At 44.5% G+C, this 143,522-nt stretch overlaps 3 protein-coding genes, 1 long non-coding RNA gene and 2 pseudogenes across 7 annotated transcripts; 3 read left to right on the top strand and 3 right to left on the bottom strand.

The window, feature by feature from the left end:
- Positions 1-1,031: 1,031 nt before the first annotated feature.
- On the bottom strand, positions 1,032-2,948 carry LOC115831572 (annotated as a pseudogene). Its single transcript, XR_004027098.1, has 2 exons — positions 2,876-2,948; positions 1,032-2,684 (listed from the first exon to the last, which is right to left on the bottom strand). The product of XR_004027098.1 is annotated as a protein DBF4 homolog B-like (transcript).
- On the bottom strand, positions 2,730-43,202 carry DBF4B (DBF4 zinc finger B). 3 transcript variants are annotated; one of them, XM_030800663.1, is made up of 13 exons: positions 42,985-43,202; positions 28,551-28,705; positions 22,828-23,019; positions 21,914-21,964; positions 20,435-20,522; positions 18,545-18,618; positions 15,843-15,879; positions 14,253-14,298; positions 11,530-11,646; positions 6,088-6,196; positions 5,763-5,887; positions 4,813-4,937; positions 2,730-3,010 (listed from the first exon to the last, which is right to left on the bottom strand). In XM_030800663.1, the coding sequence occupies exons 1-13, from the start codon at positions 43,175-43,177 to the stop codon at positions 2,949-2,951; spliced, it is 1,374 nt and encodes a 457-aa protein (XP_030656523.1). In that variant the 5' UTR covers positions 43,178-43,202; the 3' UTR covers positions 2,730-2,948. The 3 variants fall into 3 exon arrangements, with proteins under 3 accessions (XP_030656523.1, XP_030656521.1, XP_030656522.1); XM_030800661.1 differs by having other exon boundaries at positions 2,730-4,937; XM_030800662.1 differs by lacking the exon at positions 11,530-11,646 and having other exon boundaries at positions 2,730-4,937.
- Positions 30,777-32,070, top strand: LOC115831571 (annotated as a pseudogene).
- A 24,441-nt stretch (positions 43,203-67,643) lies between the features above and the next one.
- On the top strand, positions 67,644-80,660 carry CCDC43 (coiled-coil domain containing 43). The gene is made up of 5 exons (XM_003270739.4): positions 67,644-68,556; positions 74,171-74,258; positions 75,693-75,828; positions 77,439-77,497; positions 79,049-80,660. Exons 1-5 carry the CDS (start codon positions 68,275-68,277, stop codon positions 79,234-79,236), a joined length of 753 nt encoding a protein of 250 aa, XP_003270787.2. The 5' UTR covers positions 67,644-68,274; the 3' UTR covers positions 79,237-80,660.
- Positions 80,661-82,598: 1,938 nt separating this feature from the next.
- On the bottom strand, positions 82,599-101,973 carry MEIOC (meiosis specific with coiled-coil domain). The gene is made up of 8 exons (XM_030800107.1): positions 101,764-101,973; positions 101,104-101,238; positions 95,924-96,078; positions 92,915-93,019; positions 90,165-92,031; positions 88,875-89,009; positions 84,847-85,027; positions 82,599-84,419 (listed from the first exon to the last, which is right to left on the bottom strand). The coding sequence occupies exons 1-8, from the start codon at positions 101,830-101,832 to the stop codon at positions 84,199-84,201; spliced, it is 2,868 nt and encodes a 955-aa protein (XP_030655967.1). The 5' UTR covers positions 101,833-101,973; the 3' UTR covers positions 82,599-84,198.
- Positions 101,974-108,275: 6,302 nt separating this feature from the next.
- LOC105737914 lies at positions 108,276-112,235 on the top strand. Its single transcript, XR_001113606.2, has 3 exons — positions 108,276-109,849; positions 111,231-111,332; positions 111,904-112,235. It is a non-coding gene; the product is annotated as an uncharacterized LOC105737914 (long non-coding RNA).
- Positions 112,236-143,522: the final 31,287 nt, after the last annotated feature.

Below are 143,522 nucleotides of genomic sequence, written 5' to 3' on the forward strand. Positions count from 1 at the left end.
TCCTGCTTCCTCTTAGATGCCAGCCCAGGGTCCGAGGACCGTTCTTCTCATCTGCATAGCTCTCCCGGGAAACCTCATGCTCCTCCTTCTCAGGTGTCCAAGTGGCCCCTCTTTTAATCTCTGAAGCTCTCAGGCTTCACCAAGGGAGGAGTTGGGGGCACCTGGGGCACCAGGATCCCAGGCACACTCATCCTTTGGGAGGCTTGCGGGGCACAAATACAGTCACACCCATAAGGGCCCAAGTGCCACTTCTCCTCCACAAAAGGGATCCTCCTGGAGCTCGGGAGGGGGCCTGGGACAGGGGGTCTCACAGTGCCCCTCAGCAGCTTCATCCACAAATGCACACCCGAGATGAGGACACCAGTTACCAAGGGACACTGCCAGGTGGGAATTAGTGAGAATAAGCTTTATGTAAGTTTAGGAGGGAGGCCTCACAGGCATGTGTGCCTGTGGGTAATATGTTATTTGTTGAGACAATGTGCCAAGCTCTGTGCCACATACCTCACAAACACATCTGACTTCATTCTTAGGACTTCCTAGCGAGGTAGCAACTATGATTACCTCCATTTCTTGTATTTATTTGTTTATTTATTTTTGAGACAGAGTCTCGCCCTGTTGCCCAGGCTGGAGTGCAGTGGCGCAATCTCGGCTCACTGCAACCTCTTCCTCCTGGGTTCAAGTGATTCCCCTGCCTCAGCCTCCCGAGTAGCTGGGATTATAGGTGCGACACCATGCCCGGCTAACTTTTGTATTTTTAGTAGAGATGGGGCTTCACTATGTTGGCCAGGCTGGTCTCGAACTCCTGACCTCAAATGATCCGCCCGCCTCGGCCTCCCAAAGTGCAGGGATTACAGGCGTGAGCCACCGTGCCCAGCCTAGATTACCTCCATTTTTTAGATCAAGAAAACAGTTTGAGCTGGGTACAGCTGAAACTCCCCTGGGAAGGGGAGCCAAGGTCCAGAATGAGGAGTGCTCGGGTATACAGCACTCCTGCTGGTGGCAGGATAGGGAAGGACATAAAAGATTTGCTTGCTGTCACAGTATTTTATTATAGGAAAGCGTCCCGAAATCATCTCATCCAAGCCCCTTACTTAAAGATGAGGAAACTGAGGCCCGAGTAATAAAGGCATTTTTCTGAGGTCACAGTGAGTTGGAGGCAGCTAGCTCCTGCATTCCACCCAGCAGAAGGGAGTTGGGGTGGAGCTACCAATCAGTCACATCTGCCGAGAAGTGAAAGGCTCAGCGAGAAGAGGCAAGAACAAAGGGCTGGGGACCTAGTCTGAGGAAAGCAGTTAGGGCTGGAGGGCTCTTCAGGTGTCTCGGAGCTGACTCAGGGAAGACGGCAAGGCCTGTGCTGAATGAATGAACGAGGGAATGGGCAATGGTGAGGAAGGGCAGGGGGACAGGAGAACCAGGCCACTGAGGGACTGCTGGGACTAAGGGAGCCAGGCTTCAAGGAGGAAAGAAAGGAGAAAAGGAACCAACTTTGGTCACCAGTAGCCTGTCCATGACCTTGGAATAGATGATCTTAGTGGAATGCTTCAGGCAGAGCTACCCAGGAAGGAAGTGTGGAAGGGAAGGAGGTGAAGAGGAGGCGGTAGGTATAGACCGCAGGAAGGAGCCAGAGAACAGAAGGTGGGAGCCTTCAAGTATTTGAAGTTGATTTACTGAATCAACTCAAGTGTCTTCCAGGAGAGGAGCATGGCATTTTGGGGCAGAGGGGAGAGGTGGCAAGTCTGAGAAGGAAACCAACAAGGGTGGTTGGCTAGGTGGGCTGGAGGGCCAGGGACAGACAGCGTGACTTGTGGAGGGAGGACACCTCTTCAGAAAGAAATGGCAACATGTTGAAAAGGGACTGACTACAAGATGAGGCAGTGCCCACTGGGTCTGGGTCAAAGTCATCTGGTGTGGGACGGAGATGTGGAAAGGGGGCTGGAGTGGAAAGGAGTCTGAGCAGTGCTCATGCCAAGGAGCCACTGCGAGACCTCATTCACATCAAGCAGCACCCATCCATCCTGGGTCAAGTCTCAGGTGTTCTGGGTTCACCTCTAACCTGAGTCTACAGCCAGGAAGCCGCAATGGAGAAATGGCTGAGGAGTGTTCCAGCCTTGAGGTTTGGCCTGGCAGAGATGTCCAAGGTCATGATCATTGAGATAGGAGGGGAAGGCAAGGGTACACGGATGTGAGGTTTGGGGGATGGGTCCTGGGCAGCTGACAATGAGGGCACCCAAACCCGGCACCACGGGCTTTGTGTGAGCAGCAGGTAAAGGTATCAAAGTCTGAGACAGGGGCGAGGGGAAACTTCCCCATGCAGAGGGGTGGTGTCATGGGGAATGAGGCAACCCCATGTCACAAAAGGAAAGGGACGAACCCAGCAGCGCCCAGACATAAGCCGCAGTCTGGCTTCAGGGAAGAGGAGTGGGCCCTTAACAGGAATGTCTTGGGAGGGAGAGGGGCATGTCCTCTGCAGGCGATCACTCCCCAGGCAGCAGAGCCAAGTAAGTGACCAGATGAGACCGGGTAAAGGAGGCTGGGCAGGGATAGAGGCAGCCCTGCTCCCTGGAGCCGTTGGGCAAGGCCAGCAGGAGGGTTGTGGCACTCACACGTGGGACTTGCAGGAGGTCCCATCCCACCATCTAGTGATTCTGTCCATTGCTGCTGGCCCACAGCCCTGCCTTGGGTCACTGGAGGGCAGATCAAGGACCGACATATGGCATTCCAGCCCAATCTCTTTGCTATTTGTTATTAACAAATTTATTTACATTTCCTGAACCAAAATTAATTGTAAAATTTAACAGGAAGGGGGTAACATGACCTCTAAGGTGGGCTGTACACATAGTTGCTCTATTTCCAAACTAATAACTTGAGTCCTCACCCATAGCTGGGCCCCCCCTTCTTCCTTTGAAAGGAGACACAGAATAGCACCAGGCTTCCAGGAGCTTCAACATTTAAAGAGACAACTCTTTAAATGCACGGACGCAGAGAAGGGTGAGAAGAACCACGGTACAAACTGTAATGAAAGAAAAAGTGGCCAGAGAATCGATAGCAAACCCATTTCTGTCTCCAGATTAATGACTTGGCTGCCAGAAATGGGGGGAGGTCCTTGGGGAAGGAGAGGAGGGAGCGAGGGAGGAGGGTGATGTGGAAGTTGGCAAGTGACACACTGGCCCCGGAACAGCTGAACTTCGGGCAGGCAGCTCAAGCTGAGGAGGCAGAGAAGGGCCGAGAGGGGTCCCAGAGGGGGCTCTGGCCACATCCTGGGCTCAGGGGAAAGGTCAGTGCTGGGCCCAAACTAAGTGCCTGGGGGAGGGAACTCTGTGAGTGGTGCAGCCCAAGCCCCTCCTCTGCTTCATATGTTCCTGAGGATCTGTGTGCGGGAGCGTGGGGGGCTGGGGGAGGGGACCAACACAGGCATTTCGGAAAGCAGGAGCAGCCACATGCTGGTGGGAAAGGAGGCCGGGGTTGGGGGTGGAGCACACCAACAGCTAACCCGCAGCTCTGCAGAGAGGCAAGGGCCTGCGGAGGGCCAGGAAGCTGGGCCAGGGCTCCTGCTGCCCCAGCTCCTTTGTGGTCCCTCCCCATGCCAACTTCGCCTCTGCCTCCTAGCGTGGGCGGCCAGCCTCAGCTGGGCAAGCCCACTGTAGACTCTGCCTGGTCAGGAACATGGCAGGAGGTGGGGGTAGGAGAGGGCAGCCCCCAGCCCAGATTCTCTCCCAAAGACCTGGCCAGTGGGAGGGCTGGCTCTGTCGGCTCCATGGAGCTGAGCGTGACAGCTGCTTGCTAGACTTCAAAGGCCAGGCCCGGGCCTCCTTCTGGCTCTTTTGGGGAAGTCCTGGGGTTCTGCCCCTCCTGCGTCCTGGTCAGCCCTGGCCGGGTGTGCAGCACCCAGCAGAGGAATAAGTTGTATCTGTGGCCCTTCAATCTGGAGCTGCCTGGCCCTGTGAAGAGCCAAGCACCTTGGGGACTCATAGGAGCAGCTCTCTGCCAGCATGGGGCTGGGGCTGGGGCTGGGCTTGGGACCAGGGCTGGGAGACAGGGAGACAGGGCACCTGGAGAGGCTGGGGGACCCAGAGGCATCAGGAACAGCTGGCTCCTGCACTGGCTGGCAGGGGCTGCAGGAGGGAGGTAGACCTGCTCTCTACAGGTGCTCCTGAGGGCTGCACACTGGTAGCTGAGTACAGGGGAGCTGATGGCCGGCCTGGAGCTGTGGGGCAGCTGGGGAGCTGGCCAGCCTCCTGGGATACAGGGCCAGTGGCTGTACACTCAGAATCCTCAGGCCCTGGGGGCCACCCTTCCCCCAGCCAGGGGGGCTGTGTGGCCCAGAACTCTGCTGGTCTGTCTGTGGGCTGCCAGGGAAGGGGTCTGGGAGAGAGAGGCAGGTCTGTGAGTGGCACAAGGGCTGGAGGGAGGCAAGGAGCCTGGATTCATGGCCTGGAAGGGGAAGAGAGGGAAGGCGCTTGCCACTAGTTGTCCTGGTGCCGCAGGGGTTGGGGGCTATTGGGACAAAAAATGAAGCCTGTGGCCAGGAGGCCCCCACTCTCTTCTCAGCACTGCCACTGGGGAACTGAACCTTCCGCTTGTGGCCAACAAGTGCCAGATCTGGGCCAGAGGAAAGTTCCATAAAACCAGAGCTAGGCAGGAGGCATTGGCAAGCAGGGCTCCTGGACACTGGTGTCCCTGGGGGGTCCACAAACACATCAACTGACCCCCCCAGGTCCTGGCAGCTTGCTATAGGTCCAGGTACCTCACCAGTCCCTGCACATTCAGCTGGTGCCTGCGTGCTGTCCACTGTCCCATCCTGCTCTGGGATACCTGATGCCTGGCAGCTGTCTTCTTTCCTCATCCTGGGAGATGCTGCCCTGGGATGGGAGGGCTGATGGGGGTGCAGAGTCTCAGGACAGAGAGGGTCACAGTCAGAAGCTGGGGAACCTGACCACCTGTTGGGACAGAAACACCCAGTGAGCTGCAGGTTTCAACTTCACAGCAGGCCTGGGCCAGGGCTGAGGGCACAGGGAGAGCTGCCACAGCTGGTGGTTCATGTGCCGAGAGAGCTGCCTTCTCTGAGGCCCTGTGTCAAAGTCCTCCTGTTTGGGTCTGAACATGGGGCAGCAGCCAGCACTGTGTGCACTTCTCTTGGCTCTGCGGCCTGTGGTTGGGGCCGGCCAGAGGAATAGGTTAGAGGCTATTCCATTTCATGACTTCACAGAAGAGGCTGTGCCCTTTGGCAGCTGAAGAAAGCAGCGCAGTGCCTGGCTGTGCAAGTTGAGCTTGAGGTGGAGATTTGGGGTGAGGTGAAGCCACAGCCCAGGTGGGAGAGGGTCTGCCTTGCTGGCAGCAAGGGGAAGCGGGGCTCAGAGGGCCCTGGAATTCCCATCAAACCCCATGCAGTTCTTCTTTCTGGGGGTGACTTCTACAGAGGGAGAAAGACTTTGCTTTTCACCTATCTAGGAGAGGCCCAAGCACTACCCTCCGCTCCCTGGCCAGAACTGCTTATCGTCCACGTCAAAGCCCGTGGGGTAGGAAGGGAGCCACAGTCTGGTCTGGGTCTAGTCTTCATCAACTGAAGTCACAGATGGAGGTCTTTTTATTTTTTTTGGCCACCCCCAAAACAAACAGGACTGAGGATGAGGGGAAAGGAAGGTGAGAAAAGAGGAAAACATCACAGTCTGGTCCCAGCAGCCACCAACCTGAGGGTCTCTTTCCACCCAGAGGGCAACAGAGGAGAGTGCGGATGCAGTTGTGCCTGCCAGCGTGGCACTCACCCGGGGAGGCCAGCCTGGAAAGGGATGTCTGGAAAGCTGTGGCTGAGCTGGGCAATGATCCTGTCCACTTCTGCATATAGATGGGCTTCTAGGGCAAAGCTCTGGTGCTGGGCACTCTGAAGATGCTGCCGGAGCGGGGAGAGGAGCACAGGGCATTAGATGAGGCCTGGGGGGAGGGGGACACGGAAGCTGACCTCCCAGCCCATGCTCTGGCCCTGGAGGACAGCCATAGCAGCGTCGAAATTGCATAGGAAGGACTCATCCCCAGTGAGCAGGCTCCCTCAGGGTACTCTGGGAGCAGCTGCTTAGTGGGGAAGGGGCTCACCACATGGAGCTCCTCGAAGGCCTCTTGACAGCACTCGCAGTAGCCTTTCTTCCTCCTGGGCATGGTGCGGGCAGCTGATTGAGGGTTTGGCTCTCCATCCTTGGATTCTCTGCGGAGGGTACATAGTGTGGCAAAGTGGTTACTGCTGGGGCCCTTGGGGGAGGAGCCACTACTTAGGGCCTGGGGCCTAGGTCAGGGAGGGGAAGGACCAAGATGGCCAAGGGGCTGGGCAGGCACCGGCAGGCAGGCCTTCCCTGAGCTTGGTACCAATCATCTAAGAATGGCAAGAGGGGAACAAGGAAGAAGACGTCTGGAGACCTCCCTGTGGGCAGCCTGTCTTACCTCTGTCCTTCTCTCTTTTTTTTTTTTTTTTTTAAGACAGAGTCTAGCTTAGTCACCCAGGCTGGAGTGCAGTGGTGCGATCTTGGCTCACTGCAACCTTCACCTCCTGGGCTCAAGCCATTCTCCTGCCTCAGCCTCCCAAGTAGCTGGGATTACAGGCGCCCGCCACCATGCTCAGCTAATTTTTGCATTTTCAGTAGGGATGAGGTTTCACCATGTTGGCCAGGCTGGTCTCAAACTCCTGACCTCAGGTGATCCACCCACCTCAGCTTCCCAAAATGCTGGGATTACAGGACTGAGTCACCACATCCGGCCAAGCCTGACTTCTTATCTGAATATCAGCCCCATATTTCTTACAACCAAAGGGCATTTCTATCTGGCCATCCAGTAAACTCGACAAGTCCAAAACACTCCTTTTAAAGACTTCCTAAGTATGACACAAAACCCAGAAGATATACAGAAAAACTCATAAATTCAACTATATACAACTTTAAAATATGTATGCATGGCAAAGAATCATTAGCAAATGATATGGTTAGGCTTTGTGTCCCCACCCAAATCTCATATTGAATTGTAATCCCTATAATCCCCAAGTGTCAATGGAGAGACCAGGTGGAGGTAACTGAATCACGGGGGTGGTTTCCCCCGTGCTGTTCTCGTGACAGTTCTCATGAGATGTGATGGTTTTGTAAGGGGCTCTTCCCCCTTCACTCAGCACTTCTCCTTCTGCCACCTTGTGCAGAAGGTGCCTTGCTTCCCCTTTGCCTTCCACTGTGATTGTAAGTTTCCTGAGGCCTCCCCAGCCATGCTGAACTGTGAGTCTATGAAACCTCTTTCCTTTATAAATTACCCAGTCTCAGACAGGTCTGTATAGCAGTATGAAAATGGACTAATACAGCAAAGTTAAACGCCACAAACTTGGGGTTTTGTTGTCTTTTAAAAGTATTTACAACTTCTCTGCTCAGGGAGGCTTAGGAAAAAAATATATATATTGATTTATTTACAACTGCCAGGTACGGTGGCTCACACTTATAATCCCTGCACTTTGGGAGGTCAAGATGGGAGGATCACTTGGGCTCAGGAGTTCGAGACCAGCCTGGGCAACATGGTGAAACCCCACCTCTACAAAAAACATAAAAATTAGCCAGGTGTGGTGGTACGCACCTGTACTCCCAGTTACTTGGGAGGCTGAGATGGGAGGATTGCCTGAGCCTGGGAGGTGGAGGTTGCAGTGAGCAGAGAAAACAAAATATTTACAACTAATAACAAAGAGCTCATTTTTCTAATATGAGAAGGGCTCCTTACAAATTATTAAAGTGATCAATAACCCAAATAAAAAATGGGCAAAGTATATAAAGAAGGTTCACATAAAAAGAGATTCAAACAACCAAACATATGCAAACATACTTCGCCTCATTCATAGTAAGAAAAAACAAAAATTGGCCGGGCGCGGTGGCTCACGCTTGTAATCCCAGCACTTTGGGAGGCCGAGGCGGGCGGATCACGAGGTCAGGAGATCGAGACCACGGTGAAACCCTGTCTCTACTAAAAACACAAAAAAATTGGTCGGGCGTGGTGGTGGGCGCCTGTAGTCCCAGCTACTCGGAGAGGCTGAGGCAGGAGAATGGCGTGAACCCAGGAGGCGGAGCTTGCAGTGAGCCGAGATTGTGCCACTGTACTCCAGCCTGGGCGACAGAGTGAGACTCCGTCTCAAAAAAAAAAAAAAAAAAAAAAGAAAAAACAAAAATTATAATTATACTGAGATACGGTTTTTAATCTGTTGTACTGGAGGTCAACATATCTGCCAGTCACAGCATGAGGCAAGGGGATGGGAAACAGCCTCTCTCATGCAGTGCAGGTAAACATATAAGTTGGTATCCCTTCCATGAAAAGCCATTTGGCTGAATTTATCAAAATTATAAATGCATATATATTTTGATCCAATATTTCTATCTTTAGGAATTTATTCCACAAACACACTTGAACAATTGCAAATTTACTCTGAGCATGATTTTCATTGGAGCTAATTTAAGCAACCATGAATAACAGACTGGTTAAATAAAATACAGTAAATACATTCCATACAATGGCATAATGGATACCCTGCAGCCATAAAAGGGAATGCAATTTTTTTTTTTTTTTTTGAGACAGGGTCTACTCTGTCACCCAAGCTGTTGTGCAGATTCACCACCTTGGCTCACTGCAACCTCCGCTTCCCATGCTTAAGCAATTCCCCAGCTTCAGTCTCCCGAGTAGCTGAGACTACACGCTTGCACCACCATGCCTGGCTAATTTTTGTATTTTTAATAGAGGTGGGGTTTCGCCATGTTGCTCAGGCTGGTCTCAAACTCGTGAGCTCAAGTGATCCACCTGCCTCAGCCTCCCAAAGTGCTGGGATTACAAGTGTAAGCCACTGTGTCTGGCCAGATTTTTTAAAAATATAAAAATAGAGATGGGAGTCTCATTATGTTGCCCAGGCTGGTCTCGAACTCCTGGGCTCAAAGTGATCCTTCCCCCTTGGCCTCCCAAAGTGCTGGGATTATAGGCGTGGTCTATCTCCAGAGATAGTTCATGGATATACAAGTATATGTGTATCTTTCGTTCCCTCTTCTTACATAAAGAATCATATAGGCTCGGCATGGTGGCTCACGCCTGTAATCCCAGCACTTTGGGAGGCTGAGGTGGGTGGATCACGAGGTCAGGAGTTCGGGACCAGTTGGCCAACATAGTGAAACCCCATCTCTACTAAAAACACAAAAAATTAGCCGGGCGAGGTGGTGTGCGCTGTAATCCCAACCACTCGGGAAGCTGAGGGAGGAGAATCGGGTGAACCTGGGAGGCGGAGGTTGCAGTGAGCAGAGATCACGCCACTGCACTCCTGCCTAGGCAACAGTGCAAGACTCATTCTCAAAAAAAAAAAAAAAAGAATCATATAGTATTGACTATGCTGGATGTTACTTGCTTTTTCTTTTCATGCCACCCCAGGCTGCGCTCTCCATTTGGCAGGGGTGAGGCACCACTCAGATCTCCTCCAGCCTCTACCCCTGGGAGGAAGGTTGCACCAGTGAGGAGACAGAACTGGAGGCTGGGTGTGGAATATAGACTTTTCACATTAAACCATTTGTAACACAAATTTTAAACTTTTTAAATTTAAAAATTTTTAAACTTTAAAATATAATAATGACTTCAAAAATGTAAAAATTTAAACACTTCTTCCTACACATATTTTCCACATACACACACACACACACACACACACACACACAGACACACGCCTGGAACTTTGATGTCCCACCAGGGCCAACCCCCTGCCTAGGCTCCTCACATGCAGATACCAAAGCTTCATTGCTTCATCTTCCCTTTACAGCCTCTTAGCTCCTCTGTGATCCCAAGGCCATCCCAGGCCTAGCATCACTGCCAGCGCCAAGCCTGGGCCACCTTCTGACTGGCTCTCCCTGGTATCCCTTGTATTGGGACTTAACCTCACCTCTTTCTCTCCTTGCTCCCACTTCATCTACTGCCACATTACCTTAATTTTTTCCCTCCTATTTGTACTATTTTCTGACCCACAGCCTTTGTCAGCTGATGGAAACCACAGACCCTCCTTGGCCCCAGGAACTCCAGGGCTGAGAGTCTGCTCTGTTCTCTCCTGGTCTATAACCCCATAGCCCAGAGGTTAGAAAGGGTCTGAGAAGGCATCTCACCCATCACCTGAGCTGAATTCCTTCTCTACTTTGGTTAATGAGGGTTCAAATTCTCAAACATCTGCAGAGTAGAAACATTAACAAGCCCACAAGCCATGAGCCATGTAATGCAGTGATCTTCTCCCCCACCCCACCCCTTAGTTATTCCTGATGTTTGGCCCAACCAGTTTAAACTTTGATATTCACTAAAATCACCTGACAGCTTGTAAAATGCAGCTTTTGGGGCTCCATCATCAGAGATTTTGATTCTATAGATATGGGGTGGAGTTCAGGAACCTGCATCAGGGTTTCACTCTGTCACCCAGGCTGGAGTGCAGTGGCACAATCATAGCTTACTGCAACCTTGAACTCCTGGGCTCAAATGATCATCCTGCCTTAGCCATCTGAGTAAGTGGGACTATAGGCACTTGTCATCACGCTTGACTAATTTTTTTTTTTTTTTTTGAGAAGGAGTCTCGCTCCATTGCCCAGGCTGGAGTGCAGTGGCGCAATCTCAGCTCACTACAACCTCTGCCTGCCGGTTTCAAGTGATTCTCCTACCTCAGCCTCCCAAGTAGCTGGGATTACAGGTGTGCGCCACCATGCCCGGCTAATTTTTTTTTTGCATTTTTAGTAGAGACGGAGTTTCACCGTATTGGTCAGGCTTGTCTTAAACTCCTGATCTGAAGTGATCTGCCCACCTTAGCCTCCCAAAGTGCTGGAATTACGGGCATGAGCCACTCTGCCTGACTCATAATTTTTTACATTTTTATTTTTATTTTTTTGTAGAGGTAGGGTCTTGCTATGTTTGTGTGCCCAAGTTGGTCTCAAACTCCTGGCCTCACGTGATCCTCCCACTTTGGCATCTCAAAGTGCTGAGATTACAGGCATCAGCCACTGTGCCCAGCTAGAACTTCTATTTTTAATGAGACCACAGGGGACTCTGATGATGGTGGTCTATAGATATGAGTTTGAGAAAGCGGTCTATTGTCCTCTGTGTATACTCGGTAAACCCTGCCGAGTGAGGTAACTGCCGGGTGCACCATGTCTGGTTGCAATGGTCCATGATCTGGGGGAAACAGTGCAGGCCAGGGGTTCTGGGCGGACAGGGTAAGAGTGCTGTGTCTCAGCAGTGAATTAACAAATAAGTCTTCTTTGACCCTTAAGGAGAAGGGGGTGCCCTTCACAACCCTGGCACCTCCCTTTCTTCTTCAAGTTAAATTCTTCAGTACGGATGAAGAACACAAAATAAAATGGATGAACGCTCCTAGTCTCTCTTCTCTGGGCTACGTTCCCAGAATAGACTTTGCCTAAGGAGCAAACACATGGCCATTCCCAAATCTGACCAGCAGGCCCCCGATGGGGAGGATTTTGGCCTGTAACCAGCCCTCGGTACTCAGGAACCAGAAAGACCCACCTGGTATGGTGCATGCTGCCCAGGGTCGTCGGGGCCTCAAAGGGACTTGCATCTTTGGGTCCAAGAAAAGAAATTTCAGGAAAGGATTTAAATTGATGATGGAAAGGACGAAACTTCCTGCAACAGAGAAAACTTCCACTTTGACTACAATGGGGAAGGTAAAGGCTGAGGAGGGGGCCTCGCCCAACGCCCTAGAATTCCAGCCCTGATAAAGTGGACTTTCACCTCCACATCTTTTAAATTCTTTAATAAAACTCATCAGCCTTTCTAGGTTAAATTAATACATATGTTCTCTCTGTCCACTTTTCAAACTCATACCACTGCCTTCCTGGTATCCTGTAAGCACCCTCTGGGCTTATCCTATTTTATATCTAAGGAAATGAAGCCCAAGAGTTCTGTGACTTGCTCAAGGGCTCACAAATAGTTAAGCGGCCAAGGTCAGATCAGAAGCCACATCTCCAGACTCCTGATCTACTTTTCCTCACCTTCCCGTTTTGTTTCTTGACCCTATGACAATCTTTGAGGACTCTAGCCTGGCAGATTCTAAATGGAAGAATGTTTAAACCAGTACAGTTATTTCCCTGTTCTGTGAAGTGTTCTTGCTGGTCCTTAGAACTATCTGAGGGCTGGTGTTCTGAAAGGAGAAGACAGGCACAGTGAAGGTTCTGGATAGTCAGACCTGGACTGAGTGGTTCTGGCAGTGTGCCTCAAATTGCAAACATTCAAGAGACTTGCAGAGACAGAAGTGATCTGTGTATACTTCGCAAACCCTGCCGAGTGAGGTAACTGCTGGGTGCACCATGTTTGGTTGCAATGGTCCATGTTCTGGGGGAAACAGTGCAGGCCAGGGGTTCTCAGGGAGCAGGGTAAGAGTGCTGTAGCTCAGCAGTGAATTAACAAATAAGTCTTCTTGGACCCTTAAGGAGAAGGGGGTACCCCTCACAACCCTGGCATGTTTCTTTCTTCTTCAATGACATTTTGTTTCTGCTTAGGGGGCTTGAAACTTGAGGATGGGCAGGCTAATAGGCCTAATAGGCTTTGAACGCACCTGCTTGAAAACAGCACATAAAAAAAATCACAAGTGGCTGGGCACTGCGGCTCCCACCTGTAATTCTAGCACTTTGGGAGGCCGAGGCAGGTGGATCACCTGAGGCCAGTTCGTGACCAGCCTGGCCAACATGGCCAAACCCCGTCTCTACAAAAAATACAAAAATTAGCTGGGCGTGGTGGTGAACACCTTTAGTCCCAGCTACTCGGGAGGCAGAAGAATCGCTTGAATCTGGGAGGCAGGGGTTGCAGTGAGCTGAGATTGTGCCACCGCACTCCAGCCTAGGCGACGGAGTGAGACTCCATCTCAAAAAAAAAAATTCACAAGAAATCTCAGCTCTAGTTGGATCTCCTCTCTGGCCTATAACGCCAGGAACACACACATTATGTACCCCACTCTGGTGACAGTGATATACCTGTGCCTGCCATGTGCAGTGCAGATACTGAGGCTGTAACAGTGCCTTTCAGGCATTGCATATGTGTCATGATTACCTACATTTAAATAGGTATGAAGGGACTGGGGATGAACACCCACTCTGTCCCACTGGAACTGGAAGACAGCACCTCTGTACCATCCTGTTGTTCTCTCCACTTGCCTTTGGGCCACCAAAGCCAGCGCAGCACTGTCTGCAGGTGCTGAGAAGTGACCCTGGGCTTGTCTGGAAGATGGGCAGGCATGCCAGGCTCCTAAGGCTGGTCTCAGCTGCCCTGCCCTTCCCTGCCTGAGGCACACAGACAATTCTGTCCTCAGTAGTCTCTGCTGGATATACATGGACTTATTTCCTTTAAAAAATTTATTTAGTCTGAAAATGCCTTTTTGGAAAAAAAATTAAAAACAAAAATTTAAATTTTGAGATAATTATAGATCCACATAGACTTTTGATCTTGTACTTACTGAAGATTCAGTGATAACCAACATGGCTGCTAATAGCTCATCAGGTTAACATTGTCAATGGGACCCTCCTGCCCCAGGGAAGAAGAGGCCATAATGGTGGACAGACAAGACACAAGACAGGGCAGGCAGGAAACCTGGATTCTAGCCTTGGGCTGCAATTTATTAGCAAGGTGGCTGTACACAAGTCCCTTCCTTTCTGACCTCAGTTTTCCCCATTAGGAAGAGATGGGCTCCCCTCATCTTTTTCACCCAGGGCTGTCAGGAGGTAACATGAGCCAGAAAAGGATTTTTCAAAGTGAAACAGAAAGGCTTTATCAAGTACAGGGTGGCCTGACAAGGGAATCCCCAATACCACCCCTAGCACCCTCATTTCAGCCAAGATGATGTCTTGGACTATATTAGCACTGTGACTGGGTAATGAATTGACACGAAATGTCAGCATACACCCAAGGGGAAAGGAGCTGCAATAACGAGCCTGCATGGGACACCATGAGCTCACAGAGCAGAGTATTAAATAGAGGTAATTCACACACAGGATCATTAATCTCTGACTCATCTCCAAGAGGACTATTCACTGTATAATGCCACTCTTAGAGGCTCCTCCTGGTTTGCGTGAGACTTCTCCATGACAGTGGGAGAAAGTGGCTTTTCAGGAAGATGAAGGTGCAGGGTTAAGGGGCTCCATGTCTTCACATTAGCTTGAGGCCCCTGAGCACCCCTCCCTCCTCCCTCCTCTGTGCAGGCCTAGCTGGGGCAAGCAGAGAGAGGAGGTCCCACTCACCTGCTTTCATCTTCAATTTTGAGGAACGGTGCCTTCAGTCTGGCCACTGAAAGGGGAAGAATGCACACATTAGCTATCTGTCTGCCCCTGTGCAGGGCCTGCACCACACATGCAGGAAATACTGAGAGGGGAGGCTCTGCCAAAGCCTAAGAGCCTTGCAAGAGCTGGAAATCATGCCACCCCAGGCTGTGCTCTCCATTCACTCAGATCTCCAGCCTCTACCCATGGGAGAAAGGTTGCACCAGTGGGGGGATAGGCTGCAGTGTAACTGCAGCCCTAGATGGGCTCTCCCTCAGCAGGACCCAGGAGCTCCTGTGTGTGGATTCTGGAGGCTATCGATCAACCAAAGATGCCACCACTATCAGACATCTGGCTGGTTTGGTGGGAGAAACCCAGCCCCTGATGGTTTCTGCTAAAAGCAGGGTGGGGGTGGTCGTTCCCACAAAGTCCCAGGTCCTTCCTAGACCTCTGCTTCTGGAGCCTCAGGATACTGAGCGGCCTAAGAACACCCAGGCAGAATGTTCCAGGAGGACCCTGGGTTTTTTGGAGGGGAAGCAGAGAGTAAGAGGGATAGTGTTTAGTGGTCTTATTACCAGGATGGTAGAAAAATATCACAGGTGAAATCTGGTTCCTGAAAAAATAGGGCAAAGGAGTACTGAGAAGATGAATTTGGAGTCAATTAAGAGACTCACCCCTATTAGATAGTTATTTGCATAGCTTACAAAATCTCTTAGGCATCAGGACCCACAGTGACCAGGAGTCCTGTGGAAGGGGCAGCCAAGGCAGCTGAAATCCTGGGCCCATCTGACAGCCACAAATTCCCCAAAGACGCTGGCACCTTACAGCTCCCAACTGTACTTGAGGCCACCTCAAGCAAAAAGCACCTCAAGCACTCAAGCAAAAAGCACCTCAAGCACCCAAGCAAAAAGCAGCCTTTTCTCCTTTAGCAGCAGCTCTCATTAATTACATTTTGGGGACAATTTCTTCTCTTTCTAATTAACTGAGACAGCTATTAAAATCAATTCCCCTACAGACTTCCTTGAATTTTGAGCATGAGAGAGGTGCCAAGTGACTTTTCTTAGCTCCTCCTTGTGCATGAATAAATGCCACTGAAAGAGCATCTTTGGGAGAAACATCCAGTGGGAGCAACTCTCCTGCTGTCCAAGAGGAACCAGGAGATGGAGTCCATCAGTCTGCCAGTTTGTCAGTTTCGCGGAGTTTGGCAGTTCTGAAAACGGTAGGCAGCTGTCAAACTGCCCACCCCCAAACTGCTACTGAATCAGAAGGAAAAGGATGCTGAACCTCAATCGATGCCCAGGAACAGCCAGAGGACACAGGAGCCAAAGTGTCTGCATGGGGTCTTGGCTCTAAAGGAGAAGCCCCGGCCCAGCAGCTCTGGACTTGTTCTTGGACATGCCTCTCTCGCTCCAGAAACCTGAGGACCAGGCCCTGGAAACACAAACGGGCAAGATAACCTGGACTCGCTTGCTGCCACAGAAAAGTGAGCAGATGCTGCCACAGAGGGAGTCATGGGAAAGTGTTTAGGGAGGGACGGATTGCAATTAGATGAGGAAAAGCTACCACACTGACCTTTCCGTGTTCTTGACTCTGCTGCTGGACATGTTCCCTAAATGGAAAGGAAAAATAGGCTAAGGATGTGAGGAAGCCACGGGGGTCAAGGAACTGGGCCTGATAAGCCAAGTGGCTGCCAGTCTGTCCCACTTTGCTTCCTGCTATTGAGAGGCCTGCAGAACCAGACTCTCGGGCCCTGAGCTGGAGCAGACCTGGGAAAACAACGGCTCCCTCCTTGGCAACACCATGAATAAGGGGGGCACTCGGTGTGTGAATCTTAATGGCAGCTGACTGTGCAGGGAGTGCAGGACAGTACAGAGAGCAAGAACTCTGGAGTCCCAGAGGCCTGGTGGGAACTTCAGCTCTGCCACCTGCAACGTGAAGAGTACCCACCAACCTCATCGCATGTTGGCACAGAATAGATACTCACTAAATGGCAGCTTTATTTTCTAGGTACTGATGCTGTTCCAGGTACCCTATAGGACTAGGATAAAGACGACGACCATTTGCTTTCCTATGTCCTATCTTGTGTACTCTGATTCTGTGGGTCAAAATCAATGTCTAAGCCAAGGTCAAACAAAGCTGATATTAAAAAGTAAATGGAGGCCAGGTGTGGTGGCTCACGCCTGTAATTTCAACATTTTGGTAGGCCAAGGCAGGTGGATTGTTTGAGCTCACAAGTTTGAGACCAGCCTGGGCAGCATAGTAAGACCCTATCTCTAAAAAAAAAAAAAATTAGCCAGGCATGGTGGCACATGCCCGTAGTCCTAGCTACTTGGGAGGCTGAGGTGGGAGGATGGTTTGAGCCCAGGAGGTGGAGTTTGCAGTGAACAGAGATGGTGCCACTGCACTCCAGCCTGGGCGACAGAGCCAGACCTTGTCTCACAAAAAAAGTGAAGTAAAATAAATAAATAAAAGAAAAAAGAGTAAATGGATCTTCTGGTGTATACCTGAAAAATAAGTAAATAAATATAAGATAAATGGAATAAAATTAAAAAATCAGCTTTAGCTGGAGGGCCAGGATGATGGTGGATCCATGACCACCTGTGCCTCTGGGCCCTAAGAAGTTCCAGATTCTCCTCTAGGCCACACCTTGAGGGCAAACACAATCCAAAGAAGCCTCTCACATTCCCTTGCGTATCAGCACATTACACCCAAAACTCACTTCACAGCTAGATATCTACAAAACTAATTTTTTTTTCTTTTTTTTGAGACAGAGTCTCACTCTGTCGCCCAGGCTGGAGTGCAGTGCTGCGATCTCAGCTCACTGCAACTTCTGTCTCCCGGGTTCAAGCGATTCTCCTGCCTCACCCTCCCAAGTAGCTGGGATTACAGGCATGCGCCACCACACATGGCTAATTTTGTATTTTAGTAGAGACAGGGTTTCACCATGTTGGCCTGACTGGTCTCAAACTCCTGACCTCAAGCGATTCACCTGCCTCGGTCTCCCAAAGTACTGGGATTACAGGCATAAGCCACTGTGCCCGGCCTACAAAACTGATTATTAAGTTAAAGTAAAAATGCTGTGCATCTGCATAGAAGGGGGGAGTTTTTGACATATTTGCTTCTATGTGCATAGAGTCCTAGAAACTGTTCACACTGTCAGGAAGGGAGGTCAGTGGTTGAGGAGAAGCTGGAGCAGGGAGAGAATTTTTGTTGTATACCCTTTTGAATTTTGAACAACACAAATTTAACAGCAGCAATGACCCCAACACTCCTAGAGGAGAGGGTGTGGAGAGGGTGTCAGTGTCTGAGTGCTCCATCCACTATTTTTTTAAGTTTTTTTTGAGACAGAATTTCGCTCTGTCGCCTAGGCTGGAGTGCAGTGGTGCGATCATGACTCATGGCAACATGTCTCCCGGGTTCAAGATTCTCCTGCCTCAGCCTCCTGAGTAGCTGGGATTACAGGCATGTGCCACCACGCCCAGCTAATTTTTGTATTTTTAGGAGAGTTGGGGTTTCACCACGTTGGCCAGGCTGGTCTTGAACTCCTGACCTCAAGTGATCTGCCGGCCTCGGCCTCCCAAAGTGCTGGGATTACAGGCGTGAGCCACCATGCCCAGCCGCTCCATCCACTTTGGATATGGCTTGCTAGTTCTGTTAGCTAATTAGCACTGTTAACTAATAGCTATTACTGTTCGTCCTGTGTCTGGATGCCAGGCTGTGGGTAGATCTGTAGATTTAATCCTTCCTCAGATTGAGGCTTGGGTGAAGATACTGTGGCTTTAAACTAGGTTGTGCTCTCCTGATGTGGTACACACAGTTCTAACACCAGCAAAGAATGGAAAACAAACAAGGATTTAGAAGATGGCACCTATTTCAATCACTCCTTCTCACCCCTGCAGTATGCAGACTCATTCCCAGTCTAGAGGCTGTACAGGGGAAGTTCCAGAATAGCAGCCTGGTCAATGCCATGGGCATTTATGAACTTTATCTGGTCCAGAACTACTGTAGGCAGCCCATGGCCCAGGCGGTCCAGGCCACAGGGATGTCTCAGCAGGGTGTGTGCCATGGGACTGCAAGTGCCACAGAGAAGAGAGAAGAAAGGGTGTTGTAAAGCTATGGGCGCTAGGACTGAGGTAAGTAAGAGGCTGCATTCCTCTTCCATCTTTCAGAATGGCCAGGAAGAGATGGTTTGGGCGGGCCATGGATTTACCTAAGTTGTCACTGATTTCACTGAAAACCATCCATTTGTCTTTCAGTTCAGCAGGATGACCTACCTCTGGCTTCTTCGGCTCTTGTTTTTTCACACATAAAGAGGCAAGAGACAGCTGTTGCACGTGCATCATCATTTCTGTGGAGAAGACAGAGGGTTTGTGCCAAAGGCTTCCAGTCTTCACTTACCTAGCACAGCCCCTTCCTAGACTGCAGGACTAAACTCGCTCGGCCAACCCACTGAATCACTCTAGCCTTGCCTGCCACCTTCTGGCTACACATCCCCTCTGCATCTCCTGACAGCGGAGGTTAAGGACTGGGTCCTCTATCCCTGGAACAGCACCTGAGCGGGTGTCATGCTCTTTTGCAGCATTGAATACAACTCATCTTTGAACAGAAGGTGCCTCATGGCTTGCTAAGGACTTTAAGGCACCACTGAAGAGCTGCGGCTGTGAGGGAGGACATGCTGTGTGAACTACTCAGCTGTACCCTCAGGTGAAAGACCAGCAAGGGCTAAACATGCTAGCACTTCTCTAACAGAGAAAGGCAGGGAAGGAGATCAAGTCAGAAGTGGCTGATTTTTCAGTGAGATGAAGCCCTCCACATCCCAGACCAGGAACTTCCCCTGTACAGCCTCTAGACTCCCCTGGAAGATCTTGGTACCAAGGGGTGGGGCAGCACCCCAGTCAGTACCTATGGGCTGTCCCATCTGGACCAATCCCCTAAAAATGGAACAGAGAAAACTCCAGACTCAAGAATGGAGCTGGGTATGAGACCACTCACTGCCAGCTGGTTCAAGACAACTATTCTAGTGTAAACAGGCTGCAAACAGGTTGTTTACGGTGTGAGAAAAGAAGGAGCACAAAATTTACAGCTGAGTAAAACTGAGAGTGGTGGGCCACACTACACACTCTGGTGAGACCATGGACAATTTGCCTAATCCCTTTGAGGCTCAATTTCCTCATCTGTATAATGGGGACAGGACTGTAGTGAGGATTAAATGAGGTAATTCGTAGCACAGAGTCAATACCTGTTAGGTGGCCATGAATTTTTTTTTTTGAGATGGAGTCTTGCTCTGTCGCCCAGGCTGGAATGCAGTGGCGCAATCTCGGCTCACTGCAAGCTCTGCCTCCCAGGTTCAGGCCATTCTCCTGCCTCAGCCTCCCGAGTAGCTGGGACTACAGGTGCCCGCCACCACGCCTGGCTAATTTTTTGTATTTTTAGTAGAGATGGGGTTTCACCGTGTTAGCCAGGATGGGTCTCGATATCCTGACCTTGTGATCTGCCCACCTCGGCCTCCCAAAGTGCTGGGATTACAGGTGTGGGCCACCGCACCCGGCCGAATTTTTTTTTTTGAGACCGAGTCTCGCTCTGTTACCCAGGCTGGAGTGCAGTAGCATGATCTTGGCTGACTGCAACCTCCGCCTCCTGGGTTCAAGTGATTCTCCTGCCTCAGCCTCCTAAGTAGCTGGGATTACAGGCACACACCACCAGGCTCGGCTAATTTTTGTATTTTTAGTAGAGACGGGGTTTCACCATGTTGGTCAGGCTGGTCTCAAACTCTTGACCTCGTGATCCACCCGCCTTGGCCTCCCAAAGTGCTGGGATTACAGGTGTGAGCCACCACGCCTGGCCAGTGGTCATGAATATTAAGATCACTTCTGCCTTTGTAAAACAGGATCATCATACTAGCTGGGGGAGAGCTGTAGCAGGTAACATGAAACGGCATGTTCTAGGGACCTCCTGCGGGATGCCGAGGCCACAGCCTGCACTCTGCAACCTCACCACTTTCCCCCTTCCCCACATCCTCCCACCTTTGTGGATCAACATGGCAGCTGAGTACTTCTGGCTTCCGGTGACCAGAAGCTCACATGACCATGATCCTTCTAAAAGCTGACATTCCTGGTCAAAGTCACCAATTCTCCCTCCACAGGAGCCCAGCACAGAAAGGGTACCATCCACGTGCAGAATCCTCACTCCCCAAGAGCGGGCATTGGTCAGGAGGCTGCTGCTGCCCCCACTGCCTCCTCCACTGATGCTCCCCTGAAATTACAACACAGAGTCAGGTAGAAGCAGAGACTCCCCAAGGCCTGAACGTGAAGGGGACACATAGAAATTGCTTCTGGGAGGTCTGAGTCACCCATGGGAGGGACTGTGGGGAGGCAGGCAGGAGAGAGAGTACAGTGCCCAGAGAGTCCATCCCAACCCCCAGGAAGACATCCTGTCCTCCACATGGCCACACTGGGAGGGGAAGGACCACTGGTCTGCCTATACATTGTGCTCTGGCCACCTCGTGACCAGGAAGGAACAGATGCTTCTGAGAGAGCTGTTCGTTGGGAGGGCCTCTGTGAGGAAAGCTCTCAGCACAGTAAGTACACAACAAACACGGTGACCATCATCCTCATTGAGCATGAAACTATGTTGGCTGCAGATCTTCCCCCTCCACTGGCTCAGTCCAGCAGCACTACATCCCCCATCACAGCCATGTACCCCTCCTGATGTTACTAGCACGACTCTTCTCACAAGATCACCTTAACTCCTCCTCCTGCCACTAAACTTTAACAGCCCTGGATATTCACACAAGAAATAAAGAGTTACTTTTTTTTTTTTTTTTTTGAGACAGAGTCTAGCTCTATCGCCCAGGCTGGAATGCAGTGGCACAATCTCGGCTCACTGCAACCTCCACCTCTCAGGTTCAAGCAATTCTCCTGCTTCAGCCACCTGAGTAGTGGGGACTACAGGTGCGTGCCACCACACCTTGCTAATTTTTCAGTAGAGATGGGGTTTCGCCATGTTGGCCAGGCTGGTCTTGAACTCCTGGCCTCAAGTGATCCACCCACCTCAGCCTCCCAAAGCATGGTGGCTCACGCTTGTAATCCCAGCACTTTGGGAGGTGGAGGCGGGCGGATCACGAGGTCAGGAGATCGAAACTATGGTGAAACCCCATCTCTACTAAAAATACAAAAAAAAAAAAAAATTAGCCGGGCGTGGTGGCGGGCGCCTGTAGTCCCAGCTGCTTGGAGAGGCTGAGGCAGGAGAATGGCGTGAACCCGGGAGGCGGAGCTTGCAGTGAGCCGAGATTGCACCACTGCACTCCAGCCTGGGCGACAGAGCGAGACTCCGTCTCAAAAAAAAAAAAGAAGTCTGGCTTCTGTACCCAGCAGCCCTGTCCCGCCACATCTCACATCCCCACGGTTCTCTTGGTAGGCTCCAGAGTTGGAGGTGGCTCTGGCTTTAACACTTACTCTCTAGGTGAATGGCTAAATAACTTGTCTGAGCCTCCACTACCTGATGTAGAAGAAGGAAATAATGACAATACTACATATCGCAGAGTGTGCATTTTGTGTGGGTGCTTCAGAAGAACCTGGGAAGAAGGGTGAAATCCCTCCCTGTGCTGGAGACCACCTGCTCTGTCCCATCTTGCCCCAGCTCACCTGGTTTCTGATGGCCTTCTGCAGCAGCTCCTTCCCTCTGCTTAGAGGCACCTGATGGGGACAGAAGAGCAGTGAGGTCTGCTGATAGGCCACCTGTGCACTGAAAGATGTTTACACAGGAGCTGGTGAGGGGTTATGTCTTGGGGTTATGTCCCTTGGAAAGCTGGGAGCAGTGACAACTGAGGATTGGTAGAAATGAGAGCCTAGAAAACGTTTAGGAGGTAAAGGTAAAGCCACAGGAAGTTTAGGTCACCCTGAGGTGGCAGCCTGAACGTGGTGGAGAGAAGGGCACTCTGAATTCACTGAGATCCAATTGTTATAAATGTCCTGAGACCCTCTTTAAGAGTCTCTGCACCCTCCAGGAGATAATGAAAGCAAATGTTTCACTTTAGAAATTTTTGCTCGTAGGAAGTCCCATCTGTCATCACAATGCCAACAGTGTATGTTCATGGACATTTTAATATTAAGTTAGACAAAATAAGAATGTAAGCCTAGAGGGGAAAAGCCATGTTCCATTTTAAATCAGACATAACACGTGTATTGTCCAAACTCTTGGCCCTTCATACATGCAAGCAAGGAAGAAGGGAATGGCTGCCTACTCAGGGTACTCCTGCCCAAGCCCAGACCAATCCCAACACATCTTCTCTGGTTTATGAAGACTCTCCCCTGGTTTCTAAACCTCTGACTTTCAAGTCCCATAAAAACTGACATACGGCATAAAAGGGTAGCATGGGGGATAGTATGTTGCTGAGGTGTTTAGATTCAGAGCTATGATAAAATATTCTCAGTCCCTGAATTCAAATGAGAGATTAAATTAATCCAGATGAAATTAAAACCAGAGACTGCCTTAAAAGGCTCACCAAAGCCTACTTCCTTTGTTTACACGGCATACCTTTCCTACATGAGGTTCTTACCGAGTCAACAGGTTTCTGTGAAGGCCTGGGGTGGCTGCCTTTTGGATCAACCATGGCCGATGTTTCCACTCTGACCTTACTGGGGCTAGGGCTAGGGCAGCCTCTGTGGCTTGTTCCACTGCTCTCTGCCTTTACTTCTCTGCGGCTGGACACGATGTAACTTACTTCTTTGCTCAGAAAACCCTCAATTACCTGAAACCAGATCACAGAGGTGGCTGAAAACCAAAAAGCAAATGCAGAATTGTCAATATAAAGAGGCTGGAGAAGGAAATCTTGGCTGCCAGGAGTTCCAGAATCAATGTCTTTAAATAGACTAAATGCAGTTCCGTACCAAGTTCTAAGAAGACATCATCCTGAAATCTAATGGGGTATATACATATATATATATGTGTGTGTGTGTGTGTGTGTGTGTGTGTGTGTGTGTGTGTGTGTGTATGTGTATGCGTGTGTGTGCGTGTATATATATATATGTATATATTACAGGTTTTGTCTCCAAGACTGCTGCCCTGACCCAGTGGCAGAAGGCTGCAAGCTTTGAGTTCTATGAGCAGTTTGAGTTTGCATGCAGCAAGAACACATTGAAAGAGCTGGACAGGATTAAGACTAGCTTGTGTAAGCCATGATTTTTCTGTGTAAGAAACACTGGGGACCAGGTATGGTGGCTCATGCCTGTAATCCTAGCACTGTAGGAGGCTGAGGTGGGAGGATCACTTGAGGTCAGGAGTTCAAGACCTGCCTGGGCAACACAGCAAGATCCTGTCTCTAAAATTTTTTTTTTTTTTTTTAATTAGCTGGGTGTTGTTATGTGCACCTATAGTCCTAGCTACTTGGGAGGCTGAGGCAGGAGCATCACTTGAGCCCAGTAGTTCAGCGATGCAGTGAGCTATGACTGGACCACTACACTCCAGCTTGGGGAGTGAAATCCTGTCTCTAAAAAAAAAAGAAAAAAAAAGGCTAAAATGGCTTATTTTATGTTATACACACTTTACCACTATTAAAAAAATTTAGTTATGAATTGAAAGATTATATTTACCTTTTTTTTTCTTTTCTTTTCTTTTCTTTTTTTGAGACAAGGTCTCACTTTGTCTCCCAGGCTGTAGTGCAGTGGCGTGATCTTGGCTCACTCTAATCTCCACCTCCCGGGTTCAAGCAATTCTCCTGCCTCAGCCTCCCAAGTAGCTGGGACAACAGGTGTGTGCTACCACACCAGCTAATTTTTGTATTTTTAGAAGAGATGGGGTTTCACCATGTTGGCCAGGCTGGTCTGGAACTCCTGACCTCAAGTGATCTGCCCACCTTGGCCTCCCAAAGTGTTGGGATTACAGGTGTGAGCCACCGTGTCTGATCACATCTACCTTTTTTTCGTCACCAGGCTGGAGTGCAGTCATGCGATCTCAGCTCACTGCAACCTCTGCCTCCCAGGTTCAAGCGATTCTCCTACCTCAGCCTCCGGAATAGCTGGGACTACAGGCGCATGCCACCACGCCCAGCTAATTTTTATAATTTTAGTAGAGATGAGGTTTCACCATGTTGGCCAGGATGGTCTCGATCTCTTGACCTTGTGATCTGCCCGCCTTGGCCTCTCACAGTGCTGGGATTACAGGTGTGAGCCACTGTGCCTGGCTGCATCTACCTTTTTTAATACAGCAAAAGCAAATGCTAGAGGGTAGGAGTAGGGCATTATCCCATATAAATATAGGAGATTGTTAATGACCGTACATTCCTCCTCCTATCCCAGTATACCCACTCCTTTGCAATATGACTTTGCTGTTCCTGCCATTAGGAGGTGGGACCTACTTTTTTATGCCCCTCAATCTGACTCGATTGGACCAATAGAACATGTGGAAATTATGATGTGTGGAGTTCTAGAGCCTAGGCCTCAGAGGCCTTGGCTTCCTGCCTCACTTTCTGGGAAGGCTGCCTTGAGACCGCCATGTTCAATCAGCTAGTCTAGCTTATTGCATATAGATATGATAACTGACACAGAGTGCCAGATGTGTGAGTGAGGCCATCTTGGTCTTTCCAGCCCAGGTGACCCTCCAGCTGAATGCAGCCTCAGGAGTGAGCCCTGTTGGAACCACCAGATAAACCACCCAGCCAACCCACAGCATAATGAGAAATAATAAATTGTTGTTTTGGCCAGACACGGTGGCTCACGCCTGTAATCCCAGCACTTTGGGAGGCCAAGGTGGGTGGATCACCTGAGGTCAGGAGTTCGAGACCAGCCTGGCCAACATGGTGAAACTTCGTCTTTACTAAAAGTACAAAAAACAACAACAACAAAAAGTAGCCAGGCATGGTGGCAGGCACCTGTAAACCCAACTACTCTGGAGGCTGAGGAAGGCGAATCGCTTGCACCTGGGAGTCAGAGGTTACAGTGAGCCAAGATCGCACCACTGCACTCCAGCCTGGGCATCAAGAGTGAAACTTTGTCTCAAAATAAATAAATAAATAGAAAATAAATTGTTGCTTTAAGCCCAAGTAGGGTTGGTGTTTTATATAGCAAAGGCTAAATGACAGAAAGGACTAAAAGTTCAAAATGTAATTATGGGCCAGTTTGGTTATATAATCCTCATTCTATCCATCCTCACCACTGAGTTTCTGCAGTCCTGAGTTTCTGGGTTTGACAGCAAAGAGCCTCTCCATTCCAAGCCCTATTCATCCAGTTTCCCCAGTTATTAGTCTCTTTTGGGTCAACCACTATCATGCTGTTTTCTTTTTTTTTTTTTCTTTTTGAGACAGAGTCTTGCTCTGTTGCCCAGGCTGGAGTGCAATGGCACAATTTTGGCTCACTAGAACCTCTGCCTCCCGGGTCCAAGTGATTGTTGTGCCTCACCCTCATGCACTCGGGAGCAGCTGGGACTACAAGTGCATGCTACCATGCCCTGCTAATTTTTTACATTTTTAGTAGAGACAAGGTTTCATCATGTTGGCCAGGCTGGTCTAGAACTCCTGACCTCAGGTTGTCTGCACCTCAGCCTCCCAAAGTGGGATTACAGGCATGAGCCACTGAGCCCAGCCTAAATATATATATGGTTTTTTTTTTTTTTGAGACGGAGTCTTGCTTTGTTGCCCAGGCTGGAGTGCAGAGGCACGATCTTGGCTCACTGCAACCTCCACCTCCCGGTTTCAAGCAATTCTCCTGCCTCAGCCCCCCGAGTAGCTGGGATTACAGGAGCATACCACCACGTGCGGCTAATTTTTGTATTTTCAGTAGAGATGGTGTTTCACCATGTTGGCCAGGCTGGTCTTGAACTCTTGGCCTCAAGTGATCCGCCCGCCTCGGCCTCCCAAAGTGCTGGGATTACAAGTGTAAGCCACCGTGCCCAGCCCCTAAAAGTATTTTAATGGAATCAAATACAACAAATGCTTTTTACTCAAAGTTGTTCACCTGTGTTATTTCTAAACGCTAAAAATTTTTAAGAGTCTAAATGTCCACAGAGCAAGAGTTAAGTAAATTAATAATCCACTCAAAAGAATATTATATTCCCACTGCAAATGATGCATATGAAGGGCAATAATGATAGAAAAATGCTAATGCTTTAAGGTTATGGGTAAAAAATTGATAATAAAAATGTACTAATGCCAGCTGGGTGCTGTTGCTCATGCCCGTAATCGTAACATTTTGGGAGGCTGAGGTGGGGGGATTGCTTGACGCCAAGAGTAAAGACCAACCTGGCCAACATAGCAAGACCCTGTCTCTAAATTTTAAAAAAAAAGTACTCATGATCATAGCTAGAAAAAAATAAGCATTGCCCTGCCCTTTTTTTTTTTTTTTTTTTTTGAGACGGAGTCTCACTCTTGTTGCCCAGGCTGGAGTACAATGGCACGATCTCGGCTCACCGCAACCTCCGCCACCTGAGTTCAAGCAATTCTCCTGCCTCAGCCTCCTGCGTAGTTGGGATTACAGGCATGTCCCACCACACCCAGCTAATTTTGTATTTTTAGTAGAGATGGGGTTTCTCCATGTTGGTCAGGCTGGTCTCAAACTCCTGACCTTAGGTGATCTGCCCACCTGGGCCTCCCAAAGTGCCGGGATTACAGGAGTAAGCCACCGTGCCCGGCAGCTATAATTTTATTTTTCGTAGAGATGAGGTCTCACTATGTTGCCCAGGCTGGTCTCAAACTCCTGGACTCCAGCAATCCTCCCACCTCAGCCTCCCAAAGTGTTGAGATCACAGGTGTGAGCCACCACAACCGGCCATTAAGTTTCCTTTTTTTTTGGCCGGGTGCGGTGGCTCACGCCTATAATCCCAGCACTTTGGGAGGCCAAGGCAGGCGGATCACAAGGTCAGGAGATGGAGACCATCCTGGCTAACACAGTGTCTCTACTAAAAATACAGAAAAAATTAGCTGGGCGTGGTGGTAGGCGCCTGTAGTCCCAGCTACTTGGGAGGCTGAGGCAGGAGAATGGCATGAACCTGGGAGGCGGAGCTTGCAGTGAGCCAAGATGGTGCTGCTGCACTCCAGCCTCAGTGATAGAGCGAGACACTGTCTCAGAAAAAAAAAAAAGAAAAGTTTCTCTTTTTTTTGAGACAGGGTCATGCTGTGCCACCCTGGCTGGACTGCCTCCCAGGGCTCAAGCGAGTCTCATGCCTCAGCCTACTGAGTAGCCAAGACTACAGGCATGTGCCACTGTACCTGGCTAATTTTTGTATTTTTAGTAGAGACAGGGTTTTGCCATGTTGGCCAGGGTGATCTAAACTCCTGGGCTCAAGTGATCCACCTGGCTCGGCCTCCCAAAGTGCTAGGATTACAGGTGTGAGCCACTGCACCTAGCCTTTTTTTGAGACAAGGTCTCACTCTGTTGCCCAGGCTGGAGTGCAGTGGTGCAAGATCTCGACTTCAGCTCACTGTAACCTCCGCCTTTTGGGCTCAAGTGATCCTCCTACCTCAGCCTCCCAACTACAGACATGCACCACCACACCCGCTTAATTTTTTGTATGTTTTGTAGAGACGGGCTCTCGCCATGTTACCAGGCTGATCTTGAACTCCTGGACTCAAGTGATCCGTCCTCCTCAGCCTCCCAAAGTGCTGGGAGTACAGTCATGAGCCACTGTGCCCAGCCTAAGTTTCTAATAAGGAAAAAGATTTATCTTTATTTCTTGAAGGTTATTTATTTATCTTTTTTTTTTTTTTTTTTTGAGACAGAGTCTTGCTCTGTCTCCCAGGCTGTAGTGCAGTGGTACAATCTCGGCTTACTGCAAACTCCACCTCCCTGGTTCAAACAATCCTTCTGCCTTAGCCTCCTGAGCAGCTGGGACTATAGGTGCCCACTATAATGCCTGGCTAATTTTTGTATTTTTAATAGAGACAGAGTGTCATCATTTAGGCCAGGGTGGTCCCGAACTACTGATGTCAAGTAATCCACCTGCCTTGGCCTCCCAAAGTGCTGGGATTACAGGTGTGAGCCACTGCGCCTGGCCAAAAAAATGGTTTATATTTAAAATTGCTTTCGTAAATGTAGTGAGACCAGTGAAAATACCTGGAAACTGCCGGGCGTGGTGGCTCATGCCTGTAATCCCAGCACTTTGGGAGGCCGAGGTGGGCAGATCATGAGGTCAGGAGTTCAAGACCACCCTGGCCAACAAGGTGAAACCCCATCTCTATAAGACTCTGTCTCAAAAAAGAAAATACCTAGAAACCATAATAATCCCTATCCAATGCCTGCTCTACAGCCTGCGAAGGCACATGGCATCACAGGAGAAGAGCAGGTTACCTACCCCACCCAGTTGCTGAATGGCCCCTGTCAAAAACTGGAGATTCTTGCCAGCAGGCAGATCCAAGTAAAAGGACTTTCCCGAAAAGGGATGCTTCCCGGCACCTGGTGAGTTCTTCTGGCATTTTCCTAGACACCTGGAAACTCCTAGCTGAGCCCCTAGAAAACAATAAAGAGGAGCAAAGTAAGAAGCTTGAAAAAGAGAGTCCTGAGGCCAGGTGGCCCTCACTGACAGCTCAGTCTGTGTGCTATAATAGCACAGACTAGACCCTGGGCACACACAGACAGCTGCGAAGCCAATGCCCTTACTCTCAGAAGCTCAGATGTGGTGAAATTGGAACCTTCCAAACAAGATAATAAGCAAACAAGGCTTGCTGACTTCTTCACTTCTTCCTTAGAATCTGAATCTAGGGAAGCCATTTAAGTAAAAAGGAATTAGACAGATCCCCAAACAAGACACTGGGGGGCTGCAGTGAATAGTAAGCTAGGGAAAAGAGGGCCCAGATTCACACGGGGGTGCCAGGCAGGAGGACGCTTTCTAGCTGTGCTGGATGAGTCACTGCCTGCCCTGTTGCCAGTGCCCAGCCCCTAACCAGAGTCAGCAGGGTAACATCATGGCAGTGTTGCCGCCTAGCTTAGGGCGAATATGGATGTGTATTCGAGACAGATAAGAGGGTAAGGGGACAGTGAACTTGTTGGTTCCTGAATGGGCCTACTTCCTAACCTCTCCATTTGGTAACTTAGGTAATTATAACTCAAAAAGACAGCTCTTGAAAAACAACAAGACAAAGAGTGTGTGTGTGTGTGTGTGTGTGTGTGTTGGAGAGCACAGAATGCTGCTGTAAGTGGAGAGTGAATAAGCCCATATTCTAGGGGCTTTGCCCTGTAGTGGGGTCGTTTCCTCCTCTTTTTTTTTTTTTTTTTTTTTTTCCCTTTTGAAACGGAGTTTCGCTCTTGTTGCCCAGGCTGGAGTGCAATGGCGTGATCTCGGCTTATCGCAACCTCCTTCTTCCAGTTTCAAGCGATTCACTTGCCTCAGCCTCCCCAGTAGCTGGGATTACAGGCATGCACCACCATGCCCGGCTAATTTTGTATGTTTAGTAGAGTCAGGGTTGCTCCATGTTGGTCAGGCTGGTCGCAAACTCCCGACCTCAGGTGATCCGCCTGCCTCGGCCTCCCAAAGTGCTGGGATTACAGGCGAGGGCCACCACACCTGGCCTGGGTTGTTTCCTCTTCTATGCAACCTCCAATCCCTAAACTCAATGGAGGGACACACGAGATAGGGCAAAAGCTTTTGATCTTCCTTCAAGGAGCGTGTTACCAGAGTGGCTAATGAGCCAAAGGGACATTTGTGTATAAGAAAACATGAGGCAACTGAAGAAAGCAAGTACTACCAAAGAAACTTTATCTGGTATAGATTGTCTGTCATAATAATGAACCAGATAGGAAAAAGAAAAACCATTAAAGTATAATAAATATTCTCGAAAAGGCTAGGGAGGATACAGGAAACATAAAGCAGGAACAGCAGTTAAAGAAAAGAATTAGGCCAGGTGCAGTGGCTCATACCTGTAATCCCAGCACTCTGGGAAGCCGAGGTGGGCACATTACTTGAGGCCAGGAGTTCGAGACCGGCCAGGAGTTCGAGACCAGTCTGGGCAACATGGCGAAACCCTGCCTCTACTAAAAATAGAAAAATTAGCTGGGCATGGTGGTACACACCTGTAATCCCAGCTACTTGGGTGGCTGAGGCACAAGAATTGCATGATCCCGGGAGGCAGACATTGCAGTGAGCTGAGATCACGCCACTGCACTCCAGTCTGGGTGACAGAGGGAGATTCTGTCTCAACAAAGCAGGGGAAAAAAGAATTAGTTGGAGATAATGGACATGAAAAACATAGTATTTTTAAAATCTTGGCTAGGTGCTGTGTTTCACACCTGTATCCCAGTACTTTGGGAGGCTGAGGCAGGTGGATCACTTGAGATAAGGACTTCGAGACCAGCCTGGCCAACATGGTGAAACCCCGTCTCCATTAAAAATACAAAAAATAACCAGGCGTGGTGGCTAATGCCTGTAATCCCAGCTACTCGGGAGGCTGAAGCAGGGGAATTGTTTGAACCCAGGAGGTGGAGGTTACAGTGAGTTAAGAGTTAAGATTACACTACTGCATTCAAGCCTGGGAGACCAAGCAAGGTTCTGTCTTAAAAAAAAAAAAAAAAAAAAGGCAGATAATAGCAAGTGTCGGTGAGGATATGAGAAACTAGAACCCTCATATGCTTCTGGAGGGAATGTGGAATTGTGCAGTCACATTGGAAAACCATGTGTTAGTTTCTCAAAAGGTTAAACACAGAGTTACCGTATGACCCAGCAATTTTACTCCTAGGTATATCCTTGAGAAATGAAAACAGCCACATGAAAACTTGTAAATGAATGCTTATAGCAATATCAATCATATAGCCAAAAAGTGGAGTCTTTCCCATCTTGCAAGATGATGGGTGAGAAAGCTGAGAAGCCAGATACTAAAGAGAAGAAACCCAAGGCCAAGAAGGCTGATGCTGGTGGCAAGGTGAAAAGGGGCAACCTCAAGGCTAAAACATCCAAGACAGGGAAGCCCCATTGCAACCACAATCCTGTCCTTGTCAGAGGAATTGCAGATATTCCCGATCTGCTATGTATTCCAGAAAGGCCATGTCCAGGAAGAAGTACTCAGCTGCTAAATCCAAGGTTGAAAAGAAAAAGAAGTTTCTTGCAACTGTTACAAAACCAGTTGGTGTTGACAAGAACAGTGGTACTCAGGTGGTTAAACTTCACAAAATGCCTAGATATTATCCTACTGAAGATGTGCCTCTAAAGCTGTTGAGCCACGGCAAAAAAACCCTTCAGTCAGCATGTGAGAAAACTGCAATCCAGCATCACCTTCAGGACCATTCTGATCATCATCACTGGGCACCAGAGGCGAGGGTGGTTTTCCTGAAGCAGCTGGTCTTGGGACTGGACCTCTGGCCCTCAATCAAATTCCTCTACGAAGAACACACCAGAAATTTGTCATTGCCACCTCAACCAAAATTGGTAGCAGCAATGTAAAAATTGCAAAACATCTTACTGGTGCTTACTTTAAGAAGGTGTGGAAGCCTAAACACCAGGAAGGTGAGACCTTTGACACAGAAAAAGAGAAATAGATTACAGAGCAGCACAAGACTTATCAGAAAGCTGTGGACTCACATGTTTTACAAAAAAATCAAAGCTTTCCTCAGCTCCAGGGCTACCTGTGATCTGTGTTTCCCCTGACGAATGGAATTTATCCTCACAAATTGGTGTTCTGAATTTCTTAAGAACCTAATAACTGATAACATTTTGTTTGTGTCTCTTAAAAAAAAAGTGGAAACTCATATGTCCATCTGATGAATGGATAAACAAAACGTGGTATACCCATATAATGGAACACTACTCAACAATGAAAAGGAATGATGTGCTGACACATGGCACCACATGGATAAACTGCAAAAGCATTATGCTAAGTGAAAGAAATCAGTCACAAAAGACTACATATTTTATGACTCTATTTATATGAAATGTCCAGAAGAGGCAAATGTATAGAAACAGAAAGTAGATTAGCAGATGACTAGGGCTGGGGAGTCAGGAGAAATTTGGGAGTGGCTGCTAATGGGTATTCTTTTTTGGAGTGAGAAAAGTGTTCTAAATTGATTGTGGTGATGGTTGCCCAATTCTGTGAACATACTAAGTCACTGAATTGTATGCTTTATGCGGATGAATTGTGTGGTGTGTGAACTATAACTCAAAAAAGCTGTTAAGAAAAAAAAAAAATAGGACAGGTGTGGTGGCTCATGCTTGTAATCCCAGCACTTTGGGAGGCTGAGGTGGGTGGACAATGAGGTCAGGAGATCAAGACCATCCTGGCCAACATGGTGAAACCCTGTCTCTACTAAAAATACAAAAATTAGCTGGGCGTGGTGGCACGTGCCTGTAATCCCAGCTACTTGGGAGGCTGAGGCAGGATAATTGCTTGAGCCAGGGAGTTGGAGGTTTTAGTGAGCCAAGATCGCGCCACTGCACTCTAGTCTGGCGACAGAACAAGACTCCGTCTCAAAAAAAAAAAAAAAAAAAAAAATTTATTTATTTTGAGACGGAGTCTCACTGTCACCCAGGCTGGAGTGCAGTGGCGCGATCTTGGCTCACTACAACCTCCGTCTCCCAGGTTGAAGTGATTCTTCTGCCTGAGCCTCGAGTAGCTGGGATTACAGGCATGCGGCACCAAAGCCAGCTCTAAAAGAAAAACAATTTAAATCTCAATATTTGCACAGTCTCAAAGTATCTTCCTGTAAGATTGTTATTAATTACAGAAGGTAAAACAGTAACTTCTCAGTGGAAAAACCTAGCAGACACCACTTTTAATCAAGGGATTGAAGTTAATGAGATTTATCTTATCTTCATCATGTGCCTCCTGATACCACATACTGGAGATGGGATAACATCACTTCTGTGCCAAAAATGCTTTAGCTGAATTCAATCATGTGGACATACTAAACAAACCCAAATTTAGAGGTGATTTCAAAAGTACTGAGGTCATCAAAGACAAAGAAAGAATGAGGACCTCGTCTCAGGAGGAGACCAACGAGATATAATTAAAAGCAATGTGTAATCTTTTTTTTTTTTTTTTTTTTGAGACAGAGTCTTGCTCTGTCGCCCAGGCTGGAGTGCAGTGGTGCGATCTCGGCTCACTGCAAGCTCTGCCTGCCAGGTTCAAGTGATTCTCCTGCCTCAGCCTCCCAAGTAGCTGGGACTACAGGTGCACACCACCACGCCCAGCTAATTTTTGTATTTTTAGTAGAGACGGCCATGTTGGCCAGGATGGTCTTGATCTCTTGAACTCATGATCCGCCCGCCTTGGCCTCCCAAAGTGCCGGGATTACAGGCATAAGCCATCGTGCCCAGCTGCAACATGTAATCTTAAACCAGGACAAGAACATTGGGGAATAATTGGTAAAATGTGAATGAGATCTATAAATTAGTTAATAATATCAATATTAATTTCCGGATTTTATTTTCTTTCTTTTTTTTGAGACAGGATCTCACTCTGTCACTCAGGCTAGAGTGCAGTGGTGTGATCATGGCTCACTGCAGCCTTGACCTCCTGGGCTCAAGGGATCCTCCCCCTGAGCCTCTTGAGTAGGTGGGACCACGTGCACCACCATGTCACACACCATCATACCTGGCGAATTTTTTTGATTTTCTGTAGAGACGAGATCTCACTATGTTGCCCATTCTGGTCTTGAACTCCGGGGCTCAAGTGATCTTCTCACCTCAGCCTCCCAAAGTGCTGGGATTACAAGCATGAGCCAACATGCCTAGCCCCCTGGATTTTTTTTTTTTTTTTTTTTTTTTTGAGACCAAGTCTTGCTTTGCACCCAGGCTAGAGCACAGTGGCACGATCTCAGCTCAGTCCAACCTCTGCCTCCCAGATTCAAGTGATTCTCCTGCCTCAGCCTTCCAAGTAGCTGGGATTACAGGTGCCTGCCACTACATCCAGCTAATTTTTTTGTATTTTTAGTAGAGACAGGGTTTCACCATGTTGGCTAGGCTGGTCTCGAAATCTAGCTTCAAATGATTCCCCCACCTTGGCCTCCCAAAGTGCTGGGATTACAGGCATGAGCCACCACGACAGGCCTGGATTTTTAAAATTGTACTATTATTACATAGACGTTAATATTTGGGGAAGCTGGGTAAAGAGTAGGAACCTTTGACTATTTTTGAAATTTTTTTATAACTGTGAAATTATTTTAAAATTAAAAACGAAAAGATCTATCCACATCAATAGATGAGCTAAATATTGTTATAACAGTGTGAGCTGGTAAATTAGGTTGAGTAACTCTTCCAGAAGGTATCACAAAGAGATAAATAAATGGACATCAGAGAATTTAAGAAATGCAGAGGATAGGGATAGAATTGTCAACAACACCAGAAGAGTTGCAAAGGCGGAAAAACAATGGAGAGAAGAAAATATTTGAAGAAATAATGATCCAGGCTTCTGAATAAATGTGGAAGATGAATACAAGAACTTCTGTTCTCTCTCCAAATCTCACTAAAGTGACAGAAAAAGAATAAAAATAGATAAAGATACTGGCAAGAAGACAACAGGCAAGAGATGCTACAAAATGTTGGAAGCTGGAAATTAGATGGGTGAGTGAAAAACAGACAGGAGATGAGAGAAGGCTAAATCCTAAGCCAACAAGAAGCAAGCTGATTAGAGCTGAAAGGCCCAATCAGAGGGACCATATAGAGTAGAATGCTAGAATGAAACAGTAGGCTAAAATACCAATTATTTGAAAGCCTTTAAAAGGAATAGACTCTCAGAACCCTCTCCCACCCCAGCAGAAGACTAGAGCTGTGGTTCTTAACTGGGGAGATTTTTCCCCTCAGGGGATACTTGGCAACCTCTGGAAATTTTTTTGGTTGGCACAACTGGGAAGTGGGTGTGCTCCTGGCATCTAGCGGGTGGAGGCCAGGGATGCCACTTAATATCTTATAGAGCACAGGACAACCTCAGAAAACAAAGAATTACTTGGCTCAAAATGTCAATAGTCTTGGGGCTGAAAAAATCCCTGGACTAGAGGAACACTGGGCACAGGTGAAAGCAAAGATAAAGCCCCAGTGAAAACACAGGGGATCAAAAGACTATCTGTATACTGAACAGTAAGACCTACAGATCTCTTGCCCCAGTGAGCTCCCAGAATGCTGACAAGCTTATACTTACCAGACAGAGGTTTGTAGGACTCTTCTCTAGGGAACTGACTAGCCCAAGACAAAAACATACAAACTAGTGACAATTGAGGTCCTTCCCCCGCAAAATTGCCAGGTCCCAGCTTACAGTGAAGTCTATCAAGTTGACAACCCCTTCTCCTCATTCTTAAATATGAATAGGTAAACAAAGATCATCAGACATTTAAAGAAAGTTTCTAACAAGAAATTAGGCTAGACTGGGCGCAGTGGCTCACGTTTGTAATTCCCAGCACTTTGGGAGGCCGAGGCAGGTGGATTACCTCAGGTCAGGAGTTCAAGACCAGCCTGGCCAACATGGTGAAACCCCATCTCTACCAAAAATACAAACAATTAGCCAGGTGTGGTGGCATGTGCCTGTGGTCCTAGCTACTCGGGAAGCTGAGGCAAGAGAATTGCTTGAACCTGGGAGGGGGAGGTTGCAGTGAGCTGAGATCGCGCCATTGCACTCCAGCCTGGGAGACAGAGCAAGACTCTGCCTCAAAAAAAAAAAAAAAAAAAAGAAAAAGGCTAACAAACAGAAAAAAGAAGAGGAAATAGACACAACGTAGGAAGCAGAAGAAAACTAAAAAGAAACAAAAACAGTACAATTAACAACCAGGGAGAGGAAAGGGAATACATTATACCCATTAAGCACAACAAGACACTGTAAGAAACACACAGAAAAGAAAAAGCTCTTGGAAATTTATAAATGTTATAGAAATTAAAAATTCAACAAAAATTGGAGATTAAGTTGTGGAAATTTTCTAGAGAATAGAATGAAAGACAAATAGATGCAAAATGGGAGAGAAAAACAAGAAAATCGGCCGGGTGTGGTGGCTCACACCTGTAATCCCAGCACTTTGGGAGGCTGAGATGGGTGGATCACCTGAGGTCAGGAGTTTGAGACCAGCCTGGCCAACATGGTGAAACCCCGTTTCTACTAAAAATACAAAAATTAGCCAGGTGGCAGGTGCCTGTAATCCCAGCTACTTGGGAGGCTGAGACTGGAGAATCACTCGAACCTGGGAGTCAGAGGTGGCAGTGAGCTGAGATTGCACCATAGCATTCCAGCCTAGGCAACAAGAGCAAAACTCCGTCTCAAATAAAAAACAACAACAACAACAACAACAACAACAACAAAAAACACCGCAAGAAAATCAAAGGAAGAATCTATGAGATCTAATATCCAAACAATAAAAGTTCCAGAAACAGAAAAGAGAAAATAGAAGGGAGAAATATTACAGAAATAATGCTAAAAATTTCCCAGAACTAAAGAAAATGATGTTCCAGATTGAAAGGTACCTGCTCCATAAATGAAAAAAGTCCCACATCAAGACACACTGTCATGGAATTTCAGAATACTGAAGAGAAAGACAGGATTTGACTTACATTGTAGCCAATACTGGAGACCAGCTAATGTAAAAGCCTTCCTATGGGAGCCTCTCTGAACCTATTCTGGTTTGGGGGCTGCCCATTAAAAAAAAATAATAATAAGCTGGGCATGGTAGCTCACATCTGTAATCCCAGCACTTTGGGAGATCAAGGTGGGAGGATCACTTGAGCTCAGGACTTTAAGACCAGCCTGGGCAACAAAGTGAGACTCCACTTCTACAAAAAAATCAAAATTTAATAATTTCTGACAATAATAGCAATAAAAATAGCAAATATATATCACTTGCTATGCACAATACATTCTCAACAGGCCTATAAAGATAAAATTATTATACCTGTTTTACAGATAAGGGAACTGAGGCACAGAGAAATCTTGTATGCCCAAGATCATACTGTTAGTAAGGGGTAGAAATGGAATGAAGGATACCTCTTATTACTTGTTTAGTGAAAGTTAAAAACAAATACAAACAACATACAGAGACTGTTACCACATTGGCATATAGATGGATAAATGTTGAGATAGTCTTGTCTAAATTTATACAGAATTTCAGGAAAGCCAAATATTGCTGTGGGGCTCCCCAAACTTATACTTCATTTTTAAAGTTATTATTTATTTCAATAGCTTCTGGGGTACAAGTAGTTTTGGGTTACATGGATGAGTTCTACAGTGAATTATGAGATTTTACTGCACCTGTCACCCAAGCAATGTACACTGTACCCAATATGTAATCTTTTATCCCTCACCCCTCTCCTAACCTTCCCCCTCATCAAATCCCCAAAGTCCATTACATGACTTTGCATGTCTTTGCATCCTCACAGCTTAGCTCCCACTTACAAGGGAAAACTAAATGGTATTTGGTTTTCCATTCCTGAGTTACTTCACTTACAGTAATGGCCTCCAGCTCCATCCAAGTTGCTGCAAAATACATTATTTTGTTCCTTTTTATGGCTGAGTAGTATTCCATGGTGTAAAAAATATAGAATTTAAAATACAGGAGATCCAACACAGGAAAGAGGCAAAAAGAATTCCACAGAATAATGACGGGAGATCGGAGGACGAAATCAGTGCAATAGGCCTAGTACATAGCCAGGCCAGACTGGAATTCTAAAACGCTATGTCTCCAAGACAAATTGACAGATCCTCTGATGAGCTTGAAAGTATTGAGAGAAGGCCCATACTCTGGTGAAGAGTTTGGACCTGAATTAGTGATCCATACATAAAAAACAAAATCTCCTAGTTTATTATATAGCTCAGTGGTGAATAATGTTTTGTTTGTTTTTTTGAGACGGAATCTTTCTGTCGCCCAAGCTGGAGTACAGTGGCATGATCTCGGCTCACTGCACCTCTGCCTCCCGGGTTCAAGTGTTTCTCCTGCCTCAGTCTCCCAAGTAGCTGGGATTACAGGCATGCATGACATCCTACTGATTTTTGTATTTTTAGTAGAGATGGGGTTTCACCATGTTGGCCAGGCTGGTCTCAAACTCCTAACCTCAGGTAATCCACCTGCCTCAGCCTCCCAAAGTGCTGGGATTAAAGGTGTGAGCCACTGCTCCCGGCCGAATAATGTTTACATAATGAAAATAATGTCAGCGGGGCGCGGTGGCTCACACCTGTAATCCCAGCACTTTGGGAGGTGGAGGCAGGTGGATCACGAGGTCAGGAGATTGAGACCATCCTGGCTAACATGGTGAAACCCCATCTCTACTAAAAAAATACAAAAAATTAGCCGGGTCTGGTGGTGGGCGCCTGTAGTCCCAGCGACTCCGGAGGCTGAGGCAGAAGAATGGGATGAACCCGGGAGGCGGAACTTGCAGTGAGCCCAGATCGTGCCACTGCACTCCAGCCTGGGCGACAGAGCAAGACTCCATCTCAAAAAAAAAAAAAAAAAAGTCAATACAAATGACTAAACCAAAACTACTACATATATACTGGGGAGATAAAAGGAAAGGTGGGAAATGCATGTGTGTTTGTGTGTGGTGCAGAGAAGTGGTAGGACAGAAAAAACCTTTATTGTCCATAGAAGATAGTCAATAGACATAATTCAAAATTGACTGGGCATGGTGGCTCACGCCTGTAATTCCATCAGTTTGGGAGGCTGAGGTGGGCAGATCACTTGAGCCCAAGAGTTCAAGACCAGCCTGGGCAACATAGTGAGACCCCGTCTCTATAAAAAAAAAGAAGATAGGCCGGGTGTGGTGGCTCACGCCTGTAATCCCAGCACTTTGGGAGGCTGAGGAGGGCAGATCATGAGGTCAGGCAATCGAGACCGTCCTGGCTAACATGGTGAAACCCCATCTCTACTAAAAATACAAAAAATTGGGCTAGGTGCAGTGGCTCATGCCTGTAATCCTAGCACTTTGGGAGGCTGAGACGGGCGGATCACGAGGCCAGGAGATCGACACCAACCTGGCTAACGTGGTGAAAACCCACCTCTACTAAAAAAAATACAAAAAATTAGCCGGGCCTGGTGGTGGGCACCTGTAGTCCCAGCGACTCCGGAGGCTGAGGCAGGAGAATGGTATGAACCCGGGAGGCGGAGCTTGCAGTGAGCCCAGATCACGCCACTGCACTCCAGCCTGGGTGACAGAGCAAGACTCCATCTCAAAAAAGAAAAAAAAAATGTCAATACAAATGACTAAACCAAAATTACTACGTATATACTGGGGGGATAAGAGAAAAGGTAGGAAATGCACGTGTGTTTGTGTGTGGTGCAGAGAAGTGGTAGGACAGAAAAAAATCTTTATTGTCCATAGGAGATAGTCAATAGGTATAATTCAGGCTGGGCATGGTGGCTCACGCCTGTAATTCCATCACTTTGGGAGGCTGAGGTGGGCAGATCACTTGAGCCCAGGAGTTCAAGACCAGCCTGGGCAACACAGTGAGACCCCGTCTCAATAAAAAAAAAAAAAGAAGATAGGCCGGGTGTGGTGGCTCACACCTGTAATCCCAACACTTTGGGAGGCCAAGGAGGGCAGATCATGAGGTCAGGCGATCGAGACCATCCTGGCTAACATGGTGAAACCCCGTCTCTACTAAAAATACAAAAAATTGGGCTGGGTGCGGTGGCTCATGCCTGCAATCCCAGCACTTCGGGAGGCTGAGACGGGTGGATCACGAGGCCAGGAGATCGAGACCATCCTAGCTAACACAGTGAAACCCTATCTCTACTCAAAAGACAAAAAATTTGCCAGGCATGGTGGCGGGCACCTGTAGTCCCAGCTACTCGGGAGGCTGAGGCAGGAGAATCGCTTGAACCCAGGAGGCAGAGGTTGCAGTGAGCCGAGATTGAGCCACTGCACTCCAGCCTGGATGACAGAGTGAGACTCCGTCTCAAGAAAAAAGAAAACATAATTCAAAATGGAAAACAACTAAAACAGTATGAGCATATTATTACAGAAATAAGGTGGTAACTTCTAAAAGAAATAGTTAAAAGCTGTAAATGGTTGTTTCTTAGGAAGTGGGAATCAGACAGCCTGAAAGGGGATTAACTCTCATGCCTCCTGTTTTTTGTGATAAACTTTGGCTTTTTTTTTTTCTTTTTTGAGACAGAGTTTCATTCTTGTTGCCCAGGCTGGAGTGCAACGGCGCAGTCTCGGCTCACTGCAACCTCCACCTCCTGGGTTCAAGCGATTCTCCTGCTTCAGCCTCCCAAGTAGCTGGGATTACAGGAGCCTGCCACCACGCCGGCTAATTTTTTTTTTTTGAGATGGAGTCTTGCTCTGTTGCCCAGGCTGGAGTGCAGTGGTGCAATTTTGCTCACTGCAAGCTCCGCCTCCCGGGTTCACGCCATTCTCCTACCTCAGCCTCCCGAGTAGCTGGGACTACAGGTGCCCGCCACCACGCCCAGCTAATTTTTTGTATTTTTAGTAGAGGTGGGGTTTCACCGTGGTCTCAATCTCCTGACCTCGTGATCCGCCTGCCTCGACCTCCCAAAGTGCTGGCATTACAGGTGTCAGCTACCGCGCCCGGCTCTGTTTTTTGTATTTTTAGTAGAGACAGGGTTTCACCACGTTGGCCAGGCTGGTCTTGAACTCCTGATCTCAGGTGATCCGCCTGCCTTGGCCTCCCAAAGGGCTGGGATTACAGGTGTGAGCCACCACACGTGGCCTGCCTTTTAAGCTATGTCAAGAATCAAACAGGAAGCCAGGTGTGGAGACATGCACCTGTAGACATAGCTACTTGGGAGGCTGAGGCAGGAGAACTGCTTGCACCCAGGGCTTTGAGGCTGCAGTGAGCTATGATTGTGCCACCGTACTCTAGCCTGGGTAACAGAGCAAGTTCTTGTCTCTAAAATAAAATAATAATAAAAAAAAATTTAAAGAATCAAACTAGAGGCCAGGTACGGTGGCTCACGCCTATAATCCCAGCACTTTGGGAGGCCGAAGCGGGTGGATCACGAGGTCAGGAGTTCAAGACTAGCCTGACCAACATGGTGAAACCCTGTCTCTAGTGAAAATACAAAAATTAGACGAGCATGGTGGCGTGCTCCTGTAATCCCAGCTACTCAGGAGACTGAGGCAGAAGACTTGCTTGAATTCTGGAGGCGAAGGTTGCAGTGAGCCGAGATGGAGCCACTGCACTCCAGCCTGGGTGACAAAGTGAGACTCTGTCTCAAAAAAAAAAAAAAAAAAAAAAAAAAAAAATCAAATTGGAATAAAAACGAAAATAAAAACCCTCTAAAATCCACATATAATCATCTTATAGTAAATTTTAAGAAAAAATATAAAAATGTATAATCTAAAATATTGGGCTGGGTGCAGTGGCTCACGCCTGTAATCCCAACACTTTGGGAAGCTGAGGAGGGTGATCGCTTGAGCCCAGGAGTTGAAGACCAGCCTGGGCAACACGGCAAAACCTCGTCTCTACAAAACAAACAACAAAAAAAATTAGTTGGGCCTGGTGGTGAGTGCCTGCAGTCCCAGCTACCTGGGAGTCTGAGGTGGGAGGATCACTTGATCTGGGGGTGGCTGAAACTGCAGTGAGCCATGACTGCTCCACTGCACTCCAGCCTGGGTGACAGAGCAAGACCTCAAAATAAATAAAATAAAATATTTTTTTCTTTCATCAATATAATCCATAGGTTCACATAATCTAAAACATCTAATGAGAAAAGCAGGTCACTTACAAAGCAGCAAGAATAAAAAAGAAATGCTGAAGAAAACAAGGAGAAAATACTGTAATTTTTCAATGTGTTGAAGGAAAAAATATTGACTTAAATTTTACTACAAGGCTGAAATAAATACATTCTTAGTTTATCACACAAAGCCTCCTTTTGAAAACATTCTTGAGGGAGGTTCTCCAGAGAAACAGAAGGGAAAAAAAAGCAACAAGAGATGGGAAGAATGAATAAATAACTCAGTAAATCAAGTGGATTACTGTTTAAAAGGCAACAAGCCGATGGCATATCTGTTAACAATCCAGAAGTAAAACTAGATGGTATTTTTTTTTTCTTTTTTTTGAGGCGGAGTCTCGCTCGGTCGCCCAGGTTGGAGTGCAGTGGCGCAATCTCGGCTCGCCGCAACCTCCGCCTCCTGGGTTCAAGCAATTTTCCTGCCTCAGCCTCCTGAGTAGCTGGGACTACAGGCACGCCTCACCACGCCCGGCTAATTTTTTGGATTTTTAGTAGAGACGGGGTTTCACCGTGTTAGCCGGGATGGTCTCAATCTCCTGACCTCGTGATCCGCCCGCCTTGGCCTCCCAAAATGCTGGGATTACAAGGCGTGAGCTGCCGCGCCCAGCCAACTAGATGGTATTAACTAAAGGGGCAGTACGGAGGGAAGTGCCATGTGCTAAAATACTTACCTAATTAGGTAGCAGTGTTTAACTTAAGGATTTTATTGTAAACAACTATGAATGTAATAATTTGTAAATTTAAAAAGTCACTCTATCTTGACTCCACATCTGTCTGTTAATCTTGTTCATAATATGACTCTTACTTGACCTTTACCATGAATCCCAAAACGGTCTATGATGCTGCGTCCATACACACACACACATAAAACCACTAAGTGGGCCGGGTGAAGTGGCTCACACTTGTAATCCCAGCATTTTGGGAGGCCTAGGCAGGAGGACTGCTTGAGGCCAGGAGTTTGAGACCAGCTTGGCCAACACAGCGAGACCCCATCTCAATAAATAAATAAAATGAATAAATAAGTACATAAAAACACTGAGTGATCAGAAAACTCCAACAGGGTGAACATTTTTCGGTCTTTTCCAAGAGACCCTGGCGCAATTTTCACCTCATGTCCCTAGTTCTGACCTGTTACCCACCTAGGTCCGGGGCCCGAAGCCTACTCTCAGCCATGGAACTCTCCAGCTCGAGGCAATCGTCTCCTGAGAAAGGACATAACAGCAGCTCAACCATCTTCACTAATCCTTCGAACTTCCATGCCTCCCGCCCACTACCGTCTCCCAAAACCCACACAGAAACGCGACTCCTGGGAACAGCAAGACTCAACTTCATTCCGACCTACATCCCGCGACTCCCGCCAGGCTCTTGTCCCTCATGCCCTCCGCCTCCTTTCAGACTCCGCTCAGTGAACGGCCGTGACCTCTTGGCCACCTCCTGCCCATCTCAATCTCCATACATCCCTCCAGGCTGTTGTCCCCTACATTCCTCTGCCACCTTCATTCCTCAGTCCCCTCCATTCCTGTGGCTCCTTCCCGGCCCCTATATCCTCCTCAGCTTCGGCACCTACCCGCTGGTCAATTCCTAAGCGCCCCCCACGACCCCATACCTCGCCTCAACTATTAACGACCCCTTCCGCCTTTCTTTCTCCCCTTCCCGGCATCCGTACCCTTTCCCGGTTCGCTCATCAAATGCCGGCTCCTTCTCGGCAACCGTACTCCTTCCTCAGAGGCCTCCGTATTACATTCGCGAGCTCCATGAGCTCTTCCCGACTCCACAGTCCCGGTTATCCCAGGGCAGCTACAGCACCAATCTCTTGGCGTTTTCGGCCGCGGCTTCAGTTTAAATTTCCTGCCGGCTCCACCCCTAAAAGCAGGCCGTAGCTGCGAGATCCGTGCTACGGTGTCCTTAGAAGGACAATATTAGTTTCGCGATTCCTCTTTCCATTCCCCCACCGCCTACGTCTTCTCAAACCGTCTCTTCATTTCTCGGCTCTTCATTGGCTTGGCAGCTTTGCCCCTTAATGGCCCTCAAGTTGAGGACTAGTGGTCGCTTTTTAGTGATTCTTCACATTGAGCTGCATTGAAATTCCTAGAAGTTTGAATACTAAATAACAAAATAAGCCTAACACTTGCAGAGCATTTGCAGTTTACATAAAGATTTCACTTACACATCATTTCATCGTCACATTTTTGTCCCCCTCCCGCTCTTCAATTATTACCTGCCCAGCAAAACTTCTCAAAAGACGTATCTTTATCCCTCACTTCCCATCTTTTCTTCAACCCATCTAATTAGACTGCTAATTAGAGATCAAATTTGATCTAATAAGAGATCATTCAGTGGAGAGCTGGGGACCTCCCCACTAAAACTGTACTTATCCAGGTGGACTGTGATTTCCACAGTCTGAAATACTATCCTCATCATATCCAACTTATAGATGGACTATTCCTTCTTTGAAATACTTTTCTTCTTTTTGCTTCCATGACTCAGCACTCTACCGGTTTTTTCCCCTATCTCAATGGTTCCTCCTCAGTCCCGTTTGCTGGATCCAAAGCCACTGTTCACCTATATATGTTGGAGTATGCCAACGCTTTAGCCCTTATCCCTCTCCCTTATCTCCCTAGGAGATCTCATCCTAGCTTTACAATTCAGCTCTGCCACACCTTCAGATTTTCTGTAACTCTGACCTGTCTGATCTCCAGACTCATATATTCAAGTGCCTACTGGCTATTTCAATTTGGATGTCTAATAGGCACCTCAGGCTGAACACATCAAAACAGAACATTTGTTTCGCTGCCCCTGTCAAAAAACCACCTGTTCTCCCCCCAAGGTCTTCCCCTCTCAGTAAAATGTTACTGTTTACTCAAATGTCACAATCATTCACCCAGTTGCTCAAACCAAAAACCTAGAAGTTATCTTTCAGTACTTTCCCTTATGCGCATCCCCACTCCAAGAAAAAATCCTACTAACTCTGCCTCCAAAGTACATCTGAAATCAGACCACCATCACCCTAGTTCAAGCCGCTATCATTTCTTGACTAAAGTACTGCAGTCAATTCTTCACTTCTACTCCCGAGTAGCTTCCTATCTCTCCCCAATATAATCCATTCTCCATTCAGCAACCAGAGTGATAGTTTTTATATTTATTTATTTATTTATTGAGAGGGAGTCTCACTCTGTCACCCAGGCTGGAGTGCAGTGGTGCAATCTCGGCTCACTTCAACCTTTGCCTCCCGGGTTCAGGCCATTCTCCTGCCTCAGCCTCCCGGGTAGCTGGGATTACAGGTGCCTGCCACCATGCCCGGCTAATTTTTGTATTTTAGTAGAGTTGGGGTTTCACCAGGTTGGCCAGGCTGGTCTCGAACTCCTGACCTCAGGTGATTCATCCACCTCGGCCTCCCAAAGTGCTGAGATTACAGGTGTGAGCCACTGCACCTGGCGCAGGGTGATATTTTTTAAACACTGGTAGAGGTATATATAGTACATAAACTTGGTATCTCTTCCAGTGGGACTCCTCCCTGAGGAAGCTTATACATCTCAGCCCTGATGAATGAACGAAGGCTTGGCCATATGACTTGCTTTGGCTCATGAAAAAAGAAAAAAGTGACATCACTTCCAAGCAGAAACTTTAAGAGGCAAGATGGTTCAGCATGCTCTTTTTTCACATATGTGACAGAATTTGTATAATAAAGGTATCTGCCTCAGCATTTTTTGCAATACCAAAAGATCAAAAGCAACGAAAATATTGATTAACAACGGGCAGTAGGTTAAATAAATTATGGTGTAGTCATACTGTGCAACACTATGCAACTCTAAAAAATGAAAATACTTAAAAATATAAATGTATTTAGGGAGTCCTAGCCAGAGCAATCAGCAAGAAAAAGAAACAAAAGGCATCCAAATAGGTAAAGAGAAAATCAAATTGTCTCTGTTTACTGATGATATGATTCTATATCTAGAAAACCATGAAGACTCCACCAAAAGACTCCACCACTCCTAGACCCAATAAATTACTTTAATAAAATTTTAGTACTAAAAAAAGTCAACACACAAAAATCAGTAGCATTTCTATACACCAATAACGTTCAAGCTGAGAGCCAAATCAAGAATGTGATCCCATGTACAATAGCCACACACACAAGGCTGGGCGTGTTGGCTCACACCTGTAATCCCAGCACTTTGGGAGGCTAAGGCGGGTGGATCACTTGAGGCCAGGAGTTTGAGACCAGCCTGGCCAACATGCTGAAACCCTATCTCCACTAAAAATACAAAAATTAGCCTGGAGTGATGGTGCACAACTGTAATCCCAGCTATTCGGGTGGCTGAGGCACAAGGATCACTTGAGCCCAGGAGGCGAAGGTTGCAGTGAGCCGAGATCACGCCACTGCATTCCAGCCTGGGAGACGAGTGAGACTCTGTCAAAAAAAAAAAAGCGCCAGCCGGGCACAGTGGCTCACACCTGTAATCCCAGCACTTTGGGAGGCCGAGGCGGGCAGATCACGAGGTCAGGAGATCGAGACCATCCTGGCTAACATGGTGAAACCCTGTCTCTACTAAAAATACAAAAAATTAGCCAGGTGTGGTGGCGGGCGCCTGTAGTCCCAGTTACTTGGGAGGCTGAGGCAGGAGAATGGCGTGAACCTGGGAGGCAGAGCTTGCAGTAAGACGAGATCACCCCACTGCACTCCAGCCTGGGCAACAGAGCAAGACTCTGTCTCGCTAAAAAAAAAAAAAAAAAAAAAAGAGCCACACACACAAAACAATCCCTAGGAATACGTCTCACCAAGGAGGTGAAAGATCTCTACAAGAACTATAAAACACTGCTGCTGAAAGAAATAATAAAGGACACAAACAAATAGAAAAACATTCCATGATCATGGATTGGAAGAGTCAATATCATTAGAATGTCCATACTGCCCAAAGCAATCTACAGATTCAGTGCTGTTCCTATCAAATTACCAATGTCATTTTTCACAGAATCAGAAAAAAAAACTACTCTAAAATGCATATAGAATGAAAAAAAGAGCCTGAATCGCCAAAACAATCCTAAGCTAAAAGAACAAAGCCAGAGGCATTACATTACCTGACTTCAAACAAACAAGGCTACAGTAACCAAAACCGCATGGTAGTGGCACAAAAATAGACACATAGACCAATGGAACAGAATAAAGAACCCAAAAATAAAGCTGTACACCTACAAGTAATGGGGAAAGGACTCCCTGTTCAATAAGTGGTGCTGGGAAAACTGGTTAACCATATGTAGAAGAATGAAACTGGACCCCTACCTCTTACCATATACAAAAATTAACTCCAGATGGATGAAAGACTTAAATGTAAGACATCAAACAGAAATTCTGGAAGAAAACCTATGAAATACTGTCTGGATATCAGCCTAAGTCCTCAAAAGCAATTACCACAAAAAAAAAAAATTGACAACTGGCACCTAATTAAACTAAAGAGCTTGCAAAGCACAGCAAAAGAAATTATCAATGGAGTAAACAACCTACAGAATGGGAGAACATATTTGCAAACTATGCATCCGACAAAGGACTAATATCCAGAATCTATAAGGAACTTAAATAAATCAATGACAACAAAAAAAACCTAATTAAAAAGTGGGAAAAGGCCAGATGCAGGGGCTCATGCCCGTAATCTCAACACTTTGGGAGGCCAAGGTAGGAGGCTTTACTTGAGCTCAGGAGTTCAAGGTCAGCCTGGGCAAAATAGGGAGGCCCATCTATATAAATTTTTTTTTAAATTAGCTAGGGCTGGTGGCATATGCCTGCAGCCCCAGCTGTTTGGGAGGCTGAAGTAGGAGGATCACCTGGGCCAGAAGGTCAAGTCTGCAGTGAGCCAAGATCATGCCACTGCATTCCAGCTTGAGTGACAGACCAAGACCTTGTCTCAAAAAAAAAAAAAAAAAAAGGCAAAAACATGAGCAGACATTTCTTAAAAGAAGACATACAAGTGGCAACAAACATGAAAAAATGCTCAATATCATTGATCATCAGAGAAATGTAAATCAAAACCACAATGAGATACCATCTTATACCAGTCAGAATGGATACTATTAAAAAGCCAAAAGATAATAAATGTTGGCCAGTCTATGGAGAAAAGGTAATGCTTATATACTGTTGGTGAGAATGTAAATTAGTTCAGCCCCTGTGGAAAGCAGTGTGATTTCTCAAAGAACTAAAAATAGAACTATCATGTGACCCAGCAATCCCATTACTTGGTATATACCCAAAGGAAAATAAACCATTCTACCAAAAAGACCCCTGCCCTATGTTTATTACAGCACTATTCACAGTAGCAAAGACATAGAAACAACCTAGGTACCCGTGAATGGTGGATTGGATAAAGTAAATGTGGTACATATACACCATGGGATACTATGCAGCCATAAAAAAAATGACATTGCTGGGGGCAGTGGCTCACGCCTGTAATCCCAGTACTTTGGGAGGCCGAAGTGGACCGATCACCTGAGGTTGGGAGTTCGACGCCGGCCTGACCAACATGGAGAAACCCCGTCTCTACTAAAAATGCAAAATTAGCCGGGTGTGGTGGCGCATGCCTGTAATCCCATCTACTCAGGAGGCTGAGGCAGGAGAATAGATTGAACCTGGAAGTCGGAGGTTGCGGTGAGCTGAGATCTTGCCATTGCACTCCAGCCTGGGCAGCAAGAGCGAAAGTCAGTCTCAAAAAAAAAAAAAAAAAAAAAAAAAAAAAAAACAGTGTCTTTTGTAGCAATGTGAGTGTAGCTGGAGGCCATTTTCCTAAGCAAATTAGCACAGAAACAGAAAACCAAATATTGCATGTTCTCACTTTTAAGTGGGATCTAAACCCTGGATACACACGGACGTAAAGATGAGAACAATAGACACTGGGGACTCCAAAAGGTGGGAAGGCTGGAGAGAGGAAAGTGGGTAATATGTTCACTATCTGGGTGATGGGATCACTAGAAGCCCAGGTCAGGTATGGTGGCTGATACCTGTAATCCCAGCACTTGGGACACCGAGGCCCCAGGATCACTTGAGCCCAGGGGTTTGAGACCAGCCTGGGCAACATAGGGAGAAACTTTCTCTACAAGAAATAAAATAAAAAATTAGCTGAGCATTAGGTATGCACCTGTGGTCCCAGCTATTGGAGAGGCTGAGGTGAGAGAGTCGCTTGAGCCAGGAGGTCAAAGCTGCAGTAAGCTGTGATTGCCCCACTGCAGTCCAGTCTGGGCAACAGAGGGAGACTCTGCCCCCACCCACCCCGCCCACCCCCCACCGACAATCCCAAATTGCAGCATCGCACAATATACCCTTGTGACAAACTTGCACATGTACCCCCGAATCTGAAATTTAAATTTAGGCCAGGAGTGGTAGCTTATGCCTGTAATCTCAGCACTTTGGGAGGCCGAGGCAGGCGGACTGCTTGAGACCAGGAGTTTGAGACCAGCCTGGGCAAGGTGGCGAAACTCTGTCTCTACTAAAAATGCAAAACTAGCCGGGTGTGGTGGCATGTGCCTGTAGTTCCAGCTACTCAGGAGGCTCACCTGAGCTTGGGAGGTGGAGGAGGCAGTAAGCCGAGATCACGCCACTGCACTCCAGCCTGGGTGACAGAGTCAAACACTGTCTCAAAATAATAATAATAACAAAATTTAAATTAAAAAATTGTATTTAACCTCCATGTTAGACTGAGAGCCTCAAATTGAATAAAAAAGAAGTCCAGCTATATGATGTTTACCTAAGAAATACCTATAAAATAATGACACAGAAAAGTTGATCAAAAAGGAATGCAGATATATTTATTTCACAAGTACATATGGAGTACTTACTAGATGTTCAGTGCACTTTAAAAATAGTAGTTTAGGCTGGGCGCGGTGGCGCACACCTGCAATCCCAGCACTTTGGGAGGCTGAGGCAGACAGATCACGAAGTCAGGAGATCGAGATCATCCTGGCTAACACGGTGAAACCCCGTCTCTACTAAAAATACAGAAAAATTAGCTGGGCATGGTGGCGGGTGCCTGTAGTCCCAGCTACTCAGGAGGCTGAGGCAGAAGAATGGCGTGAACCCAGGAGGCGGAGCTTGCAGTGAGCTGAGATCGCACCACTGCACTCCAGCCTGGGCGACAGAGCGAGACTCCATCGCAAAAAAAATAAAAAAAAGTAGTTTAATCTTTATAATAATCCTATGAGGTAGGTAGTAACTATCCCCATTTTATAAAAGAGAAAACTGAGGTGAAAACTTGCCTGAGATCACACAACCAGAATGTGTTAGACTGGGATTTGAACCCACACAGCCTGACTTCAGATTCCATGCTATTAATATTGCTGTCTTCTGCTTCTTAATTTAGTTGGCAAAATGAAGAAAGAAAACTAATATAGTAATATTAAAATCTGACACAACAGACTTTAAAAGATAAAGAGGCTGGGTGCGGAGACAGGAGAATCCCTTGAACCTGGGAGGTGGAGATTGCAGTGAGCCAAGATGGCAGCACTGCACTCCAGCCTGGGTGACAGAGCAAGACTTAAACAAACAAAGAAACAAACAAACAAAAGAATTACAGGCATACCTCAGAGATATTGAGACTATCATAATAAAATGAGTCACAAAAGTTTTTTGGTTTCCTAGTCTCTATAAGTGATGTTTACATTGTATTTATTGTAGTCTAATAAGTAGGCAATAGCATATGTCTAAAAAAAAATGTATGTCTTAACTTAAAATACTTTATTTTTAATTAAGTGCTGTGAATGCGTCATGGCACTTCATCCAGCCTGGGCAACAGAGCAAGACTCTGTCTCTCAAAAAAACAAAAACAAGAAAAACCCCACAAAATTTTCTTGATCTTGCATGAGGGCAATAAAGAAATAAATTTTAAAAATGCTTTGTTGTTAAAAACTGCTAATGATCATCTGAGCCTTCAGTGAGTCACAGTCTTTTTGCTGGTGGAGGGTCTTGCCTCACTGTTGGTGGCTGTTGACTGATTAGGGTGGTGGGTGCTGAAGGTTGGGGTGGCTATAGTGAATTCTTTTTTTTTTTTTGAGATGTAGTTTTGCTCTTGTTGCCCAATCTAGGGTGCAATGGCGCAATCTTGGCTCACTGCAACCTCCACCTCCGGGGTTCAAGCAATTCTCCTGCCTCAGCCTCCTGAGTAGCTGGGATTACAGGCGCCAACCATCACGCCCAACTAATTTTTGTATTTTTAGTGGAGACGGGGTTTCACCATGTTAGCCAGGATGGTCTCAAACTCCTGACCTCAGGCGATCCACCTACCTTGGCCGCCTAAAGTGCTGGGGTTACAGGTGTGAGCCACTGTGCCTGGTCTGATTGGCTGTTTCTTTCACTCTTCCTCTCTCTGTAGCATAGGGTGCTGTTTGATGGTATTTTACTAACAGTAGAACTTCCTTCAAAATTGGAGTCAGTTCTCTCAAACACTGGCAGTGCTTTATCAACTAAGTTTATGTGATATCCTAAATCCTTTGTTATTTCAACAATTTGATTTTTTTTTTTTTTTTTTTTTTTGAGACGGAGTCTCGCTCTGTCACCCAGGCTGGACTGCAGTGGCGCAATCTCGGCTCACTGCAAGCTCCGCCTCTCGGGTTCACGCCATTCTCCTGCCTCAGCCTCTCCGAGTAGCTGGGACTACAGGCGCCCGCTACCACGCCCGGCTAATTTTTGTTTGTATCTTTAGTAGAGACGGGGTTTCACCGTGGTCTCGATCTCCTGACCTCATGATCCGCCCGCCTCGGCCTCCCAAAGTGCTGGGATTACAAGCGTGAGCCACCGCGCCCGGCCTATTTCAACAATTTTCAAAGCATCTTTACCAGGAGTAGATTCTGCCTCAAACTACTTTCTTTGTTCATCTGTAAGAAGCAACTCTTCACCCGTTCAAGTTTTATCATGAGATTGCAGTAATTCAGTTACTTCTTCAGTCTCCACTTCTAGTTCTAGTTCTCTTGTTATTTCCACCACATCAGCAGTTACTTCCTCCACTGTGAGCCACCACGCCTGGCTATCTGGCCTAATTTCAATATTGATGTGTCTTAGGGAATAGAAAGGCCTAAGGAGAGGGAGATAGCTGGACATGGTGGTACGTGCCTGTGGTCCCAGCGCCTTGGGAGGCTGAGTGGGAGGATTGCTAGAGCCTTAGGAGGTCAAGGCTGCAGTGAACCATGATGGTGCCACTGTATTCCAGCCTGGGCAACAGAATGAGATCCCAGCTCAAAACAAAATAAAAGAAAACAAAACAACAAGGAGAGAGAGACAGACAGAACATTCAGTCAGTGGAACAGTCAGAACATTTATTAAATTCACCATCTTACCTGGTTGTGGTTTGTGACATCCAAAACAATTCAAATAGTAGCATCAAAGATCACGGATCACCATAACAGATACAATAATAATGAAAACGCTTGAAATACTGTGAAAATTGCCAAAATATGACACAGAGACACAAAGTGAGCACATGCTGTTGGAAAAGTGGCACTAATAGGCTGCTTGACCACAGGGTTGCCACAAATCTTCAATTTGTAAAAAACACACAATATCTGGGAAGTGCAATGAGGCAAATTGCAATAAAACGAGGTATGCCTGTATTAGGGATTCAGATGTCATTCCTTGATGATAAAGAAACAATTCACCAGGAACTATAATAACCTAGTACTTATATTAATCTAACAGTACAACCTCAAAATATTTAAGGCAGAAATTAAAAGAAATTCAAGCGAAGACAAGAATATCTACAAATACATGGGACATTTTAACATGCTTTTCCTCAAAACTGATAGAACAAAAATAAAACAAGATTAGTAACATATAAAGATTAAACAATATAACAAAATTTATCTAACACACATATATAAATTTTTTTTTTTTTTTTTTTTTTGAGATGGAGTCTCACTCTTGTTACCAAGGCTGGAGTACACTGGTGCAATCTCAGCTCACTGCAACCTCTGCCTCCCGTGTTCAAGCTGCTCCTGCCTCAGCCTCCGGAGTAGCTGGGATTATAGGTGCCCACAACTACGCCCAGCTAATTTTTATATATAAAATCTTATAGCCAACAATTAGAAAATATTATTTCAAGTACACTTTGAACATTATAAAAATTGACTTATATTAGGCCATTAAAGTGCCGACCGGTGCCATAGAATCAATACCATACAGAACATATCCTATAAGCACAATATAGTGAAGTTAGAAATCAATGACAAAAAGATAATTAAAAAAAAAAAGGAATAAAAAGGCTGGTCATGGTGGCTCAAGCCTGTAATCCCAGCACTTTGGGAGGCCAAGGCGAGAGGATCACTTGAGACCATGAGTTTGAGACCAGCCTGGGCAACGTAGTGAGATGCCATCTCTACTAAAAATAAAGACTTAGGCTGGGTGCAGTGGCTCACACCTGTAATCCCAGCACTTTGGGAGGCCGAGGCGAGTGGATTACCTGAGTTCAGGAGTTCGAGACCAGCCTGGCCAACATGGTGAAATCCCATCTCTACTAAAGATACAAAAATTAGCTGAGCATGGTGGCACACACCTGTGATCCCAGCTATTCAGGAGGCTGAGGCAGGAGAATTGCTTGAGCCCGGGAGGCGGAGGTTGAAGTGAGCTGAGATCACGTCACTGCACTCCAGCCTGGCAGACGGAGCAAGGCTCCGTCTCAAAAAAAAAAAAAAAAGACTTAGCTAGGCATGGTGCCATGTGCTTATAGATCATGCTACTTGGGAGCCTGAGGCGGGAGGATTACTGGAGCCCAGGAGTTCAAGTCCAGACTGGGCAACACAGCAAGACTCTGTTGCTTAAAAAAAAAAAAAAGAAAAAAGAAAGAAAGAAAAAGAAAATAAGAAAGTAAGAAAGAGAAAATAAGAATAATTGAAAATAAATTAGCTAAGTGTTCAACTTGAGAAGTCAGAAAATGAACAAAACAGTGAGCCCAAAGGCTGTAGACAGTCAGAAATAGCAAAGGATAGCAATTAATGAAATGGAAAAGAAAAAGTAGATTCTTAAAAATCAACGTGGAAAAGACAAATAACACAAAAGAAAAATACAGGCAATACAAACATGAGACATTTTAAGGGTTGATAAACATAAAGCATGCTACGACTCACTAATAATTAGGAAAATACCAATTTAACAATAATTAAATGCCACTTCATAACTTTTGATCTGCAAAAATTAACGTGTATTAAAACCAAGTTCTAGTAAAAATGCAAAGAAAAGGGTGGGGTATAAAACTGGGGCAAACCTTGGGAGAGTAATTTAGTGCCCAATAAGGTACATGCCCTTCAATCTAACACTCTTCTAGGTTTATCCTGGACCGGTGGTCTCCAGAGAAAGGTGTGCCTTGGCCAGGCACGGTGGCTCATGCCTGTAATCCCAGCACTTTGGGAGGCCAAGGTGGGCGGATCACTTGGGGTCAGGAGTCAAGACCAGCCTGGCCAATAGGATGAAACCCCATCTCTACTTAAAAAATATAAAAATTAGCCAGGCATGGTGGTGCGTGCCTGTAATCCCAGTTACTTGGGATGCTGAGGCAGTAGAATTGTTTGAACCCAGGAGGCAGAAGTGGCAGTGAGCTGAGATGGCCCCACTGCACTCCAGCCTGGGTGACCGAGCGAGACTCTCTGCCCCCCACCCCCCTGGCCAATAAAGAAAGGTGTGCCTCAGGTACAAGATGATTATAAAGGTCAGGCATGGGGACTCACACCTTTAATCTCAGCATTTTGGGACCTGAGGCAGGTGAATCGCTTCAGCCCAGGAGTTTAAGACCAGTCTGAGCAACATAGTGACACTCCCTCTCTACTAAAAATTAAAAAAAAAATTAGCTGGGTGTGGTGGTGCATGCCTGTGGTCCTAGCTACTCAGGAGGCTGAGGTGGGAGGATCACTTGAGCCCAGGAGGTGGAGGCTGCAATGAGGGATGATTATACCACTGCACTTCAGCCTGGATGAGAGAGTGAGACTCTGTCTCAAAAAAAAAAAAAAAAAAAAAAAGAGCTGGGTGCAGTGGCTCACGCCTGTAATCCCAGCACTTTGGGAGGTTGAGGCGGGCAGATCACCTGAGGTCAGCAGTTTGAGACCAGCCTGACCAACATGGCAAAACCCCGTCTCAACTGAAAATACAAAAGTTAGCTAGGCGTGGTGGTGGGCGCCTGTCATCCCAGCTACTCAGGAGGGTGAGGCAGGAGAATCGCTTGGATCTGGGAGGCAGAGTTTGCAGTGAGCCGAGATTGCACCACTGCACTCCAGCCTGGGCAACAGAGCAAGACTCCATCTCAAAAAAAAAAAATTGATCATGGAGGTGCTGAAAAAGCACATTATAATTTAAGTGTATTATATTATCTAAAAGGAGAAAAACAAGTAAGCTTTATTAATATTTAGTAAGTGGATTGACATTGGGCCTCTGTTAGACATCCTGGGTTATGTAAGACAGGTGAGGTAACTGGGTAAGGGGTCAGGAGCTTCGTATTTGGAGGGGTTTTGTGTGTTTTCTTTCAGTGTCCTGTGCCATGTTTGCTTTTCAGTGTTCTACACAGTTTTTATTATTATCATTATTTTATTTATTTACTAACAGTGTTGCTGTGTTGTCCAGGCTGATCTTGAATTCCTGGCCTCAATCGATCCTCCTGCCTTGGCATCCCAAAGTGTTGGGATCACAGGTGAGAGACACCACACCTAGTCTCTATACAGTTTACGTATGTCCAGATAAGTGGATTTACAGATTATGCTATCTGGATTTAATTTTTCCTAACTCTCCAAAGTGGACAAGGGGCTTAACCAGATTCTTGTGAAGGAGCAAGATTACAGTTACAAATAATCCTAGTGCTTCACATACAAATGAATATGACAGGTACAAACTCTTATGATTCGGTGAGAATCCAGTGTTGAAAAGGAGTCAGCTGGCCAAGGGGTGAAAAAAACACCACTAATCAAGAGAAGCTCATGCCATAAAGAGCATATTTTGAAGACACATGTTTGGAAATGTTTTGATCTTTAATGACTTTGTTTCTAATAACAGTATGTGAGCCATCTTTAAAAATAAAACGGGCCGGGTGTGGCGGCTCATGCCTATAATCCCAGCACTTTGGGGGGCCGAAGTGGGTGGATCACGAAGTCAGGAGATGGAGACCATCCTGGCTAACATGGTGAAACCCTGTCTCTATTAAAAATGCAAAAAGTTAGCCGGGCATGGTGGTGGGCGCCTGTAGTCCCAGTTACCCGGGAGGCTAAGGCAGGAGAATGGTGTGCACCCAGGAGGCGGAGCTTGCAATGAGCCAAGATTGCGCCACTGCACTCCAGCCTGGGTGACAGAGTGAGACTCTGTCTCAATAAATAAATAAATAAATAAATAAAACAAAACATCTGATTCTCACATTAAAAAATCTAGGCTGGGCGCAGTGACTCACACCTGTAATCCCAGCACTTCTGGAGCCCAAAGCCGGTGGATCACTTGAGGCCAGGAGTTCAAGACCAGCCTGGCCAACATGGTGAAACCCCATCTCTACTAAAAATACAATAATTAGCTGGGAGCGGTGGTGCTTGCCTGTAATCCCAACTACTCAGAAGGCTGAGGCACGAGAATCACTTGGCAGTAAGCTGAGATTGTGTCACTGCACTCCAGCCTGGGTGACAGAGTGAGACTCTGTCTCCATAAAAAGACCAAAAAAATCTATAAAACAGAATTTTCTAAACCATTTAAAAATCTTCCAAACAAGTGTCTCAATGGGTTTTGGGCAGGAAAAGGTGGCTCATACCTGCAATCCCAGCACTTTGGGAGGCTGAGGGAGGTGGATCACTTGAGGCCAGCAGTTTGAGACCAGCCTGGGCAACAACACAGTGACACTCTGTCTTTATAAGACACTTAAAAAAAAAATGGGCTGAGGTGGGAGGATTGCTTGAGCCCAGGAGGTTGATGCTGCAGTGAGCCGAGATCACCCCATTGCACTCCAGTCTGGGCAACAGAGTGAGACCCTGTCTCAAAAACAAACAAACAAAAAAAAACATTGGCCAGATCCGGTGGTGGGTGCCTGTATTCCTACCTACTTGGGAGGCTAAGATGGGAGGATCCCTTGAGCCCAGGACTTTGGGCTGTTGTGAGCTATGATTGTGCCACTGCATTCCAGCTTGGATGAAAGACTGAGACCATATCTCTGTATATATATTTTTTAAAAAGGTGGCTGGGTGCGGTGGGTCATGCGTGTAATCCTAGGACTTTGGGAGGCCAAGATGGGCAGATTATGAGGTCAGAAAATCGAGACTATCCTGGCCAACACGGTGAAACCCCATCTCTACTGAAAATACAAAAACTTAGCCGGGCGTGGTGGCACGCGCCTGTAGTCCCAGCCACTTGGGAGACTGAGGCAGGAGAATCGCTTGAAGCTGGGAGGCGGAGGTTGCAGTGAGCCAAAATTTCGCCACTGCACTCCAACCTGGGTGACAGAGCGAGACTCCATCTCAAAAAGAAGAAAAAAAAATGCTGGGTGTGGTGGCTTATACCTGTAATCCCAGCATTTTGGGAGTCCAAAGTGGGAGGATCTCCTGAGGCCAGGAGTTCAAGACCAGCCTGGGAAACACAGGGAGATTCTGTCTCTCTTAAAAAAAAAAAAAACAAAAAAAAAAACCTAAAAAAACTAGCTGGCAGGCTGGGTACAGTGGCTCATGCCTGTAATCCCAGTACTTAGGGAGGCTGAAGTGGGTGGATCACCTGAGGTCAGGAGTTCAAGACCAGCCTGGCCAACATGGTGAAACCCCATCTCTACTAAAAATACAAAAATCAGGCCGGGCACAGTGGCTCATGCCTCTAATCCTAACACTTTGGGAGGCCGAGGCGGGCAGATCATGAGGTCAGGAGTTCCAGACCAGCCTGGCCAACATGGTGAAACCCTGTTTCTACTAAAAACACAAAAATTAGCCCAACATGGTGGCATGCATGTTTAATCCCAGCTACTTGGGAGGCTGAGGCAGGAGAATTGCTTGAATCCAGGAGGTGGAGGTTGCAGTGAGCCAAGATCCTGCCATTACACTCCAGCCTGGGCAACAAGAGCAAGACTCCATCTTAAAAAAAACAAAAAAAAAATCAGCTGGGCGTAGTGGCGGGCACCTGTAATCTCAGCTACTTGAGAGGCTGAGGCAGGGAGAATCGCTTGAACCTGGGAGATGGAGGGTGCAGTGAGCCGAGATCACGCCACTGCACTCCATCCTGGGTGACAGAGTGAGACTCTGTCTCAGGAAAAAAAAAAAAAAAAAAAAGGAAAAGAAAACTAGCCGAGCATGGTGGCATGCACATATGGTCCTGGCTACTCAGAAGGCTGAGGTGGGAGGATGGCTTAAGCCCAGGAGTTCAATGCTGCAGTGATGTATGATCATGCCACTGCACTCCAGCCTGGGTGACAGGGCAAGACCCTTTCTCAAAAGAAAAGAAAATAGGCCAGGCATGATGGCTCCCACCTGTAATTCCAGAACTTTGGGAGGCCGAGGTGGGCGGATCACCTGAGGTTAGCAGTTTGAGACCAGCCTGACCAACACGGAGAAACCTCGTCTTTATTAAAAATACAAAATTAGCCAGGCGTGGTGGCACATGCCTGTAATCCCAGCTACTTGGGAGACTGAGGCAGGAGAATCGCTTGAACCCAGGAGGTGGAGGTTACAGTGAGCTGAGATTACGCCATTGCACTCCAGCCTGGGCAACAAGAGTGAAACTCCATCTGAAAAAAAAAGAAAAAAATGCAATGCCTTCTGATTAGTTTGGAAAGAACAACTGATAAACATCAGGGAAGATTCTGTAGCAAAACATCTCATGTATCCCAGAAATATATACACCTACTTGGTACTCACAAAAATAAAAAAAAAAATCAGGGAAGATAGAAATAAGTCCAATTTCAATAAAAGCCTTGGTAGATGGGATTTTAAAATGACTGGTTTTGTCAAGCACAATGATGCAGATTTTAGAGAAATGGAGCATAAAAAATATTCATGAAAGTAGATAGAGTACTATAATAAACCCCTATGAGTCCATCATAGGGGTCAAGACTGTAGTCAAGACAGTCATGAAAACCAAGAATTGAAATGAACAGAACTTAAATAGCTGTAATACACATTGTTAAGCCAAAAGTTTTAAAGTAATGAATACAGCCGGGTGTGGTGGCTCACGCCTGTAATCCCAGCATTTTGGGAAGCTGAGGCAGTCGGATCATCTGAGATCGGGAGTTCAACAGCAGCCTGACAAACATGGAGAAATCCCGTCTCTACTAAAAATACAAAATTAGCCAGGCATGGTGGTGCATGCTTGTAATCCCAGCTACTCAGGAGGCTGAGGCAGGAGAATCGCTTGAACCCGGGAGGCAGAGGTTGCGGTGAGCCAAGATCACGATATTGCACTCCAGCTTGGAAAACAAGAGCAAAACTCCATCTCAAAAAAAAAAAAAAAGGTAAATGAATGCTTAACACTACTGAATGGTAAACTTAAAAAGGGTTAAGATGGGGCCGGGTGCAGTCCCTTATGCCTGTAATCCCAGTACTTTGGGGGTCCGAGGTGGACAGATTGCAATATAGTTGGATGTTAAGATGGGTCCAGGTTGGCTGGTTGCGGTGGCTCACCCCTGTAATCCCAGCACTTTGGGAGGCCGAGGCGGGCGGATCACGAGGTCAGGAGATGGAGACCATCCTGGCTAACATGGTGAAACCCCGTCTCTACTAAAAATACAAAAAAAAAAAAATTAGCCGGGCGCGGTGGCGGGCACCTGTAGTCCCAGTTACTCGGGAGGCTGAGGCAGGAGAATGGCGTGAACCTGGGAGGCAGAGCTTGCAGTGAGCCGAGATCACACCACTGCATTCCAGCCTGGGCGACAGAGTAAGACTCCATCTCAAACAAACAAACAAACAAAAAGATGGGTCCGGGTGCAATCTCTTATGCCTGTAATCCCAGCACTTTGGGGGGCTGAGGTGGACGGATTGCTTGAGGCCAGGAGATGGAGATCAGCCTGGTCAACATGGTGAAATCCTGTCTCTACCAAAAAAAAAAAAAAAAAAAGATTAAAATGCCAAATTATATATTTTACCACAATTAAAAATAAAAATAAATAAAGAAGTGTGGGTGGTAATGAAACATCTTCAACTACATTATTTTTACTAAGGATTTTTGGCATACTACAAATAATAAATACTTATATTATCTACTTCTTTCTTTCTTTCTTTTTTTATTTTTTTTTGAGACGGAGTCTTGCTCTGTCGCCCAGGCTGGAGTGCAGTGCCGTGATCTCGGCTCACTGCAAGCTCTGCCTCCTGGGTTCACGCCATTCTCCTGCCTCAGCCTCCAAGTAGCTGGGACTACAGGTGTCCGCCCCTGCGCCCGGCTAATTTTTTGTATTTTTAGTAGAGATGGGGTTTCACCATGTTAGCCAGGATGGTCTCGATCTCCTGACCTCGTGATCCACCCACCTCAGCCTCCCAAAGTGCTGGGATTACAGGCATGAGCCACCGCACCCAGCCTCTTTTTTTCTTTTTCAGACAGTCTTGCTGTGTCACCCAGGCCTGGAGTGCAGTGGTTCAATCTTGGCTCACTGCAACCTCCGCTCCCCAGGTTCAAGCGATTCTTTTGCCTCAGACTCCCGAGTAGCTGGGATTACAGATGCCCACCACCATGCCCGGCTAATTTTTGTATTTTTAGTAGATACCTGGTTTCACCGTGTTGGCCATGCTGGTCTTGAACCCCTGACATCAAGTGATCCACCCACCTCGGCCTCCCAAAGTGTTGGGATTACAGGTGTGAGCCATCATACCTGGCCTACTTCATTTCTTAACAGTTCTCTCCTTTTTGTAGTTCCCTTTTTGTATGTTTTATGATGGACATACTAATTTGATATAGCAGTTCACATAAATAATTCATAAATAACTACATATTAGTGCATTAGGGGTACATGCTGAAAATATTTTTACTCCTAAGAGTATGTGGCAAAAATGTCTGATGCTCACTGATCTAGAGGAACTTTCCTATGATGGGCAAGGGGACCACCTAAGAATATGAACTGATGCACTGACTGGAAAACTAGGAACTAACCTCACCATCCATCAGCAGAGGAATGGATCAGCTGGGGCATATTAAAGCAACGGACTACTATACAGTGGTTTAAATGGGTGGATAAGAGCTACATGTATCAACATGGGTAAATATATATATAAAATATATATTATATATATAAAATATATATCATATATAGATACATATATTATATATAAAATATATATTATATAGATACATATATATAAATATATATTATACATATATAATATATATTAAATATATATTATATATAATATATTAAATATATATTATACATATATATTTTATATATGTATTAAATATATATTATACATATATTATATATATTAAATATATATTATACATATATTATATATTAAATATATATTATACATATATTATATATTAAATATATATTATACATATATATTAAATATATATTATACATATATTATATATAATATATATTATACATATATTGTATATAATATATATTATACCTATATTGTATATATAATATATGTATAATATATATAAAATATATATTATACATATATTGTATATATAATATAGGTATAATATATATAAAATATATATTAAATATATATTATACATATATTATATATTTAATATATAATATATATTAAATATATATTATACATCTATTATATATATTAAATATATATTATACATATATATTATATATGTTAAATATATATTATACATATATATTATATATATTATATATGTTAAATATATACATATATATTATATATATTATATATATTAAATATATATAATATATATTATATATATTAAATATATTACATATATATTATACATATTATACATATATAATATATATTAAATATATATTATACATATATATTAAATATATATTATATATAATATTATATAATATATATTTAATATATATAATATATATTATATACATATATATTAAATATATATTATACATATATAATATATATTAAATATATACAATATGTATTTAATATATATATTCAATATATATAACATATATTTTATATATATTAAATATATATTATACATATATTTTTTATATATATTAAATATATATTATACATATATATTTTATATATATTAAATATATATTATACATATATTTTATATATATTAAATATATATTATACATATATATTTTATATATATTTATATATATTAAATATATATTATACATATATATTTTATATATATTAAATATATATTATACATATATATTTTATATATATTAAATATATATTATACATATATATTTTATATATATTAAATATATATTATACATATATATTTTATATATATATATATATTTTTTTTGAGATGGAGTTTCGCTTTTGTTGCCCAGGCTGGAGTGCAATGGCGCAATCTCAGCTAACCACAACCTCCGCCTCCCAGGTTCAAGCGATTCTCCTGTCTCAGCCTCCCAAGTAGCTGGGATTACAGGCATGTGCCACCACACCTGGCTAATTTTGCATTTTTAGTAGAGTTGGGGTTTCTCCATGTTGGTCAGGCTTGTCCCGAACCCCTGACCTCAGGTGATCTGCCCGCCTTGGCCTCCCAAAGTGCTGGGATTACAGGTGTGAGCCACTGTGCCCGGCCATATACATGTATATATTTTTTGAGACAGGGTCTTGCTCTGTCACCTAGGCTGGAGTGCAGTGGTGCAGTCTTGGCTCACTGCAACCTCCGCCTCCCAGGTTCAAGCTATTCTCCTGCGTCAGCCTCCTAAGTAGCTGGGATTACAGGCGTGTGCAACCACGCCCAGTTAATTTTTGTAGTTTTAGTAGAGATGGGGTTTCACCATGTTGGTGAGGCTTGTCTCGAACTCTTGACCTCAGCTGATCCGCCCGTCTCGGCCTCCCAAAGTGCTAGGATTACAGGCGTGAGTGACTGCGCCCGGCCCAACATGGGTAAATATTTTAAACAACCTTGAGTGAAAAAGCACATTGCAGAATGAAAAGTACAGCATGAACACAAATGTGATATATTATGGATACATCCATATGTTGTAATATGTATTATATATGTAGTAATGTGTACTATGCTTAAAAACATTCAAGAAGAAGATAAACACCAAATTCAGGAATAGTGGTTACATCTGGGGACACTGGGAAGAAAATGAGGTTGGAGAAAGAGCTTCAAATTTGCTTTCTTTTAAAAAAAGATACAAAGTAAATAAATATAACAGCTCAAAACCAGTCTCCTTCAGTTCTCCTCCTCAGTGACAACCATTCTCACATATCCCTGGTGTATCTTTCTAGAGATATTCTATGCACATACAAGGACATATATGTACATGTATTCCCCTACTCCACCTTCTTTTTAAATAGTGATGGTGGCAAGCATTACACATTGTTGATTTGTACTTTTTAAACAATGTATCTTGAACTTTGATACATGTCAGTGCATAAAGAGCTTCTTTGTTCATTTTTTTTTTTTTTTTTTTTTTTTTGAGACGGAGTCTTGCTCTGTAACCCAGGCTGGAGAGCAATGGCACAATCTCCTCTCACTGCAACCTCTGCCTCCCAGATTCAAGTGATTCTCCTGCCTCAGCCTCCCAAGTAGCTGGGATTACAGGTGCTTGCCACCATGCCCAGCTAATTTTTGTATTTTTAGTTGGCCAGGCTGGTCTCGAACTCTTGACCTCAGGTGATCCACCTGCTTTGGCCTCCCAAAGTGCTGGGACTACAGGCATGAGCCACTGCACCCGGCCTCTTTGTTCATTTTTTTTTTACAGCTGCGCAATACTTCTTTGTGTGGCTACCAGAGTTTTTGAACCAGTCTCATATACATAAAATGTAGACTATTCTTTTACTACAAAAAGCTTCACTACAATGAATATCCTTAGAAATATGTCATTCTACACAAATGTACAGTTTTATTTTTTAAAGACAGAGTTTTGTTCTGTTGTTCAGGCTAGAATGCAGTGGCATCGTCATAGCTCACTGTAACTTTGAGCTCCTGGGTTCAAGTGATCCTCTTGCCTCAACCTCCTGAGTAGGTAGGACAAAAGACATACACCACTGCTTTTTTTTTTTTGGTAGAGCTGGGGTCTCATTATGTTACCCAGGTTAGTCTTGAACTCCTGGCCTCAAGCAATCCTTCCTTGTCAGCCTCCCAAAGTACTGGGATTACAGGTGTAAACCAGCGTGCCTGGCCATCATACAAAATATTAAATCAATTTTTTTTCTTTTTTTGAGACAGAGTCTCACTCTATTGCCCAGGCTGGAAGGGAGTGGCATTACCTCAACTCACTGCAACCTTTGTGTCCCGAATTCAAACGATTCTCCTGCCTCAGCCTCTCGAGTAGCCAAGTAGCTGGGACTATAGGCACGCCTTACCACACCTGGCTAATTTTTATATTTTTAGTACAGACAGGGTTTTGCCATGTTGGCTAGACTGGTCTTGAACTCCTGACCTCAGTGATCCACCCACCTTGGCCTCCCTAGTGCTGGGATTACAGGCACGAGCCACCACGCCCGGTTTAAGCCAACATTTTAAAAAATAATTAATACTTAACACTGTTAAACTGTATACTTAAAAATAGTTAAGACGGCAAATTGTATATTTTACCACAAGTAAAGATAAAAATAAACGAATAACTTACGAACAAATTCCCAGAAGCAGAAATGCTGGGTCTTTTCAAACAAACAGTCCTCCAACAAGATCAGATCCATTTACTTTCTGCTCCAACATTTTCCAATGTCTTTTACCCAAGCACAGTACAATACAGCATATTATCAGACTTTTTTGATTGGAAAAGCGGACGTGGTATTTCACTGCAATCTTAATTTGCATATTTTATTTTTTGTAAGCTTTCAATTTGTCACTTGTTCATTTATATAATTTTTTCTTTTTTTTTTTGTTGAGATAGTGTTTTGCCCTTGTTGCCCCGGCTGGAATACAATGGCCTAATCTCGGCTCACTGCAACCTCCGCCTCCTGGTTTCAAGCAATTCTCCTGCCTCAGCCTCCCAAGTAACTGGGATTACATGTGCCCACCACCACAGCTGGCTAATTTTTTTTGTTTTTTGTTTTTTTGAGACGGAGTCTTGCTCTGTCTCCCAGGCTGGAGTGCAGTGCCGTGATCTCGGCTCACTGCAAGCTCCACCTCCCGGGTTTGCGCCTTTCTCCTGCTTCAGCCTCCCGAGTAGCTGGGACTACAGGTGCCCGCCACTATGCCCGGCTAATTTTTTTTTTTTGTATTTTTAGTAGAGACGGGGTTTCACCGTATTATCCAGGATGGTCTCGATCTCCTGACCTCGTGATCCGTCTGCCTCGGCCTCCCAAAGTGCTGGGATTACAGGTGTGAGCCACCGCACCCGGCCATTTTTTTGTGTTTTTTTAGTAGAGATGGGGTTTCACCAGTTGGCCAGGCTGGTCTCAAACTCCTGACCTCAGTTGATCTACCCGCCTTGGCCTCCCAAAGTGCTGGGATTACAGGCGTGAGCCACCGCGCTCGGCCTTATATAATATTTTTTAAAGCATGAGCTATTATTACTTTTGTAGTAAAATAGCCATTGAGGATATTCTTAAAATTTAGGGTCTGGAGAACCTTCATTCAGTTTTTGAGAAGCTTGCTGATGCTTTCAAAAAACCTTATTGCATTATGGCCGGGCGGGGTGGCTCATGCCTGAAATCCCAGCACTTTGGGATGCCGAAGCAGGTGCATCACCTGAGGTCAGCAGTTTGAGACCAGCTTGGCCAACATGGCAAAACCCCATCTCTACTAAAAATAGGAAAAATATTAGCCGGGTGTGGTGCTGGGTGCCTGTAATCCCAGCTACACGGAAGGCTGAGGCAGGAGAATTGCTTGAACCCAGGAGACAGAGGTTGTAGTGAGCCGAGATTATACCACTGTGCTCCGGTCTGGGCGACAACCGTGAGACTCCGCCTCAAAACAAAAACCAAAAAAACCTTATTGCATTATACCTATATCAATTTCCTGATTTACTATTATATTGTCTTTATGTTTGATGTTACTATTGGGGGAAACTGGGTGAAGGTGTGCAGGACTCTATGTACTATTTTTGAAACTTCTTGTGAGGCTGTATTTCTAAAAAACAAAATTTTGTGATGTTTTTCTGGTTTGGGGGCTCTGCACTGACCAGCTATGATCCTTGAGCCACGATGGCACCCAGGTCTGTGAACTCACGAGCCCCACCTGCAAGACAGCTACTAGATTAGAAAGAGTACCTGAGGAGTTGAAAAAGAGGCAAGCCTTTGGAGGCTGACTCTGGCCTCTGACTCTGTTAGTGTCACATTCTATCTCACTCAGTGAGCACACAGAAGCCACGCAACTAAAATTCACACTCCGCCATATTTCTTACATTCGTATCTGTGCCATTCATTTAGTGTCCATTCATTTACATAATCCCAATGCCACTAAGGGTAGACCTCTGCAATAAGAGGACCTCTGCAAGGTATACAAACTCCTTTCCTTCTTTTTTTGTTGTTACCCCCTGAATATCTTCTATTTGAACCCTGTAGCTCAAGCCATACATGACTCTGGAGGCCCCCTAGCAAGCCTTTGAATTCATAGTTCCCCTGCATCTGGATCTACCCCCTTTTTCCCTCCAGTCCCTTTGCGTAAAGAACTCCTACCATTCTTCAAGGAAGTTCAAGCATCATCTCCACTGGGAAGCCTTCCTGGATTTCCTATGACCCTCTCCCCACCAGCTTCCAACTGCACTCCAACAGGTAAAGTTAACTCAATCTTCTAGGCATCCTACTGCAACCTCCGCTAGATAAAGCTCCACTAAAACATTTATATCACTATATTGTCATCATTTGTTTAAACATGTCTGTTCCTAATGGATTAAAAACCTCTGAGGACATATATTTTGTGACATTCATTTTTGTGTTTTCAGTGCCAGCAACAATGCCATACTGAAGGTACTCAGTACATATTTGAGGAGGGAGTTAGCCAGGACCTTGCCAGCTTCCTCTGCACTTCAGCTAAAGCCAACCAAATTCTCGGGTAATTCATTCTAGCCCAGAGCCAGGTGTTTTGACGTCAGCTGAGGCTCTCATAACTCTGCCAAAGAAGAGTTCTTGCCACTGGTTAGGCGCCCTCTAGTTGTGTGACTCTCTCCATATCTGTCTCCTTATCTTTAGTGTTTTCTTTTTTTTTTTTTTGAGATGGAGTCTCACTGTCGCTCAGGCTGGAGTGCAGTGGCGCGATCTTGGCTCACTGCAACCTCCGCCTTCAGGGTTGAAGCGATTCTGAGTAGCTGGGATTACAGGCCCGCACCACCACACCTGGCTTTTGTTGTTGTTGTTGTTGTTTGTTTTGAAACGGAATTTCGCTCTTGTTGACCAGGCTGGAGTGCAATGGCACGATCTCTGCTCACCGCAACCTCCACCTCCTGGGTTCAAGCGATTCTCCTGCCTCAGCCTCCCAAGTAGCTGGGATTACAGGCATGTCCCACCACGCCCGGCTAATTTTGTATTTTTAGTAGAGACGGGGTTTCTCCATTTTGGTCAGGCTAGTCTCGAACTCCCGACCTCAGGCGAGCTGCCCACCTTGGCCTTCCAAAGTGCTGGGATTACGGGAGTGAACCACCGTGTCTGGCATTATTTTTGTATTTTTACTAGAGACGGGGTTTCACCATGTTGGCCAGGCTGGTCTCGAACTCCTGACCTCAGGTGATCCACCTGCCTCGGCCTCCCAAACTGTTGGGATTACAGGCGTGAGCCATGGCGTCCGGCCTGTCTCCTTATCTTTAAAATGTGGACAATAAAAGCATCTCCCCACAGGGCTGTAGGGGGGATTACAAGAGATAATGCATGAAAAGCTCTTGGCACAGTGCCTGGCAGAGGGTGGGGTAGGCTCCTCAAAGAATAGTCCCGTGCACGCGTTGAATCAATGAGTGAGTGGAAGAAATGACTTGAGGTTGCCTGTTTATTTACTGAGTGCCTACCATGGAATCAGGGAAGGTTTTCTGCAACCTTTACTTTGACAGGGAAGGGTTTGTACAGGTGAAGGTGGTAGCCGTCGGTAGCGACGAGGGTATTCCGGGCGGTCAGGAGGTTCCTGCCAGACAGCTGTGTGGGAGTGGGCAGCCAGCATCCCCCGAGCGCGCGGGCAAGGCAGCTCAGTCGGGTGGAGGAAGCGATGGAATCCACGCTGAGCTCCAGTCCTGGGTAGTTATTAGCCGCGTGACTTTGGCCAAATTACTGCACCTCTCTTAACTTCCCGAACTGTAGAATGAGTCTGTTAAGAATACTCACATGCTAAGCATCTTGTGAGATCACGCGACCGCACGTATGCGAAGACACGCTTCATCTGGAAAGCACAAAACTCCCAAGCCGGCCGACAGGGCTGCGCTCTCTGCACTTAACGGGCCTGGGCTCCCTCTTCAGGCATGCGCGGTGGACCTGCAGCGCGGCCCGTCAGGCACTGCGGTAGGCGCCCTAGGGGCTTGCAGGACCCTGACCCCAAGATGGCGGCGCCCAGCGAAGTGGCCGCGGTAGCCCCTGGCGAAGGCGATGGCGGAGGCGGCGGCTTTGGCTCCTGGCTGGACGGACGGTTGGAGGCACTGGGAGTGGACCGAGCCGTTTATGGAGCCTACATCTTGGGTGTCCTGCAGGAGGAGGAGGAAGAAGAGAAGCTGGACGCCCTGCAGGGCATCCTCTCTGCTTTCCTGGTAAGTAGCCTGGACACATTTGTTCAGCCTCTGGCCAGCATCTGAGGACCTGTCAATACTTTGCACCCTCCGTCCCCTACCGGGTATCCCAGAGGCTCAGTGGTCTCACCTGGGAGAGGTATACTCCTCTGATATCTGGGCGGCGGGGGAAGGAGGTTGCTCCCCAACCAGGTGTGGGAAGCCTGAAAGCTGCAGGTACACAGAGAGGAAGGGCTTTCTGGTATTCTTGGGGACAAGGCCCTCTCCGATGCTTGTGAGAGAGCCGAGGAGCGTTCTTCCGAAGGCATTGAAATGTCAGAATGGGAATGTTATCACAAATATCTGACGACCAATTCCATTTCCATCCGTTTACAGTGTTCACTGGGGGTATTAAAATGCTCTCGGGAGGTCTGTGCCTATTACAAGGCAGTTCCCAGGGCTGTCCCATGACAGAAGCCTGCAGGAAGTTCCCTTTTGATTCTTATTTGGATGTAGGAGTCCTTAAAGGTAAGCTGGTGGTAGAAGTCTTTTCATGCCCATGAAGAACTGAAGCAAACGTCGTGCTTGATCCATTACAGTATTTACAGTAATCATTGGTGGTGGGAAGGAGGGTATGAGAGAGATCAGAGCTTTAACGAAGAGAGATAAACTTAGTCCTTAGCCTATTAGAAGCAAGGTATTCAGAAATGTGTACTTTAAGCTAAGTTTACATAGTAAGCCACCCAGATGTCCACTTTTTCAACCTGATAATTTCTGCTGCCTTCATCTTCACTTCCCACACCTCCAACATACACAACTTATTAGACTGGTTATTACAGATTGAATTGGTTGTAGGTGCTACCTGTGGCTGTCTAACAAATTGTTTCATTTTAAATACAAGCTTAAAAATAAAATTTACTTGAATCATCACTAAATGCTGTAGAAGCTAGAGTTGTCTCTGCATTCATGGATTAGAGGAGATCCTGGATACCTGACTGCTACTGTGAGAGCCACCTGTCTGTCCATCAGAGGCTTTATCTTCTGGCATTTATTACAATGAACAGGTTAGGAAAATGGGTTCTTTGTTATTCTCAAAACCAATTTTGAAAGGCTAGTAATAGAGAGAATCAAAATGTACTATGAGGTGGGGCACAGTGGCTCATGCTTGTAATCTCACCACTTTGGGAGGCTGAGGCGGGAGGATTGCTTGAGGCCAAGAGTTCCAGACCAGACTGGGCAACATAGCAAGACCCTGTCTCTATAAAAAAAATTAAAAAAAATTAGCCGGGTATGGTGGTTCATACCTGTAGTCCCAGCTACTCAGGAGTCTGAAGTGGGAGGATCACTTGAGCCTAGGAGGTTGTGGCTGCAGTGAGCCGTGATTGTGCCACTGCACTCCAGCTTGGGTGACAGAGTGACCCTGTCTCAAAGAAAAAAAAATTACTATAAATATATATAGATATAAATATACATATTCATACCTCATTTTTTTAAAAGGGTAGAAGGCAGAAAACATTTTCAAATCCAAAAGTGTTTTGTGAAGGCGGAAACAAGTGCTAGGAAAAAATCACTCACATTTGGCGGAAGCAGTTCATAGATTGGGTACATGGTTGAAATATAACACCAGTGCAGCTGTCCCAGATTCTTCTGGCAGTAATCCATTTGAGTTCCAGAGCCTCTTCTGGCAAGATTGGCTTATAAATGGGAAAACTTTTAATACAGCTTGTGAGGAAGCTCGGAAGTTCACTGGAAATACAAGACAGTGGAATCAATTCTTTTTTTGGACCACAACATTACAGATTATAGGCAGAGTAGGAGGCAAGCAATTTAAGTTAGTTTTTATTTACAGCTGGGAAGTTTCTAAACACTCCATGAAGCTGTTGAAATAACTTTGATACTTCTTGGTACCAGCTTCTTGATCAGTCTGTCATTATTTGGAGCTGTTTCTGTTGATAAAGGTGGACATTAGTTTGCCTTTTTTTTTTTTTTTTTTAAGAGAGTCTCGCTCTGTTATAGTAATGTGATCATAACTCACTGTAACCTTGAACGACTGGACTCAAGCAATCCCCTCTCATCAGCCTCCCAGGTAGCTAGGACTACAGGCACCTGCCATCAGGTATCATGCCTGGCTAACTTTTTTTTTATGTTTTATGTTTTATTTTTTGAGACAGAGTGTCACTCCATCACCCAGGCTGGAGTGCAGTAGCAAGATCTCGGCTCACTGTAACCTCTGCCTCCTGGGTTCAAGTGATTCTCAGCCTCCCGAGTAGCTGGGATTACAAGCATATGCCACCATGCCTGGCTAATTTTTATATTTTTAGTAGAGATGGGGTTCCACCGTGTTGACCAGGCTGGTCTCAAACTCCTGACCTCAAGTGATCCACCCATCTCAGTCTCTCAAAGTGCTGGGACTATAGGCGTGAGCCACCACGCCCAGCCATGCCTGGCTAATTTAAAAAAAAATTTTTTTTTGTAGAGACAGGGTTTTGCCATGTTGCTTAGGGTGGTCTTATGCTCCTGGGCTCAAAACATCCTCCTGCCTTGGCCTCCCAAAGTGCTGAGATTGCAGATGTGAGCCTCTGTGCCTGACTTGGGCTAGGATTTAATATGAGGAATTAAGAAGTTTGTTAGCAATAATCTGAGGTAAAATTCAAGAACAGTGGCATATAGTTAGGAGCAAATAACAGTAAACAAAAGCTTTCTATCATCCTTCTCTTCAATAGTATTTGCATTGGTTGATTGATTTATCAAATTTTTATTGATGGATTACCGTATGCCAGGCACTACCCTAAGTGCTTGGGGCACTTCAAAGAATAAAACACTTAGCAATTCCTGCCCTCATGAGGTTACATTCTAGCACAGAAAAGCATCACTAGTAAATTATATAGTATGTTACAAAGTGATAAGTGCTAGGGAAAAAGGAGCATTGTAAGTAGGATAAACTTTCCTCTTAGTGCCTTGAACATAGCAGGCACCTTCTGTATAAATAAATGAATGGATGATTGAACTACTTTGATTTGGATGAGGAGACTGAGGAAATAAACCACTTTGTCCTCTAAGAGTTCCCGTTCTCTTTTGCCTCTCTGCTGCTCCTTTTCCTGCCATTCCTTTTCTTTTGGTGGGGGATTTTAAAAGAGCTGTACCACTTTCTCATCCTTTTTTCTTTTTCTCTTCCTTTGCTTTTCTTGCTGGTGGGGGTTGGGGGAAACCCATGAACTGTTGAAACTCTGAACCAAGGAAGTTCTGTGTGTCTAGCATATATGCTAAAAGGATGCAAGGTAGAGGAAGAAATCCTTTTTTGGGTACAAAATAAGGGTATACATAATAAGTCTGTGTTCTGACTCTCCACTTTTCTTTGGGAGATGGTATATATAATGGTTAAGAACATGGGCTCGGCTGGGCGCAGTGGCTCACGCCTGTAATCCCAGCACTTTGGGAGGCCAAGGCAGGCGGATCACGGGGTCAGGAGATGGAAACCATCCTGGCTAACATGGTGAAACCCCATCTCTACTAAAAATACAAAAAATTAGCTGTGCGTGGTGGGGGGCGCCTGTAGTCCCAGCTGCTCGGGGGGCTGAGGCAGGATAATGGCGTGAACCCAGGAGGCAGAGCTTGCATTGAGCCGAGATCACACCACTGCACTCCAGCCTGGGTGACAGAGCGAGACTCCGTCTCAAAAAAAAAAAGAACATGGGCTCTAAGCCAAACTGCTGGGATTCAAATTGTATTTAATCCATTATTACTTGTAAGACCTTGGGCAAGGTAATTGACCTCTGTGCTTTGATTTCCTCTTCTGTAAATTGAGAGTAAAATAGTACTTAATGGCATTATTTTAAGAATTGAGAGTTCTCACGTAAAGCTTTTAGAGCAGTGCCTGGCACATGGTAAATGCTTAATAAATGTGAATGCTGACAGCTTGCCCTGAGAGGTAGAACGTGAAGGTGGGGAATGCAGACGTAATGAAGATGGAGGGAAGTGCTCATGTTTATTAGATGCCTGTTCTTTGACAAGTAGGTTAGGCATTTATATACATTTTCATTTATCCTCAGTAAAATCCTAGGAGGATGTGAAGATCAGAAAGTTAAGAAACTTCCTCACAGATCCAGGATTTGAACTTAAGTATCTCTAACACTAAAGACAAGATTTTTGTTATATCATGCTGAGGAGGGAGATTGGTTAGTACGCAGAATATGTATGCTTCTCTAAAATGGACAGCGGAATGGTTGGACGAGACCATTTCCTCATGTATCTCCTCTTTATTATGTGTCATCAAGCTAATGGATATGATCTAGCATGAAAGTTGATAACCTTAGGGAATGTTCTGAATTGTATACATCAGCCAAGGAATATTCCACAGAGGAGTTTTGACTTAGGGAACAGGTTTTTGCTCCAAAAGAATTGGGGGAGGTGGATGGGAAAAGGGAAGATTGTTGATCAAAGGGTACAAAATTGCAGTTAGACAGAAGGAATATACTTTAGTGATCTGTTGCATAGAATGGTGACTATAATAAGTAATAATCGGCTGGATGTGGTGGCCCAGGCCTGTAATCCCAACACTTTGGGGGGCCAAGATGGGAGGATTGCTTGAGGTCAGGAGTTGGAGACCAGCCTGGGTAAGACAGTGAGACCCCATCTTTTAAAAAAAACAACAAACAAACACTCAATTAGCCAGGTGTGGTAGTACATGCTTACAGTCCTAGCTACTCGAGAGGCTGAGGCAGGAGGATTGCTTGAGCCCAGGAGTTTGAGGTTACAGTGAGCTGTGATTGCACCACTGCACTCCAGCCTGGGTAACAGAGTGAGACCCTGTCTCTAAAAAGTAATAATAATAAATAAATAATAATGCATTGTATACTTCAAAATTACTAAAAGAGTACATTTTAAATGTTTTCTTTCTTTCTTTTTTTTTTTTTGAGACAATTTCTCTCCCGTCTCCCAGGCTGGAGTGCAGTGGCGCGATCCCGGCTCACTGCAACCTCTGCCTCCTGGGTTCAAGTTATTCTTGTGCCTCAGTCTCCCGAGTACTGTGATTACAGGCGTGTGCCACCACACCCGGCTAATTTTTGTATTTTTAGTAGAGATGGGGTTTCAGCACGTTGGCCAGGCTGGTCTCGAACTCCCAGCTTCAAGCGATCCACCCTCCTCAGCCTCCCAAAGTGCTGGGATTACAGGCGTAAGCCACTGCACCCAGCCTTAAATGTTTTCATCACCAAAAAAAATGAGAAGTATGTGAGGTGATAGATTTGTTAATTAGCTTGATTTAATTATTCTACAATGTGAACATATATTGAGACATCACAGGGTACCCTACATATATATATAATATATACGTTATTATTTGTCAATTAAAAATAAAATAAATAAAATATTTTAAGAGAGAATGAGGAAGGCTGCCCTGAGTTGGTATGAATCTTCCCTTGGAGCTTATCAGGATGGAGTGGCTGTTCTTGATGTAGGAGGTGTGGGTTCTGGGACACACAAGCAGGATTAATTCTGTGTCCAGAGCCTCAGAAAAGAAACATACTCTATTGTGGCTCCCAGACCCTTCCATAATTTCACAGCATGGAGAGCTATGCTTTCTTCATAGGCTTTTTTGAGGTTGCTATTGTTTTTGAGGGCTCCCTCGGGAAATTAATTGGTCTGCTTTTCCAACTAGGAAGAAGATTCCCTCCTTAATATCTGCAAGGAGATTGTGGAACGATGGTCAGAAACTCAGAATGTTGTCACCAAAGTGAAAAAAGAAGGTAGAGTCAGAGTTTCTATGTTTAACCTCCTGAGCCTTTTCCGGCAGCCTTGACTGTATAGCTGTTAGGAAGAGATCTTTTCATTTTCCCCTTGGATGCTCATTTTCCCGAAGATAGTGCACACTGGCAAACACCCAACAGCCTGTGTTAACTTTTTACCGAACATTGGCTTCCTTTTCTTTTTTTGCATTTTTCCATTTCGACTGACCACAGTTTTCTTCATTGTGGTTTTTTTACTTTTTCTTTTTCATCGTCTTTCCACTGCTTCTTGCAGATTTGCATTGCAGGTATGGAGTCAACTATATTTTTACCACTTCCTACTTTTTTCATGTTGTCTTTTTTTTTTGAGACAGAGTCTTGCTGTGTCACCCAGGCTGGAGTGCAGTAGCGTAATCTTGGCTCACTGTAACTGCTGCCTCCCAGGTTGAAGCGATTCTTGTGCCTCAGCCTCATGAGTAGCTGGGACTACAGGCTCATGCCACCATGCCTGGCTAATTTTTGTGTTTTTAGTAGAGATGGGGGTTTCACCATGTTGACCAGGCTGGTCTCGAACTCCTGACCTCATGTTATCTGCCCACCTCAGCCTCCCAAAGTGCTGGGATTACAGGCGTGAGCTACTGCACCCTGCCTCATGTTGTCATTTCATAATACAAATTATGGTTGGTGTTTGGTTTTATTCAGCTAAACACTTTACCCTTTAAAATGGAAGAGAAATGGGCGAATATACCTACCACTAGGATGGTAAATTAGCTACAGAAAACTCAAATCATAAAAGCCAAATTTGGAAAGATTCTGAACTCTATACACTGTTGGTTCTCAGTTTTGGCTGTATATTAGAATCACTTAATGTACCTGGGTTGGGGCCCAGGCATTTGTACTTTTTAAAAGCTCCTGTAGGTGATTCTAATGTGCAACCAAGTGTGAGAACTACTATTTTACACCATTGTTTCCTTTTCTTGAGACTGGAGAACTTACTAGTTTATTTTATTTTATAGTATGGCAAAATATTCTTAATCTAAGAATTCCCCCTGGCATAATCAGAAACATAAACAGTACCAGCTTAAGTTGATTTTAGATTCCTGCTTAGGTTTTTGGGATGCCACGGGGAGGAAGTTGAGTGTTTAGAGGCTTAGTTTTCTGTGGTTCTAATGCAGTGCTTTTCAACCTTTTTTTTTTTTTTTTAAGGCAGCAGAACTTCAGTATGTAAAACAAGTAAAATCAGGGCTGCTCTGATTGAAGATGGATAAAAGCTTAGCCTTCATGGCCTTTCCTTTCCTTTCTCAATGGCCCCCGAGCCATGTCCTTTGAACTGCCGGGCTCTAAGGAGGCAGCAGATGCCAATGTCTTTAGTACAAGTGCTGCCTGTGTGGACTAGTGGTTCAATGAGCTTGTTCTGTCTCATACAACCTTGTTCTTCCTTCCACCACCTCCCAGATGAAGTACAGGCCATTGCCACCCTAATTGAGAAGCAGGCACAAATTGTAGTAAAGCCAAGGATGGTGTCAGAAGAGGAGAAGCAGAGAAAAGCTGCCCTCCTGGCCCAGTATGCTGATGTGACAGATGAAGAGGAATATCCTTTCTGGAGTCTCGGCACTATTCCCTAAAGCTCAAGCCAGACATATTTGTGGGTTTACAGTGACCTTTGGCAAGTTGCTAATCCCCCTCTATAGCTTAATTTTCCCCTCTAAAATGGCAGTAATCTATGGCCCTTTGTGGATATGTGGAGTGATATTGGATTAGTTGATACTGGACTTACATTTTTCAACACATAATCAGTATATACCTGAAAACTTTGGTGTAAAACAAATAATATCTTAATAGTCCATTTATATTATGCTTTCAGAAAACACAATATAGCTGTAATTCTTTATATTTGTATAATACTTTTCTATACAGTGTAGTATAAAGTATAATCCATCTTTATGTTCTTTCCCAGTTAATAAGGAAACTGAGACACCAACAGAGGAATGGGTGATCAGAGGCATTCAGAAGATTAGTGGCAAAACCAGGACTAGAACCTGGGTATTTTTGGGTGAAAGATTCTCTAAATTTAGAGCAGTTTGAATCTTTTCTTTCTTATGTGACCAGGTAGTTAAAAGTAAGGCTGAACCCCCAAAGCAATACCAGAATAAATCTGGAATTTGAGTGGGAACTGTGCAAAAAGAAAGTATTGCCAGTAGGGGCAGGTTTAGTTGCCTGTGAATTTCATACTTATTTAGGAAATGCTTTGCTTACTGAGCCTACTTGAATGAAGTATGTGGCATATTATGCAGTGGACATCAAACCAGAAATGTCAGCTGTCTAATCACTAGTTTAGGAAAGAATTCTTGGGCTCTTTGGAGCCAGTTTCTGTCTCTCTCTCTTTTTTTTTTTTTTTTTTTTTTTTGAGACAGAGTCTCGCTCTGTCATCCAGGCTGGAGTGCAGTGGCACAATCTCGGCTCACTGCAACCTCTGCCTCCCGGGTTCAAGCCATTCTCCTGCCTCAGCCTCCCGAGTAGCTGGGACTACAGGCACGTGCCACCACGCCCAGCTAATTTTTCGTATTTTTAGTAGAGACAGGGTTTCACCATGTTAGCCAGGCTGGTCTCGATCTCCTGACCTCATGATCTGCCTGCCTCGCCCTCCCAAAGCGCTGGGATTACAAGCGTGAGCCACTGCGCCTGGCCTCTCTTCTAATTTTTTCTTACGAGTTTTCTTGCCAGGGTTGGCAGAGCTATGGTTCCGGTGACATAATTTCTCATCTTGAGCTAGAAAAGAACTTTTAAAGCAGTGGTTCTCCTGGAGGACTTGTTAAAACACAGATTGCTGGGCTTCACCCGCAATTTAGTAGGTTTGGCATAGGTCCCAAGAATGTGTATTTCTAATACATTCCTGAGGGTTTTGTGAACCACACTTTGAGAACCACTGTTTAAAGGTCATCTGGCTTCCAGGTAATGTGGCAATCCACCCAGACCGACTTAAGTTTCTTTTCAGCCTCCCAAGAAAAGGATCTTACAGAAGATATATCAATCTTTCCTAAGTTGAGGTTTCCAAAGATGAATCTCCTGGGTTTATCGCCATATCCCTGAGAATGTGCTCCCTCCATTCAGTGTGCTTTTCCTACTTACCAGTCTATTGAATGTTTTCTAATGTTAGGTTGGGATGTTGTTTTCCATCTGACTTTCCTTAACATCACTTACTGAAGCAGATGAGAAGGATGATTCAGGTGCTACCACAATGAACATTGGTTCTGACAAACGTATCCTTCTGGGTCCCTCCCCATGCGTTTCTCCATAGAGTCCTCTTGAGATCAGTTTTTATTTTGCTGTCATTGCTGGCGGCTCCCCTTTACCTTCAGGAACTCATGTCATGCTAACATTGGGAGCCCTATTCCTAGGACAGCCCTAGATAGTCAGTTTAGCAAGAACTTTCCCCAGAGAAAACAAATTAACAAGTACTGTAAATGGATTAGTTTGAAGGAAGGATTTCTAAGGGAAAAATAAAAATCTATACTCCCTGTATGTAGCTCTGAGTTGCCCAGCATTATGGAGAAAATTAAAATAATATTGAGGTCAGGCATGATGGCTTACACCTGTAGTCCTGGCACTTTAGGTAGCCGAGACGGGTGGATCTTTTGAGCCCAGGAGTTTGAGACCAGCCTGGGCAACATGGCAAAACCCTGTCTCTACTAAAAAAAATACAAAACACTAGCCAGGTGTGGTGGCATGTGCCTATAGTCATAGTCCCAGATACTCAGGAGGCCAAGGTGGGAGAATCACCTGAGCCCAGTAAGTCAAGGCTGCAGTGAGCCGAGATCTTGCCACTGCACTCTGGCCTGGGATATGACAGTGAGACTGTGTCTCAAAAAATAATAAAATAATGTTGAAATTTTTTCTTTTTCCTCAAAAACCTTATAATTTGTCAGAGAATACAAACACCAAACACTTTTCCTTTTTCTTTTTTTTTGAGACAGAGTCTCGCTGTGTCGCCCAGGCTGGAGTGCAGTGGTGCGATCTCGGCTCACTGCAGCCTCTGCCTCCTGGGTTAAAGTGATTCTCCTGTCTTAGCCTCCCGAGTAGCTGGGACTACAGGTGTGTGCCATCATGCCCGGCTAATGTTTTGTATTTTTAGTAGAGACGGGGTTTCACCTGTTAGCCAGGATGGTCTCGATCTCCTGACCTCATGATCTACCCGCCTCAGTCTCCCAAGTGCTGGGATTACAGGCTTGAGCCACTGCGCCCAGCCTAAACCCATTTTCTATCTCTTATAAATTTAGTGTTTATGGTTATTAGAATGTGGTTTTCACTTCAGCTTTAGTAATCTAGGAACAAAAGCCAATTGATAATGTTTAATAAGGTTAAACATCTTATTTAACTCTTTTAAGGCATTTTAACAGAGCCAAGTACATAAACATTTAGCCAGTTACATTACTACTCTGTTCACCAAAACTAGCCTAGATTCTCCAATATTCTGCCATTGAATAAGTACTTATTCTAGAATGAAATTTCATTTTGATGAAATATTTTCTTTTCTTATTTTTTTGTTTCTTCGGTAAAATATTTTAAAATGCAGATTTAGATAAATCTGAATAAGAGTTTTATTCCAAAGGACATTTTAAAACTTTTGTAATATAGCTTTAGGATTTCTCTGTTAGACCAAGGATAAACATAAGGGTTTTTTTTAAAAAAACTAGGAGTAGGTAAAGACCATTCAGGACTCAGCAGGTGGAGAGAGGATAAATAGAATGAGGAAAGACAGCAGTAGTTGTGATCTGTGTGACCTGTACCCTAATCCCTTAACTCACCTGTAGTTCTGTTCCGAAACACCAATGTGGAAGATGTCCTTAATGCCCGAAAACTGGAGCGAGACTCACTTCGGGATGAGTCCCAAAGGAAGAAGGAACAGGACAAGCTGCAGAGGGAGAGAGACAAACTAGCCAAGCAGGAGCGCAAGGAAAAGGAAAAGAAAAGGACACAGAGAGGGGAGCGAAAGCGATAACCTTCGCCTACTCTATTCTTTCCCCCCATGAACTTATCAAAGGGAGAACTGGTTGTGTATTTACGAGAAAAGAGAGTGCATTGCAAAGTAGTTTCCCAAGGCATTTCCCCTATTGTTTACATGGTCAAAAGGAAAATCACAATCACTTCTAATTACAAAATGTGCTATGTTTTGGTGGGGTGGGAAATCAGATTATTATAGCTGGTGACTGTACCAAAGATCTGGAATGGGGGCCACCTTTATATTTTAATACTGAAGTTCTGTACTCCTTTTGGCCACTCTAAAAAGTCTTCCCTCACCTTGGATAAATAGCAGGAGGATTCAGAAAGCTAACAGTTTTCATTCTGAAGGAGCAGAAACAATCAATCCCTCCCTGAGATAAAATGTGGGCATGCACATTGCTTTGGAGGCAGTATTCAGCTGTAAGTGTAGTATTGTTTTATGGCTGAAATAGAAAGCTAATGAAGAGCCCTACCTGGATCCAGATTTTATGTTAACATGGCACCAAAACTAGGAAAATGGGAAGAAATTATTTGGGGGATGTTCTAGATCTGATTTTTTATTTTTTTTGAAAGTTTCAGCCTATGGGAGGAAAAGAGGTATCTTTTAAAATAGAGATAGTTACATATTTTTCCTCATCTAGGCTGTGTCACTATTGGGTGCAAGAATATCATTGTTGGCTAGATTCATTTTGTATAATCATGTATCTTCTTGAGTGCTGGTAGAGATTTTAATCCTGATTTTTCCATAAAACATGAGTATTAAGAAATAATTCCTGGTTTAGAGAAACTGGAGAAATCACCCTTTTAAGGAAGAAACACTGGAAATTTCTGCTAACACCAAGATATTTAAGAGTGTACATAGTAGGTGCTCAATAAATTTATTGAATGAATGAGTGAATGGAAAAACTGGGAGAGTCAAAAGTGAGCAAAAGCTCTCCATTTCTACTTCTGTCACAAACCACATTAAATTGTAAATAAGGCCCTTCTCCACTTGACTTCAGGCAGCAGATTGTCTAGAAGCCTAAGGACAGCAATTTCTCTGACAAGACAAAGTAGATATTTTATACCAGGGGTTGGCAAACTCCTGCCCACGGGCCGAATTTGGCCCAGTCTGTTTTTGTATGGTACAAACTAAAAATGATTTTTACATTTTTAAAGAGTTATAAAAGAAAAAAATATGTGGTCTGTAAAACCTAAAATATTTACTACCTGGTCTGTTGGAGGAAAAGTTTGCCAATCTCTGTTTTATACCATTAACTATGAGATTAACAAAAACTTTTACCTTTGTGCAGAAGGTTAAAAAAAAAAAAAACATGGTTAAGGAAAAGGAGACATGTTACCTCTTCATACACTCCTATAACCGTGGCATTGCAAAAAATAAAAATAACCACCTTTAAAAAAATAAATCTTATTTAAATTGCTGTCTTCTGACTTATTTTGATTCCTTCTACGTACCCACAGAAATGAAATATGTGTGAGTAGTTACTTAGGAATGTGTTGATTTTTATTTTATGCTTTGTTTTGGTTAGCCCTATAACTTATATTCCACTAGTGGAACCTCTTCCTGGAATCCATAAATTCTCTTTCTCAATTTTCGTTTTTGTGAAGTAGGAATTAGATCAGAAAGATTAGCATGTTTTTTGGAACATCAGGAAATTGGCTTAGAAGTCCTTACTATTTTTTTTTTTTTTGAGACGGAGTCTTGCTCTGTCGCCCAGGCTGGAGTGCAGTGGCGCAATCTCGGCTCACGGCAAGCTCCGCCTCCCGTGTTCATGCCATTCTCCTGCCTCAGCCTCTCCGAGTGGCTGGGACTACAGGCGCCCGCCACCACGCCCGGCTAATTTTTTTGTATTTTTTGTAGAGATGGGGTTTCACCGTGGTCTCGATCTCCTGACCTCGTGATCCGCCCGCCTCGGCCTCCCAAAATGCTGGGATTACAAGCGTGAGCCACCGCGCCCGGCCTAGAAATCCTTACTATTACAGTCTTAGTCCTTTATGTGGTGGTAGCGATAGGGTATGATAGAGCCTATTTTAATTTAGTAATCCTTATTTTGGGATTTTGGGTTGTTCTCACCTTGATTTTTGTCACTGAAGGAGTCAGGTTATATCCACAGTCCCCTGAAGGGTACTTGTTTCAATTCGTTAGTAGTCAGTTCTTTCTTCTGGGACTCTACTATGTATGTCACAGTTAAGTATACTGTCAAACTAATGCTTAAACAGAAAAAAGAGGATCAGCTCATTAGGCTTTGAGTTTAGTTATCCACTTGACTCAGGTGCTAATAAATCCTTTACATCTAAAATGTTCAGTATTGCAAAGGGCAAATTTTTTTTGTTTGTTTTTTTGAGACAGATCACTGTCACCCATGCTGGAGTGCAGTGGCACCATGTTGGCTCACTGCAACCTCCACCTTGTGGGTTCAAGTGATTCTCCTGCCTCAGCCTCCCCCAAGTAGCTGAGACTACAGGCGAGTGCCACCATACCCAGCTAATTTTCTGTATTTTTAGTAGAGATGGGGTTTCACCGTGTTAGCCAGGATGGTCTCAATCTCCTGACCTCGTGATCCACCCGCCTCAGCCTCCCAAAGTGCTGGGATTACAGGCGTGATCCACCGGCGCCCGGCTGCAAAGGGCAAATTTTAAACAACCATATCTTCTATGGTAAGATTGAGTTTTAGGCCAGATTTTGGATTTCAGTCATAAATTCTCAACCCTCTAAAACTTTACAGTAGCAGATTATTCAAGTGAGAAGGACACTGATAACAACTCAAGGTAATTTTGCTTTTTCCATTAAAAAGAATGAGTACACCAAGTTCTTTCAGATTAGAAGTGGCGGGAGCATCAGTTTTATCAGTTGCACTGCAAATTTTGTAAAAGTTTTATGTTTTCATAGGTTGTAATTCAGAAGTACAATGTTTTCATAGGTTGTAATTCAGAAATACAAGTACATAAGAACCATCTGTTAGAGGATATGCCATTGAAAGGGACAACCAACTAATTTAAAAATTATCTATTGGGTGATATGATTAACAATATTTCAAAGAATTTTGTTAAGTGTTTGGTTCTTATTAATGGACTGGTATTTCATTTCTGACCAGTATCATGTAAAAGCTTCCCTAAAATTTTTATTCTGGTTTACATGGATTAGCATAAAGATAGAGCAAAAATTTCATCTTTGAAGGAGATCAGGTTAGAGCTATGGATATCTGAATGGCATTGATTTATAAACCAACATTATTACTTGTGTGTTAATAATGAAATCTAAAACTTAGTATAAGTTCTTAAATGAAATTCATTTGACTTTCTGATATGAGTGACTCTTAAGGTTAGAAACTAATATAAATTTAGAAAAATGAAACCACATGTTTTCAACGAAGTAATTTATTTTTTTCCTGAGACTAAATTCAGTACAGTATTTGTTTTTATAACATCCAACACGTCTTATGTTAAACTTAACCACTTTCTATGCAGTGACTGTGGTGAGATGATCTATTTTATTTGACTACCCTCAATGTAATTCATTTGGGTAGTTCTAAGGCATATATCAGTGATCAAAATGTTTCTCCCTACAGTTACTCTTGCATTCTCAATCAGTTTCTTCTGTACATCATCTAAAGAAAATTTATGTGGTATGATTACACTCTTTTTTTTTTAATACCAGAATCTCTAAAACTAAGAAAAACACTAACATTTAAAACATCAGTGTTTCTAGTCAAGGATATTTCAATTAAATTTCATCAGTACATTATAGTTTAACTCATGCTAGAAATGTTAAAACCCAAGATCTTCTGAGTCACATAATACCAACATTTCATATTAACGAATAAATTACTCAAGTTCTATACAAAGATACTAAGTGGTGAGAAACAGAAAAAGCTAAGCTTTCAATCGTTTTAAAAAAATACAGAAGCAAACTAATGAACACAACTACGCAAAATATACGCTAACCAATTGCAAGCTAAACTAGTTAGAGATTAACCTTTAAAAAAATACATTTTAGAACTTAGAAGCAAACTAATGAACACAACTACACAAAATATACACTAACCAATTGCAAGCTAAACTAGTTAGAGATTAACCTTTAAAAAAATACATTTTAGAACTTCGTGATACCCTCATAAAAGGCAGCAAACTAAGGGTATTAAAACAGTAGTCATTATTTCAGTTACTGTGTATCAAGTCTAAAAGATCCAGATAAAGGGAATGTTTTGTGATTTAATTTAAATAACTTTAAAATTGGAAACATTTAATAATTGATAATATAATTAAAATTTAAAGAATATACACAAATGATCTGAATAGGTTTTATATTCAGTAACTTGCATGGTTTTTACACTGGCACTTTTATCATTAATTTAGGAGAATCAGATGCATTTCCCTCCATATACTTAGGCATTAAGATTTCAAATTTATAAATATGGTAGTATTTTAAATATTAAATTTTTACATGAATATTGGGTTTATCCATATTTTCCTTTGTTTCCCAGGTATTATCCAGTTTTGTAAGGAAAACACTTTTATATCACAATCAAAACTTGTCTTGGTTACTAGGCTGTAGCCGTAATTGGGTTACAGTCACTTAGATTCATTATTTGGAATTATACTTAACTAAGACAGACCTAAACGAAACTTATCTCCTAGAAGAATTTCACATTTGCATTTACCTGCATGGCAGAATGGGTTTAAGCATATTTTAGCTGTTAGGAAATATTTAATTTACTTAAACTTGTTATCTGACTACTCAGAACTCTGAGTAGTCAACTGTACCTTTGTGTTTACTTAAAACTATATCGGATTCACTTCAAATATAAGATTTTTAAATAGAAGTTAGACTTCATTAAGGTATTGGTATTAACTTTAAATCTGAAAGAAAACACTGAAAGTTTGACAAGTTCATTAAAAAATTTTTAGCATGTCTTGATATGTTTATCAGCTTTTTATTCTTCTTTCTGCTGGCATTTCCTTAATGTTTGTTTGTTTCACCTTTCTGGTTCATTGGATTGCTACTATTTATGCTTTCATGGACTTTATTTTCACAGTTTACTGTATCTTGTAAAGCCTTTACCACATGAGCTGTACTGGCTGTTTTTGGCAAGGTCATCTGCAGTTCACACCACAGGGCAGTGCGTGTTTTCCGAGTAGCCACACACATCTCTTTAATTGCTGAAGCAAGGGCAAAAACATCTGTAAAATAAACATTCAGGGTCATTTCATATTAAATGCCATTTAAATATCTGTTAAATCTTACAAAAGCCAGTGCTTTTGCTACTAAATGATCAAATGTTATTTTTGTAAAAAAAGGAGTTATTGATTGAACCAAAGTCCTGTCCTTTATCATTAAAATATTTAAAAGTATTGATACTTTATTTCTGACTTGTACGATAGTGACTATACTTTGAGTAGAACACAGACTATCTTGAAACAGTTATAATAGACAACATTAATAAAATGGAAATACTTTTGGAGTAAATAATGTGGAGATTATTTACCAATTTATTCTGTAGATAAGTGTTAATTTTAGAAATCTAATCTTTCAACCTCAGAATCTGATTGTATCAATACCTAAATTATCGCACTGACTTATCACAAGAATATGCATTAATATTTGTACCTCTGTCATCTTGGCACCTAGGAACTCCTTGCCTTTGCCGATTGGAAGCATTAACAATTTCATCCTTTCTACGTGACTGTACAATGTGAATAGACTCCAAGTGTCTATCAAGAGCAGTAGAGATACTGGCATGAAGAAGAGAACTCCGAAGACGTTCCATTTTGCCTAGTAAAGTCACAACCTGAGGGAAGCATTTTAAATTTTGATAAGACATGTCCTGCCATTAACTTAAGTAAAAACAAATCTTCAGTGAAGCAGAATAGAGATGACAGCAATAATATTCATTCAATGAATCAGAATGCTTACTGTGTCCTGACACCATGCTGGGGGAAACAAAAATGGAAAGTGTTTTCTATCTACTTGTCTATGTTAATTCTAAAAATATGTGGTAGTTGATTACTGAAAATAAGCATCAATGAAAATGTTAAATATTCAAACATTACCATGTCATTAACGGTGCAAATACAAGATCTGATACTGTTTTTGACAAATAAGAGACCAGCCTGCAAACAGCATTGTTAGGAAGTATTGTAATCTAATAGAAAAAGTTTTGAGCTAAAAAGAGAAGTACCTGACTGATTAATCCTGACCTCAACAAGTCTTTAATTTTTCTGGGCCTCCAACGTTCCCTTTTTGGAAATCAGAAATATTCAGAGAGTAATACTGACTAGTGATAGCTTTAAGGAATCCATAATACAGAAAATATTGATTTAAATTTACATTAAAATAATACAAAATGACTCCTGTAACTGTCAAAACTGCTAAAGAAAATTAGGATGCTTCTCAATCCTCTGGATAATGAAACTTAAAAAAGGGCACTGATATATTAGGTCAGTAGGGGGAGTAAGTTTCATATGCCTAACGTTTCAAATTCTAAACTTGGAAAGTATATGGAAAGAGAACTTTTTGAATAATTGCAATTTGAAGATCAAGTAAATACAATAATTGTCTTTGGGAGTTAAATGATTTAACAATTGATAGTAGAACTTGGTGTTCACTGATTGGAGAATATAGGGGGAAAATCTTCTCAAGAAACTAATGGCACTGGAATTAATGTTTCTCTAACCTCAAACTCGTATTAAGTTTCTTCATAGTAAGTCTATTCCGTATGTTAAATATTTTCCTGTCAACTGTGTATCAGCCAGATCCTTCAGGGGAAAACAAAACACACAAAAAAAAAAACCTACAGGGAACCACTAATTATTTTTAATTAAGACAATCATTTTGAGCAAATGATAAAGAAAGAGTAAAGAAATGTGCAGATTGGGGCTGGGCACTGTAGCTCACACCTGTAATCCCAGCACTTTGGGGAGGCCGACGTGGGCGGGTCATTTGAGATCAGGAGTTCGAGACCAGCCTGACCAACATGGTGAAACCCTGTCTCTACTAAAAATACAAAAAATTAGTCGGGTATGGTGGTGCATGCCTGTAATCTCAGCTATTCAGGAGGCTGAGGCAGGAAAATCGCTTGAACCCAGGAGGCAGAGGTTGCAGTGAGCCAAGATCTTGTCAGAGTGAGACTCCATCTCAAAAAAAGAGAAAAGTCTGCACAGGTGATTTTTTAATAAAGTTTAAAAAAATTTTTTTTTTCAAAATTCTACAAAGCTAGCCAATTAGAAAATAGTAATTTTTTTTTTTTTTTTTTTGAGACAGAGTCTCGCTCTGTTGCCCAGGCTGGAGTGCAGTGGTGCAATCTCGGCTCACTGCAAGCTCTGTCTGCCGGGTTCACACCGTTCTCCTGCCTCAGCCTCCCAAGTAGCTGGGACTGCAGGCACCTGCCACCACGCCCGGCTAATTTGTTTTTAGTAGAGACCGGGTTTCACCGTGTTAGCCAGGATGGTCTCAATCTCCTGAGCTTGTGATCCGCCCGCCTTGGCCTCCCAAAGTGCTGGGATTACAGGCATGAGCCACCACGCCTGGCGAAAATAGTATTTTTTAAACCCTCTGTTAATGAAATAATGTTGCTAAGTATAGATAAAATGAATTTTTTTTTTGAGACAGGGTCCCACTCTGTCCCAGGCTGGCATGCAGTGGCATCATCTCAGCTCACTGCAACCTCTGCCTCCCAGGCTCAAGTGATCCTCCCACCTAAGCCTCCTGAGTAGCTGGGACTATAGGCACATGCCACCATGCCCAGCTAATTTTTGTAAAGAAAATAAAATTATTATAACAGGCATAAACATATCCTTCTAAATTAATGTGAAGCATAAGCAAAGCTGGGAAAAGTATATCACTATCCACAGTATGTCATCCTTTATTTCCTAGAAATGTATTACTGCGATAAAGAAATTTTAATTTGGAACAGTTTTTTTTTTTAAATAATAAAAGACTGAAGTTTTTATTAACATCTGGCTGTACCTCATGTTAGGCTCTGACTGTACCATGGATAAATTCCATTGTACAGATTTACAAATTTGACTCATGTTGATTTTTCTAATTCCTAAAATGGTTTTATTCAATAATAGAGGTAATCCGTTTTGCTGCATTTTTTTTCCCAGGAAGAAACTTTATCAAATTTTATTTGGAAAACTAAGTTTTTAAGAGAGGAAGGTCAAAAAAGGAAAAGTTTACCTACCCTAAGTTGCTTAGAAAATTCTGAAATTACAAAGAAGATAATAGGAATAATCATTAAATTACAAAATGACTTAACATGAGGATTCTTTACATTTGACTTGAAGTCATATCCTACTTTGCCAAAAGTATTTTGTTGGCTGGTGGTGGCTCACACCCAGCACTTTGGGAGGCTGAGGCAGGTGGATTGTTTGAGCTCAGGAGTTTGAGACCAACCTGGGCAACATGGCGAAACCCTGTCTCTATAAAAAATACAAAAATTAGCTGTGCGTGGTAGCGTGCATCTGTAGTCCCAGCTATTTGGGGGCTTAGGCAGGAGGAGCTCTTGAACCCAGAAGGTCAAGGCTACCGTGAGCATAGATTATGCCACTGCACTCTAGTCTGGGTGACAAAGTGAGACCCTGCCTCAAAAAAAAAAAGGAAAGATAGTAATTCCCTATTAAGTTACCATCTTATGTAAGCACAGCTTGCTCATCAAGCTGGAAAACAAATGTGACAAAGAAATGAGACTTTCTCCATAAATAATACTCAAAATGGTTTTTGCTTTTTAAAAAATTCTTTCAGTTGAGGATTAGCTCCACTGCCAATTTGAGCTTTAAGAGGAACCATTTAAATTACAAAAATTACTTTTTAAATGATTGAGTGGGACTATTTTCCCTTTCCTTTTTTTTTTTTTTTTTTTTTTTTTTTTTTTTTTTTTGAGACAAGATCTTGCTCTGTTCCCCAGGTTGGAATGCAATGATGTGGTTATGGCTCACTATAGCCCTGACCTCCCGGGCTCAAGCTATCTTCCCACCTCAGCCTCCTGAGTAGCACAAGCATGCGCCACCATGTCCAGCTAATTTTTATTTTTTAGTAGAGACAGGATCTCCCTATGTTGCCCAGGATGGTCTCAAACTCCTGGGCTCAAGTGATTCTCCCACCTCCACTTCCCAAAGTGCTGGTATTACAGGTGTGAGCCACTGCACCCAGCCCCTTTCCTAAATATTATAGTTCTAGGATCAAACATGAAAAAAATATATTTCAGAGAGTTAGATGTAAATGTGATTTAAAAACCCTTCAAAGCTCTAAAACTTGAAGAGAGTTTTATTTATTTATTTATTTATTTATTTATTAAGATAGAGTCTTGCTCTGTCACTCAGGCTGGAGTGCAGTGGCGTGATCTTGGCTCACTGCAACCTCTGCCTCCTGGGTTTAAATGATTCTCCTGCCTCAGCCTCCCGAGTAGCTGGGGCTACAGGTGCATGCCACCACCCCCAGCTAATTTTTGTATTTTTAGTAGAGACGGGGTTTCACCATAATGGCCAGGCTGGTCTCGAACTCCTGACCTCAGGTGATCTGCCCACCTCAGCTTCCCAAAGTGCTGGGATTACAGGAGTGAGCCACCATGCCTGGCCTGAAATTAAAAAAAAATTTAACAAAAAATCCATCCACTGTTATCTATTTTTACAGCTTACTCTGGCTAGTTCTCGAAGTTCATCCACAATTAAGCGATCAACTCTAGATGGGTTGGAAGTCAGCCTTGGAATTGGAGTGTTGTTACTACTGGATACTTTTTTTCCAGGATAATTCTCGGCAAGGGCTAATTCAGTCTGTAAAAAATTACATACTTTTTAGATGTAGAATTTTCTAAATATGATCCGACCATGAATAATAGTTTTCATAAGCCTAATAAGTAGAGTATTACCACTTTAAATGAAAATTCTGTTTTGGTATCAAAAGGCAACAAATGTAAACCACAATACCACAGTATTTTTCTATCCTTTTTTTTTGAGACAGAGTCTCGCTTTGTTGCCCAGGCTGGAGTGCAGTGGCGCAGTCTCGGCTCACAGCAACCTCCGTTTCCCGGGTTCAAGCGATTCTCCTGCCTCAGGCTCCTGGGTAGCTGGGATTACAGGCGCCTGCCACCACACCTGGCTAAATTTTTGTATTTTTAGTAGAGACTGGGTTTCACCATGTTGGCCAGGCTGGTCTCCAACTCCTGACCTTGTGATCTGCCCACCTTGGCCTCCCAAAGTGCTGGGATTACAGGCGTGAGCCACTGAGCCCAGCTATCATCTTAATACAAATAAAATACCTGAGTATACCAACAGGTTAACACTAAAAAATTCAAAGAAATAAACTTGTAACCACTAAGGGGGTAAAAAATCTACTTCAGGGCAAGTCAACTTAGAATAACAATAACTTTAAAATGTCAAGCATTTTTCGTCTTCATTTATTTAAGCTTCCCATTGGCCAACCCCATCCACTTTTAGTTTTTAAGTAACCCACTTAATTCCTTACAGTCATGAACTTACAGCAAATCCTGGACAATATAGAATTCAGCTCAGAAATAAGGCAAGTTGGCCGGGTGCAGTGGCTCACACCTGTAATCCCAGCACTTGGGACATCAAGGTGGAAGGATGGCTTGAGGCCAGGGGTTTGAGACCACCATGGGGAACATAGTGAAACTCAATGTCTACAAAAAATTAAAATTAGACAGGCATGGTGGCATGTGCCTGTAGTACTAGCTACTCAGGAGGCTGAGGAGGAAGGATTGCTTGAGCCCAGGAGTTTGGTTACAGTAAACTATGATTCTGCCACTGTACTCCAGCCTGGGCAACAGAGCGAGACTCTGTCTCTTTAAAACAACAACAAATAAAGCAAAAAGAAATAAGGCAAGTACTCTTAAACTACACTAAGGTAAACAGAATGAAGACAGGCAAAAGGAACATACTGTTATTCCTAAATGGTTAACTTTGTGTTACCTTTTTTCTCTCTTTTTCTAATGCTCTCCATTGTTCATAGCACTCTTCTAGACGAATATGAAGTTCACTGGCTGGTCCACTACGGGTTTTAATTGGTCTTTGAAATCCAAAAGTTGGCATGAGACCCGAAAAAGAATTATCACCATACATCATATCATTAAAATAAGGGTACAAACGGCTTAAGTCATCATAAGAAAATAAGTCATAGGAATCGAACAGTGGAACAACTGAATGGCCAAATGGGTGGGTGGATCTTAGGGGAAACCCATTTGAACCAAGTTGTTGAAAACCCTGGTTATGCCTTAAATCTCCCATCATATAATTATTAGAAAAGCATGACGCTTGTGTGCGATTCACACGGCTATTAATATTGTCTCCACCTCTCGTTCTGTGGCTGTTAGAATGACCCTGTGACTCCAGTAGATCTTGGTATGTATTTTGTGATAAGCCATCTAAATGCTTTGGACCTTCCTCAGGATCATAATGTCCACTCTGGGGCTTGGATTGAAAATTATGTTTGTTTACATTTTCAGTTATCCCATACTGCTGAGCTGAATAGTTATCACAAAATCCATTTGGCTGCTTTATTTTTTTATCCGTAACCAATTCAAAGAGATTTTCTTCTCCAGGCTTTGTTAGTCTTTCTATGTGATTGACAGATTGGATTCTTTCTGCACCATTGTAACTAAAATCAAAACTAGAAAATGCTGAAGGGTTTTCTTGGCAATATTTCTGAAATAAATTGCTATTTGGGGTTAAGTTTGTGGATGATAGTTGGGGGAAATCTGAAGAATGGTTAGAACCTTTTGAAGCTGCACTTAAATGACTGTTTAATTTCATCAAGTTACCTTGACTTCGATAAGGAATAGGAGTGTTATTTTTTGTTTGAACATTCATCCAAGTTGGTCTGTTTAAATTGATACCTCCTGAAGGTGTTGCTGAGTTTGATAATAAATTCACTGATTTAAAATACTCAGAATTTGGGGGATCAGGTTTAGCAAACTGTTGCTTTTCTGTGACGTTAGCAAAATCATTAGCGGGACAAGCTGTGTGAGGTTTTAGTCCATATTCTGATGTTAAGCCAAAATCAGCAGTGAATGCTCCTTCCTTTGCAAACTGTTTCTCTGTCAGATGTGGCATAGTTTTTGGAAATGTGAAATTCTGCTGGTCAGGGATTGTCTCCTCCATTTTTTTCTCATTCACTGGTTTAACCTGAAATAACTTTGAGTAGGTGTCTGCTTCTACAGTTGGTGTTTCAGGTGTGCCATTGGCTAATTTTTTGCTATCTTGGACACTAAAATTTGAACATTTATTAAGCTTAGCCTTATTAGGATGAACATATTCTGGGTATCTACAATAATCTATATTTTCATTGTATCTATTAAATTGAGAAAGAAACATCTCTGCCCTTTTTTGCTGTAATGGTGCTTCAAGACCTTTAGTACATATTCTGTCTCTTCCATAAGGGTAGATATCAACTCCTGATTCTTTCATGATATCAGACAGACCAGTTTGTGGTGTAAAACAGTTTTTGATAAATGGATATTCTTGGAATGTTGTCTTAGCTGTATCATTTGTCTGAATATTGTGACAGTTAGAATGATCACTTCGTGAGGGGTACATCCATTGTTCTTCAAGGTCTAAACCAGTAAATCCATGATAAAGTTCATCTATTTTTTGTTGTGGTGTGAGATTACTGTTATGCAGGTATTGCTTTTCCATTGCTGACACAGATTCACCACTATAAAAAGCTTGCTGAGAGATGGCTGTATCTATTGGCCTTTTGGTTTCTGTTAAGAGGGCATGGTGATCTGCAAATCTGCTTGTGTTCATTGGCCAAACTGACTTTAAATTGGAGGAGCAGGTCCTAGAACAAATAAATATATTTAATTATAACTTAGGTTTTAAAGACTTTATTTCCTCAGTGGAAAAGGGAGAAAAGGTCTTCAAAAACATTTATCTTGCCCCATGTCACCATTCTCTAATCCCTTTCAACGCTGCTTTATAAGCTAGCATTAGCTCCAGATAATTATCTATCACATGAAATGTGCTATATGTTATATAAATATGCATTTTAATGTCTTCACTGTACTTTCCCAAGAGACAATAACTAAGGCCTAATATGTGACTTCATGGTCTTAGATGAATTTTTTGTCTATAGTAAGCAGAAAATAAGTTTTTCCTTTGCTTAGGTTATTATATAAAAGCATTGCTGACCACAGTTTTTTTTTAATGAAAAAATGTGTTTTGCTTAAACTTTGTGAAATTAAAATATTTTAATTGGTTATATGTGTGCTACATACTTCCCTATTTATGAAATAGTATATTTGGGTGATATAGCTTCCAAACACCAATAAAACAAAACATTAAAAAATTTTCTAACACATGAATAAAATCCATATGTATTTCTGCATAGTACTAATGAGTTTTATTCTTTGGGATCTATGTATAAAAGCTCCCTTGAATTTATATTCTTTAAGCCAATCTTTAGTTCATGAACTCAAGGGAAATAGCTCTGAATTATGCAAGAATAATTTTTCAATGAAAGTCCTTATACAAAACCTTAGACTGAACTTCCAATTATATAGCAAATACTTCAGCAAAATCAAGTCTCCTTGAAACAATATTTGAATTAAGATACCTACTGTCACATCATCCACTATTAAGTAAAAATAAAAGTTAATAAACAAGGTAAACTAGTGTATGTTAGTTTAAAAGCCTGTTATATACTATATAGATTATATACTAACCCTTCAGCAAAATATGGCTGTGACTTATCTTGTTCTTCCAAAATGTTAGACACAAGTCCATATAAGTCTGTTTCACTGCCATAGTCATTTCTTTCTGTTTGAATCCTAAAAATAAATGAATTCATGCTGAAATACAATATATTGATTACTCTTTCCAGACTTATCCTATCTTACCATCTTTATCTATAAAATACGTGGACTGAATCTACACCATCATCTCAAATAAAGAAGAGACTAGAACTCAAGAATATTTTCTTTTCCACATAAATATTTCTATGTGGAAATGTCTTTTCCACATAAATATTTCTCCTTCATTTCAAATCCTATATCTAACTTACAGTGTATGCTTACCTCTTATTTCTCCACAACACACACTTTTCATTTTAGGTGACCAAGATATAAATCTCTCACCTATGATGTCACAGACATGCTTGGTATCATAGCTGCTCCTGAAAGCAAGTCTTGTCTTATTTTACATTATTCCATCAACACCTGCTCAGCTTCCTCATTTGCAATTTGAAAACCATATGAACCTGATGCTCTATTCTATTTTTGTGACTCTATATTAATATTGGATAAAAAAGTGAAATGCGATATGGTCATCCTAGACACTATAGCAATTCTGCAGTTGTCCCTTAAATGTAACAGATTTGGGAGCCATCCCTAATCCTTGCAAAGCATGACTGGATGGAGTTCCTTATATCCCAGAAATCCACCAAGTGACTGATACTGACTAAACACAAAATGTAAAAACCACAAGCACATGGAAGATTGGTACCTTTTACCTGTTACAGTTTTTGGGTAATTTCTTCCTTGAAGTAATACAGGTTGAGTATTCCTCATCCAAAATGCTTGGGATCAGAGCTGTTTTGGATTTCAGGGTTTTTTCTTGGATTCTGGAAATATACATTATACTCCAAATATATAATGTATATTTGTATATTTGGTTGAACGTCCCTAATCCAAAATCTGAAATGCTCCAATGAGCATTTGTTTTGAGCATCATGTCAGCACTCAAAAAGTTTTGGATTTTAGATCAGTTTGGATTTCAGATTTTCAGATTGGGATGCTCAACCCATACGTCTATTTGTTGGTTTGTTTATTTATTTATTTATTTTTGAGATGGAGTCTCGCTCTGTTCCCCAGGCTGCAGTGCAATGGCGCGATCTCTGCTCACTGCAACCTCCGCCTCCCAGGTTCAAGCGATTCTCCTGCCTCAGCCTCCCAAGTAGCTGGGACTACAGGCGCGTGCCACCATGCCTGTCTAATTTTTTTTGTATTTTCAGCCTGACCATGTTGGTCAGGCTGGTCTCGAACTCCTGACCTTGTGATCTGCCCACCTCAGCTTCCCAAAGTGCTGGGATTACAGGCGTGAGCCACTGCTCCCGGCCCTGTACGTTGTTTTATAATAAATTGTAACTTCCCGTTTTTTCATATTTCAACATTTCATCGTGTTGGGATATTTTAGAAATAAAATACCTTATATTTGCATAACACTCATATTTAATTGATCTTCATAACATTGGAAGGGTAAGCATTAGTAATCATTCGTTATTATCTGTTGAATAAATGAATGATCATTTGAGATATTAAGAAACTTGTATTTTGCAAGGGTATATGACTTGCCAAACTACTATATACTTGCTAAATAGTCCCCCTGTAAGTCCAATACCTTTTCTACTACATGTGTTATCTCATAAAAGTTCAATATAAAAGCTTTTTTGTGTAATTATGTATTAGTATATATCTAAAAAAATATTCAATGTAATATATACCAAACTGCTAGCAGCTGTTATTGGGTGGCGGGGAGAGAAGGTTAAGACAGACTTTCACTTTTCTTGATATATATTTCTGAAAAGTTTGAATTTTTTCACTTGATCTTAGCCAAAAGCTGAGAATAGGCTTGAATTTTTTCAATAGCATATATCAACTTAAAAAATATCTTTGTTTTTTGTAGAATTATGTATTATATAGACTTTCTAATAAAATTATTTTAGAGAATTTGCCAAGAATTTTAATTTTTTAACACTTTTCTAATAAATACAAATAACTATTTCCTGTTAGACTAAAGATGCATCAGCCTCTATAAATAGCTCCCATATATAATTAAAGATAGATGTCACTCCCTTAGGGCTCCTCCTCTTTGCAATAGGCTCCCATAATATCCTAGTTATCGTCGTCATCATCATCATCATCATCATCATCAAGATTATAAAGGCAAGGATAATATTTGCCATGTTTAAATTGTGGTATCCCCCATAGAAAAGCATCTGATGTACAGGGGGCCCTTATTATTTGTGGAATTGAACAGAAAAATAATTTAAAATATCTTATGTTTGATAAAACCCTGTTTGTTGTGTAGTTGTGAGGGAAAAAAATGGAAAATTTAGAACTGGATGACAAAAACATCTAAAAGTTTTAACTCTTTCACATAAGTCATCTTTAGAAAGAAGAACTTAAGATTTATGCACTAAATGTTCCCACTAATGAATTTTTTTAAGTAATAACCTAGCTGGGCAGACGCTCATGCCTGTAATTCCAGCACTTTGGGAGGCCAAGGTGGGAGGATGGTTTGAGGCCAGGAGTTCAAGACCAGCCTAGGCAACAAAGTGAGACCTCGTTTCTGAAAAAGAAAAGGAAACAAATTTTTTTAAAGTTAGCTGACCACCGTGGTGCATACCTATAGTCCCAGCTACTGTGGAGGCTGAGGCAGGAGTATGGCTTGAGCCCAGGAGTTCAAAGTTGTAGTGAGCCATGATCTCACCACTGCACTCCAGACTGGGTGACAGAGCGAGACCCTGTCTCAACAAAACAAAACAAAACAAAACAAAACACCGTAAAAACTATACACAAATAACTACCCAGTTTACACTTTCCTAAAAGTTTGAAAAACACAAAATGCCACAACAGTAAAATGATGATGTAGGGAACAGAGAGAAAATAAACCTCAGTTCCTATGTAATTAAATTTAAAAATACCTCAATTACCCTGAGAAATGAATTAATTTACCTGTTCTTTATATTGATCTGAGAATTAGAAGGTTGTTTAATATCATCTCCATAAGTAGACCATGGTGCACAGAAAAGTGAAGAATCTACAGAACTTGAATATTCTGTTGAAGAAAATGGAGTATAGGTCTGCCTTAGGTCTACATTGTCTTCACTCTGAAAGTTTTAAGAAATGTTTATCAGACACATCAAAACTTCATTTGTTGTAGAATATTAGAAAAATAAGAAAGCAGGGGAAATAACACAGATATAAGAGTTGGGAGAATTACATTCAAATGTAGACTTAGTGACTTAAGCTTGCTTTATACCAGGGATTGGCAAACTTTTTCTGCAAATGGCCAAATAGTAAATATTTTAGGCTTAGCTGGCCATTAAGGTTGCTGTCAAAACTCTTCAACTCTAATGCTGCAGCACTAAATCAACCACAGACAATAAACAAACGGGTTTGGCTGCACTGCAATAAAACTTTATTTACAAAACAGGCATCGGGCCGATCTGGCTCCTTGTTGCTGGTCCGTGGTATAAAATACCTGCAATTATTGTAGTTTTTTTGGAATTTTTTGAATAGATAAGCGTTATGTGGATACTAGCAATGTTATTTTTAATACATTATATATAAAATTCAGTCTTGGGGCCAGGCGCGGTGGCTCAAGCCTGTAATCCCAGCACTTTGGGAAGCCGAGATGGGCAGATCACGAGGTCAGGAGATGAGACCATCCTGGCTAAACCCTGTCTCTACTAAAAATACAAAAAATTAGCCCAGCGTGGCGGTGGGCGCCTGTAGTCCCAGCTACTTGGGAGGCTGAGGCAGGAGAATGGCATGAACCCGGGAGGCGGAGCTTGCAGTGAGCCAAGATAGCACCACTGTACTCCATCCTGGGCGACAGAGCGAGACTCCGTCTCAAAAATAAATAAATAAATAAAATTCAGTCTTAATGTCCCCAATCTCTGAAAAAAGTTAATGTATATTTATATAGAATTTTACACTATTCAAATAAATTTCACATATATTATCATATTCAGTAAACCTTGTGACGAGTATTATCTCTACTTTAAAAACAAGGAAACTGAGGCTGCAAGTCACTCAGCCAATATGTAACAAATCTAAAACCAAAACTCAAGGTCGTCTTCCTCCTAGTCGAGGGCCTTTTATGCAGTATCTTTTTTTTGAGACAAGAGTCTAGCTCTGTTGCCCAGGCTGGAATAGAGTGGTGAGATCTCGGCTCACTGCAACCTCTGCCTCCCGGGTTGAAGCGATTCTCCTGCCTTAGCCTCCCAAGTAGCTGGGATTACAGGCACCTGCCACCATGCCTGGCTAATTTTTGTATTTTCAGTAGAGAGTTTTAGGGTTTCACCATGTTGGTCAGGCTGGTCTCGAATCCTGACCTCAAGCGATCTGCCCGCCTTGGGCCTTCCAAAGTGTTGGGATTACAGGCGTGAGCCATTGCACCCAGCCTCGGTGAATGCTTCTATAACGAACTTGAGTAAACAAAAAGTTTGGGTGTTAAGTTTCTTTTCTTTTTTTTTAATAGAGATGGGGTCTCGCTGTGTTGCCCAGGCTAGTCTTAAACTCCTGGCCTCAAGCGATCCTCCTGCCTTGGCCTTCCAAAGTGCTGGGATTACAGGTGTGAGTCACTTTGCCAGGCCTTGGGTTTTAAGATTTTAATGATTCAAACCCTGCCTCCTTCCAAAAGGGACCATGTAGGGAAAGCGAATTTAACAAACAAAAAAAGATTAAGCTAATTTATACATTGTTTATTCTAGAAAATGCTTCCTTAAAGAAGACTGAAAGTATAAATTCAAAATTTTTAACTCACCAGATAAGTAACTATTAAAACCTGGGATGCAATAACTATAAATACCCAGACATAAACACAATGAAAATAGTATTTTCTTATAAATACAGAAGAGATGTAATTCTGGCCAGGCACGGTGGCTCACACCTGTAATCCCAGCACTTTGGAAGGCCTAGGTGGGCGGATCACCTGAGGTCAGGAGTTTAATTCCTGACCAACATGGTGAAAGCCTGTTTCTACAAAAATACAAAAATTAGCCGGGTGTGGTGGCAGGTGCCTGTAATCCCAGCTACTCAAGAGGCTGAGGCAGGAGAGTCACTCGAACCCGGAAGGTGGAGGTTGCAGTGAACCAAGACTGAGCCATTGCACTCCAGCCTGGGCAACAGAGGGAGACTCCATCTCAAAATAAATAAATAAATAAATAAAAGAAAAGAAAAAAGAAAAAAAAAAAGGAAAAGATATAATTCTGGCTAAAAGTATTTTCTAATTGTTTTTATTCTGTTAATATTTCTAAATTTTTGTTCCTAGTAGATATGATATCACTGAAAAACATTTAAACTATACAACGTTATATGATACCAACAAAATGTGAACATTAAGAAATACCTTCCAATCATCCATCTTCAAGAATCTCAAAATATTTTACAACCATTTGTTTAAGTTCTGGTTATGATTCTATTTAAAACCCACACATTATAATTTTTCTGTTTATAGTTCATATTATGACTATTCTCAAGTTGAGGAAATGGAAACACAGAAGGGATTTTGCTGAGAGCTAAAACTAAAAACTACCTTTCCAGAATTTGTTGGTTAGCAGCAACTTTTACAAAGGCTTTTTATCTTTCTTTCCTAATTTTATCCTTTGAGTTCTAAAGTTATCATCATAGGCCTATTCTTACGTGTGAAGTATCCAAAGTGATATAAATAATTGTTCATCTTTTTGAAATAGTTGCTTAAACAAAAGGAACATTTTCAGATTATGGAATGTCAAATGAATAAACAGTATTGGAAATTAAAAATATTTTGGGAGTATTCTTTCAGGTACATTTTACATTTTAAAATACATTTTGAATATTACAAATAAAAATCCTTTTAAAGGACTGACTTAACTTTTGTATTCTTGGGTTAAAACAACTAAAGTAATGTGGTGGATTCAAACAATCATACTTGAAATATCTGCATCCCTTTCCTTAACAGAGGCCAGGAAATACGCAAATATTTGAGTGGGCATATTAACTGGATTAACTTTAAAATGTATCACTTATATCCTTAACATACTTAAAACAGTGAACTGAAATTAAATCCAAGTAAATTTTAGTCCAGACGTAAACACTGCAGAGAGCAGTGGAACTATGGTCTGGGTTCTACTTGAGCTTTGTCATTTAGGCACAAATCAAGTTCTTTGAGGCTCAGTTTCTCAATCTGTACAGTGGCATGATTCTTAGTGTGAATTAAATAAACTAATTTATTTCTAGATATTGTTATAATTCAAAGTACAACAATATCAACATTGATATCCTGGTTAAATAATTTCAAGTGAAAATTACTTACATTACCCAAGCTTTATTTCCTTTGATTAATAAATCTAAATGTCTTGGTGAGGTAAGTGGTAGCATATAATTTAAGACATTGTTAAAACCAGAAAATAAAGGAGTAAAGTGAAATTTTCACCTTTAAATTGTCAAAAATATGTTTCTACCAACTTGCAATAAATGCCTGAGGAAAAAAACATATTTTGATCTGACTAAATAAGTGGATTTTCTTACATTTCTGGCATCATGTTATGCTGAGGACAAGATGGAAACGAATCAATGAAAAATCTTATTCCTTAATTTGTTTTCTTTTTTCTTTTTTTTTTTTTTTGAGAGGGAGTCTCACTCTGTCACCCAGGCTGGAGTGCAGTGGCATGATCTTGGCTCACTGCGACCTCCACCTCCCCGGTTCAAGATTTTCTCACCTCAGTCTCCCAAGTAGCTGGGATTACAGGTGCCCGCCCCCACACCGGCTAATTTTTGTATTTTTAGTAGGGATGGGGTTCACCATGTTGGCCAGGCTGGTCTTGAACACCCGAACTCAGGTGATCCACCCGCCTCGGCCTCCCAGAGTGCTGGGATTACAGGCATGAGCCACGGTGCCCGGCCCCTAACTTATTTTCAAAGCAAAGTATGTATTCTGCAAACACTGTATTTAAAAGATTGTAGCCGGGCGTGGTGGCTCACGCCTGTAATCCCAGCATTTTGGGAGGCCGAGGTGGGCAGATCACGAGGTCAGGAGATGGAGACCATACTGGCTAACACAGTGAAACCCCGTCTCTACTAAAAACACAAAAAATTAGCCGGGCGTGGTGGCGGGTGCCTGTAGTCCCAGCTACTCGGGAGGCTGAGGCAGGAGAATGGCGTGAACCTGGGAGGTGGAGCTTGCAGTGAGCCGAGATCGCGTCACTGCACTCCAGCCTGGGTGCCAGAGCGAGACTCCGTCTCAAAAAAAAAAAAAAAAATTGTTCCTGGGCTGGGCGCTGTGGCCTGAAATCCTAGCACTTTGGGAGGCCGAGGCGGGAGGATGGCTGGAGCCCAGGAGTTCGAGACCAGCCCAGGGAACATGGCAAAACCTGGTCTCTAAAAACAATACAAAAATTAGCCAGGCATGATGGCAGATGTCTATAATCCCAGCTACTGGGGAGGCTGAGACGGAAGAACTGCTTGAACCGGGGAGACAGAGTTTGCAGTGATCCGAGATCGCGCCACTGCACTCCAGCCTGGGCAACAGAAGGAGACTCTGTCTCAAAAAAACAAAACAAAACGGCTGGACGCGGTGGTTCGTGCCTGTAATTCCAGCAATTTGGGAGGCCGAGGTGCGTGGATCACCTGAGGTCAGGAGTTGGAGACCAGCCTGACCAACATGGAGAAACCCTGTCTCTACTAAAAATAAAAAATTAGCCAGGCGTGGTGGTGAATGCCTGTAATCCCAGCTACTCGGGAGGCTGAGGCAGAATACCTTGAGCCCAGGAGGCGGAGGTTGCGGTGAGCAGAGATCGCACCACTGCACTCCAGCCTGGGCAACAAGAGCAAAACTCCATCTCAAAAACAAAAACAAAAACAAAACAAAACAAAAAAACAGCCGGGCGTGGTGGCACGTGCCTCAGGAAGCTGAGGCACACGAATCTCCTGAGCCCGGCTGGGGGAGGTTGCAGTGAACCGAGATGGCGCCACTGCACCCCAGCCTAGGAGACAGAGCAAGACCCTGTCTCAAAAAAAAAAAAAAAAAAAAGGTTGTCCCCTGTTTTCTCTTCCTTAACTGTGGAGCCATTAAACACCTATGAATCGGTGGCTCGAGTAAATCAATTTGAGAATAAATCGTCTAACAGAGGCGGAGTTTACTAAAGGACCTGCGCTTTGTAGCAATCGTAGAAGGAAGCGGAGCCAGTCAACATCACGCTGCCGAAGACATCGGTTAACCTGCTGCCGGCGTCGGCGCCGAGGTTCCAGCAGCGATTCGCACCTCCGGGGAACGCGACTTTGGGCTGCAGCACACAGGAATAGGAAATATCAGAAAGTGGTCACGAGGGTGACGCCGGAGCTGAAACGGCCCGACACCTGTTCCACCTCGGCCGTTCGGCTCAATTCCGAACCCTCTCAGAGGACAAGAATTTGGGGGCCCGCGCTTCCAGCCTCTGGATTCTCACTCTCCCCTCGGGCCCCGTGAGTGCTGACTCCGAGGGGCGCCCCCTCCCCGGCCATCGCCTCAGCGCGACAACTGCTTCCCGGGAATCGCGGCGACCCCTGAGTGCCGACCCCGAGGTGCGCCCCTCCCCGGCCACCGCCTCAGCGCGACGGCTGCCTCCCGGGAATCGCGGCGACCCGGGCTCCGTCCGGCCCGTCCAGTCAGCTCACGACGCGCCCGCCGCCCGCCCGCCCCGTCCGGCCTCCCCACTGACGACCCGCCTCTGCCGCCCCGTCTGGGGACGCACCCCCTCCTCAGCCTCTCCTCCTTGTCGCCTCTTGCAAGCCTGGCCGCCCCCTGGACCCTGCCCTTCCTCATCCGTTACCTCAAGTCCTTCCTCCCTCAGGCCTGAGGGGTGACGGCGCGGGCAGGTGTCTCCGCGTCTCACCTCCATGGGGCCCCCCCAGCCTCTCCTAGACTAGGCACAGCTCCTGGGGTACGGGGGTGGGAGGGCGTCCAGGCCCGGCTCCCTCAGCCCGCACCCCGCCGTCTCTGCAGCCGCCTCCGCTGCCCGGGCGCTGCCTGGAGCCAGTGTGCCGGTAGGGGGAGCCGGAGCGGGGAGGGAGGGGCGGGGGCAGAGGCCGTTACCTGGCCTGCCTGGGGCTCGCGACTCGGCACGCGACACGGCACAGGCGCGCCGCGCCCCGCCCCGCCCCGTTGTGAGGCCCGCCCCTCCCCCGCTTCGCACCCTGCCATTGGCCCAATGCCCATCCAATGGGCGACCACTCCAGGCTCCGTTACCCCCCCAGAGACAAGGAGAGAAAGGGACGGTTAGCGGACCTCGCCCTCTCGCTGCTTCTGAGCTTTTCCCGCTCAAAGTAAATGTGTTCGGGATTGGCCCGGACTGGCAGGCACCGGCCCGATGATTTGCTGATAGGGCAGCGGAGAGGCCGGTCGTGGAAGGTTGAAAGAGCGAAAGAGCGCAGCCCTACCGGGTGGGAGAGGTGTTGGAGGCACTTGGAAGATTTGAGAAGTCGCTCAGCAACTGGCTTATCATCCAAAACCTAGCCGTTGCGCACATTTCATTTGTCCGACATTTCATATTTGTCCCTTAGTCCCTCCCGTAGCTCTCAGAATCCGTTGGAGATGCCCAGAGACTAATAAATCTTGTACCGGTTTGGGGAGGGCGAGGAGCAACTTGTGGATTGGGTGTTGTCGGGAGACCCCTTTTTGAGGGAGAGCTGCCCTGTGTCCTAAGCCCGGGCTTTCAGTCGGGGTTAAGGCATTTGAGTGTTAATGTGACTTCTGAACAAAGTTCGCTGTGACCTTTTTGTTCGTTTTTGTCTGTAAAACAGGGTCTTGCTCTGTCGCCCAGGCTGGAGTGCAGTGGCGCTATCATAGCTCGTTGCAGCATTGAACTCCCAGGTTCAAGCGACCCTCCCGCCTCAGCCTCCCGAGTAGCTGGGGCTTCAGGCACGTGGCGCCACCACTCCTGGCTAATTTTTTAAATTTTTTGCAAAGCTGAAGGGCGGGACAGTTGGGTCTCCTTATGTTGCCCAGGCTGGTCTCAAACTCCTGGTCTCGAGCGATCCTCCCAGCTCAGCCTCCCGAGTAGTTGGGGCTACAGGCGCGTGCCACCACTCCCAGCTAATTTTTTTATTTTTATTTTTTTTTATGGTGAGACGGACTCTCACTGTCGCCAGGCTAGAGTGCAGTGGCACAAAGGCTCACTGCAACCTCCGCCTCCCGGGTTCAAACGATTCTCCTGCCTCAGCCTCCCCAGTAGCTAGGACTACAGGCCCACGCCACCATGCCCTGCTAATTTTTGTATTTTTAGTAGAGATGGAATTTCACCATGTTGTCCAGGATGGTCTCGATTTCTTGACCTCGTGATCCGCCCGCCTCGGCCTCCCAAAATTCTGGGATTACAGGCGTGACCCACCACGCATGGCCCCAGCTAATTTTTAAATTTTTTTGTAGAGCTGGGGTTGGAGGTGGGGATGGGGATGGGGGGGTTGGGTCTCCTTATGTTGCTCAGGCTGGTTTTGAACTGAACTCTTGGCCTGAAGTGATCCTCCACCTCGGCCTACCAAAGTGTGGGATTACAGGTGAGAGCTTACATAAAGAAGCCATTCCAGGCACCCAACAAACCATTCACATGGCAGTCAGATTGGGGATGTGATGGTCTCAGAGAAATGCTAGTTTTTGTCCCCAGACACTGCTAAAAAATCAGATAGTTGAAATATAAAAGAAGTAAACACAGTAAGCACCTTTAGGCTGTTTTTATATTTAAAATCAAAACTTGAGAAATGAGCACTTAAGTGGAAGATACTGTTTTAACTCAGACACGAATGGAAGTAGGAGGATGAGTTTTATTGACCCATATTGTCCTGATAGTTACTTCAGGTCTCTACTCAGCTTTGAGTTCAGAAACCTCACCAAGGCTGGGCGCAGTGGCTCATGCCTGTAATCCCAGCATTTTGGGAGGCCGAGGCAGGAGGATTGCTTGAGCCCAGGAGTTGCCTAGCCAGGGCAACATAAGGAGACTTCCTCTCTACAAAAAAATTAACAATTAGTTGGGTGTGGTGGTGTGTGCCTGTAGTCCAGGTACTTGCACTTGGGAGGCTGAGCTGGGAGGATCGCCTCAGCCGGAGAGTTCGAGGATGCAGTGAGCCGTAATCACTCCATCACACTCCAGCCTGGGCAACAGAGCAAGACCCTGTTTCAAAAAAAAAGGAAGAAAGGAAAGAAAAAAAGCTGCTGGACTCACACCTGTAATCCCAGCATGTAGGGAAGCAAAGGCAGGAGGATAGATTGAGCCCAGGAGTTTGAGATTTGCCTGGGCAATATAGTGCTCAACAAAAAGGAAAAACAAAATGTGCTGCATGCGCGCACACACACACACACACACACACACACACACACACTTAAAAAAAGCTGACCAGGTGGCATGGCTCTAACAGTTACATTTCTCTGCCTCAGCCTTAAAGTTGCCGGTGTAGGGCTCATTGCATTGAGGACTACTGGCTTTTTCCCCCTCTCCTATACTCCCTAGAAGAATTTTGAAAAACTATGAATCCCCTTATGTATTTTTGTAGCAAAATATACATAAGATTTGTCATTTTTAAGTGTTCAGTTGAGTGGCATTAAGCACGTTCATAATGCTGTGTAACCATGACCGCTCTACAGTTTCAGAACTTCATTAATCAAAAACAGAAACTCTGCATCCCATAAATAATTATTCCCCATGCCCCCTTCTCCCAGTTCCTGGCAACCACCATTCTACTTTCTATCTCTATAAATTTGACTACTCTAGGTACCTCATGTAAGTGGAATCATACAATATTTATCCTTTTGTGCCTGGCTTATTTTACTAAGCAAAATGTCATCAAGTTTCCTTCATGTTATAGCATATACCTGAATGTCATTCCTTTTTATGGCTGACTAAGGTTCCATTGTATGGATATGCCACATTTTGTTCACATCTGTTTATGGACACATGGGTGGTTTCCACCTTTTTTTTTTTTTTTTTTTTGAGTCGGAGTCTTGCTCTGTGCTGCAGGCTGGAGTGCAGGTGCAATCTTGGCTCACTGCGACCTCCCCCTTATCGGAGGAATGGTTCAAATGATTCTCTTGCCTCAGCTTCCCCAGGAGCTGGGATTACAGGCATGTGCCACCAAACCTGGCTAATTTTTTTTTTTTGAGACAGAGTCTTGCTCTGTCACCCAGGTTGGAGTGCAGTGGCATGATCTCAGCTCACTGCAACCTCTGCCTCCTGGGTTCAAGTGATTCTCCTGTCTCAGCCTCCTGAGTAGCTGGGATTACAGGCATGGATCACCATGCCCAGCTAATTTTTGTATTTTTAGTAGAGACAGGGTTTTGCCATGTTGGCCAGGCTGGCCTCGAACTCCTGACCTCCTGAGGATGAGTTTTATTGACCCATATTGTCCTGATAGTTACTTCAGGTCTCTACTCAGCTTTGAGTTCAGAAACCTCACCAAGGCTGGGCGCAGTGGCTCATGCCTGTAATCCCAGCATTTTGGGAGGCCGAGGCAGGAGGATTGCTTGAGCCCAGGAGTTGCCTAGCCAGGGCAACATAAGGAGACTTCCTCTCTACAAAAAAATTAACAATTAGTTGGGTGTGGTGGTGTGTGCCTGTAGTCCAGGTACTTGCACTTGGGAGGCTGAGCTGGGAGGATCGCCTCAGCCGGAGAGTTCGAGGATGCAGTGAGCCGTAATCACTCCATCACACTCCAGCCTGGGCAACAGAGCAAGACCCTGTTTCAAAAAAAAAGGAAGAAAGGTGATCCTTTCTTCTGGTGATCCCCCTGCCTCAGCCTCCCAAAGTGCTGGGATTACAGGCGTGAGCCATGTGCCCAGCCTAATTTTTGTATTTTTAATAGAGACGGGATCGCACCATGTTGGCCAGGGTGGTCTCAACCTCTTGACCTCAAGTGATCTGCCTGCCTTGACCTCTCAAAGTGATTACAGGCATGAGTCACCGCACTTGGCCCTCAACATTTCACTATTGTGAATAGTACTGCTAGAAACATTGGTGTACAAGTATTTATTTTTTTCCAATTCTTTTGGGTATATACCTAAGAGTGGTATTGTTGGGACATATGGTAATTGTATTCGATGTCTTGAGTAATTCCAAAATGTTTTACACTGTGGCTGCACCATTTTACATTCTCATCAACAATGCATGAGAGTTCCCATTTCTCCACATCCTCACCAACACTTGCTATTTTCTTTTTCTTTCTTTTTTTTTTTTTTTTGAAACACAGTCTCCCTCTGTCGCCCAGGCTGGAGTAAAGTGGCACGATCTTGGTTCATTGTAACTTCCGCCTCCCAGGTTCAAGGGATTTTCGTGCCTCAGCCTCCCGAGTAGCTGGGATTACAGGCACGCGCAACCACACCTGGCTAAAATTTTGTATTTTTAGTAGAGACAGGATTTTTCCATGTTACCCAGGCTGGTCTTGAACTCCTGAGCTCAGGCAATCCACCTGCCTCGGCCTCCCAAAGTGCTAGGATTACAGGCGTGAGCCACTGCACTCAGCCTATTTTTCTTTTTAAAATTTCTCTCTCTATAGATATACATATAGATAGATATAAATAGATATAGAGAGATCTATCTCTGTATATCTATCTATATATATCTATCTCTCTATATATACAGGGAGATATAGCTATAGATCTATATATATCTATATATCTCTGTATAGATCTATATATAGTAATCTATGGTAATCTGAAATTACTATATATATATTACTGTATGTGTGTGTATATACACACACACACACAGAGAGAGAGAGAGAGAGAGATTGAGAGAGAGAGATGGGATCTTGCTCTGCTGCCCAGGGTGGACTAGTAGACTGCAGTGGCATGATCATAGCTTACTGAATACTCAAACTCCTGGCTTCAAGTGATCCTCCCCACTCAGCCTCCCAAAGTGCTGGGATTACAGGCACCACACCCAGTCTCTTTTTCTTTCTTTAAAAAAAATTTTTTTTTTTTTTTTGTCGAAACAGGGTCTTTCTGTGTTGCCCAGGCTGGTCTTGAACTCCTGGCCTCAAGCAATCCTCCCAAAGTGCTGGAATTACAGGTGTGAGACATTGCACTCAGCCTTTTTCTTTTGTTTTGTTTTCTTTCTTCTTTCTTCTTTTTTTTTTTTAAGAAAGTCAGTTGGATACAGTGGCATGCTCCTGTAGTCCCAGCTAGTCTGGAGCCTGTAGTGGGAGGATCCCTTAAGCCCAGGAATTTGAGGCTGCAGTGAGCTGTGATCATGACACTGCACTCCATGCTGGGTGACAGAGTGAGACCCCATCTCTCAAAAATTTTTTTTTTTTAAAAATATGGCTATCCTAGAGGATGTGAATTGGTATCTCATTGTGGTTTTGACTTACATTTCCCTAATGACTAATGATGTTGACCATTTTTCATGTGCTTATTGGTATATCTTCTTTGAAGAAATACCTATTTAAGTTCTCGGCTCATTTTTTGAAGTCATACTGTCTTGTCGTGTATTAATATGGTTTGTCGTAGAAATAAAAATTACTGGCAAATTTAACACTCCATTGAATTCAAGTGAATACATTAACAAAGAAAACATTTTGGTTATGAACAGAGTAAGTATATAATATGTAGTTTGTTCTTCCAGTTCTTGCATTCTCTTTTGGAAGATCTCATTTTCAACGTGTGTGTTGAGGGTTGGGTGGGGTTGGTTTCCCAGTCTTACTCAGACATATATACAAACCTCAGATTAAAGTGAGAAAGAGTTAGGAATACTCAAATAGTTGTTTTATGTCTTCTCTGCCTTCATCTGAACTTAAAATTTTGTGGAGGGAGAGACTATTGACCCTCTTTCTCCATTTATTGTTTCTATACATGGATAATGACGAAAGACATGTTTATACAATAAGATTAATTACATTTCAGTAACTTTGATCCAATTCAGAATGATGCTGCCCTCAAGTAAAAAACTTTTTTTTTTCTTTTTCTTTTTTTTTTGGAGTCTCACTCTGTCACCCAGGCTGGAGTGCAATGGTACAATCTCGGCTCACTGCAACATCCATCTCCCGGGTTCAAGCAATTCTCCTGCCTCAGCCTTCTGAGTAGCTGGGATTACAGGCACACACCACCATGCCTGGCTAATTTTTCTATTTTTAGTAGAGATGGGGTTTCACCATATTGGCCAGGCTGGTCTTGAACTCCTGACCTTGTGATCCGCCTGCCTCGGCTTCCCAAGTTAAAAACTTTTTTTTCCACTTGCTATTTTGGGGATATTTAAGTGAATCTGAAATTACTATTGGATTTTTTTTTTCTCTTGAAACAGAGTTTTGCTTTTGTTGCCCAGGCCCGCCACCACGCCCAGCTAATTTTTGTATTTTTAGTGGAGATGGGGTTTCACCATGTTGGCCAGGCTGGTTTCACCATGTTGGCCGGGCCGTTTTCGAACTCCTGACCTCAGATGATCCACCTGCCTCCCAAAATGCTGGGATTACAGGCATGAGCCACCGCGCCCGGCCCTACTATTGGATTTTTAAAGAAAGATATTTAAGAACATTCTTTGCTAGAACTGAGGACAATTTAAACTTATTCCATTCAAAAAAACTTAGTGCAGAATGCAGACTTTCTCTTTCAAGTATATGTAAAAGTTAACTTCTTTTTTTTTCCACCTCTGGAAGACAATGTACAATGTAGTGCTCTTCAGATACACTAATGAGACCCTTTTTATACTTTAACAGGGACATAAACATTTCCTTTTGTAACAAAAATAAATTACGAGTTTCATTTTAAAAAGCCTATTCCCAAGAAATGTTTTGAGTGTTAATCTAAGTAAGATTTCATTATTATCGTAAGTAAACCTTTGAGTTCAAATATTTTTTTTTTGAAAATTGAAGGTATATGTAGGGGCTCAACCTAAATGCCAGGGAATTAACCCCCCACAGGAAGCAATCATATAATTCTAAGTCAGTATATAATTGAATCGATGTAGGATTTTTAAGTATTCTCTCAACTATATTAAATGAATTGTTTTTCCAGTTTTCTAGTGGTCTAAAAACTTAAATAGGCTGCAAATCTGCTGTGATTCAAACCGTGCAATTCCTCCCAGGCATCTCTGACTTGAGGGACTAAGTTCCTGTAATTATATGTCCTGAAATTAACTGGGTTGCCAGATAGGTTTTCTCAACCTTCAATAGCTTGTTGGAAGTCTTACAGAATGCTCTTTATTAGAAATATTTGGATCTACTTCCCCCTTTTTGGATACTCAAATTAGTGTTTTTCTAGTTCTCTGGCATAATTTGTATAGCTGCTTCCTTTGCAGAAAGTAAGCTTATGTTCTGCTTTTCCCCTTCTGGTTGGCTGGAGTGCTAGGTCACTCTTATCTGTGCTCTAGGAAACTTTTACGTTTCTACTTAGCTTAGGATGACACCCTGAAAGATTTAGGGTCTGCTTCTGTTTGGGTCAGGGGGTAGACACCTGAATTCATTGGTCTTTTTTTGGCTCACTGCAGCCTTGACCTCCAGCACTCAAGGGATCCTCCCACTTCAGCCTCTAGAGTAGCTGCAACTATAGGTGCGTGACACTATGCTCACTAATTTTGTGTATTTATTGTAGAGACAAGGTCTTACTGTGTTCCCAGGCTGGTCTCGGACTCCTGGACTCAAGGGATCTTCCTTCTTCAGCCTCCCAAAGTGCTAGGGTAATAGGCATGAGCCACCATGCCCGGCCAAATAGATTGGTTTTTATCAAAGATGCTGTAATATTAATATGCATCTTCCTGCTTTCCCTTCAAAAGTGAGAATTAATGTTGTTTTCTTTTCTTTTCTTTTCTTTTTTGAGATGGAGTCTCTCTCTGTCACCCAGGCTGGAGTGCAGTAGTGTGATCTTGGCCCACCGCAACCTCTGCCTCCCGGGTTCAAGCAATTCTCCTGCCTCAGCCTCCCGAGTAGCTGGGATTACGGGTATGCACCACCACACCCAGCTAATTTTGTATATTTAGTAGAGATGGAGTTTCTCCATGTTGGTCAAGCTGGTCTTGAACTTCTGACCTCAGGTGATCCGCCTGCCTCGGCCTCCCAAAGTTCTGGGATTACAGGTGTGAGCCACTGCGCCCAGCCCAAAAAAGACTTTATTTTTTAGAGCAGTTTTAGGTTCACGGCAAAATTGAGAGGGAAGTACAAAGAGTTATCATATACAAATTTGCTGCCCCTTCACAGACGCAGCCTCCCCCAATATCAGCATCCTGCACTAGAATGGTACATATGTTATCATCAATGAACCGACATTGACATATCATTATCAATCAAAGTCCATAGTTTACATTAGGATCCACTCTTGGTGTTGTACTTTCTGTGGGTCTGGAAAAGTATATAGTGACATGTATCTACCATTTTGGTATCATACAGAATAGTTTCACTACCCTAAAAATCCTCTATGCTCTGCCTCTTCATTCCTCCCTCCTCCCAACCCCTGGCAACCACTGATTTTTTTTTTTTTCTATCTCCATAGTTTTGCCTTTTACAGAATGTCATAGAATTGGAATCATACCATATGTAGACTTTTCAGATTGGCTTCTTTTACTTAGTAATATGCATTTAGGGTTCCTCCATGTATTTTCATGGCTTGATAGCTCATTTCTTTTTAGCACTGAATAATATTTCATTGGATGTACCACAGGTTATCTACTCACCTACTGAAGGACATCTTTCAGTTTTGGCAATTATGACTAAAACTGCTATAAACACCAGTGTGCAAGTTTTTGTGTGGACATAGTTTACAACTCATTTGGGTAAATACCCAAGAGCACAATTGCTGGATCATATGGTAAGGGTATATTTAGTTTTGTAAGAAACTGCCAAATTATCTTCCAAAGTGGCTATACTATTTTGCATTCCTACCGGCAATGAATGAGAGTTTCTGTTGTTCCACATCCTTGCTAGTATTTGGAACTGTCAGTATTTTGGATTTTAGCCATTCTTCTTCTTTTTTTTTTTTTTGAGATGGAGTCTCTCTCTGTCGCCCAGGCTGGAGTGCAGTGGCATGATCTCAGCTCACTGCAACCTCCACCTCCTGGGTTCAAGTGATTCTCCTGCCTTAGCCTCCCAAGTAGCTGGGATTACAGGCGCATGTCACCACGCCCAACTAATTTTTTTTTGTATTTTTAGTAGAGACGGAGTTTCAACATGTTGGCCAGGGTATTTTCGAACTCCTGACATCAGATGATCTGCTCACCTCGGCCTCCCAAAGTGCTGGGATTATAGGCGTGAGCTACCATGCTTGGCCTAGCCATTCTAATGGATGTGTAGTGGTATCTCATTGTTAGTGCTTTTTTTTTTTTAACAGGGTCTTGCTCTGTCACCCAGGCTAGAGTGCAGTGGTGTGATCACAGCTCACTGGAGCCTTGACCTCCTGGGATCAAGCGATTCTCCCACCTCAACCTTTGAAGTAACTAGGACTCGTCACTATCATGCTTTGTTGATTTTTAGGTTGTTTTTTTTTTTTTGTAGAGAGGGGGTTTCCCTGTGTTGCCCAGTTTGGTCTCAAACTCCTGGGCTCAAGTGATCCTCCCACCTTGGCCTCCCAAGGTACTGGGATTACAGGCATGAATGAGCCATCTTACTTGGCCTAGTTCTTTTTTTTTTTTTTTTTTTTTTTGAGAGGGAGTCTCGCTCTGTCACCCAGGCTGGAGTGCAGTGGCACGATCTCAGCTCACTGCAACCTACTTCTCCCAGGTTCAAGCAATTCTCCTGCTTCAGCCTCCCGAGTAGCTGGGATTACAGGCATGTACCACCACACCCATCTAATTTTTGTATTTTTAGTAGAGATGGGGTTTTCACCATGTTGGCCAGGCTGGTCTCAAACTCCTGACCTCAAATGATCCACCCGCCTTGGCCTCCCAAAGTGCTGGGATTACAGGCGTAAGCCACCGCGCCCGGCCTTTTTTTTTTTTTTAAACCACTTTCTTTTACATATCCCTGGCTCCTAATTGCTTCTCTACTTTTTCTTACTGCTCCAGCTTCTAGATAAGTGGTTCTCAAAGTATGGTCCTTCAACCAACAGCATCATCACTACCCAGGAACTTATTAGAAATGGAAGTTCCTGCACCCTGCCAAAACCAGAAACTCTGGGGATGGGTCCCAGCAATCTTTATTTTAACAGCCCTTCAAGTGATTCTGATGCAAACTTAAGTTTGAAAACATTGTTCTATTAAAAGTAATGGCAAAAACCACAATTACTTTTGCACCAACCTAAGAGCTCTGCACTGTTCAATATGGTAGCCTCTAACTATTGAATTTTTTAATGCTATTATCTCCTTTATTCAAAAATAAATATTTCACTTTGATTCAACATATTTCAAATCACATTAAGCACAGAGAAGAAATACATTCCCTTTGGAGATCGTGAACACGTGTTGGAAAGAGGCATGATCCAAATAATGGGGATGAGGTGAGTGCGGATTCCAGCTGCTTCCTGACCCAGAAGTTCCGCCCCTCTTCAGGTGGAGCTACTTATCGATTTTTAGGCGAGAAAAACACACACACACACACACACACTGCTTTGAAGTCTGAAAGGCACATGAGTGGACCATAAGGTATATGGCACGTTCACCGATAAAACATCCCCTATTCCCTCCCAAGAAAAGCGGAGACACTTTAATCAAGTCAAAGGCGGGAGAAGGGCCTGGTGCGGTGGCTCATGCCCGTATCCCAGCACTTTGGGAGGCCGAGGTGGGTGGATCCTGAGATCAGGAGTTCGAGACCAGCCTGACCCATATGGTGAAACCCTGTCTCTACTAAAAATACGAAAATTAGCTGGGCGTGGTAGCGCATGCCTGTAATCCCAGCTACTCGGGAGGTTGAGGCAGGAGAATTGCTTGAACCCAGGAGGCGGAGGTTGCAGTGAGCTGAGATCTCACCATTGCGCTCCAGTCTGGGTGACTGAGCGAGACTCTGTCTCAAAAAAGAAAAAAAAAAAAAGCAGAGAAGACAGGGTGCTCCTGCTTATAGCTCAGCAGCATGAACATCTCTGAATATGAAAGCCATTTTTCATTTGCTCCCACCTTCTGTGCCTCCTCTCCCTGCAGACCAGGTCTGTGGATGGCCGCGGTGCTCACTTGGTGATGGTGGGGCGTGTGGCTGCGTACATAAACACCACAATCAGGAGCACGACCATGGCCAGCGTGGGCAGCACCACCGTGGTGATCTGCTGCCGGGCCTCCTGCATGGCTTGCTTCTGCTCCTTCTTGTCCTTCCATGTCTCCTTCCTGGGCTTCCCTTTGAGCTGCCACATCTTTCCTAGAAGATGCTGGGAGGATGTGTCCAGAGGGATTCCAAGAAGGGCCATTATCCTTTTGTCAAGGCTGGAACCTCCTTTTCTTCAACTTGATTCAATAATTTCAGCAAACTGATTTCCAGTACAGGTGACTTGGCTTATTTGTTGTAACAGATCATGTCTTCAACATGCAACACTCTCAGATGATGCAGCTGGGCAAATGGACAACATCTTTACTGATCTTCAGCAGTCCGTAACTATTGAATTCTTATAATATGTTTAGAATGAACCGAGATGGGCTATAAGTGTAAGATACATCCTGGATTTCAAAGGCTTAATATGAAAACAGGGAAAGTAAAATATCTCACTGGTAATTTACATATTGATAGCATTAAAATTATATTTTTCATATACTGGGTTAAATAAAATATTAATTTTACCTTTCTAAAAGTTTTTACATGAGATTACTAGAAAATTTTAAATTACATATATGGCTCTCATTATATTTCTTTTTCTTTTTTCTTTCTTTCCTTTTATTTTTTTAGAGATGGGTCTCACTATGTTGCCTAGACTACATCTAACTCCTGGGCTGAAGCAAATCCTCCCACCTCAGCCTCACAAGTAACTGGGACTGCAGGCATGTTCCACTGTGCCTGGCTTCAGCTCTTGTATTTCACACCATTCTCCTGCCTCAGCCTCCCGAGTAGCTGGGACTACAGGCGCCCACCACCACGCCCGTCTAATTTTGTTTTTGTATTTTTAGTAAAGACGGGGTTTCACTGTGTTAGCCAGGATGGTCTCTATCTCCTGATCCACCTGCCTCGGCCTCCCAAAGTGCTGGGATTACAGGCATGAGCCACCGCCCCTCCCCTCCCCTCCCCCTCCCCCTCCCCCTCCCCCTCCCCTCCCCTCCCCCTCCCCCTCCCCTCCCCCTCCCCTCCCCCTCCCCCTCCCCCTCCCCTTCCCCCTCCCCCTCCCCTTCCCCTCCCCCTCCCCTTCCCCCCTCCCCCTTCCCTTCCCCCCCTCCCCTCCCCTCCCCTCCTTTCCTTTCCCTTTTTTTTTTTTTTTTGAGACGGAGTCTTGCTCTGTTGCCCAGGCTGGAGTGCAGTGGCCCGATCTCGGCTCACTGCAAGCTCCACCTCCCAGGTTCATGCCATTCTCCTGCCTCAGCCTCCTGAGTAGCTGGGACTACAGGTGCCCGCCACCACGCCTGCCTAATTTTTTTGTATTTTTAGTAGATAGGGGGTTTCACCGTGTTAGCCAGGATGGTCTCGATCTCCTGACCTCGTGATCTGCCCGCCTCGGCCTCCCAAAGTGCTGGGGTTACAGGCGTGAGCCACCGTGCCCGGCTTTCTTTTCTTAAGAGACAGAGTCTCGCTCTGTTACCCAGGCTGGAGTGTAATAGTGGATGTAATAGCTCACTACATCCTTGAACTCCTAAGCTCAAGCAATCCTCTTCCAGCCTCATTCTCCCCAGTAGCTAGGACTACAGGTGCACACCACCATGCCCAGCTGATTTTTAAATTTTTTTTGTAGAGATGATCTCTTGCCATGTTACCCAGGCTGGTCTTAAACTCCAGAGCTCAGGAGATCCTCTCACTTTGGCCTTCCAAAATGCTGGGATTACAGGTGTGAACCACTGTACCCAACAGCTCTCATATTTCTATTGGACAGCATTGTTCTAGACCATGGGTCTGCAAACTACAGCCTGTGGGCCAAATCTGGCCTACCACCTGTTTTTGTACAGCCTATGAGCTAAGAATGGTTTTAATTTTTCAAGTGGTTGAAAATAAATTTTTATAAAGAATGATGTCCTCTGACATGTAAAAATTATATGAAATTCAAGTTTCATTGTTTACTTAGTAAAGTTTTATTGGAACACGGGCACACTTATTTGTCATCTATGACTGCTTTTGCTTTACAGTGGCAGAATTGAGTAGCTGTGATAAGGATGTGCGGCTTGAAAGTCTAAAATATTTACTATCTGGCCCTTTATGGCAAATGTGTGCTGATCGCCGTTCTAGACCATCAGCTTTCATATATTCCCTGGAAGGGGACCCTGCTTTTAACTTATTCCTATTTTTTTGTTCTCAATCTTTGCTTAGCTTTTAGGCCCAGCTCCTTGATATGCCACTGCCCAAATCTCAGTGGTATTCTGGGGTTACAAGAGCTGACCTATGCATTCTCTAGACTACAAAGAAGTCAGCCAAAAATGTTCTTGCCTTCCTAGAGCTGCACAGGAACCAGTGGATCTAGCAAGAGAGAACAGAGAGATGTTCAATAGCTTCTTTCTCCAAAGGTAGGGACTTCCTTCTCAGAGGACAAGCAAATCCAGGACTGATACTACATCAGACTGAGAGGGGAGCCTATGATTTGGCTGGCCAGTTTCTTTCGCAGCTCAGCAATACCTCTTTTTTTTTTTTTTTTTTTATACAGAGTCTCACACTGTTGCCCAGGCTGGAGTGCAGTTGCATGATCTTGGCTCACTGCAACCTCTGGCTCCCAGGTTCAAGTGATTCTCAGCCTCCCGAGTAACTGGGATTACAGGCATGCACTGCCATACCCGGCTAATTTTTGTGTTTTTAGTAGAGATGGGGTTTCACTATGTTGGCCGGGCTAGTCTTGAACTCCTGGCCTCAAGTGATCTGCCTGACTCAGCCTCCAAAAGTGCTGGGATTACACAGATGTGAGCCACTATGCCCGGCCAGCAACACCTCTTCCTCTCTCCCTCTCTCCTTCTCTCTCTCGCTCTTGCTCTCCCTTATGCTCACTCTCAGTCAGTGTAGTTGGCTTCTGCATGGTCTGCTCCTGCCAGATATTTCGTGGAACTCACTATGACATTTTTTTCCACTCCAATGAAGCAGACATCTGGATCCTTTAGTGAGCCTCTTGATCCCAGTGTGCAACCAAAGTCTTGTTGGCTTAGTGAATCTTTATGTTCTCATGTTATAGGATTCCCAAGAAAGAGGAGTAAGGCTATGGTTTCAGAATGTTAATTGATAACAGTTCTTGGCAACAGTGCTCTTCCTGGCGTTTCCTCCATAACCTGTTTCTTCCACCCACAATAACATTTATTCTTAATAGATTAGTACCAGTCTGGAGTTCTCTGTCATTCCCTCTTACACACACACACACACACACACACACACACACACACACACAGTCCTTCATTCCTTTTTCCCTTGCTCTACTGATTATATTTAAGACTGTTTAACTCACTCACTCACTCCCTCCCTTCCTCCCTTCCTTCCTCTCTCCCTCTTTTCCCCTCCTTCCCTCCTTCCCTCCCTCCCTCCCTCCCTTCCTTCCTTTCCTTCTTTCTTTCAGACAGGGTCTCACTCTGTCACCCAGGCTAGAGTGCACTGGCATGATCTTGGCTCACTGCAACCCTTGCCTCCTGGGCTCAAGTGATCCTCCCACCACTTCAACTTCCTGAGTAGTTGGGACCACAAGTATGCACCACCACATCTGGCTAATTTTTTATATTTTGTGTAGAGACAGGATTTCACCATGTTGCCCAGGCTGGTCTTGAACTCCTGGACGCAAGTGACCCACCCATCTCGGCCTCCCAAAGTGCCAGGATTACAGGTGTGAGCCACCACACCCGGCCAAGACTGTTTAATTTTCTAATATTAGTTTCTAAGTAAATTCCCAGACCATTATAATGATGTTATCCTGGTTATTGATGGAATATTAATGGTTAAAATGTAAACTGTCAAAGTTAGGGAGGGATCTTATATCTCTCTTCATTTAAGAACTCTTTCCTTTAGACAATTGCCTTTAGATTTTACAGTAGAGTTGAATTTAGGCATAGGGGTGGGGAAAGGCAGGAACCCTATAACATAGGAAAATCCTAAAAACACTTGAGTTTCTCTATCTAGCTTATCCTACATTTTGGGCACCACGAGGGAAATCTATTGAGGGCTTCTAGCTGATTCTAGAATTTATGTTTCCTGCAAGGATTGCCTCCTGAGAAAGAGATATCAATAAGATCACAATTATTTTGTTTTTAATCCTTAGTCTGTAGTAAGGCCTCATAATCTTCTCATAATGTTAGAAAGTAAGCTGGGGGATCAGGGGGCCTAGTATTTTATTCCTACTCTTATCCAGATGATCTCCATATTTCTGGCCTTTACCTTCTCCGGGTCTCACTTTTCTTTTCTTTTCTTCTTTTCTTTTCTTTTCTTTTTTTTCTTTTCCTTTCCTTTCTTTTCCCTCCCTCCCTCCCTCCCTCCCTCTCTCTCTCTCTCTTTCTTTCTTTCTTTCTTTCTTTCTGAGAGGGGTCTTGTTCTGTCACCCAGGCTGGAGTACAGTGGTATGATTATAGCTCACTGCAGCCTTGAACTGAGCTCAAGGGATCCTCCTGCTTCAGCCTCCCAATGTATTGGGATTACAGGCATGAGCCACTGCACTGGGCTTGGTCTCACTCTTCTCATCTGTAAATTAAAGGGTCTGATTAGTCAACTTTTAAAGTTCCTTCCAACTTCAAATTGTTCTGATTCTGCATCCCCATCGATAGCTTTGAGATAATAATCTCTATTATTCTCATTCGAAGATTGAGTAATGCTAATGAAATGCCAAAAATAAAAACTTGTTGAATTCCTCAGAAGAGAGATAGATTATCGAACTCTCACTTATTCAGAATGAGCAAGAAATGAGATATTTCAATTAATTCCATGTGTTGGTTAATGGAAGTTGTTATATACTATATATGGTTAACAAATATTTAGATAATTAAATATTATCTAAATATTTAGATATTTATTCTAAAATACACAATAGAATTACAATAACTATAACAAATTTTTTATTCAGTCTGTTACAGGGCCCTCACAACAGAATTCTGAACTCATAATCATTGTATGGCACTGCAGCTACAGATAAGATTGAGCTAAGTTAACAATATATAATTGTAGGCTGGGTGCAGTGGTTCACACCTGTAATCTCAGCACTTTGGGAGGCCGAGATGGGCAGATCACTTGAGGTTGGGAGTTCAAGACCAGCCTGGCCAACATGGTGAAACCTCAGTTCTACTAAAAATACAAAAATTAGCTGAGTGTGGTGGCACATGTCTGTAATCCCAGCTACTGGGGAGGCTGAGGCACAAGAATCACTTGAACCTAGGGGATGAAGGTTGCAGTGAACTGAAATCATGCTACTTCACTCCAGCCTGGGTAAGAGCATGAAACTCTGCATCAAAAAAAAAACCTCCCAGGTTTAAGCCATTCTCCTGCCTCAGCCTCCCAGGTAGATGGGACTACAGGCACCTGCCACCATGCCTGGCTAATTTTCTTTGTATTTTTAGTAGAGACGGGGTTTCGCCATGTTGGCCAGGCTGGTTTCGAACTCCTGACCTCAGGTGATCCACCTGCCTTGGCCTCCCAAAGTGCTGGGATTATAGGCATCAGCCACCGTGCCCAGCCAGAAAAATTCAAGTTATTGGAAACATAGAATTACAGAATTTTAGATCTGGAAGGGCCCTTGAGAATCATTTGGCCCAACTCTCAAATATACAGATAAGAATCCTGAGGCTCAGAGAAGTCCAAATCACAGAGCTAGTGGTGCCACAGATGGTTCTAGAATTCATGTTTCCCGCAAGGGTTGCCTCCTGGAGAAAGGAATGTTAATAAAATCATGATTACTTTGTGTTTAATTCTCAGTCTGTAGTAAGGCCTCATAATCTTCTCATAATCTACTCATGTAATCACCATTATAATCATTTATAATTGAGATAATTTCCTAGTACTCAAAACAATATTGCCATCTTTTGAAAATAGTAAAATAAGGGGCAGAGAGGGATATAGTAAAACTTTTTTTTTAAAGACATAAAATGTAAGTTTTTGATACCAACATTTTAAAGCTTATGTAGGCAGGGTGAGGTAGCTCATGCCTGTAATCATAACACTTTGGGACGCTGAAGTAAGAGGATCACTTGAGCCCAGGAGTTCAAGACCAGCCTGGGCAACATAGTGAGACCCTATCTCTACAAAAATTTAGCTGGGCATGGTGGCATGTGTCTGTAGTCCCCGATACTCTGGAGGCTGAGGTGGGAGGATCATTTGAGCTTGCCTGGAGGTTGAGGCTGCAGTGCACCTCTATCACAACATTGCACTCCATCCTGGGTGACACAGTGAGACCCTGTCTCTTTTTTTTTTTTTTTTTTTTTTTGAGATGGAGTCTCGCTCTGTTGCCCAGGCTGGAGTGCAGTGGCGCCATCTTGGCTCACTGCAAGCTCTGCCTGCCAGGTTCATACCATTCTCCTGCCTCAGCCTCCTGAGTAGCTGGGACTACAGGCGCCCGCCACCACGCCCGGCTAATTTTTTTTTTATATTTTTAGTAGAGATGGGTTTTCACCGTGTTAGCCAGGATGGTCTCGATCTCCTGACCTTGTGATCCGCCCACCTCGGCCTCCCAAAGTGCTGGGATTACAGGTGTGAGCCACCGTCCCTGGCCGACCCTGTCTCTTTAAAAAAAAAAAAAAAAAAAAGCAGCAAATATCTTATTCGTAATAATTTTCTTTTTTTATGTAGGTGTTTTGGCATCATATATGTCAGACTCCCTAACTAAGTTAGGCATTTGCCCATAAATTTAGGAACAATTGTCCTGAGTTTGCTCCAATTTCTTTGGTAAGAAGGAGAATGTAATATATTGTAATGCTTTTTCTCACTCTCCTTTGCTCTTTCTCTTTCTTTATATACATAATTCTTTTTGGAGGTGGGAGGTTTTGAGACAGGGTCTCAATCTGTCACCCAGGCTGGAGTACAGTGGCGCATTCTCAGCTCACTACAACCTCAAACCTCTGGGGCCCAAGCCATCCTCCCACCTAAACCTCTCAAGTAACTGGGACCACAGGAGTGCACCACCATACTCGACTAATTTTTGTATATTTTGGAGAGACAGGGTCTCGCCATGTTGCCCAGGCTGGTCTCAAACTGCTGGGCTCAAGCACTCCTCTTGCCTTGGCTTCTCAAAGTGCTGGGGTTACAGGTGTGAGCCATCATGCCCAGCCTCTCTCTTTATATATATAACTAGGGTTTTATACCTAGCACATTCGAAGACTTGAGGACAATAAAAGTGGCTCTTCAACATACAAATGCTGGGGATCTTTGAAATAAGACATAAGTTTGTGACTATACCCATACAAATTTTGGAAATCAAACACATTTTAGGAATTGTGTTTTGTGCCAAACACCTTGTTTTGATCTGCCACAATCGTATTTTTTTTTGTCATTAACAACATGGCTAGCATCAACCATCAGTTGAATAATTTTATCTAAATTAGTGGATCTCACACTTCAGCCTACATCAGAATTACCTAGAGCAGGGGTCCCCAACACCTGGGCCATGGCCCAGTCTGGTGCAGGTCCGTGGCCTGTTAGGAACTGGGCTGCCCGGCAGGAGGTGAGCGGCAGGCAAGCCAGTATTACTGGTCTGAGCTCTGCCTCCTGTCAGATCAGTGGTGGCACTGGAATCTCATAGGAGTGCGAACCCTATTGTCAACTGCGCATGCGAGGGATCTAGGTTGGCACTCCTTGTGAGATCTAATGCCTGATGATCTGGAGTGAACAGTATCATCCCGAAACCATCCCCTGCTGTCTGTGGAAAAATCGTCTTCCAGGAAACTGGTCCCTGGTGCCAAAAAGGTTGGGGACCACTGACCTAGAGCGTTTGTTAGAAAACAGATTGGCCCAAATCCCAGAGTCTCAGATTCAATAGATCTGGGGTGGGGCCCCAGAATTTGTGTTTCTGAGGTAATGTTGATGTTCCTGGCTAGGGGACTTTGAGAAGTTCTGTTTTAGCCGGGTGCCGTGGCTCATGCCTATAATCCCAGCACTTTGAGAGGCTTCTTGAAGTGGACTGCTTGAGTCCAGGAATTCGAGACCAGCCTGGACAACATGGCCAAACCCTGTCTCTACAAAAGACACAACAATTAGCTGGGTGTGGTGGCCCGCGCCTGCAGTCCCAGCTACTGGGAGGCTGAGGCAGGAGTATCGCTTGAGCCTGGGATGTTGAGGCTGCAGTAAGCTGAGACGGTGCTACTGCACTTCAGCCTGGGTGACAAAGTGAGACCCTATCTCAAAACAAATAAATAAATAAAAATAATGATCTCTTGAACTGAAAATCAAAGTAAGTTATTTGGTATTATGTAGAGCAGGCCAAGACACCAGTATCAAAATATTTCACTTTTACGTAGTGAGACCCCTTGTCTATCAAAATAAAAAGGTGAACTTTTTTTTTTATAGGGACGAGGTCTCACCACTCTGTCACACAGGCTGCAGTGCAGTGTCACGATCATAGCTCATTGTAGCCTCGAATTCCTGGGCTCAAGCGATCCTCTCACCTCAGCCTCCTGTAGTTTCTACTTTTTAATGAGTTGTGTTAATATTTTATTGACATACCTATTTATTTTTGCCAATTGAGTGAATTCCACCAATTATGGAGCTGTTTTGGTGTTGTACAGATAAAACCTCCATACAAACAGGTAGCTGGATGGGACTGGCCCATCCAGTCCCATCCAGCTACAGTTAGATGCAGTTTCGTCTGGTTATTTGTGTGGTTGTTGCACTGTTCTAATTTAAGAGAAAGGAGGACTCCATCTGATTAGCCTGGTGGAAAGCTATATTCTGTATTGGTTAGAGCTCCTAAATGATCTCCAAAGGGAGTTAAGGGGATTGTGGTGATGTGGTTTGCAGGTCAGCCCACTAGCTATTAAGATCAAACCACGCCTGGAGAGTTTGACTGTTTCTGTTTACTCAGTACTCCCAGGCTTACACTCCCCCTGCCGTCTTGGTTATTATTTTTGTTGTTTGAGCTTTCAATTTGGCTTTAGAAAAATGTCAAACATTTGGTGGGGGAGTTGCATGGGTCATGACTTTGACCAGTGCACTATTAGAAAACATTTTCAGCAATTTCTCACGCTGGGAGTGGTACTAAAAACTAAATTTATATATATATAATTTGGGAAAAACTAAAATTATATATATATATATAATTATGAGTGTATAAAAACTATATATACAGTTTTTTTTGTTTTTTTTTTTTTTTAGACGGAGTCTCGCTCTGTGGCCCAGGCTGGAGTGCAGTGGCGCAGTCTCGGCTCACTGCAAGCTCCGCCTCCCGGGTTCACGCCATTCTCCTGCCTCAGCCTCTCCGAGTAGCTGGGACTACAGGCGCCCGCCACCACGCCCGGCTAATTTTTTTGTATTTTTTGTAGAGACGGGGTTTCACTGTGGTCTCGATCTCCTGACCTCATGATCCGCCCTCCTCGGCCTCCCGAAGTGCTGGGATTACAAGCGTGAGCCACCGTGCCCGGCCTTATATATACAGTTTTTTAACCTTAATTTCCACTTCTTTCTTAAGTATGGGTTTTATATTTTACAAAGAAAGCACTGCTGGTCGTAGAAAGGTTAAGTAATACACAATGGGTTAAAGAAAAAAAAATCTCCTAGAGATTGCACCATACTGTTAAAGAAAAGCCTTCAGTCACACACACACACAGAGAAACACTAAGGCATAATTTTAACTACCACATGGTAGTGGTAAATATCTCCATGAGATGGTGCTCAAAGATTAGTTTTAGTTTCTATCCTGACTATTGTGAAATCACAATTCAAAATTTATGTAGGTGAGTTCATGCCCTTTAATGTTCATACACATCTTTGTGTGTGTTTTATTGTATTTAGGGTGATTATAAAATTTCACCCCTTTGGGGCTTTTGGTCATTACATTGTTTCTTTGGAAAATGTTATAAAAGAGATGAGGAGGACATTGTAATGTGTACCCAATTTTCACCAGACAATATTTTATGGAAATCTTTCCAAGTCAGAATATACATGTATATGATATTTATAAACCTTTTAAAGTCTTTCCTTATTTGAATATTCTGTAATTTATAATTAATCTTCAAATTTAATTGTTTTATTTGATTGTAAAATTAATACATGCTTGCTGTAAAACATTTTAAGACAGTTCACAAATGTACAAAGTAAAATTTAAGTTTCTTCCCCCATCTTCCCCAGCCCCTTCCAGAAGTATCCACTGTTAATAGTTTGGAATTATTCCTCCAGACCTCTTTTACCTTTGATACAAACAAAAGTAATATATAGTTGGATATTTATTTATTTATTTATTTTTAATTTTAATCTTTATTTTTGAGACAGAGTCTCGCTCTGTCACCAGGCTGGAGTGCAGTGGCACGATCTCGGCTCATGGCAACCTCTGCCTCCTGGGTTCAAGCAATTCTCGTGCCTCAGCCTCCTGAGTAGCTGGGATTACAGGCATGCACCACCACACGCTGCTAATTTTTGTATTTTTAGTAGAGACAGGTTTTCACCATGTTGGCCAGTATGGTCTCAATCTCCTGACCTCATAATCCGCCCCCCTCAGCCTCCCAAACTGCTGGGATTACAAGCATGAGCCACCATGCCTGGCGGATTTTTAAATTTTAATTTTTTTAAAACAAAAACAGAGTCATAGTACAATGTACTGTGATTCTGCAACCTTTTTAACCAACAATAAATATATCATGGTACAAATATCGAGGTATATGGTTTTTAAAATTAATTATTTACCTTTTCTTCTTCTTTCTTTTTTTTTTTTTTGTTTTGTTTTGTTTTGAGATTCTGTCACCCAGGATGGAGTACAGTGGCGCACTCACGGCTCACTGCAGCTTCCTTTAGCCTCAAGCTCTTGGGTTCAAGTGATTGTCCCGCCTCCATCTCCCAAGTCACTGGGACTATGGGAATGCACCATCACACTTGGCTAATTTTTAAATTTTTCATAGAAATGAGGTCTCACTATGTTGCTCAGGCTGGTCTTGAATTCCTGGGCTCAAGTTAGCCTCCTGCCTCTGCCTCCCAAAGTACTGGGATTACAGGCATGAGCCACCATGCTGGGCCAGGTGTTTTTTTTAAAATGACTACATCATATCATAGAATATGGAGCAATCCTCTATTGACGGACACAGGGTTTTTTCCTTAGCTTTCACTTATTATTTTTGTTTATTTGTCTTATTAACTATGAATGATAAAGTTATAATAGAGTTATAATAGTTATAATAGTGGGATTTCTGGGTTGAAGGGTAAACTCATTTAAAATGTTGATACATGAGGCTGGGTGTGGAGGCTCACGTCTGTAATCCCAGCACTTTGGGAGGCCAAGGAGGGCAGATCACCTGAGGTCAAGATTTTGAGACCAACCTGGCCAACATGGTGAAACCGCGTCACTACTAAAAATTCAAAAATTAGCTGGACATGGTGGCAAGCACCTGTAGTCCCAGCTACTCAGGAGGCTGAGGTCGGTGAATTGCTGGAACCCAGGAGGCAGAGGTCGCAGTGAGCCAAGATTGCGCCACTGCACTCCAGCCTGGGCGACAAAGCCAGACTCAGTCTCAAAAAACAAACAAAAAAATGTTGATTCATGAGACAAAATTGCCCTCTAGGAAAGTTATACAATTTTATACCTTCACTAGAAGTGCAGAGAGCGTTGTTTCTTTATCAATCTGTTAAGCAATAGAAACATAGGCCAGGTGTGGTGGCTGACTCCTGTGATCCCAGCACTTTGGGAGGCTGAGGCAGGCAGATCATCTGGGGTCAGGAGTTCAAGACCAGCCTGGCCAACGTGGCGAAACCCCGATTTACTAAATATACAGAAATTAGCTGGGTGTGGTGGCACATGCCTGTAATCCCAGGTACTCAGGAGGCTGAGGCAGGAGAATTGTTTGAACCCAGGAGGCAGAGGCTGCAGTGAGCCGAGATGGCGCCATTGCACTCCAGACTGGGTGATGGAGTGAGACTCTGCCTCAAAAAAAAAGCAATAGAAACAATCTCATTGTCAGTTTTATTTGTATCGTATTCTGGATTACTAATGAGGTTAAACATATTTTCATATGTCTATCGACCACTCAGAATTCTTTTCTAAATTATCCATTCTTATTTTCTTTTCATTTTCTTTTTTTTTTTCTTTTTTGAGACAGTCTTCCTCTGTCGCCCTGGCTGGAGTACAGTGGCAATGGCGCGATCTCAGCTCACTGCAGCCTCCACCTCCCAGACTCAAGCCATTCTCCACTTCAACCTCCTGAGTAGCTAGGAGCACAGGCACATGCTACCACACCTGGCTAGTTTTTGTATTTTTTTGTAGAGACAGGGTCTCACCACGTTGCCCAGGCTTGTCTCAAACTCCTGGGCTCAAGCAATCTGCTCAACTCAGCCTCCCAAAGTGCAGGGATTACCATGCCTGGCCTCCCTGCTGATTTTAACGGTCTTCGTTAGCATATACTAAATCCCCATATAAAAAAAGAAAAAATAAAAAGAAACAAACAAAAAAATCCCCATATATATTTAAATCTGCCTCTGGACTCCATTCTTTCCTTTCCTATTTCTGTACCAACCGCATATTGTTTTAATGTGCATAGGTTAAAAAAAATTCTAATAGCTGGTAGGGGTACTCCTTTAAAAATAGTTTGTTTGAGACAGGCTCTCACTCTGTCACCCAAGCTGGAGTGCAGTGGCGTGATTTCAGCTCACTGCAACCTCCATCTCCCAGGTTCAAGCTATTCTTCTGCCTCAGCCTCCCAAGTAACTGGGATTACAGATGCATGTCACCACAACCGGCTAACTTTTGTATTTTTTGGTAGAGACAGTGTTTCACCACGTTAGCCAGGCTGGTCTCGAACTCCTGACCTCAAGTGATCTGCCCACTTTGGCCTCCCAAAGTGCTGGGATTACAGGCGTAAGCCACTGTGCCAAGCCAAATAGTTTTATTTTATTTTATTGTTACTTTTTTTTTTTTTTTGAGACCAAGTCTCTTTCTGTCGCCCAGGCAGGAGTGTAGTGGTGCCATCTCAGCTCACTGCAACCTCCACCTCCTGGGTTCAAGCTATTCTCCTGCCTCAGCCTTCAAAGTAGCTGGGACTACAGGCGTGCGCCACCAGACCCAACTAATTTCTATATTTTTAGTAGAGACAGGGTTTCGCCATGTTGGCCAGGCTGGTCTCAAATTCTTGGCCTCAGGTAATCCGCCCACCTCAGCCTCCCAAAGTGATGGGATTACAGGTGTGAGCCACCACACCTGGCCTATTTCTAAATTTCTATGAATTTTTAAATTGAGGTGAAATTGTAGCATAAAGTTAACCATTTTAAAGTGAACAATTCAGTGATATTTAGTACATTCACAATGCATGTAACCATCACCTCCATCTAGTTGCAAAGCATTTTCATCACCCCAAAAGGAAGCTCTATATTCATTAGGCAGTTTTTCCCATTTCACCCGCTCCACACATTTTTAACACATAAAAAATAAACTTGTTATAAAATCCCAAGCTTCAGGTTTACCAGGTATTAAGGAAGCTTAAAAATCAAGTCCCAGTTCAGAATCATACAGAAGGTTTTCCAGATTTAGATCATCCTCCAGCAGGGTGTCTGCATTCTCCAAGCATGATTCTACATCCCCAGTAGCCCAAGACTCAACTTGGATTCTGAAAATTTGCTGCTAAATTGCTTTGTGATTTTTCTCAAGTGTCTACGACTTCTGTTGTCTCTTAAACAACCTTGTTTTTATTGTTGTTGTTGTTAATGTTTTTTGTTTGTTTTTGAGACAGGGTCTCTCTCTGTCACCCAGGCTGGAGTGCAATGGTGCAATCGAGGCTCACTGCAGCCTCCACCTCCCGGGCTCAATCAATCCTCCTGCCTTAACCTCCCAAGCAGCTGGGACTACAGGTGCATGCCACCATGCCTGGCTAATTTTTTATTTTTATTTTTAGTAGAGATGAGGTCTCACTATGTTGCCCAGGCTGGTCTCAAACTCCTGGACTCAAACAATCCTTCTGCCTCAGCCTCCCAAAGTGCTGGGATTACAGGTGTGAGACACTGTGTCCAGCCTTGAACAATCTTGCAAACCCGCTACTGTTTTTTCTTTTCCCCTGCCCAACCATCCATAGCATCTGGCACTGGCTTTGCACCATCACATGCCCATCAAATTATTGTTGATCGATTGCTTTCAAAATTTCCATATTAGACCCTCAGCAGCGTGTCAGGAGACTGTCTGGAGCATGATTTAAGTGGGAGTTGAATTAAGAAATTCAACACACCGTATCTTACTTTCAGATAATATGACACTACTGGCTGCCATTTATTTAAGTGCCTATTAATTTTCATACCCTACAAATGGTTTTATTTAATTCTTATAACACTCTCATGCGGCGGAAGCTTACTGATGATATTCACAGAGGTTAAGTGACTTGCCTAAAGTCCCTGGGCTTAATTGTCAGAGCCAAGCTTTGAACCCAGTTTTGTCTGACTACACAGCACTTTCTAACATGCTATATTGCCTCCACATATTTTCTCCATCAAAGCCCACCCATCATGTTATCCAGGTTTGTTTTTACTTCATTGTCATAGTCATGTTTGCCTGGAGGGAGCATCCAATCCCTCCTGCTGAGGTATATGATGGAGATACTCAGGAAGCACCACAGAATCATTGCTTCTCTCACAGGTGACCTTACTTCCTGCCCTGGCCAAGCTATCAGGAATCAAGTTAATTCCTCGCTTTACTATATTCTAGATAGTAAACCACAACCGCTTTACTATGTTCTAGATAGTAAACCGCGCTGGGCCAGCGCGGTGGCTCATGCCTGTAATCCCAGCACTTTGAGAGGCCAAGTAGGAGGCATTCCTTGAGTCCAGGAGTTCAAGACCAGCTTGGGCAACATAGGGAGACCCTGTCTCTACAAAAAATAACAAAAAATTAGCTGGGCATTAGGCATGCATCTGTGGTCCCAGCTGAGGTGGGAGGATCACTTGAGCCCGGTTACTTGAGCCAGGGAAGTCGAGGCTGCAGTGAGCTGTGATTGCCTCACTGCAGTCTGGCCTGGGCAACAGAGGGAGACCCTGTCTCAAAAAAAAAAAAAAAAAAAAGTGTGCTGGATGGAGTCCCATACTGTCTGGCCCACGTGTTATAACTGTCGCCTTAGCTAGAGCTGGAGCAAGAATATGGAACTGAAGCCAGGCTCAGCCTCCACTGTAAGGATGGGAGACATTATTTGCCTAAGGAAGAGAATCCCAGTGAGTGCCTGTGAGTTCCATCTCTTCCCAATCTGCCCATACTTGGCCTCCTCCTATTTCCTGTCTTCTAAAAATGTATGAAATTCAGGGATGTTAGAGAGTGCTGTTTGGAGAAATTAAGTTTAAATGAATCAGAAACACATGGATTGGCTTTCCCTCAGAAGAGACTCACATTTTAAAACGGAAAGGAAAATATATGGGACGAAGACCAGATGGGATTTTAAGTATGGAAGAAGGGTTGGATTGTTTGAACAAATCCTAATCAGTTGGGCACACCCAGCTCTAGCTCCCCTTCACAGCTGCAGAAAGACAGGTCACCTCCGGGATGGTACGGTCCTGGATGTGTGTTCTCAGAGGACAGAGGCCCTGGATGTGGAATTAGAAGGCATGAGTTCATGATGAAGCAATGTCACTTAGAAGCTCTTATGGCCTTGCTACTGGGCATTTGGCCCTTGTAAATTTTCTTATCTGGCCGGGCGTGGTGGCTCATGCGTGTAATTCAGCACTTTGTGGGGCTGAGGCGGTCATTTTGCTCGAGCTCAGGAGTTTGAGACCAGCCTAGGCAACATGGCGATCCCCCTTCTTTACAAAAAATACAAAAATTAACGGGGTGTGGTGGTGTGCACCTGCAGTCCCAGCTACTCACTCAGAAGGCTGAGGTGGGAGGATGGCTTGAGCCTGGGGGGCGGAGGTTGCAGTGAGCTGAGATTGCACCACTGTACTCCAGCCTGGGCAACATAACAAGACCCTGTCTCAAAAAAATTTTTTTTTTTCTTATCTGCTTTAAAAAAGGGGGAGGAGTTTATAATAACATCTTTACTACCTGCTTGTACGGCTTTTGTGACATCATGGTTCCAGTTTGCCAAAAACTATTAAACCATTATTGTAATTTAGCTGCATAATAAAGACTTTGAGGAGGGTAATAAGTGATGAGAATGACCACATTAGGCCAAGTAGGTTGATAATTTATAAAATGGCTTTAAGACTTTTCCTTCAAGGGAATGTTAGTGTAAGCGCTAACATCAATAACTGGTTTTTGTTAGGTGATCCTTATCAGCCCAGCCTTCTAGGTCACAGTCATTCAGTCAATAATGCCACTTTTAGATGACTTGCGTGCAGGAACCCAGCCCTTGGTGCTACATATGAGTATGTTTGGGAGTGGGGTAGTGGTGGGGATATGGAGCACTGTGACGATGAGCAAGAAAAATAAATGCTAGAAGGATGCTTAGTTATGTCCAGTTTCCTCCTTCTCCAGATTAGAAAACTGTTAGCTAGGCACGGTGGCTCATGTCTGTAACCCCAGTGCTTTGGGAAGCTGAGAGGGGAGGATGGCTTGAGGTTAGGAGTTTGAGACCAGCCTGGGCAACATGGAGAAAGCCCTGTCTTTACCAAAACAATTTTTTTTTAAATTTTTTTTGGACAGGGTCTCACTCCATTGCCCAGGTTGAAATGCTGTGGCATGACCACCGCTCACTGCAGCCTGGACTTCCTGAGCTCAGGTGTTCTCCAACCTCAGCCTCCTGAGTAGCTGAGACTACAGACGTGTGCCATGGCCAGCTAATTTTTTCTGTATTTTTTGTAGAGATGGGGTTTCACCATGTTGCCCAGGCTGGCCTCAAACTGCTAACCTCAAGTGATCCTCCTGTCACGGCCTCCCAAAGTGCTAGTGAAATGGGAAAAGTTCCCTTGTCCCCCTTGCAGGGCATGCAATAGGGGTGTGGCTCGCTTCTTCAGTGCCCCGCTGCTCAAACTTCTAGGGGAGGCATACAGACAGGCAGGCTGTGGGGCTCCGGCCCTACTGCAGTGTCTAGGAGTGAATGCTTAACAGCTCTTGGAGCCCCACTGGGCGCGTGTTCCACGGTGCTCTTTCAGGTTTGCCGTCGATAGGTGGCTTGTCTTACCAGCTCAGTTAGACCTTCTTCCTTGGAGCAGGGACCGAGAACAGAGGGCTTTCTGTATCCCGGGGTTCTTCCCTTGGTGTACCAGAATCGGATCACATCTGGGCTTGGAGTATGAGTGCAAGGTTTTATTGAGTGGAAGTCGCTCTCAGAAGATGGGACAGCCAGAAGGTAAATGGTTGTCGCCTAGGAATCAGGCCGCTCTGTGGCCCACGCTCTCCTCTGACTGCTCCAGCAAAACTCTGTATTGTTCTGCCTGGTCAGTGGCCTGCCAGCATACTGGTGCCTATCAGTGCGTTCCTCTCAACGCCTAGCTGCTTGTGTGTGCCTCCGCTGACGTGCCCCTCTTTAACATCCAACGGCTTGGCTTTGCCTTGCTGGGGTCTCGGGGTTTTATAGGCACAGGATGGGGGCGTGGCAGGACAGGGTGGTCTTGGGAAACACAACATTTGGGCAGGAAAACAAACATGCCTGTCCTCACCTAGGTCCGTGGGGGTGGAGCCCCAACCAGGGACCACGCCCTCCTGTACCCAGCACTTCCCTTACCCCTTTCCGTATCATTTAAAGGCACCACACACTTCCCTTCCCAGCACTTACTTATCAATTTCAACAGAAGAGAATGATTTCTTGGGTTCTCAGTTTTTCTCCCTGACTCAGGGTGCCAGCCCAGTGTCTAAAGTCTCTTTGTGGTGGTGGTGGGCAGTGTTTTTCTTCCTCTCTCTCCTCTGATTGGGACAGAAATGTCTTACTCGCCTGAGTGAGCAGGGCACACAGGCAGGCGGGCTCTCTCTCCAGCCCGCTTTGAAGCCCACTAATTAGGGCTTGGGCTGTCGCAGCTGGCTTCCCCTGCGCCTCCCCTGCCCCTGCCCCTGACGCTGCCCCTGCCTCCCAGTCTGAGAACTCCTCCTCTGCTGCCGTGTCTTCCACGGCCCGGCCCGACTCGTGGCTCTGCCAAGCCATCCGGCAAGGCCCCGGCATCTGAGGCCTGGAAGGGCCAAGGCGAAAGCAACCGAGAAGGGACAAGATGAGGCGTGGGACATGGAGCGAGCCCACAGACCACGGGGTTTCTAGAGGACTGCCTCTTTCTGGAACCTCTCATTCATAAGGAAGCCTGGAAGAGAGCCGGCCTGGGCTAGGGACTGAGCCGTGGGCCTTTTGTTTGAAAGCCAAAGCTTTCTGAAGGCTCCAGCCTCCCAGCCTGGCCCTTATAATTAGCCCCAATCAAAGTGTTTATGTCGGGGCCTACTGCGGAACTCAGGGCCCCATGATTTCATTCCAAACCTGGGGGGAGGAGAGGGGAGTGAGAGGGAGTTTTGTTGGGACAAAGAAAACAGAGGGATGGGTAAGAAAGTTGGTGAGGGAAGAGGAGGCTGTCCTGGAGCAGGGAGGACAATCAGCCTCCGTTTGGCCATCAGCACAGGGGTCAGGAATCCACCTAGAGGAGCTGGTGCCCCAGCATCCTGACCTGGGCCCGGCCTGCCTGCCTTCTGGGCAGGCTCTGTGGGTGGGTGGGCTTGTGCCAATCGGAAATGGCTCGGATATAATTAACCCAACTAATCACCAGCCTCAGCCCTGTGGGAGGGGAGGGTACAGCCCATAGCCACGGCCCCCCAAGGAAGCTCCCATCTCCCCATGCTCCCTCCTCTGACTGGGGCCTGGGGTGTTCCAGGCTCTGCAGCTGCTTTGGATGGTAGAGTTAGAGGGCGGGCAGGGAAGGGATGTGGGAAGAGACATGTTGCTTATTCTTATCTCTGTCCTCAAGGGGGATGTGACGGGAGGGAGTGTGCCTGAGTGTGTGAGCTGGCAAGGGTGGGTGGGGGGTGACTGAAGGGATTGTAGGGGAGGGCTTGGGGAGAGACTCCCAGCCATGGCTCCCAGGTGGCACTGGCTGTGTCCCACACTCAGTTAGCACTGCCCTCCTGTCTAGCCCTCCCGGGGAACTCTCCGGGGTGGGATACAGCTTGTAGGGAATTCTGTGTACTGGGTTTAGTGTCCTGGGCGGGGCAGGTGGAATGTGGGGTCTGAGTTCATATCTCCCTTGCGCACAGTCCTGCGAGGCCCCCAAGGGGTATCCCAACACCCTTCCTCCCTCAGCATGTGAAGCTTTCCAGGATCTGGACCTGGGTCCTCTCTCCAGTTTCACTTCCCTGCACTTCTGGGCTCCAGCCTTGGGACTCTCACCTTCTCAGACCAACCATACCAGTGGCCTGAATGCTCTTCCCTTCCTCTGGTCTGAACATTAACTACCAGTAGCCTCAGAACTTGCCTCAGGTCAGGTGGCCCCTCTACAGTCAGCCACACCCCTGTCCAACCCTCTGACACTCTCTGTCCCTAGCATCGTGTTCTCACTTGCCAGAGCACGTCACATTCTTTTTAGTTATTTGTTACCTTTCTTCAGTGTGACCTCCTGAAGGAAAGTCTGTGTTTCGTGTGTCTTTTGTCTCTGTATATCAGAACTTAGCAAGGTTCCTGGCACATATGGGTGCCCAAGATCATAGGCTCAGGAGCCAGGCTACCAGGGCTTGAATTCTGCCTCAGCCACTGCTAGCTGTTGACCTTGAGCAAGTTCATTCACCTCTCTGTATTATGTGTAAATGAGGATGTAATTAATTGTACTTGCCATGTAACTAGTTTGAGGATTAAATAAACTAAATAAAGTGTTTAAAACAGTGTTCAGCACATGGTAAACTCTTAGTAAAGTCTTGCTGGGCTTATTCATTCATGTGTTGGCTCAGTGGATGTGTCTTTAGTACTCACCATGAGTTAGGCACTTGCTAAGCTCAAAAGAGGCACAAATGCAGTCCCTGCCACATGCAACTTCCTATCATTGAATGAATACATGGATAAGTATTTGGTATGGTACTTGTAGGTTTATTATATGTTTTCTTAAACAAACTCATATAAATGTTTGAGAATGTGTCCAGCTCAAATATAGCATCATTATGTATCTATTTGGATGGCATAAAACAAGCAATGAAGTGGGGGTAATTCCCTATAAACCTGACAGATGGGTCGGATGCAGTGGCTCATGCCTGTAATCCCAGGACTTTGGGAGGCCAAAGCTGGCGGATGACGAGGTCAAGAGATTGAGACCATCCTGACCAACATGGTGAAACTTTGTCTCTACTAAAAATACAAAAATTATCTGGGTATGGTGGAGTGCGCCTGTAGTCCAAGCTACTCTGGAGGCAGGAGAATCGTTTGAACCTCGGAGGCGGAGGTTGCAGTGAGCCAAGATCGCGCCACTGCACTCCAGCCTGGCGACAGAGCAAGACTCCGTCTCAAAAACAAAACAAAACAAAAACCTGACAGATATAATGGTGTTTGGGGCCTGTGGAAAAGCTTGTCTGGGGCAGAGGATCTTGGAAACTTCCTGCCCAATCTTCACTGTTAATGAGAATGTCAAAAAAAAGATTTTTTTCTACAAAGCAGAATAATTACTCTCATAGAAATATACAATAATCATGTCAAAATTTTTATTTAACTCATTAATTAGTGAAGGAACCAGTAAGATGTTACAGTCAGTTCAAAGGACAATCCAAAGAGCAGAGACGTATTTAGGCCATTCAGAATGATGAAATAGGCTGGGTGTTGTGGCTCACGCCTGTAATCCCAGCACTTTGGGAGGCTGAGGCAGGTGGATCACTTGAGGCCAGGAGTTCAAGACCAGCCTGGCCAACATGGCAAAACACTGTCTCTACTAAAAATACAAAAATTAGCCAGGCATGGGGGTGCATGCCTGTAATCCCAGCTACTCGGGAGTCAGAGGGATGAGAATCACTTAAGCCTGGGAGGCGGAGGTTGCAGTGAGCCACGTTCGCACCATTGCACTCCAGCCTGGGTGAACGGAATGAGACTCTGTCTCAAAAAGAAAAAAAAAAAAAAAAAAAAAGAATGATGAAGTAGCAACCTGGGCAACATAGTGAGACCCTGTCTCTACCAAAAATTTAAAAAATTAGCCAGGCATGGTGATGTGCACCTGTAGTCCCAGCTACTCAGGAGATTAAGGCTGCAGTGAGCTAAGATCATGCCTCTGCACTCCAGCCTGGGTAACAGAGCAAGACCCTGTCTTAGAACAAAACAAACCAAACAAAAAGAGTGATTAAGTAGGCAGGGCACAGTGGCTCACATCTGTAATCCCAGCACTTTGACAGGGCAGGACTCTGGGTCTCCTTGACCTGAAAAACGGATAGAAATGGAGACAGAGTTGGCTACACAGATGTACCAGATCTGCCTGTGTGAATGCCTGTGTGTGTGCATGTGGATGGATATGGGCGAGGCTATACCTGCACACCTCCAGGGAAGGGTGTGAAATGGTTGCCTCTAAATCACAGGAGATATAATCCTAATTCCTTGTCAGAGAAAGAAGGATAGACTGTTCCGTCGGCATCCCTCTGGAGTTCATCCCTCCGGGAAACTTCTTTTGGGGGTCAAAAAGTGAGGAGCGTTTAATGTATAACTTCAAATTCTTTGACACTCCTCCTATTGAGAGGTAAGGTCTGTGTCTCCTTGCCTTGAATCTGGACTACTTTGACCAACGGAATATGGTGGCAGTGACTCTATGTGACATCCAAGTCTAGGTTATAAAAGCCTATGCAGGGCCAGGTACAGTGGCTCGTGCCTGTGATCCTACCATTTTGGGAGGTCAAGGTGGGAGGATTTCTTGAATCCAGGAGTTCAAGACTAGCTGGGGCAACATAGCAAGACCTTGTCTCTATCAAAATTTTTTTAATTAGCTGGGTGTGGTGACGCATGCCTGTAGTCCCAGCTACTCAGGAGGCTAAATTGGGAGGATCGCTTGAGCCCAGAGTTTGAAGCTGCAGTGAGCTATGATTGCACCACTGCACTCCAGCCTGGAAGACAGAGCAAGACCCTGTCTCTAAAGAAAAAAAAATTTGAGACCAGCTTAGGCAACATAGGGAGACCCTGTGTCTACAAAACTTAAAAAATTAGCTGGACGTGGTGGCACCCACCTGTAATCCCAGCTACTCAGGAGGTGAAGGGGGACAACTGCTTGAGCCCGGGAGGTTGAGGCTACAGGCAGAAAAAAAAAAAAAAAAAAGCTCATGCAGCTTCAACCTTGTTCCTTGTAATGCTCAAACCTGTGCCCTTTGAGCTGCCTGAGCTGTCATGTAAGAAGTCAGACTATCCTTAGTACACTATGCTAAAGAGGTCATATGGAGATGTTCTGTTTAATAGTTCTAGTTGAGTTAATAGTTCTAACTGTTTTTTTTTTTTTTTTTTTTTTTTTTTTGAGACAGAGTTTCGTTCTTGTTGCCCAGGCTGGAGTGTAATAGCAGGATCTCGGCTCACTGCAACCTCTGCCTTCTGGGTCCAAGCGATTCTCCTGATTCAGCCTCCCAAGTACCTGGGATTACAGGCGTGTGCCACCATGCCTGGCTAATTTTGTATTTTTAGTAGAGACAGGGTTTCTTCATGTTGGTCAGGCTGGTCTGGAACTCCCGCCCTCAGGCGATCCGCCCACCTCGGCCTCCCAAAGTGCTGGGATTACAGGCATGAGCCACCACGCCCCGCCAATAGTTCTAACTTTTAGCCATGCTCACTAACACAATAGACATGTAGGTGAAACTGTTTTGAATTCTCCTGACCAGCCCATCTGCCAGCTGAATATCATCAAGTGTCCTTATCAACACCTTGTGGAGTGTGGAGTGGAAGAATCTCCCAGCCAAGCCCTGCCCAAATTCCTGACACATAAAATCGTGAGATATAATAAAACAATTGTTGTTTTAAGCTACTAAATTTTGGGGTACTTTGTTATGCAGGAATAGACAACTGAAACAAATGGTAATAATAATTATTAAGCTATTGCTGAGTGCAGTGGCTCACACCTGTAATCCTAGCACCGCTGGATGCTGAGGTGGGAGGACTGCTTGAGGCCAGGAGTTTGAGAGCAGCCTGGGCAACATAGCAAGACCTCGTCTCTACTCAAAATAAAAAAAAATTGGCTGGGCGCAGTGGCTCACGTCTGTAATCCCAGCATCTTGGGTGGCTGGGGCAGGCAGACCAAGAGGTCAGGAGTTCGAGACCAGCCTGGCCAACATGGCGAAACTCTGTCTCTACTAAAAATACAAAAATTAGCCAGGTGTGGTGGTGGGCGCCTGCAATCCCAGCTACTCAGGAAGCTAAGGCAGGAGAATCGCTTGAACCTAGGAGGCAGAGGTTGCAATGAGTCGAGGTCGTGCCATTGCACTCCAGACTAGGTGATAGAGCAAGACTCCATCTCTAAATAAATAAATAAATAAAATTAGCCAGGTGTGGTGGTGCACACTTGTAGTCCCAGCTCCTCAGGACGTTGAGGTAGAAGGATTGCTTGAGCCAGGAAGGGTTGAGGCTACAGTGAGCCATGATCAGGCCACTGCACTCCAGCCTGGTGACACAGCAAGACACTGTCTAAAAAAAAAAAAATTAAGTTTATATATGTGGCACTGTTTTAAGTGTTTGACATGTATTAACTCATTTGTTCCTCAGAAGATGAAGTAGAGCTTGCTGGGCGCAGTGGCTCACGTGTGTAATCCCAGCACTTTGGGAGGCCCAGGCGGGCAGATCACCTAAGGTTGAGAGTTCGAGACCAGCCTGACCAACATGGAGAAACCCTGTCTCTACTAAAAATACGAAATTAGCTGGGCGTGGTGGTGCATGCCTGTTAACCCAACTACTTGGGAGGCTGAGGCAGGAGAATTGCTTGAACCCGGGAGGCAGAGGTTGTGGTGAGCTGAGATTGCACCATTGCACTCCTGCCTGGGTGACAAGAGCGAAACTGTCTCAAACAAAAAACAAACAAACAAAAAACCACTACTAATTTTGGGGCCGGGCATGGTGGCTCACACCTGTAATTCCATGTTGGTCAGGCTGGTCTTGAACTTCTGGGCTCAAGCGATCTACCCATCTTGGCACACCAAAGTGCTGTGAGCCACTGCACCTGGCCACCTATTGTGGTTTTGATTTGCATTTCCCTAATGATTAGTGATGTTGAACATTTTTTCATTTGTTTATTGGCCATTTGTATATGTTCTTTAGAGAAATATCTTTTCAATTCCTTTGCCCATTTTTATTTATTTATTTATTTATTTTTGAGATGGAGTTGCTCTGTTGCCCAGGCTGGAGTGCAGTGGTGCGATCTCGGCTCACTGCAACCTCCGCCTCCAGGGTTCAAGCTATTCTCCTGCCTCAGCCTCCCGAGTAGCTGGGATTACAGGCACATGCCACCACGCCTGGCTCATTTTTGTATTTTTAGTAGACACAAGGTCACCATGTTGACCAGGCTGGTCTCGAACTCCTGACCTCGTGGTCTGCCCACCTCGGCCTCCCAAAATGCTGGGATTACAGGCGTGAGCCACCGCACCTGGCTCCTTTGCCCATTTTTAAATCAGGTGGGCTTTTTTGTTGTTGAGTTTTAGGAGTTCTCTATATATTGTGGCTATTAATCCCCTACCAGATATATGATGTGCAAATATTTTTCTCATTCCGTGGGTTACCTTTTTACTCTGTTGATATTGTCTTTTAATGCACAAAAATTTTACACTTTAATAATGTAACATCTAATTTATCAATGTTTTCTTTTGTTGTCTGCGTCTTTAACGTCATACCAAAAAACCATTGCCAAATCCAATGAAGTGAAGCTTCTGCTTACATTTAGGTCTTACATCTATGTCTTTGATCCGTTTCTTTCTTTTTTTCTTTCCTTTTTTTGAGACGGAGCCTTGCTCTGTTACCCAGGTTGTTGGAGTGCAATGGCTCGATCTCAGCTCACTGCAACCTCCGCCTCCCAGGTTCAAGTAATTCTCCTGCCTCAGCCTCCTGAGTAACTGGGAATACAGGCACGCACCACCATGCCCAACTAATTTTTGTATTTTTAGTAGAGAGGTGGTTTTGCCATGTTGGTCAAGCTGATCTCGAGCTCCTGACCTCAGGTGATCCACTGGCCTTGGCCTCCCAAAGTGCTAGGATTACAGGCATGAGCCACTGCACCCGGCCCTTTGATCCATTTCTAGTTAAATTTTGTATATGATGTATAAGGGTCCAACTTCATCCTTTTGTGTGTGGCTACCCAGTTTTCCAACTCCACTTGTTGAGAAGACTATCCTTTCCCCATTGAATGGTCTTGCCACCCTTGTCAAAAATAATTTAACTATATATGTAAGAGTTTATTTCTGGGTTATCTATAATTAACTCAGTTTTGAACACATATACTTTGAGGAGGAGATATCTAGTAGGCAGCTGCAAATGTGGTTGTGATGCAGACAAGAGTTGGGAGCTAGAGCTGTAGGTTTGGGCACTGACATTGTCCCTGACTTCTGGAGGGCTTATGTTATAGACGGAGACAGAATCATACACAAATAGCTGTGATCTACCAGAGGTCAACTTACATGCTATCTGGCTGTGAGCAAAGGGCCATGAAAAGAACGACAGAGGAGCAGTTAATCCGTAATGGCGAGTAGGAGTTCAATAAGGAAAAGGCAATAATAGCTGATCTCTCTGTGGACTGGTACACCCATACAGGTAAACAGCGCATGGAACGGCAGGGCATGGTGGCTCACACCTGTAATCCCAGCACTTTGGGAGGTTAAGGTAGATGGATTGCTTGAGCTTAGGAGTTCAAGACCAGCCTGGGCAACGTGCTGAAACCCCATCTCTACCAAAAATACAAAAATTAGCCGGGCATGGTGGCACGTGCCTGTGGTTCCAGCTATTCAAGAGGTTGAGGTGGGAGTATCACATGAGCCAGGGAGGTCAAGGCTGCAATAAGTCGAGATTGCACCACTGCACTCCAGCCTGGGTGACAGAGTGAGACCTTGTTTCAATAATAATAATAATAATAATAATAATAATTTAACAACAAATTTTAAAAAAAGTACAAGGAAGCATGCATTGTGTGGTGGATGTGGGGAGAGAGGGCACGAAGAAAGGGAGACAGACCTGGAAGGACGATTGGGGGCGCAGATAGAAGAATGCTTTAATGTGAGGTCAAGGAGTCTGGGCTTTAAGCGTAGTAATGGAAAATCCAGTGAAGGCTTTGGGAGGGAATGGGAAGTGCATGAAGAGTGATGAGCAGTTTTTTTGCAGTACTTTCCTCCTATCAATATAAACCAGTTTCCTCACTCACTTGCATGCACACGTGTGTACACACACGTGTGACACTGCTTTTTCTGCCTAGATCCCAGTTCCACGTCTTAGTCCTAGATTGTAACTGCTTTATCACTCTCACCCAACTAGGCAGTTGACTTGAATTTACAGCCAAATTTTTTTTTTTTTTTGAGACGGAGTCTTGCTCTATCACCCAGCCTGGAGTGCAGTGGCACAATCTCGGCTCACTGCAACTTTCACCTCCTGGGTTCAAGCAATTCTCCTGTCTCAGCATCCCAAGTAGCTGGGATTACAGGCATGCACCACCATGCCTGGCTAATTTTTGTATGTTTAGTAGAGATGGGGTTTCACCATGTTGGCCAGGCTGGTCTCGAGCTCCTGAGCTCAGATGATCCACCCACCTTGGCCTCCCAAAGTGCTGGGATTACAAGCCATAAGCCACCGTGCCTGGCCTAAATAATTTTATGTATTGCTTTTTAAATTCTTTCCTTGGTTTTTTCCTTCCTTTCTTTCGAACTTTTTATTGAAATAACATAGACTAAAATGTGTAAAGTGCTTTTTAAAAATTTTTTTGAGACGGGGTCTTGCTCTGTCACCCAGGTTGGACTGCAGTGGTATGAACACAGCTCACTGCAGTCTCAACCTCCTGGGTTCAAATGATCCTCCCGCCTTAGCCTCCCAAGTAGCTGGGACCACTGGCATGTGCTACCATGCTCAGCTTTTTGAAAAAAAATTTTTTTGTAGAAATGAGGGTCTTGCCATGTTGCCCAGGCTGTAAAGTGCATTTAAGTTTTAAGTACAGCTTAATAATTTTTTTTTTGAGATGGAGTTTCATTCTTGTTGCCCAGGCTGGAGTGCAATGGTGCGATCTCAGGTCACCACAACCTCCGCCTCACAGGTTCAAGCGATTCTTCCGCCTCAGCCTCTCGAGTAACTGGGATTACAGGCATGTGCCACCACGCCTGGCTAATTTTGCATTTGTAGTAGAGACAGGGTTTCTCCATGTTGGTCAGGCTAGTCTCAAACTCCCAACCTCAGGTGATCCGCCCATCTCGGCCTCCCAAAGTGCTAGGATTACCGTGCCCAGCCAGCTTAATTAATTTTTACATGTGTCTACACTTATGTAAACACTATCCAAGTAGCCAGAGAGAACATTTTGCTCCTGCTACCTTCCAGTGAGTACTGTGCTAGAGGTAACCACTATTCTGACTTTTATCACTGTTGATTAATTTTGCCTGTTACAGAACTTCTAGAAAAGAAATCATGTAATGGTTGTATCTCTTTTGTATCTAATGTCTATGATATTTATTCACATGGTTGAGTCCACATGGCCACATAATTCCTTACAGTAAAACTCCCCACTTCATATTCCAAAATTAGCTTCCTGACCTGCTGCAGCTTTTAAACCAACTTACCTTTCTTCTCTTTCTCTCTCCTCCTTTTCTTTCTTCCTCGCTCTCCTTTTCCTCCCTCCATCAGTAAGTAGTAAGCACCTTTGCATGGGTGTTTGGGAAGCAGCCGGGAGCATCACAGTCTTGGTTCCTGCCCTGTTGGAAGTGTATGCTATGGTGGGAGGGACAGGTGAAGAACCACAATAGAGTGTGAGGCTGGGTGTGGTGCCTCAACCTGTAATCCCAGCACTTTGGGAGGCCAAGGCGGGAGGATTACTTGAGCTCAGGAAATCGATACTAGTCTGGGCAACATAGCAAGACCTCATCTCTACTAAAAATTTAAAAACTCAGCCTGGCATCATGGTGCACATCTGTGGTCCAGCTACTCAGGAGGCTGAAGCAGGAGGATTGCTTGAGCCCAGGAGTTCAAGGCTGCAGCAAGCTATGATGGCACCACTGCACTCCAGCCAGTGCAACAGAATGAGACCTTGTATCAACAAAACAAAACAAAACAGGCCAGCACAGTGGCTTATTTCTGTAATCCTAGCACTTTGGGAAACCAAGGCCGGTGGATCCCTTGTGTCCAGGAGTCTGAGACAAGCCTGGGGAACATGGTGGAATCCTGTCTCTACAAAAGAATACAAAACATTAGCCAGTGTGGTGGCATGCACCTGTAGTCCCAGCTACTCAGGAGGCTGAGGCAGGAGGATCAACTGAGCCCAGGAGATCGAGGCTGCAGTGAACCGAGATTGTGCCACCGCACTCCAGCCTAGGTGACAGAGTGAGACCCTGTCTCAAACAAACAAACAAAAAGACAGTAGCATGTGATGAGCAGAATGCTAGAAAAGTCAAGGGCACTATGGGAACTTGTAGAAGAGACATCAAACCCCAACTTTATGGACCATGAAAGACTTCCTGGAGGAAACACCTGAGCCGAGACCTGAAGAATAGAGTGTTGTGAGCAGTCACCTGTGCAAAAGCTGCAAGCAAGAGAGCATTTGTACTTTCAAGGAAATGCAAGAAATTCAGGGAAGTTCAGCTCGACTGGAACATAGAGCGCAAAATTGAGAAGAGTGCCTGCAGGGCCAGGCAGGGCAGACCTTGAAAGGTATCTAAGCTCCATTGAGAGTCCGCATTTTATCCCAGGAGCCATGGACCATCACTGAGGAGTTTCCAGTAGAAGAGTGACACAGTGAGGATCTGGTTTATTTATTATTAAATTTGATTTTGAGTCAATTGTTTTGTGTGTGTGGGGTTTTGTTTTGTTTTGTTTTTTCAGACAGGGTCTCCCTCTGTTGCCCAGGCTGGAGTGCAGTGATGTACTGCTCACTGCAGCCTTGACCTCCTGGGCTCAGGTGATCCTCCCCCATCAGCCCCCACCCTCCCTCCACCATGTAGCTGGGACTACACCACCATGGCCAGCTAATTAAAAAAAAAAATTTTGTAAGGCTGGGTGCGGTGGCTTATGCCTGTAATCCCAGCTACTCGGGAGGCTGAAAATGAGAATTACTTGAACCCAGGAGGCAGAGGTTGCAGTGAGCCAAGATTGTGCCACTGCACTCCAGCCTCAGTGACAGAGCAAGACCCTGTCTCCAAAAATAAAATAAAATAAAATAACCTAAATGATTTTTTTTTTTTTTTAGAGACAGAGTCTCCCTGTGTTGCCCAAGTTGGTCTCAAACTCCGGGGGCCCAAACGATCCTCCTGCCTCGGCTTCCCAAAGTGCTGGGATTACAGGTGTGAGCCACTGCACCAGGCCCTAAAAGTCATTTTAGTTTTTGCAAAGGTACACACATGGTACAAAAGAGCACATATTGAAGCACAAGTCCCCCTGACTCTCCTGTCCCCGGCCACCCAGCACCCCACAGGTGTAGCCTTTGGAATGCTCATTCTGGCTGCAAGTTGAAAAGCAACATGGTATTGAAGCAGGAGTGAAAACAGGAGACCCTTTAGGAAGGTGTGGAGTATTCTGGGTAACAGCGGATGGTAGTGACTGTGAGAATGATTTTACACTCTAGGAGGCCAAGGCGGGTGGATCACTTGAGGTCAGGGGTTCGATACCAGCCTGGCCAACATGGTGAAACCCCATCTCTACTAAAAAAAAACCTACAAAAATTAGCCGGGCATGGTGGCATGCCTCTGTAATCCCAGCTACTCAGGAGGCTGAAGCAGGAGAATTGCTTGAACCCGGGAGGTGGAGTTTGCAGTGAACCAAAATCGCCCCACTGCACTCCAGCCTGGGAAACAGAGCGAGACTCTGTCTCAAAAAACAAACAAACAAACAAAAAAAAGAAAAGAAAAGAAAACAGAAAAGAAAAGAGAAAAAGAATGATTTGAGAGACATGGAGGAGGCATCAATAACAGAACCTGAGGGCTGACTGGACATGGGGTATAGGAGAAGAAGAAGGACGACACTCCAGAGAGGAGATAGTGCTTCAGTGTGCCAAGGAGGAACAAAAGGGGAGCCAAGTTAGGGGGATGGCGGGGTGGTCCGCGAAGATTGGCCACCAGCAATGCCGTCCCCTCACGCGCATGCTGCTCCGTTAGTGCATTTTCTCTCTCCTTAAATCCGGAGTGGAGCCGGGCGCCTAATTACATGCCTGTAATCCCAGCATTTTGGGAGGCCGAGGCGGGTAGATCACTTGGGTTCAGGAGTTTGAGACCAGCCTGGCCAACATGGTGAACCCCATCTCTACAAAAAATACGAAAAATGACAAAATCCAACAAAAAATAGGTCTCTACAAAAAATACAAAAAATGAGCCAGCCGTGGGAGTGAACACCTGTAATCTCAGCTACTCAGGAGGCTGAGGCATGAGAGTGGCTTGAATCCAGGAGGCAGAGGTTGCAGTGAGCCAAGTGCGCCACTGCATTCCAGCCTGGGTGACAGAGTGAGACTCTGACTTAATAAA

Source organism: Nomascus leucogenys, chromosome 19, assembly GCF_006542625.1.
Source record: "Nomascus leucogenys isolate Asia chromosome 19, Asia_NLE_v1, whole genome shotgun sequence".
NCBI classification, from domain to species: domain Eukaryota; kingdom Metazoa; phylum Chordata; class Mammalia; order Primates; family Hylobatidae; genus Nomascus; species Nomascus leucogenys.

Bases quoted from the DNA above. Each gene is read 5' to 3' on its own strand.
- DBF4B (XM_030800661.1), bottom strand. From the start codon at position 43,177: ATGAAGTTGAGTCTTGCTGTTCCCAGGAGTCGCGTTTCTGTGTGGGTT. The intron at 21,965-22,827 runs GTAAGAACCTCA...TGTCCCCATCAG, and splicing joins CACAGAAACCTGTTGACTCG to GTGCCTCTAAGCAGAGGGAA. The intron at 15,880-18,544 runs GTAGGTCATCCT...CTTTCCATTTAG, and splicing joins AAGAGCCGAAGAAGCCAGAG to GGAACATGTCCAGCAGCAGA.
- CCDC43 (XM_003270739.4), top strand. From the start codon at position 68,275: ATGCGCGGTGGACCTGCAGCGCGGCCCGTCAGGCACTGCGGTAGGCGC. The intron at 68,557-74,170 runs GTAAGTAGCCTG...TTTTCCAACTAG, and splicing joins GCATCCTCTCTGCTTTCCTG to GAAGAAGATTCCCTCCTTAA. The intron at 75,829-77,438 runs ATATCCTTTCTG...AACATCACTTAC, and splicing joins GATGTGACAGATGAAGAGGA to TGAAGCAGATGAGAAGGATG.
- MEIOC (XM_030800107.1), bottom strand. From the start codon at position 101,832: ATGGAGGTGAGACGCGGAGACACCTGCCCGCGCCGTCACCCCTCAGGC. The intron at 96,079-101,103 runs GTCCTTTAGTAA...TAAAACTTTCAG, and splicing joins ACGATTGCTACAAAGCGCAG to AGTGAAGACAATGTAGACCT. The intron at 93,020-95,923 runs GTAAATTAATTC...ATTTATTTTTAG, and splicing joins CAGATCAATATAAAGAACAG to GATTCAAACAGAAAGAAATG.